The sequence below is a fragment of the Oncorhynchus gorbuscha genome, linkage group LG16 (genome assembly GCF_021184085.1).
Source record: "Oncorhynchus gorbuscha isolate QuinsamMale2020 ecotype Even-year linkage group LG16, OgorEven_v1.0, whole genome shotgun sequence".
Lineage (NCBI taxonomy): Eukaryota > Metazoa > Chordata > Actinopteri > Salmoniformes > Salmonidae > Oncorhynchus > Oncorhynchus gorbuscha.
In genome coordinates, this window is record NC_060188.1 from 73,360,517 (window position 1) to 73,504,695 (window position 144,179).

Genomic DNA, 144,179 nt, shown 5'->3' on the forward strand with positions numbered 1-144,179 from the left:
CTGTGAAGCAACACAAACATAGGCACAGACACATGCATACAATCACACAATAACATAAGCACTATACACACACATATGGATTTTGTATTGTAGATATGTGGTAGTAGAGTAGGGGCCTGAGGGCACACACTTAATATGCTGTGAAATCTATGTATTGTAATTGTCATGCATACATTTACATTTAAGTCATTTAGCAGACGCTCTTATAGGTGGCAGGGAAGTCAGGCGCAGGAGAGTCAAATGGAGTGTAAATATGGAGTCTTTTAATAAAGTTCCAAGAGTATGCTCCATAACAATAAATGTACAAACAAACAAAACATGGGTACGAGGACCCGACGCGCATCTATACAAACAAACACACTACACTGACAACAAATCAATCTCTGACAAAGACATGAGGGGAAACAGAGGGTTAAATACACAACAGGTAATGAATGGGATAGAAAACAGGTGTGTGGGAAGACAAGACAAAACCAATGGAAAATGAAAAAAGGATCAATGATGGCTAGAAGACCGGTGACGTCGAACGCCGAGCACCGCCCGAACAAGGAGAGGCAACGACTTCGGCAGAAGTCGTGACAGTAATGTTTAAAAAAATGTTTTGCTGCCTTAATTTTGCTGGACCCTCAGAAGAGTAGCTGCTGCCTCCATAATAAACACACAGACTATTTAAAATTCTGTAATTCTGTAAATGGAAATTCTTGCATGCATAATTAAAGTAATTCATAGATTCTTAGACATTGCTGTCACATCCTGACCTAAGTTCCTTTGTTATTAGTTCCTTTGTTATGTTTCTTGTTTAAGTTGGTCAAGGCGTGAGTTGGGGTGGGCATTCTATGTTTTGTTCTAGTTTTGGTTTTCTATGTGTTTGGCCTGGTATGGTTCTCAATCAATCGTTGTCTCTGATTGAGAACCATATTTAGGTAGCCTGTTTTTCCCACTTGATTTGTGGGTAGTTGTTTTCTGTTTAGTGTATGTCACCTTACAGAACTGTTTTGTTTCATTCGCCGGTGTTATTTTGTTTAGTGTTCTCTCTTTAATAAATATGAACATGGACACGTACAACGCTGCATATTGGTCCGATCTCTCCTACACCTCCTCAGACGAGGACGACGAATGTTACAATTGCATTATTATAGCTTCTCAAAAAAGCCTACAACCGAAATTGAGGCCCCTTGAGACAGGCCAAAGTAATAAATACATCTCACACCCATAAACTATAGTACTATAGTAGGCTACACTATGGTAAAATGTCTTATGGGACAGCTCTGACGATTTAAGAAGATGCCACTTGTAGCCTAAGACACAGTAATTTTGCACTAGGGCTTTGAATCAACTTTTAATAGATTCCCCTCTTCAGATGAACAATTTCCCTTAACAGTTGTAATGTAATTTACACAAACTGACACAAAAGCAACAATTTAGATTGCAGCGATTATTATGAATAATGTCTGAATGTAAGATCCTGAGCAGCATCCTCCGATCCTGTCTAATATCTGGTGTGATTGCATTATATTAATGTATCAACTATGATGAATCTGATTGCCCTTTGACTGGATATCACAGAGGACCAGCAGGAGACAGATCATTGGATTAAACTGGGGTGATGGCTGCAACAAATACAGGGCCATTAAAATGAGTTTGCTGTGAGAGCTTCACAAAAGCATTGCCCTTTATAACAAAGATCAGTGTAGTGTTGTCTATGGTAAAAAGGTCAGGTCTGATTTGAACATGGTTTGAGGTTTACTCAAAGGCACATACTATATTATATCTAAGCAGACAAACATCCATCCCCTTAAAATACCAAGTTGGTCCTAATTCAATTTAGAGTAGACCAGCACATCTCTGAAAATCCTTGGTAATCATTTAATCCCAAAGCCTATGCCCACATATTTGCATGGCTATCCACATTAAATTATTTATTAATACAGTGATGAGTATTCATAAACATTGATAGCAATAGTGCAAGACCTCTACTCAGTTAGGAAATTTATTTCCATTGGCAATTGTCATGAATTCTAGATAAACAGAACATCACACATGCTTTTTAACTTTTTCAGTTTCCTTATTTTTTTCGTATATCTTATAATCTTTGCCCAAAGCTGAAGAAATCAAAGTGTAAACCCAACAGAGCCTCATTGGCCCACAGCTAAAATCTGTTTTCCATCCATGTGTCAAGGCTGCATCTTTTTAAGTGGTCAACAAAAGCCAAACGTTTGAAATGATTATACCTTCAATTGTGTGAGGACCTTTGCAAGTTTATGAGTTGGTTTATTTGGAAAGGATAATTCCCTCTTGAGGCTCAGAAATAGAAGGTTATTTTCCAAGCTCTTGTGTTGAAATGTCTCTGGTTATTCCAAGGCCTGCTCTGAAGAGAGGACCAAAGCATCAGATGTGGTTTCATTCAAAATAGTAATTTCTTATGCGGTCGTTTGAGGAGACACATACAGTAAGACAATGTCACGTTGCTTTGGCTATGATGAGGGCTGGAATGGGTTGGGATTTAGGAGGAACACTGTCGCTGAGAGATCTAGGCCAGAGAAGTACAGTGGCGGGCCCACAATTGTGAGCTCTGAATGATGGATGTAGCTCATGGCCCTGACAGCTGTGCACTGTGTTTTATGTGTTTCTTTCATATTATAGGAATATGTTATATGTTGATTGAATGAAAGAATGAATGCCAGACCTGTGGAGAAATTGAGGTCTGTGTATTGTCAAAACTTACAGGAAGTGGTGTCGCCTGTAGGGTGGTCTTGTCATTGCCAAGCTGCCGCCGGTTTCCAGAGTACCCGTGAAGGGCACAGGATAATCCAAAAGTCTAAACAAAGAGGGTATTCTGCTTTAAAAGCCTTGTGAAGTCCCTTGTCTGTAGTGTCCTCCAATGAATTACTACAGGCGACAGGAAGTAGAACTAAGTCACAACAACAGTGGCTCTTTGATCAGATTAGGCTCTGAAATGTCAAGCACAAACATGGCAAAAATAAATCAGTCCAGTCTTTCCCTTTCCTGTCAACTTACTAACTCATCTTTCCTGGCCACAAAATCATGCAAGGTTTTGGAATTAAAAAGGCAGCATTCAAACCCACTGAGGAGAGACAGAGAACAGGCATAGCACTTTATTGAACTGGAGCCCTTAGTTGCAATGATGGTGCAGACAGGAAAACCGTGAAGAAAAAAAGATCCCCAATAGCTCCCCAAGGGTTCACAAAGAAAAAAATTCAGAAACCTATTCAGATGTTGCCTAGTACACCATAATCATGCTGGCTAATCCTGGTCATTTCGACAGTGTCCCTATTGCACAGGAAATTGTGTTTTCAGGCAATCCACAAACCTCGACCCCTATTCATAGATTTGACTTCCTTTGTGTTTCAGTCATCCAGCCTTAAATTAGGCAGGAAACCTGTTGAATTGTTAAGAAAACCATGAAGTTCAGATTTATTGAACTGTTACATGAATTATTTGAATTGATGGCATGGGCTAGGACTAATATTCCTCTTGTGTGTGCCTTGTCCTGGCCTTCTTTAGGCATGTGTAAAAACATCAGTTCTGACACCTCACCTCTGTGTCTGAACATGTCATTCCCAGCAACACCTCATCTCAACACGTTCTCAATTAGCCCAGAAAATCCTCCCACCTGTCTTTCAGTGGGGACGTGCCCCTCACCAGTCAGACATCCTTTTAGATATTAATGCACAGTCAAGGTAAATAGAGGCACACGCTCCAGCAGAGATGTGGCGGAGAAGTGTTTCCTTATCAATTTATCGCCATTACCGAGGGTGTCTGCTCACTGGCTGTCATGAACACTTCACTATCACTCATACACTTAAATTGTCTCGCCTTCAACACATTCCAAAATGGAAAAAACATCATAACCACGAAAAAAATGTCAGGTGAAATTAAAACATCAGCACAAAAGATTATGACCACTGTCATATTCCATGACAAGAATCATATATAATGTGTATATATACAGTACTAGTCAAAATATTGGACACACCTATTCATTTAAGGGTTTTTCTTTAGTTTTACAATTTTGGGGGGAATCATGTAGTAACAAAAAACGTGTTAAACAAATCTAAATATATTTTATATTGAGATTCTTCAAAGTAGACACCATTTGCCTTGATGACAGCTTTGCACACTCTTGGCATTCTGTCAACCAGCTTCACCTGGAATACTTTTGCAGTAGTCTGAGCACTTGTTGGCTGCTTTTCCTTCACTCTGCGGTCCAACTCATCCCTAACCATCTCAATTGGGTTGAGGTCGGGTGATTGTGGAGGCCAGGTCATCTGATGCAGCACTCCATCCACTCCTTTTTGGTCCAATAGCCCTTATAGAGCCTGGAGGTATGTTAGGTCATTGTCCTGTTAATTCACAGAGTTCAAGTAACAGACCCATCTCAACATCAACTGTTCAGAGGAAACTGTGTGAATCAGGCCATGGTTGAATTGCTGCAAAGAAACCACTATTAAAGGACACTAATAATAAGAAGAGACTTGCTTGGGCCAAGAAACATGAGCAATGGACATTAAACCGGTGGAAAACTGTCCTTTGGTCTGATGAGTCCAAATTTGAGATTTTTGCTTCCACCCGCCGTTTCTTTGTGAGATGCAGAGTAGGTGAATGGACGATCTCCATGTGTGGTTCCCCCCGTGAAGCATGGAGGAGGAGGTATGATGGTGTGGGGGTGTTTTCTGGTGACACTGTCTGTGATTTATTTAGAATTCAATGACCACTTAACCAGCATGGCTACCACAGCATTCTGCAGTGATACGCCATCCCATCTAGTTTGTGCTTAGTGGGACTATAATTCGTTTTTTAACAGGACAATGACCGAACACACCTCCAGGCTGTGTAAGGGCTATTTGACCAAGAAGTAGATTGATGGCTGCATCAGATGACCTGACCTCCACAATCACCCGACCTCAACCCAATTGAGTTGGCTAGATATGAGTTTGACTGCAGAGTGAAGGAAAAGCAGCCAACAAGTGCTCATTATATGTGGGAACTCCTTCAAGACTGTTGGAAAAGCATTCCAGGTGAAGCTGGTTGACGGAATGCCAAGAGTGTGCAAAGTTGTCATCAAGGCAAAAATGTGGCTACTTTGAAGAATCTCAATATAAAATATATTTAGATTTGTTTAACACGTTTTTTGTTACTACATGGTTCCATGTGTGTTATTTCATAGTTTTGATGTCTTCATAATTATTCTACAATGTAGAAAATAGTACAAATAAAGAAAAAACCTTGAATGATTTGGTGTGTCCAAACTTTTAACTGATACTGTGTATATATATATATACACACACATATATTTATGTCAAATGGTTCAAACTATACACGGCTCTGGTTCAAATGTGCACTTGTCATCCACATGCCATTCTTTAGATGTGACAGTGTGCTGTGTAGTGTGTGCATCTCCCTTTGAATTATATCCATCACTCGCCTAACCATCTAACGAGGCCAATTTACTGTCTTTGTTGGCATCTAGTGGAGAGAATATGACAATACAACTCCCAAGAGCAAATCCACTTAATTTATGCAGTGTGCTATGTTTGTTGTTTTGTAATAATAATGACTTACTTGACTTAATGGCTCCTATAAGGAGCATAGGTCATTGTCGCATGTAATCAAATCTCACTCAGTTAGGGGCAAGTCTTTCAAGGTCCCACCAGTTGAGGTCGCTCTCTGTCATCTCTGCCTGGACGTCTCTCCTCCGAGTGTTTCTGGGTCGAGCTCTCTTTAATGATAGCAATAAATAAAACATGAATGTATTTGAAATGACAATGTATTTATTAAACACACATATTTACAGTCACATTCATGGCAGGCCATTCCAGTGTTTTACTTGCTATATTGTATTTACTTGCCACCATGGCCTTTTTTTGCCTTTACCTCCCTTCTCACCTAATTTGCTCACATCGTATATAGACTTGTTTATACTGTATTATTGACTGTATGTTTGTTTTACTCCATGTGTAACTCTGTGTCGTTGTATGTGTCGAACTGCTTTGCTTTATCTTGGCCAGGTCGCAATTGTAAATGAGAACTTGTTCTCAACTTGCCTACCTGGTTAAATAAAGGTGAAATATATATATTTTTTAAAGGGCATTCATTGCCAGGACGTCTCTCCAAGATTGGGCATACGTTGATTATCACTGTAATGGATTTAAAGTGGAAAATGCTATGTAATAGCGAATAATTATGGCCATTAATAAAGCCATCACGTTATACACTTTATAACAAACAGCCTACCACATTCATGTAAAACCCCAAATCCTGGTTTTGATTCATATGTACTGTACAATTTTACTATAGCACTTCAGGGTAGCCGGGTAGCCTAGTAGCCGGGTAGCCTAGTAGCCTAGTAGACAGGTAGCCTAGCAGCGTAGCCTAATGGTTAGACTGTTGGACTGGTAACTGAAAGGTTGCAAGTTCAAATCCCTGAGCTGACAAGGTACAATTATGTCGTTCTGCCCTTGAACAGGCAGTTAGCTCTCATTGGAAATAAGAATTTGTTCTTGACTCACTTGCCTAGTTAAATAAAGGTAAAATAATAATGCTGCTTTTGTGGAAATATTTCTGCATCCAAAATAACACATAATTTTATTAATATACGCCTGTACAAGATCAACATTATTCTGCAGAATGTCAATGGTACAATAATTGTTGGTGTATGTAAAGCACAATTAATCTGTGCTGCAAATGTGCTATTATCCAATTCGTCAGTCCAATGAGGCATGGTAGAATATTTAAGAGGGGTATTCTAATGTGGTCTGGTTATGAAAACTCAGCTTTGTAAATATAGCACTTTTTGATTGATTCAAGTTTGGGTAATTGTCACACATTTTAGCTGAGTAAAATATTCTAACTCCAAATATAATGTCTTATCATACAAAAAAGGCTCATTTTTAAAAACTGGTGGAGTCATGAGCTTGAAAATAAAAGAGAGCCGCACACTCTAGGAGCTCAGATGCAAACATGTAATACCAACGTTTCGACAGCCAAGCTGTCTTCATCAGGGTATAATCACAAACACTGCGGGATGACTCATTTATATAGTGTCAAAAGACACAGGTGTCTGTAATCATGGCCAAGAGTGGCCTAATATCATTGCTTAATAATCAAATATTAAAATGTCATACAAAGAACAGCATACAAACAACAAATGGATAGCATCATGAGCTGTCATTTCTTGATTGTTTTAAGATATAATCCACACTTAAGGATTCAGAAATCGAAATAGGTCATTATAAAACTGTGACAACAAAATAACTTCCATAATTTCCAATCCACTGTACTATATGTACCTGGGATATTTATCCACATGCAAAGTAAATCTCACAGCACACTCACCATGTTTAAATTGCAGTGGGTGCCCTCCAGTGGATACTGAAAACAATCCATGAATCCCTCCTCATTCAAAACACACTTATTTGGCATTCCTGACTGCTCTTGACCTGTCCAGTGATGGAAATGAGACACACTGACCACAAACCACAGGAGGTGTGGAGCTTCTCACCAAAGTCAAGAAGCATTCTAGCTCTGGTTAAATTCAGGATAGTCATATTCATTATGATTTAAAGATAGTGTATCATGTGTCCTTCCGAAAATATGCATATTTCTAAGTATGAAAATAGAATGTACAGTTTTGAAATTATTTGATGTAATCTTTCTCCATTGGTATTGGGAAAATACATTTGTATACATAAAGGGGTATAAATAAATATAAACCAGATACAGTATGTTTTACATTAAAACAATAAATAAAATAATGAATGTGTAATGTTCGTCGTCTTCCTCTGATGAGGAGTAAGATAGATCGGACTAATTTGCAGAGTGGTATGTGTCCATTTTAATATTTAAAAAAACTGAACACTACAAAATAACAAAGTGAAACAAACGAAACCGAAACAGTACCGTGTGGCCCAAACACTCACACGGAAAGAAACACCCACAAACCAAAAGTGAACCCAGGCTACCTAAGTATGATTCTCAATCAGGGACAACAATTGACAGCTGCCTCTGATTGAGAACCATATGAGGCCGAACTCAAAAACAAACATAGACTGCCCACCCCAACTCACGCCCTGACCATACTAAAGCAAAGACAAAAACAAAGGAACTAAGGTCAGAACGTGACAGAATGATCTAAAAGTTGGTATATACACACACAAACACACAATTTTGACATCTTTACAAAAATATGAGAAGGTACCAGTCTAAACTATAAAACTTTACTGAATCTATGAATAGAACAGTGAAATACTGTTGATATCTGTGACCACACAATGTTAAGCTGCCATTGTGCATTTCTCTATGCAGAATGATATAGGTAATCTGTTCAGCACACACACACAAACACACACACACACACATAAGGCAGCTTTGTGGTCCTGTGCTAGGATTACGGGAACATTGGAGGAGCGTCTCTGTCCCGTCACACCTCAGAGGGGTCCTGACCCCGAGTCTACGGCAAGAAGTTCTAAGGGACAAAGGGCTGCGTGGAGAACGGGCCAGGTTGCGGAGAGGCATCCTGGGGGACAGGGGACTGTGAGGGGACCGACCAAGGCTGTGGTGTGCTGGTATGGAGGAGAGGGGACTGTGTGGGGGCCTACAATGTCTCCTCCCAAGAGGGGTGGAGGGTGCCGAGACCCCTGGAATCCCTGTGCCTTCATTTGCACAAACGTTCACGGATTTGTCTGTTGGGGGAGCTTTCTGAGGTTCCACCTCTGCCAGGGGCTCTAAATGGAAACAGAGGGCAGCCTCACACAGGCTATTCCTCCACTCCAGAGCTGGGAGGGGGAGAGGTCCACCCACAGAGGGCACAGTGTCTAACTCTGAGCTCTGCTGGAACAGGGCCGATAAATGAACAGACAAAGGTTAACATTCTACATTCCATTACTCTTGAAAAGTAGCAAACCCTGAGTAGATTCTAGAAATTATGGATTATTGCAACACATAAATGAGAAAACAAGGTGGATGCCTTCATGTCTAATCTATCTGCGAAGGACATAGACATCCTCCAGGTCGACTCCTGGAGTTCTGGTCAACATAATTTAATTTGTTTAATCAGAATGATAAGAGGATGCAGATATGCAATTAACAAAGATCCATCAACTAGCCCTAAACCAGAGGGCTGGACTGGATCCAGATGAACAACCATAGCCAATCCCCAAAGCTGCCTTTTTAGCTTTTTCTATGTCTAATTGTTGTTTTTTTCAATTTCACATTACCAGAACTGCAACAGCACTACAGGGAAAATAGGGGAAGTTCAAAGAGTCTCACCCCCTTCTCCTCAAAAAGCCCCAGCTCCACTTAAAAATTATTATTTGTATTTGTTGTACATCTGCTTACTCTCCAGGTTTCTTCTCTTACCAACACACCAGACGGCTGATGCTTTGAGTGGATCAACAGTTCACAAACTATATGCACAGGTCTTCTGCAAAGTAAAGAAGCCCTTGGGAATATGTAAATACAAAAATTGGGGCCCACTCATCATCAGTATTTTTGTGTCTCAATGGGCAAAAACAGCATCCATAAGGGTAGCGACACTCCAGTTGCTTGGTGTGATCATAATAACCTAAATGTAGCCTAGCAGGAAAAGCTAACGGTTTAGGCTAAGGACACTGCTAAATGTTTCAATTCACCAGCTGTATACATCTATTGTTTTTGCAGTTCCCTGCATCTGTAAATACCTTTCAAATGTTTTTAATTACAACAAATGTTAATTTGTATGCTCTTCTGTTGGACTTCACTTGAACAGATGTCAATCACACACTGATACACTTTCATTCACAATTCACTGAATGGCCAGTCACCTCCCTCCCATTCTAGGTGTCGCCATTCCCCATGTTCTTTATCAAAATAGACATCCTCCAAAACAAACATCCCCCTGTGAGGCCCGAGATGCAGGCCGAAGGGACTCAAAAGGTATTCCCTGCTATCTCCCTCTAAGCATGAATGCCGCTTTCAAAACAACTGGGAACTCGGATCTCGGAAATCTCCGACTTCCTTATTGAGTGCGTTAAAAACAAATGGGAACTCAGGATGAAACGAGCTCCGACTGTGAAAATCGTTTGAAAGTTCATCCAACTCGGGACCTCGGGCCTCTTTCTAGAGCTCTGACTTTCCAACCTAAATATCACTGACTGACATAATGATTTGATCACATATTTTTCATAGAGTTCATAGAGTTCCCAGTTGTCATGAAAGCACCATAACACTATTGGTTGACTACCCTTCGCCAGCTTTTCACATGGGTGGGGTTCTGTGAATTTTTAGATGTCAAAATGGGGTCGTTGGCCAAAAGAGTTTGAACCCCTGACTTACAGCCTGTCTCTTGGACAATACTCACCTGTGCTCCACTGGCCTCTCCTTAAAAAAAACACTTCTTAGCTCTTGGAGTCCCAGGTAAAGCTAGCCTAGAATAGCTTGCTTGACATTTTTTTTTAAATATAATTTCTTATACCAATAGACTATTAGAAGAGGGATGCAAGCTCTTGTCCGCTGAATGTTAAATACAGCAGCCAATATAACTCATGGGTAGTTTGAAAGAAGAGTCAACGCGTGATGGCGGTAGGCTATAGCAGTTATTTATTCAGACCCATAACCATCAGTCTTTGTGAAGAGAAGTGAAAGCCGTCTGCATCTTATCCTAGTCCTATATTATTCAAGCATGTCATTACAGTGATGAAGATAAAGACAATTAAATTCATATAATTTAACTGTTGAAAGGAATGATTCAACAATAGAGAGAAAAATAGGAGGTAGTGCTAATAACATCAAATCAAATCAAATCAAATCAAATCAAAATCAAATCAAATCAAATCAAATCAAATCAATTTGATTAAGGGAAATATAATGAACCAAATATATACGCAACATGTAGCGTTGGTCCCATGTTTCTTGAGCTGAAATAAAAGACCCTAGAAATGTTCCATATGTACGAAAAGCTTATTTCTAAAAAAAAAAATAATAATAATTAAGCACCATAAAAGTAATGGTGGGCTACCCTTCGCCAGATCATATCTGTGTGAAGCTCTCGTTTGAATTAAAACCAAATATCGATCGAGGTTTTTCAATTGACTGCCATAGCCCCAAATAAAAAAGTAAACATTGGCTGTTAATTAGGCTATATATTTTTTTCTCGATTCTAGCGTATGGAACAGTTATTCTTATAAAGAGTGATAATTTGAAACGGGGCTCAAATTTGCAAGTTGAAAGACAAATCTTTCAGTGTTTATATACCAAAATCTGTCTTCTTTTCGATATACAGAAGTTCGATTGAGTTTATTATGCCTATTCCTTGGTAAATTGTAATTGGATGAACAATTATATATTGAACACTACATGGGGATGAATTATGGCCAGGACATCTGTCTGGCCTAGGCTTAATGATCCTGATGAAAATATGCTCTTTGTCTTTATCAAACTAATGTGTTTGCATATTTTCCATGTGGAACCTGTCTATGTTTAGGGAGGTAATAGCTTAGGCTAACCAATTCTAAATTACTCTAGTAGGCTACTTCGCAAAGTAGGGTCGTCATTAACGTTAATTACTCCAGCCACAAAGTCACAAACCTTGCCTGTTTCTACAATTTCGCTTCTTAAAATCTGATTTGAAACTGATTCACCACACTGCTAACCCTATGCCTCACCTAACCTTGAATTAAGACAAAAAAGCAAATGTTTGTTTTCATGAATTTTTACGATAATTATATCCAATGTTGACTTGGTGGCTGTGGTAACCAATGACAACCACAAAGTAGCCTAAAAGAAAATGAAGCAATTATTCCAAACCACAGCTCATTGTTGGAACACATATTTCCATACTTCAGATAGTCCATTTTGAATTTGTGATAAAATTGTCGTTATTTGGCAAGGAATGTAGCTCGTGTATCCCATCCGTTAATTAATGTAGGTGCACTCAGCACGCATGTGTAGAGGTTGCGGTCAGAACGCAATTGAGTGAGTCAGACTTGAATGAGGAAAGGACGTTTAGGGAGCAGAGGTGTGACTCTTTGCTTGGTTTCTTTTTTGTCATGCCCCGCAAATGCACATGTACAAATTATTCATAGCATGTTATCCTTGTCTTCAAGACAACATTTCGACCAAATAGTAAATATCGATGTTTTACTTTGTTCAAGTAGGGGAGACCAGGTATGGTTGTAAACACGTTTCACCTTTTCATCAGTTTCTCAAATATTGTTTATGGTAGTGTATTCAAAACTTGATACAAACAGCCTACATCTGTCCTTTACAAATTGGTGTGGTTATTATATATGTAAATCAAACTGCAAATTCATGGTGTTGTCCTGTCCCCCCCCCCCCCCCCCACACACACACTAAATAGTCTTTCTCAACCAAACAACAACGAGGCTAAACTAAACACCTGAAGAGTTTGTGGTGTGTGAGTGTGTGGTTTGCGTGCATGCGTGTCTGAGTGTGTGACTGAATGTTGGACATGTTCATATAATCAGAGTCACGGTTGTGACAGTGGTATAGCTGTCCTGGGTTACAGGCTTGGTGGGCCCATAATTTGCATTCCAAGCATTGCACCCAGACCTCCTTGGACTTGTTAAAATGCTCCATGCTCACAATTCAGAAGTTTTCCTCATTGGAAGAATCAGAATCTTCTGGTTCAAGGTGCTTTGTTTTGGCTCTTTCTTAAGCAGGACAGTCTTGTCTTGCCTTGCTTCTTTCCATATGTTTTTTTTTAATGCAGGGCAATTTTTATTTCTGCCTTCTGAGTGCTTGGCTATCTATTGCTCTTCCAATGCCTGCTTGACTGGTGTATCTGACAAAATCACAGTTTTTCTCCTTATCCTACCCCTTGTTGTAATTTTCCTGGGCCCTGCTTTTGGGAAGGGGCGTACATCAACTGGGTTAAAATCAGAAGAATAATCAGGTGTTTCCCAGCCACAGTCTGATGTATGTGGGGAGGTGCCTTGTGGAGACGTGGCCTGGAAGGCACTTGGAGAGTTGGCCTGGAAGGTAGTTGGAGAGGTGGGCTGGGAGGTAGTTGGAGAGGTGGGCTGGGAGGCAGCTGGAGAGGTGGCCTGGAAGGTAGTTGGAGAGGTGGCCTGGGAGGCAGCAGGAGAGGTGGGCTGGGAGGCAGCTGGAGAGGTGGCCTGGGAGGCAGCAGGAGAGGTGGCCTGGAAGGTAGTTGGAGAGGTGGCCTGGGAGGCAGCAGGAGAGGTGGCCTGGAAGGTAGTTGGAGAGGTGGCCTGGGAGGCAGCAGGAGAGGTGGGCTGGGAGGCAGCTGGAGAGGTGGGGTGGATAGCAGTGGGCACAGTGGCCATAAATCAGCTGCCCTGAGAGATACTCTGACAACTTCTGCTCCTGCTCATCCATGAACACCCTGTTTCCACTACGGTAGCCTACCACTTCTCCAGTAGCTTCTTTCTCTCTTTGCAGAATCTGTACAGCATCACATGACATATGCTCGTTTCAAAGTGTGGAGAGGTACTCCCCTGTCTGCCTTTATTTTCCTTTATCTAGGCATGCTGAAAGTGAAACAAAATATGTACCAAAAACATTCAGTTTTACTCAGGGTTAGTTATAACATTTTCTCACAAGTTGTTACCATTAACCCCGATCCTTGCAGACATTAGCTAGCTTCCATTTTAGCTAAATGTTAAAACTTTAGCATTACTAACTGGCATCAAATATCTCTACACAGACTGGTTATAGACCTGATAAAAGTTTGGTGAATGGAACTACAAAGCAGTTGATACCATCACAAAAACACATTTGGTCAAAATAATTGCTTTCTTCCCTCAAAATCACATTTCTGTGATGTACATTTATCACATGGACTTGCTTTTTAACATAAGGGTTCATGACTAAACTGAGCATGTGCACAGTGAATCACATGATTCTACCTCGCTCCTGGTTGGAGGAATTGCAAGTGTTAGAACGATTCCGTTACAACCATCCCGGTCTCCCCTACTCCAATCCTACTCCATTACTCATTTTTTTTCTTATGCCTGTTTTGCATGTTATTTTGGCATTAATACGTGTCACATATCAGTTGGCAAACAATGTAAAAAAAATATATATATATATCATTGAGTTAATAAAGCCTTATACAAACATGGTCTCTTTTTGCTTTCTTGAGTAAGCCAGCTCAATAATGTAGGTGGTTCAGCCTGGCTCAGTGCTTTCTGTGGTGGTGGGGCAGCCAGCGGAAAATACAGAGCGTTGCACCTGATTGGCTCAGTTTTCTGTCACTCATGGGATAGTACATCATCCCCAATTCTAAGATTAGAGCTCAAAGATGTTTGCCCTTTGGGTTCTGCCATAGAAGTGCCCATCCAAGAAGGCTCAAGGTCATTGTGTTATGCAGGTGAATGAGGACCCAAAAGCGACTTGGCGAAAACAGAGTTTTTAATCCAGTAAGAAACCTTACAAAACAAAAAGCATAATACTACTCGTAAAGACAAGAACAGACTGGAGACTTGATCGAGAACTGCAGGTTGCCTCGGGAAGGCACTTGAACCTAGCAGACTCAGACACCTGCTCACCACGCAGCATCTGAGGGAAACACGACACGACAGGGCAAAACATAGACACAGCACGGTGAATTATAGATGAGGATCCGACAGGGCAGGTACGGAAAACAAGGAGAGAAATAGGGACTCTAATCAGGGAAAAGGATCGGGAACAGGTGTGGGAAGACTAAATGATGATTAGGGGAATAGGAACAGCTGGGAGCAGGAACGGAACGATAGAGAGAAGAGAGAGCGAGAGAGTGAGAGAGGGAGGGGGAGAGAGAGGGATAAAAAGAGGGAAAGAACCTAATAAGACCAGCAGAGGGAGACGAATAGAAGGGGAAGCACAGGGACAAGACATGATAATAATGACAAAACATGACACATTGGCCACAGATAGAATGACATCACGTTATATCTACAGTAGCTTTGATTGGACTGATCATGTCAACATCATACTTTCAAAATTTTAGCTAGCAAGCTAGCAGTCGTCACCATGAATTAAGTCGACACTCAAATCCTTTTCAATCCTTGTCATATGAAGAGATAAAACATCTCCGTGCTCATCGACCATTGAGCATAAACATTACACAACAAGTTGAAAATCACAAATTCAACAATGAGTGATTTGGGAAGGAATCAGTGGATAACTGTGAGTTCACGGGAACTGGGAACTTGGGAAAAACGAGGTACGGCTGGGAAAATGCGTTTTAACAGTCGTTTAACTCATTGTTGTAAATCTGTCGTCTTTCTCTTTGATAACAACATTTTCCCATGAAGAATCCGCCGCACCACTTTCCTGTTCAAGCACATCACAACAACGTGAGTCCAAAAATGTCTTATACTGCTTCATAAATTATGTATGATGCCAGAGAGATATGTATACTGTAGCTAATAAAGTAATACTATGTGTATGTTGTGTAGTAAGCTGTTAGTAGCCCATGTGCCTCACCCTAATAATCTGGTCTATTTTCACCAACGCGGTATTGTAAACACATATTTCGTGGCCGGTGTGTGCTTGTTTGCCTGTAACCTGTTTTAGAGAAATGTAATCATCAAATCACATCAAATCACATTTTATTTGTCACATACACATGGTTAGCAGATGTTAATGCGAGTGTAGCGAAATGCTTGTGCTTCTAGTTCCGACAATGCAGTGATAACCAACAAGTAATCTAACTAACAATTCCAAAACTACTGTCTTATACACAGTGTAAGGGGATAAAGAATATGTACATAAGGATATATGAATGAGTGATGGTACAGAGCAGCATACAGTAGATGGTATTGAGTACAGTATATACATATGAGATGAGTATGTAGACAAAGTAAACAAAGTGGCATAGTTAAAGTGGCTAGTGATACATGTATTACATAAGGATGCAGTCGATGATATAGAGTACAGTATATACGTATGCATATGAGATGAATAATGTAGGGTAAGTAACATTATATAAGGTAGCATTGTTTAAAGTGGCTAGTGATATATTTATATCATTTCCCATCAATTCCCATTATTAGAGTGGCTGGAGTTGGGTCAGTGTCAATGACAGTGTGTTGGCAGCAGCCACTCAATGTTAGTGGTGGCTGTTTAACAGTCTGATGGCCTTGAGATAGAAGCTGTTTTTCAATCTCTCGGTCCCAGCTTTGATGCACCTGTACTGACCTCACCTTCTGGATGATAGCGGGGTGAACAGGCAGTGGCTCGGGTGGTTGATGTCCTTGATGATCTTTATGGCCTTCCTGTAACATCGGGTGGTGTAGGTGTCCTGGAGGGCAGGTAGTTTGCCCCCGGTGATGCGTTGTGCAGACCTCATTGAATAGTGTAAGAGATTTCATTGTCTGTTTATATGTAAGAACAGACCATAGGCAGTAAATGAGGGTGAATGAACTGTAGCAGTGGTAAGGTGTTGGGACTGCTGTTGGGACAGCTTTATGTAGGCCCTGATAGTTTGTGTGCACCTTTTGACATCGTCATAGTGCAGTTAATGTATTGTTTAGTGTCGTGTTGTGGCTTTGTGTTATGCAGGTGAATGAGGACCCAAAAGCGACTTGGCGAAAACAGAGTTTTTATTCCAGTAAAGGAAATAGGCAATACTCCTAGACAAATCGGAGCAGAAAACAAAGCATAAAAAACTAATTCCACTCGTAGTGACGAGGACAGACTGGAGACTCGACCATAAACTGTAGGTTGCCTCGGGAAGGCACCGACCGTAGCAGACTCAGACACCTGCTCACACGCAGCATCTGAGGGAAACAAGACACGACAGGGCGAGACAAAGACACAGCACGGTGAACAATATACAAGGATCCGACAGGACAGAAACGGAAGACAAGGGGAGAAATAGGGACTCTAATCAGAGGGCAAGATACGGAACAGGTGTGAAAAGATTAGTTGATTGATTAGGGGAATAGGAACAGCTGGGAGCAGGAACGGAACGATAGAGAGAAGAGAGAGAGGGAGGGAGAGAGAAAAAAGGGAACGAACCTAAAAAGACCAGCAGGGGGAAAACGAACAGAAGGGAAAGCAAAATGACAAGACAATATAAGACAAAACATGACAGTACCCCCCCACTCACCGAGCGCCTCCTGGCGCACTCGAGGAGGAATCCTGGCGGCAACGGAGGAAATCATCAATCAGCGAACGGTCCAGCACGTCCCGAGACGGAACCCAACTCCTCTCCTCAGGACCGTAACCCTCCCAATCCACTAAGTATTGGTGACCCCGTCCCCGAGAACGCATGTCCATGATCCTACGTACCTTGTAAATAGGTGCGCTCTCGACAAGGACGGGGGGGGGACGAACGGGGGTGCGAAGAAAGGGCTTGACACAGGAGACATGGAAGACAGGATGGACGCGACGAAGATGTCGCGGAAGAAGCAGTCGCACAGCGACAGGATTGACGACCTGGGAGACACGGAACGGACCAATGAACCGCGGAGTCAACTTACGAGAAGCTGTCGTAAGGGGAAGGTTGCGAGTGGAAAGCCACACTCTCTGGCCGCAACAATACCTAGGACTCTTAATCCTACGTTTATTGGCGGCTCTCACAGTCTGTGCCCTGTAACGGCAAAGTGCAGACCTCACCCTCCTCCAGGTGCGCTCACAACGTTGGACAAACGCTTGAGCGGAGGGAACGCTGGACTCGGCAAGCTGGGATGAGAACAGAGGAGGCTGGTAACCCAGACTACTCTGAAACGGAGATAACCCGGTAGCAGACGAAGGAAGCGAGTTGTGAGCGTATTCTGCCCAGGGGAGCTGTTCTGCCCAAGACGCAGGGTTTCTAAAAGAAAGGCTGCGTAGTATGCGACCAATCGTCTGATTGGCCCTTTCTGCTTGACCGTTAGACTGGGGATGAAACCCGGAAGAGAGACTGACGGACGCACCAATCAAACGACAGAACTCCCTCCAAAACTGTGACGTGAATTGCGGGCCTCTGTCTGAAACGGCGTCTAACGGGAGGCCATGAATTCTGAACACATTCTCGATGATGATTTGTGCCGTCTCCTTAGCGGAAGGAAGCTTAGCGAGGGGAATGAAATGTGCCGCCTTAGAGAACCTATCGACAACCGTAAGAATCACAGTCTTCCCCGCAGACAAAGGCAGACCGGTAATGAAGTCTAAGGCGATGTGAGACCATGGTCGAGAAGCAATGGGAAGCGGTCTGAGACGACCGGCAGGAGGAGAGTTACCTGACTTAGTCTGCGCGCAGTCCGAACAAGCAGCCACGAAACGGCGCGTGTCACGCTCCTGAGTAGGCCACCAAAAGCGCTGGCGAATAGAAGCAAGAGTACCTCGAACACCGGGATGACCAGCTAACTTGGCAGAGTGAGCCCACTGAAGAACAGCCAGACGAGTAGAAACAGGAACGAAAAGAAGGTTACTAGGACAAGCGCGCGGCGACGCAGTGTGCGTGAGTGCTTGCTTAACCTGTCTTTCAATTCCCCAGACTGTCAACCCGACAACACGCCCATAAGGAAGAATCCCCTCGGGATCAGTAGAAGCCACAGAAGAACTAAAGAGACGGGATAAGGCATCAGGCTTGGTGTTCTTACTACCCGGACGGTAAGAAATCACAAACTCGAAACGAGTGAAAAACAACGCCCAACGAGCTTGACGTGCATTAAGTCGTTTGGCAGAACGGATGTACTCAAGGTTCTTATGGTCTGTCCAAACGACAAAAGGAACGGTCGCCCCCTCCAACCACTGTCGCCATTCGCCTAGGGCTAAGCGGATGGCGAGCAGTTCGCGGTTACCCACATCATAGTTGCGTTCCGATGGCGACAGGCGATGAGAAAAATAAGCGCAAGGATGAACCTTATCGTCAGACTGGAAGCGCTGGGATAGAATGGCTCCCACGCCTACCTCTGAAGCGTCAACCTCGACAATGAATTGTCTAGTGACGTCAGGAGTAACGAGGATAGGAGCGGACGTAAAACGGTCTTTGAGAAGATCAAAAGCTCCCTGGGCGGAACCGGACCACTTAAAACACGTCTTGACAGAAGTAAGAGCTGTGAGAGGGGCAGCAACTTGACCGAAATTACGAATGAAACGCCGATAGAAATTAGCGAAACCTAGAAAGCGCTGCAACTCGACACGTGACCTTGGAACGGGCCACTCACTGACAGCTTGGACCTTAGCGGGATCCATCTGAATGCCTTCAGCGGAAATAACAGAACCGAGAAAAGTAACGGAGGAGACATGAAAAGAGCACTTCTCAGCCTTCACGTAGAGACAATTCTCTAAAAGGCGCTGGAGTACACGTCGAACGTGCTGAACATGAATCTCGAGTAAACGGTGAAAAAATCAGGATATCGTCAAGGTAGACAAAAACAAAGATGTTCAGCATGTCTCTCAGAACATCATTAACTAATGCCTGAAAAACAGCTGGCGCATTGGCGAGACCAAACGGCAGAACCCGGTACTCAAAATGACCTAACGGAGTGTTAAACGCCGTTTTCCACTCGTCCCCCTCTCTGATGCGCACGAGATGGTAAGCGTTACGAAGGTCCAACTTAGTAAAGAACCTGGCTCCCTGCAGAATCTCGAAGGCTGATGACATAAGGGGAAGCGGATAATGATTCTTAACCGTTATGTCATTCAGCCCTCGATAATCCACGCAGGGGCGCAGAGTACCGTCCTTCTTCTTAACAAAAAAAAAAACCCCGCCCCGGCAGGAGAGGAAGAAGGCACTACGGTGCCGGCGTCAAGAGACACAGACAAATAATCCTCGAGAGCCTTACGTTCGGGAGCCGACAGAGAGTATAGTCTACCCCGAGGAGGAGTGGTCCCCGGAAGGAGATCAATACTACAATCATACGACCGGTGAGGAGGAAGGGAGTTGGCTCTGGACCGACTGAAGACCGTGCGCAGATCATGATATTCCTCCGGCACTCCTGTCAAATCGCCAGGTTCCTCCTGAGAAGTGGGGACAGAAGAAACGGGAGGGATTGCAGACATTAAACACTTCACATGACAAGAAACGTTCCAGGATAGGATAGAATTACTAGACCAATTAATAGAAGGATTATGACATACTAGCCAGGGATGACCCAAAACAACAGGTGTAAAAGGTGAACGAAAAATCAAAAAGGAAATAGTCTCACTGTGGTTACCAGATACTGTGAGGGTTAAAGGTAGTGTCTCATATCTGATACTGGGGAGATGACTACCATCTAAGGCGAACATGGGCGTAGGCTTCTCTAACTGTCTGAAAGGAATGTCATGTTTCCGAGCCCATGCTTCGTCCATAAAACAACCCTCAGCCCCAGAGTCTATCAAGGCACTGCATGTAGCACCCGAACCGGTCCAGCGTAGATGGACCGACATAGTAGTACAGGATCTTGATGGAGAGACCTGAGTAGTAGCGCTCACCAGTAGCCCTCCGCTTACTGATGAGCTCTGGCTTTACTGGACATGAATTGACAAAATGTCCAGCAAGTCCGCAATAGAGGCACAGGCGGTTGGTGATCCTCCGTTCCCTCTCCTTAGTCGAGATGCGAATACCTCCCAGCTGCATGGGCTCAGTCTCTGAGCCAGAGGAGGGAGATGGTTGCGATGCGGAGCGGGAAACACCGTTAACGCGAGCTCTCTTCCACGAGCTTGGTGACGAAGATCTACCCGTCGTTCTATGCGGATGGCGAGAGCAATCAAAGAGTCCACACTGGAAGGAACCTCCCGGGAGAGAATCTCATCTTTAACCTCTGCGTGGAGTCCCTCCAGAAAACGAGCGAGCAGCGCCGGCTCGTTCCAGTCACTAGAGGCAGCAAGAGTGCGAAAATCTATAGAGTAATCCGTTATGGATCGATCACCTTGACATAGGGAAGCCAGGGCCCTAGAAGCCTCCATACCAAAAACTGAACGATCAAAAACCTGAATCATCTCCTCTTTAAAGTTCTGGTAATTGTTAGAACAATCAGCCCTTGCCTCCCAGATAGCTGTGCCCCACTCTCGAGCCCGGCCAGTAAGGAGTGATATGACGTAAGCAACCCGAGCTCTCTCTCTAGAGTATGTGTTGGGTTGGAGAGAGAACACAATATCACACTGGGTGAGAAAGGAGCGGCACTCCGTGGGCTGCCCGGAGTAACAAGGTGGGTTATTAACCCTAGGTTCCGGAGGCTCGGCAGTCCAGGAAGTAACAGGTGGCACGAGACGAAGACTCTGGAACTGTCCAGCGAGGTCGGAAACCTGAGCGGCCAGTTTCTCCACGGCATGACGAGCAGCAGACAATTCCTGCTCGTGTCTGCCGAGCATGGCTCCTTGGATCTCGACGGCAGTGTTACGAGCGTCTGTAGTCGCTGGGTCCATTCTTTGGTCGGATCCTTCTGTTATGCAGGTGAATGAGGACCCAAAAGCGACTTGGCGAAAACAGAGTCTTTATTCCAGTAAAGGAAATAGGCAATACTCCTAGACAAATCGGAGCAGAAAACAAAGCATAAAAAACTAATTCCACTCGTAGTGACGAGGACAGACTGGAGACTCGACCATAAACTGTAGGTTGCCTCGGGAAGGCACCGACCGTAGCAGACTCAGGCACCTGCTCACACGCAGCATCTGAGGGAAACAAGACACGACAGGGCGAGACAAAGACACAGCACGGTGAACAATATACAAGGATCCGACAGGACAGAAACGGAAGACAAGGGGAGAAATAGGGACTCTAATCAGAGGGCAAGATACGGAACAGGTGTGAAAAGATTAGATGATTGATTAGGGGAATAGGAACAGCTGGGAGCAGGAACGGAACGATAGAGAGAAGAGAGAGAGGGAGGGAGAGAGAAAAAAGGGAACGAACCTAAAAAGACCAGCAGGGGGAAAACGAACAGAAGGGAAAGCAAAATGACAAGACAATATAAGACAAAACATGACACTTTGTTGGCATGCATCCCACATTTCTTTTGTTTGCCCCACCAAGATTTACATGCTGACCTCACCACTGTATCTTCCGTAGCTTTGATAAGGCTGATGTCAACATCATACTTTTAAAATCTTAGCTAGCAAGCTAGCAGTCATCATCATGAATCACGTCAACAATCTACTGGCAAATCCTTTTCACTCCTTGTCATATGAATAGAAATTATACAGTGGGGCAAAAAGTATTTAGTCAGCCACCAATTGCGCAAGTTCTCCCACTTAAAAAGATGAGAGAGGCCTGTAATTTTCACCATAGGTACACTTCAACTATGACAGACAAAATGAGGAAAAAAATCTAGAAAATTACATTGTAGGATTTTTAATGAATTTATTTTCAAATTATGGTGGAAAATAAGTATTTTTCTATTCGATTTGTTTCTATATGTACAGCTACACCATAAAATGTTTGCAACCAAATTTAACTGAAATAGGACATTGTGTGTAATTGCATTTTGTAGGAGTGCAGTGTAACATGTTGGTTGTCCAATACCAAAAATGCAAGAAGTTCATGAAGTTGCAGACTGTGTTCTCTTATGGAGATTTCATCAATCAAGGTGAATATATGAACTGTCTGATGTATTTTCTTAATTGTACCATTGGGCTTGATTTGGGTCAGACCCATTCTGTTGCCACCTTGGTGACATTTCTCTCTGTATTCTGATCAGTCTCTCTTTTTTGAAGTCCAAAATAGATTTGTACTGCCCTCTGCAGCACAAATGCACATTTCTGATGATTCCCAAACTGAGGTTGAGGAGGATGTCCTGCTGGACCTGATTGAGGCCATTCCAGACCTCACAATCAAAGATCTTGATGAAGGTATTTTTCTACAGTTTCTCATATAAATATTGAGTAACATGAATGATAGATTGATTGCTTTGATCCATTGTTTGTGCTCAGATAACCAGGACCTCCCATGGTCAATTTTATAGTGGTGTGCAACTTGCAGGATAATTACAACATTTAAACCACGAGAGGGGGACTGTCATGACTCTCGCTCCTGGGTGAGGATCAAATACAGCCCCCGCCCACTCTCTCCCACCGGATAGGAAGGGGGGGAAGTTGGGCTGATTTTATGTCTTAATGACCGGTCGTAAACGTTCTCTCTCTTGCCGTTGCAGTATTGAGAATGGAATGTCTGAGTGTTACAACAGAGAAAGACTGCAATACTTAAACATCAAAAGATTGGACATTGAAATAATATTTCTAACATAAAGGATGTAGGAAATGGTTGGTGTGGATCTAAATAATAAATCCTCTCAAAAGTTGATTGTTTTGTGATATCATTACGGATGGTATAACTAAATTATCTCTGAAAGTGTATGCATTCAAGGGACCAGGTTTGCATCTAAATGTTGTGAAACTGATATGATTAAGTATAAGAATACTTTTGTGAAGATGAAATTACATTTTACCCTTCTAAATGAGAACTGTTTGTCATATAAACTTTTGCCAAGTCAGTAACCATGCCCATGTGAGCACAGCCATTGTGGCAACGTGATGGAACCGTCCTCCAAGGCAAGTGCTTAAAAGGACTCGCTGAAGAATTAACATATTAGACCACGTTGAAATGGTTGCAATTTAAATACAGACCAGCGTGACCGACAGCATCAGCTGGATGTTACAAAATTATAAGACCCTCTGAAACTCAACAGAGAAGAAGAAGACTAGACTAGACCGCCTGCAGCTCTGCATGTCACGTAGTCTAGGAAACTCGACCGAAGACAAGAAAATAAAAACGTTTCACTCTTAACATTTTTGGGATAGGAGGCAGCATTTTCACTTTTGGATGAATAGCATGCCCAGAGTGAACTGCCTCCTACTCTGTCCTAGATGCTGATATATGCATATGATTAATAGTATTGGATAGAAAACACTCTGAAGTTTCTATAACTGATTGAATGATGTCTGTGAGTATAACAGAACTCATATGGCAGGCGAAAACTTGAGAAAAATCCAACCAGGAAGTGGGACTTCTGAGGTTTGTAGTTTTTCAAAGCTTGGCCTACCGAATACACATTGAGATATGGATGAGCTTGCACTTCCAAGGGCTTCCACTAGATGTCAACCGTCTTTAGAAACTGGTTTGACGATTCTACTATAAAGGAGGGGCTCGTGAGACCTCTTTGAGTCAGTGGTCTGGCAGAGAGCCTTGGTCTCATGAGTTGCGCTCCCGACAGAGTTACTTCTCATTCCCGTGCTTTTCTGAAGACAAAGGAATTCTCCGGTTGGAACATTATTGATGTTTTATGTTAAAAACATCCTAAAGATTGATTCCATATATCGTTTGACATGTTTCTAAAGGACTGTAACGGAACTTTTTGAGTTTTTGTCTGGACGAAATGCTCGATGAAGATGGATTACTGGGCTGAACACGCTAACAACAAGTGGCTATTTGGACATAAATGATGGAACTTTATGGAACAAATCAGTCGAACTGGGATTCCTGGGAGTGCCTTCTGATGAAGATCATCAAAGGTAAGTGAATATTTATGGTGTTGTTTCTAACTTTGTTGATTCCAAAATGAAGGATATTCCTCTGATTGTTTCGGGTTCTGAGCAACGTTCTCAGATTATGCTTTTTCCGTAAAGTTTTTAAAAAATCTGACACAGCGGTTGCATTACGGAGAAGTCTATCTTTAATTCTGTGAATAACACTTGTATCTTTTATCAATGTTTATTATGAGTATTTCTGCAAAATCACCTGATGTTTTGGAATCAAAACATTACTGCACGTAATGTGCCAATATAAACTGAGATTTTTGGATATAAATATGCACATTATCGAACAAAACATACATGTATTGTGTAACATGATTTCGTATGAGTGTCATCTGATGAAGATCATCAAAGGTTAGTGATTCATTTGATCTATATTTCTGCTTTTTGTGACTCCAATCTTTGGCTGGAAAATGGCTGTGTGTTTTTTCGACTTGGCTCTGAACCTGAACTAACATAATCATATGTTGTGCATTAGCTGTAAAGCATTTTTGAAATGGGACACGATGGGTAGATTAACAAGATGTTTATCTTTCATTTGCTGTATTGGACTTGTTAATGTGTGAAAGTTACATATTTCAAAAAAATATTTTTTAATTTCGTGCACTGCCTTTTCAGCAGAATGTTGTCAAGGGGTTCCGCCTGCGCTAGAAAGGTTAACACCGTGCCTACTACAATTGAGGACATTGTGACCTCTGGTGGACAACCAGAGACTTACACAACCAGAGACATTCTGTCGAACTATTCGTCACAGGCGGATCGAGTGGTTTCAACAGAGAGATGACAGACAAAGACATCTTAGCATAAATATATGTTGCATTTCTAAGTCTGATGAGCGGTTGTTAGGGTGCTAAATATCCATATTTATGGTGAGAGTCTTATTCAACTTTATGTACGATAGTTGAATTCCTTTATCTCTCCTTCTCCTGCTCTTTATTTCCACACCCCTTTCATTGTGTAACAAGCCGTCATATCGGGTTAGTCCACTAGGGACTTTCCATTGCATTATGTTAGTAATCAATTCAACCTATATTGTGTCTGTTTATGTATTTCTGTATGATTATTTAGCTAGTTAGTAAATAAATAATAAAGCCAATTTGTGTATTGCTGAATCATAATTTAGCCTAAGGTTCATGCAGATTTATGAAGTCAACGACGTTCAGATTGAGACTGATATGAAGTAATAATAATTCATATTTGACTTGTATTGATGTAAGAGATATTTATATCTTTAAAGTTCAAGTCGGGAGATATTAACTCATTCAATAATTTTTCCTGTGGTGCCCCAAGATTGCTAATGAGATAATTGTTACATGATTCATTTAATCACGTAATAATTAAACATAGTTCATTGATTTGATAAAATAACAGTCATCACATTAATGGAAGTCAGGTCACGACAAGAGTCAGACAGCCAGGGAAGACCAGTCTACAGAGCTCAGGTGAATTTTGCAGTATATTAACAATATCAGTGAATGATACAAAGTTACATCTTGAATTAATGGTGAGACCTACAATAGCTACAGGACAGCATCTTAAGCTTAAAGCTACAGCCTGGAATCTAGGAAATAATAGTAATTTAATAGCAATAATAGCAATTATTGAACCATTCATTATATTCTTGGATAATATAATGTATAAATGTACAGCAAGGTAATCAGTTAGTGACAGGGGTCTCAGCATGCTCAGGCAGCCAAGGAAGACCAGTCTGTGATGGAGGTGAGATTAATTTTTACAGATACAACACTTTATTCTCTCTGTGCAGCAAACACTAGACAAGCCAGTTACTTTTTTAAGGCAGTCTGACAAACCTCCAAAGTTGATTTCCAAACTGTACCAAGGGTTGATCGAGGCTTTCCCCGATGACACAAAACCTGTAAAACAAAAATGTGAGGACGACCTGGGAGAAGCTATTGATGACGACTGGATATAGATATGTTCGACATAAATTACTGCAGTTTAAGGCGTCAAAAGCGCATACTATATGCCAGTGAAACTGAATTGCATGTACTCAGAAATGTCATTTCTCTGCTGGAGCTGTAAAACACAAAAAGGGGACATGCATACATTATGGTCTTGTGGAGGCTGGCAGAGTTCTGGCAACGAGTATGTTCTTTTATCTCAGCATGTCTACAGATTTTCCCCTTCTCCCTGTTTTTGTTTGCTTGGAAATGTTGATACTGGAGACTTATCTGAAGATACTGTGTAACCAAGCATTTATTGCAGCTAAGAAATGCCTTGCCATTAATTGGAAGGTTGGTTATCCTCCCACAATGTCAATTTATGTATCACTAGATTTGATGTATTCCAAGATTAAGGGTATACTTGGCAACTTTCATAACATCTGGATGCATTATATGGAAAACAGTATGACTAAAGGAGGCTGTATTTAAAACAAAACATGCCCACGTCATGGGAGATACCTATTTAGGCAATCCCTAGTTGCTAGGCTGCTCAGTTCTGGCCCTGGTGGTCTGCCGTCCTGGGTGTTGTCACTCAGGCTTTGGCCTAACACACCGAAACCAATAATGAATGTTTCACTAAAATCCTAAAGCTGAGTGGGATGTGTTGGGTTGGGACACTGTAGGGTTGTGGACGCCTAGGGACAGGACAGGGCAACCCAGCTAAATTGTGTGCAAATAAAAAGAGCTCTACAGTACTATTAGTCCTATGATATTAATTATATGGAGGAATTGCTGTTTATGTGTGTTAATGTGTATGTGTTTTTTTCTTTGTCTTTTTCAAACCTTTCTGTTGGGAATTAAAATAATTAAAGGTGTGAATTGGGAAGGAAATTGTGTTGGGAGAGAGTTTAGTTATTGACTAGACTGGTGTGGGTTATGTGTACAGGCGGCTCGGTCTGGCTGAAATTTGATATGGAGAATGGGTTAGGGTTAACCTTAACCCTTAATAAAGTTACTGAAAAGTCTGTATTTTTTCAAGAATTTTTCATTTGTTAGGTTATTGGTTAAAGGTGCAACACAATATTTATTACTGAATTACAATTACACATTTTTAATAATGATCTCTTACCTAGCTTGATGATTGTGGGCATTTTTGCTTTGGATTGCGTAAATATGCAGGAAATTTGTTTTAGATGCCCCAAAAAGGACCCCCCCCCCACACACACACACACACACATTAGGTTATGTCCCCCACACTCCTAAAACCAAAGTGGCAACCCTGATCAACAGTAAAACATTAATTTAAAATGATATGCAAGATCCTCTTCATTTCGGGTAGAGTCAGCCCACTGGGCACAAACTGGTTGAATCAACATTGTTTCCACGTCATTTAAATAAAAATATATATGTGATGATTGGGTGATTTTAAACTGTAGCAACATGATCTTACTAGGATACTGCCTCATAAAAAAAACATTTTATTTGTCTAGCAAAAACACTTGCCCTGATCCACATTTTGGCACATAAGGCTGTTTGATTAAAAAAAATTAAAGTCTGCATCGTTCTAATGCTTAGGATAATGTAGGTCATTCACAGGTATGCCAATCAGTTAACGCGGCATCTACTGATCACAATGTTTCGCTTAAGCGGTTAGCTTCTCACCTAATCACCTGCTAATTGTCGGAATTTGTCACCTCCATTATATGGCAAGCCAAGACTGCAAGCCTGGTATAAAATTGTATTTTATTTAACACAGGAAGCAAACAACAAGTAAGCTAAAATAGTGCATGAATTATTTTGTAATTAGGATTTAGTCCTGAATTAGTCAGTCAGCAGAGAGTTAAAGTGACACTACAAAAGTGCAGACTTGACCCTGGTTTTAAGGACACACAAAATCATTTTTCCTACAGTACTATATTTGTACCATAACTTGTCCAGGAGTCCCACAGAAACCTATTTGACCACAGTAAAAGTCTAGCAACACTAACTATGACCTAGCATTTTGTTCAAACTCATCTGTTTTGTAGTCTAGGGACTCTAGTGAATAGATTGACACACAATCAATTGTTTTTCCTGTAAATTGCTATATTTGTACTGTATAGTGGCCATACTCCCCACATTAAGTTGTTTGATCACAGTTAAAGTCCACTTCCTATGACTAGCGTTTTGTTCAAAGTCATCTGTTTTGTACAGATAATTGTGTACGGTGAAATATGGATGTCCAATTTGAAAACATATTGCATTTCAGCTGATAGGCCACTCTTTAAAGGCCGCAGAATGAGCAGCGATGCTCCTCTGGGTGTAAATTCTGTGGATTTGGAAACTATAAGTGCTCCTGAGTAGAATGGACCCCCCCCTTTTACTCTGACACAAAGTACAGAAAATTGTGTACGGTGCAATACATTATAGGAGGACACACTCAAAAAACATTGTTTACCATTTAGGCTTGAAATATATACATATGGAATCTTGTAGTAACCAAAAAAGTGTTAAACAAATCCAAATGTATTTTAGATTCTTCAAAGTAGCCACCCTTTGCCTTGATGACAGATGTCATGACTCTCTTGGCTAAGGATCTAAGACCTCAGATCACCTTGACAATTGGCTTACATGACCAGACCCCTCTCACCCACGGAAGAAGGGGGGGGGCTGTGACGGTTTATGACACCTTGCGCCAATCGTGAGCCTTATGCAGCAGAGAAACCTCTCTTGCTTTTTAGTATCAAGATTGGAATGTCTTTGTTGCAGAGACATTTTGCCACCCCAAAAACTCTAACGTCCAAAGAGTGAACTTTGGAACAATATTTCTAAGATTGGAATGTTAAGAATTGTCAGTGGGGACTAAAGAATAATCATGTCATATTGCTTTTTATTTTGTGATGTTATTAAAAAATGTATGAACCAAATACTGTAACTTAGGAAGGAAACCCCCTTCAGCTGTTAAGTTTCCATCCAATATGATGTTAATAATACAATATGAAGAACGATTAAATAATTGTTGGTAAAATAGGAATGTGATTTTAGTTTTCTAACGAGATCATAGTATTCACATTCTTTGCACATTAACTAAGCCACGCCCCGAATGAGGTCAGAAGAGCATGTCAGTGTGATGGAACCACCTTTTTTTGGAACAGAGTGTTTAAAAGGACTTACTAAGACCTCACCTAGCAGACCAGCAGACATGGAGCATGAGCTAAACGTTACAAATGGTTGAAACTCCCAGACCAGAAAGCGTGCAGCTGTAGCTACACATTGAAATGGTTAGAAACTCTGAAACTCAACACGAGTTGAAGAAGATAAACTCACTAGACCAGAACATTTGACAGTCTGCAGATGTAAATGGATCTAGAACTTTGACTATCTACCCGAGAAAAGAGGCAAGAAGCTCATCACCTTTGGAGACCGGACAACTAAGAAGAAAGACATTGTGACCTCTGGTGAACAACCAGAGCCTTACACCCATCGAGCCATTCCCCATAAATGGATCGATTGGTTTCAACAGAGAGACAATGAACAAAGACATCTACGTGTGAATACATTATGTGTCTAACCCAAATGGGCGGCGGCTCGTGTGTAAGGTATATGGTTACTGTGAGCATATTTTCCAAATGTATGATAAATGTCCCTTTTTATCTATCTCTCTATTTTCCCCAACCCTTTTTCCATCTCTGTGTAACAAGCTGTCATATCTTGTCAGTCCACTAGGGACTTTTGTCTCATGTAAGTGTGTATGTGTATGCTGTGTTAATATTTAGTTAGTAAATTCATAATTAAATCAATTTGTTTAATACTGAATAATCAGAAAATGCTGGGGTTCTTGCAGATTCAAGAAGTCTGCGACGTTTAGAATGAGACTGATTTAAGGTAATGATTAATAAGTGACTATTATCAATATATAACTATATCTTTAGAGTTTAATTTGGGAGATGGTAACTCTATAAATAACTTCTTCCGTGGTACCCCACAATCCAAATGAGTTAACTGTTACATGATTAATTTAATTGTGTAACAATTAAACATAGTTAGTGGATTGACTAAATAGCAATCATCAGATTAATGAAAGTCACGTCACGACAGCTTTGCACACTCTTGGTATTCTCTCAACCAGCTTCACGAGGAAGGCTTTTCCAACAGTCTTGAAGGAGTTCCCACACTTGTTGGCTGCTTTTCCTTCACTCTACGGTCCAACTCATCCCACGTCATCTCAATTGGGTTGAGGTTGGGTGATTGTGGAGGCCAGATCATCTGATGCAGCACCAACACTCTCCTTCTTGGTAAATAGCCCTTAAAGTGTGAAAGTGTGTTTTGGGTCATTGTCCTATCGAAAAACAAATGATAGTCCCACTAAGTGGGAACCAGATGGGATAGCATATCGCTGCAGAATGCTGTGGTAGCGATGCTGGTTAAATGTGCCTTGAATTCTAAATAAATCACTGACAGTGTCACCAACAAAGCACCCCCACACCATCACACCTCCTGTAGTACAACATTCACCAAAATATGAAGTATACCAGCAGTGGACGCTATTTCTGTGCTTTTAGGGCCCATAATGCAATACTTCCCGAAAATGGGTGTGGTTTCACAACGTTTTCCGATTTGAAGAAAATGGCATAAAATATGCAGCTGAAGTCCAATGAGAGCAGATATAAATTAATTGCTTTAACTAATTATGACAAATGTTAAGAAAATGTTGAGCAATGTAATAAAGTAATGACTTTTCAAATAAGTTACCTTATTTGGCTGACAATTTGGCTGACAATTTGTTAGATACACTATCCTTACAAACCGCATAGTATATCATTACAGCAGTATGTACCGGTATGTTAGCTAGCTACCTAACGTTTGTTGGCTACTAATACATCGAACTTCCCAGTATATTGACTATATGTTATCTAACTAACTAAAAAACGTTTATTGACCTGATTATTGCTGTCATTCTTAGTTTAGCTTTGTGGTATAGTCAATGTGCGTTCTCAATGGACATTTAGGTGCATTTATAAATTTGCTCTGACTATCTACTCCAATTTCAGAGCACTTTCGTCTGAGTGTACCTGTGCCAGAGCACAGAATAACTGATGAATTTTTGAACGCTCAACACCAGTTGAATATGGCCGGTGTCAGTAAACGTTGGCAAAAAATAATAAATTGTTGCCAGCAGCGTAGTTACAGTCACCAACGCTCTGGATAACATGAAAACAGCCGAACCAGCTCTGCTAGGGCGAGTAAAATGGTCAGAGTGAGGTTGTCACGCCCTGACCTAAGAGAGCTTTTTATGTATCTATTTTGGTTTGGTCAGGGTGTGATTTGGGTGGGCATTCTATGTTCATTTTCCTATGTTTTGGTATTTCTTTGTTTTGGCCGGGTATGGTTCTCAATCAGGGACAGCTGTCTATCGTTGTCTTTGATTGGGAACCATACTTAGCTAGCATTTTCCCACCTGTGTTTTGTGGGTAGTTCTTTTCTGTTTAGTGTTTTCTGCACCTGACAGAACTGTTCGTTGTCGTTTCTCTCTTGGTTTAGAGTTCCTCTGTCCAGTGTCTGTGTTCTTTTTCCCAGCTTAATATTTTATTTATATTGGCCAGTGTAACGGATGTGAAACGGCTAGCTTAGTTAGCGGTGTGCGCTAAATAGCGTTTCAATTGGTTACGTCACTTGCTCTGAGACCTTGAAATAGTAGTTCCCCTTGCTCTGCAAGGGCCGTGGCTTTTGTGGAGCGATGGGTAACGATGCTTCGAGGGTGACTGTTGTTGATGTGTGCAGAAGGTCCCAGGTTCGCGCCCGGGTATGGGCGAGGGGACGGACGTAAAGTTATTCTGTTACACCAGTCTGAGATATGGCTTTTTCTTTGCAACTCTACCTAGAAGGCCAGCATCCCGGAGTCGCCTCTTTACTGTTGACGTTGAAACTGGTGTTTTGCGGGTACTATTTAATGAATCTGCCCGTTGAGGACTTGTGAGGTGTCTGTTTCTCAAACTAGACACTCGAATGTACTTGTCCTCTTGCTCACTCCTCTTTCTATTCTGGTTAGGGCCAGTTTGCGCTGTTCTTCGTAGGGAGTAGGACGCAGCATTGTACCAGCTCTTCAGATTCTTGTCAATTTATCGTATGGAATAGCCTTAATTTCTCAGAACAAGAATAGATTGACGAGTTTCAGAAGAAAGGTCTTTGTTTCTGGGCATTTTGAGTCTGTAATCGAATCCACAAATGCTGATGCTCCAGATGCTCAACTAGTCTAAAGAAGGACAGTTTTATTGCTTCTTTAATCAGAACAACAGTTTTATAATAATAAAAATAAAATATAATATATGCCATTTAGCAGACGCTTTTATCCAAAGCTACTTACAGTCATGTGTGCATACATTCTACATATGGGTGGTCCCGGGGATCGAACCCACTACCCTGGCGTTACAAGCACCATGCTCTACCAACTGAGCTACAGTTGTTTTCATCTAACATAATTGCAAAAGGGTTTTCTAATGATCAATTAGACTTTTAAAATTGTAAACTTGGATTAGCTAACACAACGTGCCATTGGAACACAGGAGTGATGGTTCCTGATAATGGGCCTCTGTACGCCTATGTAGAGAGGCCGTTTTCAGCTACAATAGTCATTTACAACATTAACAATGTCTACACTGTATTTCTGATCAATTTGATGTTATTTTAATGTACAACATTTTTTTTTTTTTAAACATGGACAAACCTTTGAAAGTTAGTGTGTGTAGATATATATATATATATATATATATATATATATATATATATATATATATATATATATATATATATATATATATATATATATATATATATATATATATATATATATACTGTTTTTATAAATCACAAATACTTGGAATGTTATTTGTATTATAACTAGTACGAAATATATCGACAATTGTGCAAAGTTATCATTTTTACCCTAATTATTAATTTACAATGTATGCAGAACGGAATTATTTTGAAGAGTCCAAAAAACATTTGACCTGGAAGTACTTAGTATTTATTTAGCTGTATGAGTGTTTACACTAACCGGATGCTTCAAATGTATACATCCGGTGAAACATCTGTTTCTGTCTGATGGGACTGGCTCAGTGCGTATCCTCTTAGGAACATGGCGGATGATTAGTTAATGCTGGAGCTTAACCCGATGACAGACTCAAAACTGTTTTGCTACATGAGAAGGTACACGAAAAAGGAGTTCAAACTTGGCAAGGTGGTTAGCTAGCTAGCTACGGTAGATCGAGAGGGGGTGTCGCTTGCTGTAGAAAAGGAAAACAACATGGCGGCATTGGAGCTCGAATGGATCCCAGAGACTCTGTACAACACTGCTATATCAGCAGTGGTGGACAATTACAGTCGATCGCGAAGGGATATTCGTTGCATCCCTGAGAATATTCAATTTGATGTGTATTACAAGGTACGTTCATAGTCTAGTTTGCTAACTATATAACGTAATGTTCGCGAGAAGTGACTCGTTTTAGCTGACCTTGGCTATCAAACGCTTTGCAAAGCAAATCAACTGATTATTTGCTATCATGCTATTTAGCAAGCTTAACCATAAACCAAAGACTAATAGTCATCTGACGACAAAAATTGTTTGTTAACATGTCTTAAAAGTGCATTTCTTGCTGAAGTCCTAAATAGTAGCACGTGTTCATGATTTTAATTGGGAGTGTCTCTAAACATCATATGTTGTGATCTGTGAAAACATTGTGTTTTGAACAGTAGTTAGTGGGATCTCACACTCAAATTCTACATGTTGATAATCATTCTCTGACACGCCTGTCCTTTTTTTGCTTTCATAACCTGTTTTCGTGTTTCCCCAGCTGTACCAGCAGGGTCGGCTCTGCCAACTGGGGGGAGAGTTTTGTGAACTAGAGGTGTTTGCCAAAGTTCTACGGGCATCTGATAAAAGGTACTTGTTTGGTTCTGTATAGGTCATTATCAATCAAATGTCACAATGTGGTGCAGAGCATTCCATTTGGCTGCTGGGGGGCATGGAGACCCCTGGCTCTGCTATAAAACCATTGACAACTGCGTGATGTTTAAGGAATTGTTAAATAAATGTTTTAACTAGGTCTATTTGGTTTCAATATAATCAACTCTTGAATAGCATAGACAGATCTATGAATTTAATTGTATTCCACATTTAGCTCTATTAGAGTTATACAGCAAGTAACAGCATGCTTTTCATGATCAGTAAACATCAATTGATCATGTAATTTCAGATATGTGAGGGTAACTTATCCATTTGGCATATATCTAGCTAAACAAATTTATGCCATTTATCATTTAGGTTGCTTCATCAGAGATTAGGCTTTTGGAAAGATCCTGACATCGGCAAGTCCTGGTAATGTTGTCAGTCGGACTTCTGCTTGCTTTTTAACTGACCATGTTGACATGATCTGTTATTCGCTAGCTAGCCAATTTGTAAACTGACGTGGTCCATGAGTCATGCCTGTCAGCAGCAATCGGGATTAAATACTCTTGAAAACAATGTTGAAAAGGGGATAATCTTAACTTCAATAGGTAGTATTGGTTGTTGCCTATGGAGTTCAGAGTGGACCGACTAAAACTCAATCATATGTTTGACATCTTAAATGATCTTGCTCCAAGTTATATGAAAAAACACACGTGGTCCTGTGTAGCTCAGTTGGTAGAGCATGGCGCTTGTAACACCAGGGTAGTGGGTTCGATCCCCGGGATCGAACCCACTGGTCCCCGGGACCACCCATACGTAGAATGTATGCACACATGACTGTAAGTCGCTTTGGATAAAAGCGTCTGCTAAATGGCATATATATTATTATTACATTGATATGGTCTATAACCAGCACAGTTACAATACCAGAGCTAGTGTTATGTCTTGTAAAATCACAAGAGTTAACGGTACTGCGAGGAGCACTTTTTTTCTATGCAGACATTTGTCTATGGAATAGCCTCCCCTTGGAGATCAAGCAATGAAAAAGTAGAATAGCTTTAAAAAGCAGGCAAAGGTTGCCCAACTAAGGGAAACCACTCCACTATCTTCTTGTGCCCTTACTGCTGGTCAGGTTTATTTATTTGAAAGATGGGTATGATTGTTTTTTAAGGTTAGAAAATGTGTAATGAATATGTTTTAGTTTTTTAAAGTTAATGAAAATTGCCACTTTAGGATGTTAATATACATTATTGTATTCATTGTTTGTTATTTTGGATTTCCTTTTAATAATAATGTGTTACTGTTCTTACCATCGAGGACCACTTTGGAAACAAGATCTTTGATTCTTACTTTTAAGTGCTATCATTTGGGTCCACAATGTAAATGTTTCTGTATATCTCTCTTACCCAAATGAATTAAATTCACTCAAATATCCAATTAATGGTGGCCAATATTGAACGATATTGTGAGGCTACCCACACATCTGAAATTACATTATCAAATTATGTTTACTGAAAAGCATGGAGTTAATTGCTGTATAACTCCATTGCTGTATAACTGTATAACTGATAGATCTAAATGTGCGTAATTGTGTTGCATGGTTTAATGAGACAATTGTCGTTCAGATTATGCTCATCAACAGTTGATGATATTATAACAAAATAGTTAATATTTTTATTTAGCGATCCCTTGAAAACTGCAGGTAGTTGTCAATGGTTTCAGCAGAGCTGGGGATCTCTTTGCCCCCTTGAAGGCAAATCAAAATCTCTGCACCTTATTGTGACATTTTATTGATAATGACCTATAGAGTGGTGAGGAGGAGGAGTCTACCGTGTCCGGAAGTGACTTCACCATTAATTTTCTGTATTCAGGGTTCATTCGAACATCCTTTTAAGCTTTGTTTTACTATTGACAGTTGGAGCTGATTTTGGGATCGTATATTCACTGTTTAATCAAACTTTTAAAGTCAACTCCCGATATCAGGGCATATATTCTTAAATATGTCTAGTTTTTGTCCTTATTGCCAAACTTCATGAATACTGCACCCTCAACTTCAAAACTCCTTTGCTAGTGTTGCGACGTTGTATTAGTTAATGTGACGACTGTTGCTTATCGAATGATTAAAGGTCTCTAATTGCGTGATTAACTGAATCAAGCAATTATTAACTCATTAACCTGGGGCACCATGGAAAAAATAGTTTAATTGAGTTTCTATTTCACAAATTAACTAAGAATATCGATTTTCACTACAGTCTCTAATTAATCAGTTTCCTCTACAGTCTCATTCTGAACGTCGCATAATCCGGGAATCTGCACGGACCCGGGTCCCACCAATGAGTTCGTACCACACCAATCTTAGTTGAGTATTTATTTACTAGAAAGCTAAAATGATGATAAAATATACACATACACAACACACAGTCTAGGCTATTGATTAGAACTTAGTATAACGGGCCAACACATTATGGCGCGTGTCACCCAAAATGGGGATTTAAAGGGGAGAGAAAAAGAGAAAGTACACAAGAGAAATATAAATTTGGGTGCATTTGTCAGCTATGCTTATTTTAACCATAGCCTTGCCCCAAACTGCCACCCTTATGGGCCAGAATATAATGATGTAATTACGTGTGGGAGGTATCAGATGGGAAGCTCCACGTGGGTCGTTTAGGCTTCTCAATGAAGCATTTCTCAGGCGCAACTCTCTGGTCGTCCTCACAATGTCAGTGTCCTTTTGGTCAGACAGCTCTGTAGCTCAGGGCTCACAGCGTAGGAATGAAACAGTGTAGATACCACGATTCGATGGGTAGTGGAGGTTAGGTGGTCTGGCTTGAATTCACCTGCTTAGACACAGCTACTCATTAGTAGCATGGGTAGAGAAATATTTATTTGTCTTCAACCTTGAGTTGGGTTTTGGGTTCGTTTACTTTTTAGACCTTGGCTGCAGCTCGGGTCACTTAGTCTGATATGTTAATTCTTCACTCAGATATCTTATACCCTCGGGTCAGAAGTGGGCGTGACCGCCTTTAGGGCAATTCTCTGGGCGTACCAAGTTAAGAGGCAAGATCTAGATTTGACTCAAATCCATTTTTAGGCAACTAACTAGAGGTCGACCGATTATGCTTTTTCAACGCCGATACCGATTAATGGAGGACCCAAAAAACCGATACCGATTAATCGTCCGATTTCTTTTTTAAACATTTCTTTTTACTTTTTGTTGTTGTAATAGTGACAATTACAACAATACTGAATTAACACTTATTTTGACTTAATATAAAACATAAATAAAATCAATTTAGCCTCAAATAAATAATGAAACATGTTCAATTTGGTTTAAATAATGCAAAAACATAGTGTTGGAGAAAGTGCTGTTTGAATGAATGATTACGGGACTGCTGCTGCCCAGTCAGACTGCTCTATCAAATCAGACTTAATTATAACATAATAACACACAGAAATACGAGCCTTTGGTCATTAATATTATCGAATCCAGAAACTATCATTTTGAAAACAAAACGTTTATTATTTCAGTGAAATACGGAACCGTTCGGTATTTTATCTAAATATTCTTGTTAAATTGCACAACCTTCAATGTATGTCATAAGTACGTAAAATTCTGGCAAATTAGTTCGCAATGAGCCAGGCAGCCCAAACTGTTGCATATACCCTGACTGCGTGCAATGAACACAAGAGAAATGACACAATTTCACCTGGTTATTATTATTGCCTGCTTACCTGGATTAGTAGTTATAACTAGTGATTATGATTGATTGTTTTTTATAAGATAAGTTTAATGCTAGCTAGCAATTTACCTTGGCTTCTACTGCATTTGCGTAACAGGCAGGCTACTCGTGGAGTGCAATGGTTAGAGCGTTGGACTAGTTAACTGTGCGGTTGCAAGGTTGTAACCCCTGAGCTGACAAGGTGAAAATCTGTCGTTCTGCCCCTGAACAAGGCAGTTAACCCACAGTATCTAGGCAGTCATTGAAAATAAGAATGTGTTCTTAACTGACTTGCCTAGTTAAATAAAAGGTAAAAATGTAATTTTTTTTTTAAATAATCAGAAATCGGTGCCCAAAAATACCGATTTTCCGATTGTTATGAAAACTTGAAATCGGCCCTAATTAATCGACCGTTCCGATTAATCGGTCGACCTCTACAACTAACTTCACATTTCATCTTTACCAAAACATTCTCTTTGATTTGGAGATTTTCCACACAACGTACAATATATAAACATCACGCATATCCTAGGAAAATTCTTACAGTTACAATGTTTTCGTAATTCCGTCATCTATTAACCTTTAATAACAAAATTATATTCCATCTATCGTCATGACCACCATTGTGGCTGACAGAAGAGGACACAGGAATGTTGTCTGTTGGTTAATATTTACCATGGGCGTGAGGGTTCATAAAACCCCCACATCTTCAGACCCCTAGATCTCTCCTCTGTTGGGGTTGAGAGATCATCTGTAGGGTTGTGGTCCTGTAACCTGACCTGATCAGGACAGTCATGACACTAGTTATACAAGCATGTAACTAAGAAATATTCTTGAAATAAATGTAAAAATTATTTATTGTTTTGTTGACGCGAATCCAAGTTCAGTTTTGAAATCCATTGGCGTAGGGTTAGCTGGATGTTTCTAACTGGTCTTGGAACTGTGACAACGGGCATCCTCTCCCCGCTTAGCTCAATGGGATATGTAGTGATATGATTTAGTCAACACAGCCACATATGTACACAGTCTTGTACCCTTATTTTTTCTAAACTGCTGATTTATATCAGACTTTATTAATATAACGAGTAATCCGGGAATGTCAGGTTATTTGACACGCAAAAATAGCGACTCTACAGAGCACAATGACTACAATGAATGGATAAATGACTTCTGGACGTGGAGCCGAGGAGCTCCTCCTCACCACGCAATAGGAATCTGACCCCACAATTACGTGAAATGAAAGGGATCTGACAAGAGCCTTAAGCCAATGTTAAATGCCCTTGTCACACATTGACAGATGAGCCTTTATGCTGCTGTTCTCATGTACAGTTGAAGTCGGACGTTAACATGCACTTAGGTTGTAGTCATTAAAACTAGTTTTTCTACCACTCCACAAATTTCTTGTTAACAAACTATAGTTTTGGCAAGTTGGTTAGACATGTACTTTGTGCATGACACAAGTCATTTCTCCAACAATTGTTTACAGACAGATTATTTAACTTTTAATTCACTGTATCACAATTCCAGTGGGTCAGAAGTTTACATACACTAAGTTGACTGTGCCTTTAAACACATAATTTGAGTCAATTGTAGGTGTACCTGTGGATGTATTTCAAGGCCTACCTTCAAACTCAGTGCCTCTTTGCTTGACATCATGGGAAAATCAAAAGAAATCAGCCAAGATCTCAAAAAATAAATTGTAGACCTCCACAAGTCTGATTCATCCTTGGGAGCAATTTCCAAATGCCTGAAGGTACAATGTTTGCCTGTACAAACAATAGTACGCAAGTATAAACAGCATGGAATCACGCAGCCATCATACTGCTCAGGAAGGAGACGAGTTGTGTCTCCTAGAGATGCACTTACGTTGGTGCGAGAATTGCAAATCAATCCCAGAACAACAGCAAAGGACCTTGTGAAGATGCTGGAGGAAACATACAAAAGTATCTGTTTCCACAGTAAAACGAGTCCTATGTCGACACAACCTGGCAGCTCAGGAAGGAAGAAGCCACTGCTCAAAAACCACCATAATAAAGCCAGACTACAGTTCGCAACTGCACATGGGGACAAAGATTGTACTTTTTGGAGAAATGTCCTCTTGTCTGATGAAACAAAAATGGAACTGTTTGGCCGTAATGACCATCGTTATGTTTGGAGGAAAAGGGGGAGGCTTGCAAGGCAAAGAACACCATGCCAACCGTGAAGCACGTTGGTGGCAGAATCTTGTTGTGGGGGTGCTTTGCTGCAGGAGGAACTGGTGCACTTCACAACATAGATGGCATCATGAGGTGGGAAAGTTACGTGGATACATTAAAGCAACATCTCAAGACATCAGTCAGGAAGTTAAAGCTTGGTTGCAAATGGGTCTTCCAAATGGACAATGATCCCAAGCATACTTCTAAAGTTGTTGCAAAATGGCCTTAAGGAATACAAAGTCAAGGTATTAGAGTGGTCATCACAAAGCCCTGACCTCAATCCTATAGAAAATGTGTGGACGGAACTGAAAAAGTGTGTGCGGGCAAGGGGGCCTACAAACCTGACTCAGTTACACCAGCTCTGTCACGAGGAAGGGGCCAAAATTCACCCAACTTGTTGTGGGAAGCTTGTGGAAGGCTACCCAAAATGTTTGATCCAAGTTAAACAATTTAAAGGCAATGCTACCAAATACTAATTGAGTGTATGTAAACTTCTGACCACTGGGAATGTGATGAAATGAATAAAAGCTGAAATAAATCAGTTTCTCTACTATTATTCTGACATTTCACATTCTTAAAATAAAGTGGTGATCCTAACTGACCTAACTGTCAAATCGAAGGGTCTGCTGTCCGGACCTCTGGCAGTCTCTATGGGGGTGTCACAGGGTTAATTTCTTGTATACATCAATGATGTCGCTCTTGCTGCTGGTGAGTCTTTGATCCACCTCTACGCAGACAACACCATTCTGTATACTTCTGGCCCTTCTTTGGACACTGTGTTAACAACCCTCCAGGCAAGCGTCAATGCCATACAACTCTCCTTCCGTGGCCTCCAATTGCTCTTAAATACAAGTAAAACTAAATGCATGCTCTTCAACTGATCGCTACCTGCACCTACCCGCCTGTCCAACATCACTACTCTGGACGGCTCTGACTTAGAATACGTGGACAACTACAAATACTTAGGTGTCTGGTTAGACTGTAAACTCTCCTTCCAGACCCATATCAAACATCTCCAATCCAGAATTGGCTTCCTATTTCGCAACAAAGCATCCTTCACTCATGCTGCCAAACATACCCTTGTAAAACTGACCATCCTACCAATCCTCGACTTTGGCGATGTCATTTCCAAAATAGCCTCCAATACCCTACTCAACAAATTGGATGCAGTCTATCACAGTGCAATCCGTTTTGTCACCAAAGCCCCATATACTACCCACCATTGCGACCTGTACGCTCTCGTTGGCTGGCCCTCGCTTCATACTCGTCGCCAAACCCACTGGCTCCATGTCATCTACAAGACCCTGCTAGGTAAAGTCCCCCTTATCTCAGCTCGCTGGTCACCATAGCATCTCCCACCTGTAGCACATGCTCCAGCAGGTATATCTCTCTAGTCACCCCCAAAACCAATTCTTTCTTTGGCCACCTCTCCTTCCAGTTCTCTACTGCCAATGACTGGAACGAACTACAAAAATCACTGAAACTGGAAACACTTATCTCCCTCACTAGCTTTAAGCACCAACTGTCAGAGCAGCTCACAGATTACTGCACCTGTACATAGCCCACCTATAATTTATCCCAAACAACTACCTCTTTCCCAACTGTATTTCATTTATTTAGCTCCTTTGCACCCCATTATTTTTATTTCTACTTTGCACATTCTTCCATTGCAAAACTACCATTCCAGTGTTTTACTTGCTATATTGTATTTACTTTGCCACCATGGCATTTTTTGCCTTTACCTCCCTTCTCACCTCATTTGCTCACATTGTATATATACTTGTTTATACTGTATTATTGACTGTATGGCCTATTTATTGCCATAGCTCCATACTTAATTTGCACAGTGTATACAGATTTCTCTATTGTGTTATTGACTGTACATTTGTTTTACTCCATGTGTAACACTGTGTCGTTGTATCTGTCGAACTGCTTTGCTTTATCTTGGCCAGGTCGCAATTGTAAATGAGAACTTGTTCTCAACTTGCCTACCTGGTTAAATAAAGGTTAAATAAAAAAAGAGGGAATTTTTACTTGGATTATTATTTAATTTAAAAAATGTTTTATATGGTGATTTAGGTAGTGATTTGGTGATTTAGGTAGTTGGTTGGATGGGCTATTTACAGATGGGCTGTGTACAGCTGCAGTGATTCGGTAAGCTGCTCTGACAGCTGACGCTTAAAGTTAGTGAGGGTGATATAAGTCTCCTACTTCAGTGATCTTGGCAATTCATTCCATTCATTGGCAGCAGAGAACTGGGAGGAAAGGTGGCCAAAATAGTTGTTGGCTTTGGGGATGACCAGTGAAATATACCTGCTGGAGCGCGTGCTATGGGTGGGTGTTGCTATGGTGACCAGTGAGCTGAGATAAGGCGGAGCTATACCTAGCAAAGACTTATCGATGACCTGGAGCCAGTGGGTTTGGCAACGAATATGTAGCGAGGACCAGCCAACGGGAGCATACAGGTCACAGTGGTGGGTAGTATATGGGGGCTTTGTGACAAAACGGATGGCACTGTTATAAACTGCATCCAATTGGCTGAGTATAATGTTGGAGGCTAATTTGTAAATGACATAGCCAAAGTCAAGGATTGGTAGGACAGTCAAGGATTGGTAGGATAGGGTATGTTTGGGAGCATGAGTGAAGGAGGCTTTGTTGCAAAATTGGAAGCCGATTCTAGATTTAACTTTGGATTGGATATGCTTAATGTGAGTCTGGAAGGGGAGTTTACAGTCTATCCAGACACCTAGGTATTTGTGGTTGTCCACGTATTCTAAGTCAGAACCGTCCAGAGTAGAGGTCGACCGATTAATTGGAATGGCCGATTTGAAGTTTTCATAACAATTGGAAATCATCATTTTTGGACACTGATCATGGCCAATTACATTGCACTCCACGAGGAGACTGCGAGACAGGCTGACTACCTGTTATGCGAGTGCAGCAAGGAGCCAAGGTAAGGTGCTAGCTAGCATTAAACGTATCTTATACAAAACAATCAATCTTAACATAATCACTTGTTTACTACACATGGTTGATGATATTACTAGTTTATCTAGCTTGTCCTGTGTTGCATATAATCGATGCTGTGCCTGTTAATTTATCATTGTATTACAGCCTACTTCTCCAAACGGGTGATTTAAGAAGCGCATTTGCGAAAAAAAAGCACTTTCGTTGCACCAATGTGTACCTAACCATAAACATCAACGCCTTTCTTAAAATCAATACTCAAGTATATATTTTTAAAGCTGCATATTTAGTTAATATTGCCTGCTGACATGAATTTCTTTTAACCTCTCTAGGGTACGTGGGACGCTAACGTCCCACCTGACCAACGTCCGGTGAAAGTGCAGGGCGCCAAATTCAAACAACAGAAATCTCATAATTAAATTCCTCATTCCTCACATGTATTATACACCATTTTAAAGATAAACTTGTTGTTAATCCCACCACAGTGTCCGATTTCAAAAAGGCTTTACGACAAAAGCATACCATGTGATTATGTTAGGTCAGTACCTAGTCACAAAAAACACAGCCACACAGCCAAAGAGAGGAGTCACAAAAAGCATAAATAGAGATACAATTAATCACTGACCATCTTCATCAGATGGCACTCATAGGACATAATGTTACACAATACATGTATGTTTTGTTTGATAAAGTTCATATTTATATCCAAAAATCTCTGTTTACATTGGCGTGTTATGTTTTGCCTCCAAAACATCTGGTGAAAGTGCAGAGCGCTATGTCAATTTACAGAAATACTCATCAATAATGTGGATGAAAATACAATTTATGCATGGAATTAAAGATGTACTTCTCCTTAATGCAACCACTGTGTCAGATTTCAAAAAAGCTTTACGGAAAAAGCACACTGGAATAATCTGAGTACAGGGAACGGACCTAACTCTCACGGGCGCGCGCCTGACTGAGCACATGGCCTTCTGGCAGACCCATGACTCAATCAGCTCTCATTCTCTCCCACTTCACAGTAGAAGCCTGAAACAAGATTCTAAAGACTGTTGAGGTCTAGTGGAAACATTAGGAAGTACAATATGACCCCACAGACACTGTGTATTGGATAGGCTAAGACTTGAAAACTTACAAACCTCAGATTTCCCACTTCCTGGTTGGATTTTTATCTCTCTTTTTTTCTTGGGTTTTTGCCAGCCATATGAGTTCTGTTATACTCACAGACATCATTCAAACAGTTTTAGAAACTTCAGAGTGTTTTCTATCCAAATCTACTAATAATATGCATATACTAGCATCTTGGCCTGAGCAGCAGGCAGTTTACTCTGGGCACACTTTTCATCCGGATGTGAAAATACTGCCCCCTACCCCAAAGAAGTTAACTAAGGAAATTGTGTCACTTCTCTTGTGTTCTGTGCAACAGAGTCAGGGTATATGCAGCAGTTTGGGCCGCCTGGCTCGTTGCTTCAAGCATTGCGCTGTTTATGACTTCAAGCCTATCAACTCCCGAGATTAGGCTGGCAATACTAAAGTACCTCCAATAGTCAAAGTATATGAAATACAAATGGTATAGAGAGAAATAGTCCTATAATAACCACAACCTAAAACTTCATACCTGGGAATATTGAAGACTCTTTTTAAAAGGAGCCACCAGCTTTCATATGTTCTCATGTTCTGAGCAAGGAACTTAAGCGTTCGCTTTTTTACATGGCACGTAATTGCGGTTTTACTTTCTTCTCCAACACTTTGTTTTTGCATTATTTAAACCAAATTGAACATGTTTCATTATTTGAGACTAAATTGATTTTATTGATGTATTATATTAAGTTAAAACAAGTGTTTATTGTCCATTCAGTATTGTTGTAATTGTCCTTATTACAAATATATATATTAAAATTGGCAGATTAATCGGCATCTGCTTTTTTAGTCCTCCGATAATCGGTATCGGAGTTGAAAAATCATAATCGGTCGACCTCTAGTCCAGAGTAGTGATGTGATCTTAGAATTCCTCACAATCAAATGTCGACCGCATTATCTACCAAGAGAATTCTCTTCAATTATAATCGCAGCCTCGTATATTCCCCCCCCCCCCAAGCAGACACATCGACGGCCCTGAACAAACTTTATTTGACTCTATGTAAACTGGAAACCACATATCCTGAGGCTGCATTCATTGTAGCTGGGGATTTTAACAAGGCATGCTTCAAGTGGGCCACCATTGTTCCTGTTCCCAAGAAAGCTAAGGTAACTGAGCTAAACGACTACTGCCCTGTAGAACTCACTTCTGTCATCATGAAGTGCATTGAGAGACTAGTCAAGGACCATATCACCTCCACCCTACCTGACACCCTAGACCCACTCCAATTTGCTTACCGCCCCAATAGGTCCACAGACGACACAATCGCAACCACACTGCACACTGCCCTAACCCATCTAGATAAAGAGGAATACCTATACGAGAATGCTGTTCATCAACTACAGCTCAGCATTTAACACCATAGTACCCTCCAAACTCGTCATCAAGCTTGAGACCCTGGGTCTCGACCCTGCCCTGTGCAACAGGGTACTGGACTTCCTGACGGGCTGCCCCCAGGTAGTGAGGGTAAGTAACAACATCTCCACCCCGCTGATCCTCAACACTGGGGCCACACAAGGATGCGTTCTGAGCCCTCTCCTGTACTCCCTGTTCACCCACGACTGCGTGACCATGCACGCATCCAACTCAATCATCAAGTTTGCAGACGACACTACAGTGGTAGGCTTGATTACCAACAACGACGAGATGGCCTACAGGGGGAGGTGAGGGCCCTCGGAGTGTGGTGTCAGGAAAATAACCTCACACTCAACGTCAACAAAACAAAGGAGATGATCGTAGACTTCAGGAAACAGCAGAGGGAGCACCCCCCTATCCACATTGACGGGACAGTAGTGGAGAGGGTAGTAAGTTTTCATTTCCTCGGCGTACACATCCCGGACAAACTGAATTGGTCCACCCATGCAGACAGCATGTTGAAGAAGGCGCAGCAGCTCCTCTTCAACCTCAGGAGGCTAAAGAAATTTGGCCTGTCACCAAAAGCACTCACAAACCTTTACAGATGCACAATCGAGAGCATCCTGTCGGGCTGTATCACCGCCTGGTACGGCAACTGCTCTGCCCACAACAGTAAAGCTCTCCAGAGGGTAGTGAGGTCTGCACAACGCGTCACTGGGGCAAACTACCTGCCTTCCAGGATACCTACACCACCCGATGTCACAGGAAGGCCATAAAGATCATCAAGGACAACAACCACCCGAGCCACTGCCTGTTTATCCCGCTATCATCCAGAAGGCGAGGTCAGTACAGGTGCATCAAAGCAGGGACCGAGAGACTGAAAAACAGCTTCTATCTCAAGGCCATCAGACTGTTAAACAGCCACCACTAACATTGAGTGGCTGCTGCCAACAGACTGACTCAACTCCAGCCACTTTAATAATGTAAAAATGAATGTAAAAATGTATCACTAGCCACTTTAAACAATGCCACTTAATATAATGTTTACATACCCTACATTACTCATCTCATATGTATATACTGTACTCTATACCATCTACTGCATCTTGCCTAGGCTGTTCTGTACCATCACTCAGTCATATATTTATATGTACATATTCTTCATCCCTTTACACTTGTGTATAAGATGGTTGTTGTGAAATTGTTAGGTTAGATTACTCGTTGGTTATTACTGCATTGTCGGAACTAGAAGCACAAGCATTTCGCTACACTTGCATTAACATCATGGTTATGTGTATGTGACAAATATAATTTGACTTGATTTGCTGGGCAGGCGGGCAAGTAGGTGAGGGCAGCGATCGGTTGAAGAGCATGCATTTAGTTTTATTAGCATTAAAGAGCAGTTGGAGGCCACAGAAGAAGTGTTGAATGGCGTTGAAGCTCGTTTGGAAGATTGTTTACACAGTGTCCAAAGAAGGGCCAGATGTATACAGAATGGTGTCGTCTGCGTAGTGGTGTCGAGATTCAATGTCAGGATTTGTGAAAAACTGAGTTTAAATGCATTTGGTTAAGGTGTATGTAAACTTCCGACTTCAACTGTATGTTTGTATCACGTCTTTATGCCCTGTCTTTGTGTGTGTGCCTGCAGACACCTCCTGCACCACTGCTTCCAGGCCCTGATGGATCATGGGGTGAAAGTCGCCTCCGTCCTGGCCAACTCCTTCAGCCGTCGCTGCTCCTACATTGCAGAGTCTGATGCCCATGTGAAAGTGAAGGCCATTCACTTTGGCTTTGTTTTAGGTAGGCCCCTGCACCCATCAACTTTCCTCACTTTTCTTCAACTTTTGTGTCTTGTTGTACTAATGTTGACCCTGTCCTGTAGGTGGCTTTCTGTCTGATGCAGGCTGGTATGGTGATGCAGAGAATGTGTTTCTGGCGTGTCTGCAGCTGTGCACACTGCATGATGAGGTTCTGCACTGGTACCGTGCTGTGGAGTGCTGTGTCAGGTAAGTTGGTCCCAGAGTTAGTATATTCAGTTCTGATTCTAGTTCTATGGCTGGTAACTCCTAGTTTATATTTGCCCACAAAAGCTTGCTAGACTCAACACTTTCTCTTAGGTTGCTTCATGTCCGGAATGGCAACTGCAAGTACCATCTTGGTGAAGAGACTGTCAAGTTGGCCCAGCTGTACATGGACAAACTGGCCAAACATGGTCATCAGGCCAACAAAGCTGCACTCTATGGAGAGCTGTGTGCTCTGCTCTTTGCTAAGAGCCTTTATGATGAGGTATTTTGCATTAAAGAGATACTTTATATCAAGTGGTGGTTAGATTTTTTTGGTGTTCTGGTTTTTCCTGTAGATATCGTCACCTATATCATGTCTTGTGCAGGCCTACAGGTGGTGCATAGAGGCAATGAAAGAGATCACAGTGGGTTTGCCTGTTAAGGTTGTGGTAGATGTCCTAAGACAGGCTTCCAAGGTATGAGTGGTCCCTTTTCCTGTGTTAGACTATGAATGGATAAACAAATAATTTTGAGATGTTCCCTTACGGTCATAAGAGCCACTGTAATGCTGTATTAGTAATTTATGCTACTACAGACTGTAGTTGGCACTTAGCTTGGTTTCATGTGTTTGGACCTACAGGCCTGTGTAGTAAAGAGGGAGTTCAGGAAGGCAGAGCATCTGATAAAGCATGCTGTTTTCCTGGCACGGTAGGTTAGTTTCACAACACTGTGTGTTGTAAAATGTATACGCTAGTATTTGTCTGTCTCCTTCACTAATGTCTGTTTCCTTGTTGTTTTGCAGTGAGCATTTTGGACACAAGCATCCCAAGTATTCAGACACTCTCCTTGATTATGGTTTTTATTTGTTGAATGTGGATAACATCTGCCAATCAGTTGCAATATACCAGGTGAGAGAGTTGGTCTGAGATGTACAGTTGAAGTCAGAAGTTTACACACACTTGGGTTGGAATTAAAACTCGTTTTTCAACCACTCTACAAGTTTCTTGTTAATAAACTATATCGTTTTGGCAAGTCTGTTAGGACATCTACTTTGTGAATAACACAGGTCATTTCTCCAACAATTGTTTACAGAGATTATTTCACTTATTGTGGGAAGCTTGTGGAAGGCTACCCGAAACGTTTGACCCAAGTTAAACAATTTAAAGGCAATGCTACCAAATACTAATTGAGTGTATGTAAACGTCTGACCCACTGGGAATGTGATGAAAGAAATAAAAGCTGAAATAAATCATTCTCTCTACTATTATTCTGACATTTCACATTCTTAAAATAAAGTGGTGATCCTAACTGACCTAAAACAGGGAATTGTTATGAGGAATAAATGTCAGAAATTGTGAAAAACTGAGTTTAAATGTATTTGGCTAAGATGTATGTGAACTTCCGACTTCAACTGTAGATAGACAGCAGAGAGGGGAGGTGTATCAAATGTGTGATTATTGAAACTGTGTTAATGTTGCAGACGGCTCTAGATATCCGGCAGTCGGTTTTCGGGGGAAAGAATATCCATGTGGCCACAGCACACGAGGACCTGGCATACTCCTCCTATGTGCATCTGTACAGCTCTGGCAAATTTGACAATGCACTGTGAGTAATCGTTTTGTCACCATTGAGACGATGACTTATCAACGACCCAAGCCCACCTCAGCTAATCCCTACCATTGTGACGCAGAGTTGTCATAATGCTTCAGCAAATGTGCAATATATCAGGGGCGTCAGTAGACACAATATAAGTAACCTAATTTATGTCCCTTTAACTGCCGTAATGCCTGTACTGATTTTACAGCTATTGCATGCAGTAATCATGTGCCTTTGAACCAGATTTATACTGTTAGCATTAAGCCGGTGAGCCCTAGGAGGAAGTCCACTGTGTGAAGCGCACCCTGCACTAACACAAAGAACATGAGCACATCTACTGCTGCTAAGCTTCCCAGTAAAGCAATAAAGCAAGCAAGCATCCTAGAAGAAAAGTGCTCAAAATAGCCCACTTAAACATATGTAGCTTAGAAAACAAGGTTCATGAAATCAATCATTTGCTAGAAATGGATGACATTCATATTCCGACTATTTCTGAAACTCACTTAGATAAAACCTTTGATACAGTTGAAGCAGTACAAGGTTATAACATTTACAGAAAATATAGAAATGCCAATGGTGGAAGTGTTGCTGTTTATGTTCAGAACCAAATTCCTGTAAAGATTAGAGAGGATCTCATGTTAAATACTGTTGAAGTAATATGGCTACAGGTTCATCTGCCTTACTTAAAGCCCATTCTAGTGTGAATCTGCTATAGATCACCAAGTGCAAACAATCAGTATCTGGATAATGTGTAAAATGCTTGATAATGTATGTGATATCAACAGAGGTATATTTTCTGGGTGATTTTAAATATTGGTTTTCATCAAGCTGCCCACTCAAGAAAAAGCTTTACACTGTAACCAGTGCCTGCAACCTACCAGGGTAGTTACAAACAGCACAGGAATGAAATCATCAACATGTATTGATCACATCTTTACCAACGCTGCAGATATTTGCTTGAAAGCAGTATCCAGATCCATCGGATGTATTGATCACAATATAGAAGCCATATCTAGGAAAACCAAAGTTCCAAAGGCTGGTCCTAATATTGTGTATAAGAGGTCATACAAGAGGTTTGGTAGTGATTCCTATGTTATGGATGTAAAGAAGATGCTGGTCTGTGGTGTGTAATGAGTAGAAAACCGACAATGCACTTGACATATGAAATTGCTTATTCAAGTTAATAATAAGCATGCACCCATTAAGAAATTGACTGAAAACTGTTAAATCCCTGTGGATTGATGATGAATGGAAAAATGGTATGGTTGAGAGGGATGAGGCAAAAGGAATGGAAAATAAGTCTGGCTACACAACCAATTGTCAAACTAATTGCAGATTGAGAAGTCATGTTACTAAACTGAATAAAAAGAAACTACACTATGAAACAAAGATAAATTAAATAAAGAATGATTTGCTAAGGATTTGCACTTTTTTATTTTTTATTATCTCCTAAAATGATATACCCAAATCTAACTGCCTGTAACTCAGGACCTGAAGCAAGAATATGCATATTCTTGATACCATTTGAAAGGAAACACTTTTAAGTTTGGGGAAATGTGAAATGAATGTAGAAGAATATAACACATTAGATCTGTTAAAAGATAATACAAAGAAAAAAACCACGTTGTTTTGTTATTTTTCAGCCCAGGCATAATTTAGGTTTTGGACACTAGATGGCAGCAGTGTGTGTGCAAAGTTTTAGACTGATCCAATGAACCATTTATTTCTGTTCCAAATTTTGTATCAAGACTGCCTATTTGGTTTATTAATACATTTTCAAGTTCATAACAGTGCACTCTCCTCAAACGATAGCATGGTATTATTTCACTGTAATAGCTACTATAAATCGGACAGTGCAGTTAGATTAACAAGAATTTAAGCTTTCTGCCGATATCAGATATGTCCATGTCCTGGGAAATGTTCTTGTTACTTACAACCTCATAATAATCGCAATAGCCTACGTTAGGTCAATTGTCCCGAGGTCGGGATACCCATCCTGTAGAGGTTAAATGACATTTTGGGGGGGGAAAGGCAAACTCACCTCCATCATTCTTTTAATCAGATTGCTCATTCATCACAAAACCAACTGATATTGCCAACTACTTTAATGTTGAAAAGATGGTGCTGGAGAAGAAGGCTGACATTTTACGTGTTCCTATCCAATTGTGTTTTTTGTTTGTTTCTTTGTGTTTTACTTATTTTGTACATAATATTGCTGCTGCTACTGTCTCTGATGACTCAAAATAACTTCTGGACACCAGAACTGCGATTACTCACCACAAACTGGCAGAATCCTTTATTTCCTTTAAATAGCCCGGCGTGAATGTCATACTGCTTTCCCGGGAACAGGCCCAGATCCCTGTCATTTGCATGAAGAGAAAAAGGGGCTAGAGTGCAGGCTGCCTTCTGAGAATTCGCAGACGATCGAATAAACCCCCACTGCCTTCCATTCTGCTAGCAAACGTGCAATCTTTGGGAAAATAAAATCGATGACCTATGGGGAAGATTAAACTATCAAAGGGACATTCAAAACTGTAATATTTTATTCTTCACGAAGTCGCAGCTGAACGACGACATTATCAACTTACAGCTGGCTGGTTCTACGCTGTACCGGCAGGATAGAACAGCGGCGTCTGGTAAGACAAGGGGCGGTGGACTATGGATTTTTGTAAATAACAGCTGGTGCACAATATCTAAGGAGTCTCAAGGTTTTGCTCGCCTGAGTTAGTGTGGTCTACAGCTTATCATGAGATACTCTATCTACAGTGGTTTCTCCACTAAACGTTTTGCAATGATGCTGCGGGATTTAGAGCTAATCTGTGGTTTAGTACCGTACCCTGTGTCACCACTTCATTGCTCCAGACCAGTGCAAGGGGTCCAGACCAGTGCAAGAGGCTTCTAAACAGCCTCTACCCCCAAGCTATAAGACTCCCTGACCATTTGCATTTCCCCCTCACTTTTACACCGCTGCTACTTTATCATTTATGCATGGTCGCTTTAATAACTCTACCTACAAGTACATATTACCTCGACTAACCGGTGCCCCCGCACATTGACTCTGTGTCGGTACCCCCCTGTAAATAGCCTCGCTATTGTTATTTTACTACTGCCTTTTAATTAATTGTTACTTTTATTTCTTATTCGTATTTATTTTATTTTTTTAAACTGCATTGTTGATAAGTAAGCATTTAATTTCACAGTGACTAATTCAAATTGTGACTAATTAATGTGACTAATTCAAATTTGATTAGATTTTTTTAATTTGGCAAGATTCGCAAACTTAGGCATGACATGCCAGCAACAAATGCTGACACTACATATCCAAGTCGATCTGACCAAATTATGACAGACAAGCATTGTAATTTTGAATTCTGTGATGTTAGTGTGGAAGAGGTGAAAATATGATTGTTGTCTATCAACAATGACAAGCCACCGGGGTCGGACAACTTGAATGGAAAATTACTGAGGATAATAGCGAATGATATTGCCACTCCTATTTGCTATATTTTCAATTTAAGCCTACTAGAAAGTGTGTGCCCCCAGGCTTGGAGGGAAGCAAAAGTAATTCCGCTAAGTCCCCTTTCCCAACCCTTAGTAAGCTTTTGGAAAAAATAGTGTTTGACCAGACAATGCTTGTACAGTAAACAAATTGATAACAAACTTTCAGCATACATATAGAGAAGGACATTCACCAAGCACAGCACTTACACAAATGGCTGATGATTGGCTTAGAGAAATTGATGATAAAAAGATTGGGGGGGGTTGTTTTGTTAGACTTCAGTGCAGCTTTTGACGTGAATGATCAATGTCTGTTGCTGGCAAAATGTATATATTGTGGATAAAGAGTTAAGCCAGAGTGTCTATATGCAGATGACTCAACATTATACATGTCAGCTACTACAGCGACTGCAATGACTAAAAGACTTAACAAAGAGTCGCAGTTAGTTTGAGTGGGTGGCAAGCAATAAGTTAGTCCTAAATATTTCAAAAACTAAAAGCATTGTATTTGGGGCAAATCATTCACTAAACCCTAAACCTCAACTAAATCTTGTAATAAATTATGTGGAAATAAAGCAATTTGAGGTGACTAAACTGCTTGGAGTTACCCTGGACTGTAAACTGTCATGGTCAAACATATTAATATCACAGTCGCTAAGATGGGGAGAAGCGTGTCCTTAATAAAGCGCTGTTCTGCATTCTTAACAGCACTATCAACAAGGCAGGTCCTACAGGAACTAGTTGTCACACCTGGACTATTGTTCTGTCGTGTTGTCAGGTGCCACAAAACAGGACTTAGGAAAATTGCAATTGGCTCAGAACAGGGCAGCACGGCTGGCCCTTTGATGTACACAGAGAGCTAATATTAATAATATGCACGTCAATCTCTCCTGGCTCAAAGTGGAGGAGATTGACTTTCACTTTTACTTGTATTTAAGAGGTGTTGAATGCACCGAGCTGTCAGTTTGAACTACTGGCGCACAGCTTGGACACCCATGCATACCCCACAAGACATGCCACAAGAGGTCTCTTCACAGTCCCCAAGTCCATAACAGACTATGGAAGGCGCACCGTATTACATAGCGCCATGACTACATGGAACTCTATTCCACATCAAGGAACTCTATTCCATATCAAGTAACTCATGGAAGCAGTAATTCTAGATTTTAAAAAACAGATTATAAAAAACACCTTATGGAACAGCGGGGACTGTGAAGCAACACAAACATAGGCACACGATAACATACACACGATACATACACATGGATTTAGTACTGTAGATATGTGGTAGTGATGGAGTAGGGGCCTGAGGGCACATAGTGTGTTGTGAAATCTGTGAATGCATTGTAATGTTTTTCAAATGGAATAAACTGCCTTAATTTTGCTGGACCCCAGGAAGAGTAGCTGCTGCTTTGGCAGCAGCTAATGGGGATCCATTATAAATACAAATTCCACAGGGCTCGGCAGTATACCATATTTTACTATATACACCTGTATTGATGCACAGACTGGTTTGGATTTTTACTTTACCTTGTATAATGGTATTTTAATGTTTGATTTGTTAAGTGTGTAAATGCCACTCTGCCCTGTGTAATGTCCATTTTTATAGTTTATTCTGTTTTGCTTCTTGAGTTGTCTCTCCCTCCTTCCACACACACCAAGCCCCACCCCCATCATACCCTACTCATAAAGCATATTTAGAACTTTAATTAAAAAAAAAATGTGAACAATATTGTGCTGATATTTAGGCCATGTCGCTCAGCCCTATGTCACCATCTCTTATGACCTTAAATTTAGACCAAGGTTCTTGGTTTCCATTCATGTTATGTACTCTTACTTGTATTCCAACCTCTGAAGTTCATGCAGGCCATGTTTGTGCTTTAGCTTCTGATGTAACTGTCGCTGAGTTCAATCTGTTCCTCTGCTGTGCCCTCTGGGTATTTTGTGTACAGATTCCATGCAGAGCGGGCCATAGACATTATCACTCACATTCTCCCGGAGGATCATCTGCTGCTGGCCTCCTCCAAAAGAGTCAAAGGTAAAAACGGCTTTCACAACTATCTGTGTACTCCTGTTCCCCGGCCTCTGTGATGGGCACACGGATGTCTGTGAATCTCACGGGTATCAATGCGTTCCACTGCGGTAGAGTAAATTAATGTAGAGGATTTGTTTTATCATGGAGGTGATGAGAGGTCTGTAATTTGAAGAATAAATAGATTGGATCAGTAGATATCTTTCATTTCCTAACTAACTTGTTCAGATGACCATCTGACTCTGTCCTCTTTCTGACTGTGTTGTGCTGTTCCCTCAGCTCTGATCCTGGAGGAGATTGCTATTGACTGCCACAACAAGGAGACAGAGGAGAGGCTGCTCCAGGATGCCCATGACCTCCACCTCTCCTCTCTCCAGCTGGCCAAGAAAGCCTTTGGGGAGTTCAATGTTCAGACAGCGAAGCACTATGGCAACCTGGGCCGCCTCTACCAGTCCATGAGGAAGTTCAAGGTCAGGTTATCCCTCCCTTTCATCCAAGTGTCTGTAGAAAACATGCAGTGGTTGACATCTGACATACTGTCATCCTATGCTCTGTCTGGTGAACTTCCATCAAATCTTCTCCACAGTGTTTACCAACCCTGTGATTTCACTTTGATAGCAGGAAGTGAATCTTTTCACTTCTCTTTCTAAGGAGGCTTAAATGTCACAGGGGCTCTGGGGTTTTATGGTAGTTGAAAATGCACACCTCAAGGCTGTGGATGACTGAGGTCTCACTTACCCTGTTTCTTTCAGGAGGCAGAGGAGATGCACATCAAGGCCATTCAGATCAAGGAGCAGCTTCTGGGTCAGGAGGACTATGAGGTGGCTCTGTCTGTGGGCCACCTAGCCTCTCTCTACAACTACGACATGAACCAGTATGAAGATGCAGAGAGGCTTTACCTGCGCTCCATTGCTATCGGTCAGTCTTCAGGCTAGATTGGGGTCTATTCTTCCCTCGTGTACACTTCTTTTTTTGTAATATATTCTTCCTCATTCTACCGTTCCATATTCTTACTTGTGTGTGTCTCTCCCCTGCAGGTAAGAAGCTGTTTGGGGAGGGCTACAGTGGACTGGAATACGACTACAGGGGCCTAATTAAACTTTACAACTCTGTGGGGAACTATGAGAAAGTCTTTGAGTACCACAATATTTTATCCAATTGGAACCGGCTGAGGGACCGGCAGTTTGCTGTGGCTGATGCCTTAGAGGACGTAAACACCAGCCCCCAGGCCACCGGGGAGGTGGTGCAGTCCTTCCTACTGTCACAGAACAATGGGGCTGGCCCACCTGCTTAGGCTCACCACACAGACACACACATGCCCACATACTGATAGAAACGCTAAAGGTGTTCACGGCTCACTTACATTTGTTGAACACACCCTCTCCACATCAAGCTATATGGTTGGCTATGGGAAAATGCACTATCGCCTGTGGAATGCATATAATCTAGTGTTTTTGTGCTCACTTTTGCGCCCAACGGGGGCATTCTCCTGTGATCAAACCGGTATTGAACATTTGATGGAAGGAACCTCTTGCGATCCACTTCGCATCACCTAACATCGCTTTCATCACCTTCAGTCTTCTGTAAGAGGAATTGAGAAAAGGGGGAAAAATAAAACAACGACATCAGTGTGTTCTAGCTCTAGAATAGGAATTGGTTTGTTTTCGGCTTCATTTTTGGTCAGCGCTTGCCCTTTGTTGACCATTGGGATGTCCCCTACAAGCATGGATGGAGAACCTTTTTACTTTGGCCAATTATAAAGAGCAAGTTACTTTTTCTGGCTGGAATCCTTATTTTATTGTTCTAATGTCATGAGGGAGTTTACAAAAGAGATTTCATCCATGGACCAAATCTTCAGTTTCCTTTTTGCAACACCTGTTTTTGTCTCCATCTAAAGACGTTGGCGCAGTCTTTATGCTCGTGCTTAAAGGTTGTCCGTGATTTGATGAATTTGAAATGCACCAGTGTGTGTATTAAATTTGACCACAATTGTGCTCAGTAGATTTGTTGTTGTTGCACTTACGTGTAGTTTATTTGAAAGTGTACGTGGGTACTTTTTTTTTAGGAATTAAAATTACAAGTATTTCTAAAGAATTTCATATAACTAAACCAAAAACAGGTGAGCTTAAACCTGCTATTCGGATGACTCCCTCCCTGTGTTCCAGTGCAAACGCCCAGACGGAGGTCCTCTAGCATCATCCCCAGGCTATTGTGCATATAAGCCTGGTACATCGATTCAAAGTTGGCCTTAGTGGGAGTGACCGTACGGAGTAAAGTATTTGTCATTTCATTTTAGCGAATCACACAACTGCGAGGCATGGCTCTGTGCTTGTGGTATGCTAGCGTACGGGGGAGGGTTAGGGGGAAGGTTGTGGGAGATGATTGGTTGTTAGATTAAGCCTATGCTTCAGGAGCATTCTGTACTGGCTAACGAAGGTCAAGTTTGACCCGTTGGACTACCAGACTCTTCGGGCCTTAGGGCTGAAGTGTCTGGGAACGAGATCAGGGGTCCTCAAACACACCATTAACAATAGAATAGGCCTTGTGTTTTCATTTTAGAAACCATTTGCCTAGTGAAGGATTACCTATTCCAATGTAATGTAGTAAGTACCCCATTGTGTGTGGACTAGGTCAATGGAAATTATTGCCTTGTTTTTGAACAAATGCATGTCTGTCTAATGGATGTTATTGTTACATGTGCTGTTATGTTTCAACTGAAGTCCAAGCCTTCGCCTTAAAGGACGATCAGCCAAAGGTGCTCTTGTTCTGGTTCTTAGCATGCTTGCTTTCCACATACCCACACTGGAGAGAGACAGGAAGGTCATATGTTTGACCTGACACACTACCGTTCAAAAGTTTGGGGTCACTTAGAAATGTCCTTGTTTTTGAAAGAAAAGCACACACAAAATTCAGTTAAAATGACAACAATATTGATCAGAAATAGTGTCGACATTGTTAATGTTGTAAATTACTAATGTAGCGGGAAACGACTGATTTTTAATGGAATATCTACATAGGCGTACAGAGGCCCATTATCAGCAACCATCACTCCTGTGTTTCAATGGCACGTTGTGTTAACTCATCCAAGTTGATCATTTTAAAAGGTTAATTGATCATTAGAAAACCCTTTTGCAATTATGTTAGTACAGCTAAAAACTTGTCTCAACATCAACAGTGAAGAGGCGACTCTGGGATGCTGGCCTTCTAGGCAGAGTTCCTCTGTCCAGTGTCTGTGTTCTTTTGCCCATCTTAATCTTTTATTTTTATTGGCCAATCTGAGATAAGGCTTTTTCTTTGCAACTCGGCATCCCGGAGTCGCCTCTTCACTGTTGACGTTGAGACTGGTGTTTTGCGGGTACTATTTAATGAAGCTGCCAGTTGAGGACTTGTGAGGTGTCTGATTCTCAAACTAGCCACTCTAATGTACTTGTCCTCTTGCTCAGTTGTGCACTGGGGCCTCGCACTCCTCTTTCTATTCTGGTTAGAACCAGTTTGCGCTGTTCAGTTTCTTGGCAATGTCTCCCATGGAATAGTCTTCATTTTTCAGAATAAGAATAGACTGACGAGTTTTAGAAGAAAAGTCTTTGTTTCTGGACATTTCGAGTCTGTAATCAAACCCACAAATGCTGACGCTCCAGATACTCAACTAGTCTAAAGAAGGCCAGTTGTATTGCTTCTCTAATCAGAACAACAGTTTTCAGCTGTGCTAACATAATTGCAAAAGGGTTTTCTAACACAGGAGTGATGGTTGCTGATAATGGGCCTATGTAGATGTTCCATTAAAAATCTTCCGTTTACAGCTACAATAGTCATTTACAACATTAACAATGTCTACACTGTATTTCTGATCAATTTGATGGTATTTTAATGGACAAAAATTGTGCTTTTCTTTCGAAAGCAAGGACTTTTCTAAGTGACCCCATACTTGTGAACGGTAGTGTATACACTATATATACAAAGTATGTGGACACCCCTTCAAATTAGGGAATTCAGTTATTTTATGTATAAAATCAAGCACACTGCCATGCAATCTCCGTAGACAAACATTGGAAAAAGAATGGCCTGTACTAAGAGCTCACTACCAAGTTCCAAACTGCCTCTGGAAGCAACGTCAGCTCAAGAAGTGTTTGTCGGGAGCTTCATTAAATGAGTTTCATGGCCGAGCAGCCGCACACAAGCCTAAGATCACCACGCACAATGCCATGCGGCTGCTGGAGTGGTATAAAGCTCGCCGCCATTGGACTCTGGAGCAGTGGAAACACGTTCCCTGAAGTGATGAATCACGCTTCACCATCTGGCAGGTGACTGACCAATCTGGGTTTGGTGGATGCCAGTATAACCCTACCTGCCCGAATGCATAGTGCCAACTGTAAAGTTTGGTGGATGAGGAATAATGGTCTGGGGCTGTTTTTCATGGTTCAGGCTAGGCCTTTTAGTTCTAGTGAAGGGAAATCTTAATGCTACAGCATACAATGACATTCTAGACGATTCTGTGCTTCCAACTTTGTGGCAGCAGTTTTGGGAAGGCCCTTTTCTTTTTCAGCATGACAATGTCACTGTGCATAAAGCGAGGTCCATACAGAAATGGTTTGTAGAGATCTGTGTGGAAGAACCTGACTGGCCTGCACAGAGTCCTGACCTAGACCCCATCGAACACCGTTGGGATGAATTAGAACGACGACTGAACCAGGCCTAATCGCCCAACATAAGTGCCCGACCTTACTAATGCTCTTGTGGATGAATGGAAGCAAGTCCCTGCAACAATGTTTCAACATCTAGTAGAAAGCCTTCCTAGAAGCGTGGAGGCTGTTCTAGCAGCAAAGGGGGGACCAACTCTATATTAATGCCCAAGATTTTTAGTTGTTTGACGAGCAGGCCATGTAGTGAATCTGTGAGCTAATTCATGTTGTCCTCAAATCAAGGACACCCAGTCTTTCTGAGTGAAGACCACTAGCCCCATTTGTCAGCCAGCTTTCCTCAACAGCTTTGTTATGAAAAGTATTGAACCATGGGCGATGCATTAGGATGAACCGAGTTACAAAGATGAACACTGCAGAACAAGGGACAGACAGATTAGCTACAAAGTCATGAACAAGTGAAGCAAATAGACATTGTTGTTATCTTGATTTCTAACCCTTTCACCCCCAAGTGCTTTGCCTGTGTAAATCTGACAATAGAAAGTGTTGATTTAAGAAATTTGATGTTGAAAGAGGTGATCCACCTTGTAATCGGAGGTTGTGGTCTATCCTGGCTGCTATATGGCTGTCTGTATGTCCTTAGTTTTGTTTACAAGGCTCTAATTGTTTCTTGTGAATGTTACTGGAAGGGATCCTTAAAAAATCTTATGCTATTTGTGATTGCAGCACACACCCTATCCTTTCTGTCAATGTCCGCAAGACTACAGTAAGATTAATTGACGGTGTCTCTGGAAGCAGACAGCTCTTAAATCAGGAGTTTCATCTTGGTTTGTTATAGGTGGAACAACTGTTTAGAGTTTCTCTTCAAGACAAGTGTGCCACTGGAACTGGAGTACAGCCCATTTAAGCTTTTTATTTAGTTTTAATACATGTGCTGTCTATATTCTCACATGCATTGCAATACGCCAGCCTTTTTTTATGGCACATTTATTTCCACACTAACATCATTTTAACCATTGCTCACTCTGAAACTCTCCTGTATATGGAAGGTTGTCCAATTCTACAAGTATAAATATGGGCAAGTTTCATAGACCTACATTAAGACCACTCTTGGACTAAAGTTTTGATTAAGGTTATGATGAGATGGCTAAACTTCATTTTAAGAGGCTTGCATCACCTGTATTTAATCCATAGTTAACTTTGTTCTTGAAATCACATTTAAAGGTCGTGATTATTAACAGATAATTTGTCCAAATCCTGCAATCATTTAATCTTGGTCTGTGAAACTGTTCCTACATGTGTTAAGAGTATAAGTACTGTGCGTCTTGGTTACAAGTGTAGTCATTGAGTTTAGGTAGGACCCTGAGAGAAGTATCTGGCAGGATTTGCAGAACTAGATTGCCGATATTCCATGCATGCATTATCAGAGTTTAAGGAACTGTGGTGTGCGTTGAAGTGATCATTTGATATGTATGTATTCATTGCATACTGTTTTGTATTGCTGCCTGCTACAAAGGTGTGTATTACAGTCCTCTAGGTAAGAGTGGTCTTAGTGGTTGTTCCTCATGCTGTCCATGTGTGTACTGAAAACATGAAAATGGTTGTCATTTTATGTATTCTCTCCATTATTTGAATGCCTTTCTGCAGTACCTCTAAATCTATTTTTGACAGTTAGCAACAGTGGGTCAGCCCATTTATTCGGTAATGGGATGGGTTCTTAAAATGAAATAGCACAACAAATATATTACATGAGGGCTTTCAAGCATCTTCTTTTGCTTCATGTCAACACTGTAGCTACCATGTTTTTGTACATTAACATTTTACATTGGAAATATTGTTCTCTTCAATGCTCAGAAAATATGAATATTAAAATGTGTAAAAATTAAAGACGTATTAGTGCAGAGCGATGAAACTATTTGTTTCATTATTACACAACTAATTGACAGACGTCGGTTCAATTACTTGAATTCCATGTAGTAGAAGCGCGCCGTTTCTCTAGAGATAATTCACTAGAGACATGAAATCAAGAACTATATGGGACGCGTCGCTGAAGGGATTTGTAGTTTTTCATTAAGCAAATGTTCAAACTATTTCAGCACATACATATTGTAATTAGCTACAATGACCATAACCCATTGCGTATATTTGCCTACTTAGATACTTTACGGTCTTTGGTAAAACTGTATGTTTAGGAACTGTGCTTACATGCTTACGCATACACCGCAGCTTGCAAGGGGAATGTACACAACACAACGATGAGAGAGGGGGATGGAGACAGTTCGTGAAGTATGCCTTTATCTACTTTCAAAAACGAGAAATGATAGTCGGACATCTCTGCTGCAGATTTAGGTAGGCTAGCCTACCTAAATAGGATTACTAAAGACAGTACAGTATGGGGAGAACAGAGATAAAGTTAGATGGTTGTTTGGCTGGCTACTACTACCTACAAACAACCTGGTCTCGGAGCATTTCGTATTATTCTGTACGAAAATACGAACCTTCCATTTTGTATGTTACGTTTCATATGGTGTGTATTAGTTTGTGAATATCCATCATCCATTTCGTATCATAGGTTACCAATTGCAAATCATATGCTATGTTACGAATTAGCCAAACATACCATATTATTTTGAATGTTCTAAACATGTTATCATTCCAATTTGTTTGGACTAATGTTCACTGGCTGGCTAACGTTAACTAGGCTAGGGATTAAGGTTAGGAATTGGTTTAGTTAACTTTTTTAACTAACATTCTAAGTAGTTGTAAAGTAGCTACAAAGTAGTAAAGGAGTTTCTAAAATGCTGAAGTTGTCAAGATGAGATTTGAAACTTTGTATTGCTAGACATTCACGTTATACACCCACCCAGACCAACCACCCTACTTTAGTTGCCTTAAGTAACCTTCTGTCTTATGTAACCATATCAAACTTAACATATACTAGTTTGAGAAATTGAATTTACTATGTTATGTCTAGTCTGAGACCAAGCTGTGAGTGGAAATGAAAATAGTTTAAGGAATAAAAAATAAAGTAGTCAAATAAAACCATGTAATGTACACAACTGAAATATTTTATTTCATACTAATGTCCTATTTTTCTATTTGGTCCTGACAGAGAATGAAATACTTAAAATGTTTTGGCAATTGAATGTTCACTAATTATTTCATAATGCATTAAATGTAACAAAAAAATCATTTTGTTTTATTTTATTATAATTAAACCGAAACAACCTCAAAAAGCACTAACATGTAAACATTGACATCATTAGTGCCACAGTGCGCACGTTTATGGCTACATTCATGAACGTTATTTGGCTTGTGTATATGACGCAAGCTCCAGCAGAACTCTGCTAGACTGGGTAGCAGTCTTTTTTAGCTAACATTCCAGTGGCAGTAGCAAGGAATGGAATGTTGGCTAACTAAACTGCTACCCAGTCTAGGACTCCGCCAATGCACAGTCCAATGCACCACCATTAAATTATATTAAACTTGTTTGTACATTATGACTCTGTGTCCGTTATTATTTGCAAATAAATACTGCAAGGATTACTAAATTGCTGGTCAGTAAGTATTGAATATGTAAACGCACATTCCTGAAATAATTCAAGGGCCTTGACAGGTGATCACGTGACTCGGGGGGGGTGGTGGCGTTGGCAAGGCGTCAGTAGACGCATAGCTGGCTACATTATTAGATAGTTATGACTGCCGTGTGTGTATAAGCTAAACCAACAAAGCACTTCACAACAACCTGTTTTAATTAAGATGTTGCTATGAAATTAGAAAAACATGGGAGCTAAAGAGTCAAGGATAGGTTTCCTCTCGTACGAAGAGGCCATCAACAGAGGTAACAATTGATAATTTGCTAACCTTGGCTAGCTGTAAACATTAGCGTTATAGACAACTAGCTAATGAAGGTAAGGCTAGCTAACTGGTGGGTGGGTAATGTGTTAACAGTACTAACGTTACTAGCTAGATGGCGAACAACAATGGGACAGGCAACTAACTAGCTAGATAACCTTGTCAATTGTACTAAAGTGTAATTCAAATATACCAGCGGGTCCAGGTAGGCGGTTAGCTAGGTAAAGTAACAGGCTATCTTAAATTGACCCTAAAACCGCTAATGCCCTCGGGATCAGGTAGAGGCCAACGACCAGAAACTAAGAACTAGAGCTATCTGCACTTCGGTCAACTAGAAGTAAATTAATGACACCAAGTAGCTGCTGTTTGTTGACATTGTGTGTGCCTGGTGGTACTGTGTGGGCGGATTCGATTATGCTGAGCGGGGCACCGGGCAAAGGCCAGTCACGTCATCGAGCGAAAATGGGAGGGAGGAGCGCCATTCTCAAATCTAACAGTAATTTGTGCATCGTTTCCTAAATCTTTCAATTTTCGAACTATTTTTCATTGGGGAGTAGATGAAACGTTTTTATCAAAAACAATAACTTTTGCATGGGATAACACAGAATCCTACTAATGACTACACGTGCTTAATTATGTCACCTTTGTTTTGAGCTGACATCGAGGTGGACTTTAAAAGGGGCTAATTCCTCATGCCTGGGAGGCAGCCCAGTTCCAAATCAATTTTCAACCGATGCAAAACACACACAGGGCACCCAGGTGCGATTAATTTAACCCCCTCAGTGTTAAAATGTTAAATATTCATGATCCACTATATATACAAAAGTATATGGACACCCCTTGTTCTGGACACCCATCGGCTATTTCAGCCACACCTATTGCTGACGGGTGTAGAAAATCGAGCACACAGCCATGCAATCTCCATAGACAAACAAGAGCTCAGTGACTTTCATTGTGGCACCTTTCTAACAAGTCAGTTCCTCAAATTTCTGCCCTGTTAGAGCTGCCCCGGTCAACTGTATGTGCTGTTATTGTGAAGTGGCAACGTCTAGGAGTAACAACTGCTCAGATGTGAAGTTGTAGGCCACCCAAGCTCACAGAACGGGACCACAGAGTGCTAAAGCGCATAAAAATAGTCTGTCCACGAGTTCCAAACTGTCTATGGAAGCTACATCAGCACAATATCTGTTTTTGTCGGGTGCTTCATGAAATAGGTTTCCATGGCTGAGCAGCTTCGCACAAGCCTAAGATCGTCATGCGCGATGGCAAGCGTCGGCTGGAGTGGTGTAAAGCTCGCTGCCGTTGGACTCTGGAGCAGTGGAAACGCATTCTCTGGAATGATGAATCACGCTTCACCATCTGGCGGTCCGACGGACGAACCTGGGTTTTGCGGATGCCAGTAGAACGCTACCTGCCCAAATGCATAATGCCAACAGTCTCAACGTCAACAGTGACGAGGCGACTCTGGAATACTGGCCTTCTAGGCAGAGTTGCAAAGAAAAAGACATATCTCAGACTCTCAGACTCGCCAATAAAAGATTAAGATGGGCAAAAGAATAGACACTGAACAGAGGAACTCTGCCTCTGAACTCTGGGCAGCATCCCAGAGTCGCCTCGTTGAGACTGGTGTTTTGCGGGTACTTGTGGGTGGGCTTATGACCTCCCAAGTCCACCCATGGCTGTGCCCCTGCCCAGTCGTGTAAAATCCATAGATTAGTGCCTAATTAGTGCCTAATTTATTTATTTCAATTGATCTATTTCCTTATGAACGAACTCAGTAAAATCATTCAAATTGTAGCATGTTGCGTACATTTTTTTCTTCAGTATAGTTAGCTGACAGAGCTAACGTTAACTAGCAGTATACTGATGTTGGTGTATTTGTCTCTGCCAATACTGTATTGTTGACATGGTGTCTGTCCTTTGTGCCAATGTTTCTACTTAATATATGATATTCAGGCCTAGCCTAGAGCTGGAACTTGTGCAATCAGGGACCTTGAAAAGCCATATACAGTGCATTTGGAAACTATTCTGACCCCTTGACTTTTTCCACATTTTGTTACGTTACCTTATTCTAAAATTGATTCAATATTTGTTTTTTCTTATCAATCAACACACAATACACCTTCATGACAAAGCAAAAAGTGTTTCATTCCTCTCTGCTGATCCTCTCAAGCTCTGTCAGGTTGAATGGGGAGTGTTTCTGGACAGCTATTTTCAGTTCTCTCCAGAGATTTTCGATCGGGTTCAAGTCCGGGCTCTGGCTGGGCCACTCAAGGACATTCAGAAACTTGTCCCGAAGCCACTCATCAAGTTTTATGTTACATGGGCTGAATACAACAGTGAAATTCTTACTTCCAAGCCCTTATCCAACAATGCAGTTAAGAAAATACCTTTTTTTAAAGATAAAAGTATCAAATAATTAAAGATCAGCGGTAAAATAACAATAGCGAGGCTATATACAGGGGGTACCGGTACACAGTCACTGTGCGGGGGCACTGGTGTCGAGGTAATATGTACATGTAGGTAGAGTTATTAAAGTGACTATGCATAGATAATAAGAGCAGCAGCAGCGTAGAAGAGGGGCGGGAGAGGCAATGCAAATAGTCTGTTTAGCCATTTGATTAGATGTTCAGGAGTCTTATGGCTTGGGGCTAGAAGCTGTTTAGAAGCCTCTTGGACCTAGACTTGGTGCTCTGGTACCGCTTGCCGTACGGTAGCAGAGAGAACAGTTTATGACAATGGTGGAGTCTTTGACAATTATTAGGGCCTTCCTTTGACGCCTCCTGGTATAGAGGTCCTGGATGGCAGGAAGCTTGGCCCTGATGATGTACTAGCAGTATACTGCTAGTATACATCTTCACCTCCATCCTGCATTGTCTTGGCTGTGTGCTTAGGGTCGTTGTCCTGTTGGAAGGTGAACCTTCGCCCCAGTCTGAGGTCCTGAGCGCTTTGGAGCAGGTTTTCATCAAGGATCTCTCTACTTTGCTCCGTTCATCTTTGCCTGCATCCTGACTATTTTCTCAGTTGCTGAAAAACATCCCCACAGCATGATGCTCCCTGACTATTTTCTCAGTTGCTGAAAAACATCCCCACAGCATGATGCTCCCTGCACCATGCTTCACTGTAGGGATGGTGCCAGGTTTCCTCCAGATATGACACTTGGCATTCAGGCCAAAGAGTTCATTCTTGGTTTAATCAGACCAGAAAATCTTGTTTTCTCATGGTCTGTCATGTGCTTTTTACTGAGGAGTTGCTTCCTTCTGGCCACTACCATAAAGGCCTAATTGGTGGGGTGATTCTGAGATAGTTGTCCTTCTGTAAGGTTCTCCCATCTTCACAGAGGAACTCTGTCACTCTGACAGAGCGACAATCAGGTTCTTGGTCACCTCCCTGACCAAGGTCCTTCTCCCCAAGTTGCTCAGTATGGCTGGGCAGCCAGCTCTAGGAAGAGTCTTTGTGGTTCCAAACGTCATCCATAATAAGAAAGATGAAGTCCACTGTGTTCTTGGGGACCTTTAATGCTGCAGAATGTTTTTGGTACCCTTCCCAGATCTGTGCCTCGACACAATCCTGTCTCGGAGCTCTATGGACAATCCCGTCAACCTCATGGCTTGGTTTTTGCTGTATCATGTGCTGTCAACTATGGGACCTTATATAGATGTTTGCCTTTCCAAATCATGTCCAATCAATTGAATTTACCACAGGTAGACTCCCAAGTTGTAGAAACATCTCAAGGATGATCAATGCAAACAGGATGCACTCGATCTCAATTAAGTCTCATAGCAAAGGGTCTGAATACTTTTGTAAATTAGCTATGTTTTGTTATTTGTAATACGTTTGCAAAAATGAATAAAAACCTGTTTTTGCTTTGTCATAATGGAGTGTGTAAATTGCTGAGGATTTTTATTTAATCAATTTTATAGTAAGGCTACAGTTTCTTTGGAAAGGCAAAATGTGGAAAACGTAAATGGGTCAGAATACTTTCTAAAGGCACTGTAGCTAACAGCTGACGAAGCTAACTAGCAGTATACTGTTGATGATGATGGTGGTGGTGGTGTATGTGCTGAGCACTTGCAAGCATTTCTAAATCTGGCTGGGTGGCAGACCTATACCATCCCGCAATTACTGATTAGTTATGATAGTTGCTATGGTAATACAGTGTAATAGCTATTGTGGGTTTGGTTTAGACTGCCTAAGATTGTATTGTTGACCATGGTTTAATGCTCTGCCTGACCATACGGTCCATGTTTTAATTCACAGAAAAGCTTCTTCACAATCTCTGTGTCTCTATCCCTCCCAGTAACTAATGTGGAACTCCAGCGTCTGAAGGATGCCTTCAGGAGGACCAGTGGCCTGTCCTGTTACATGAGCCAGCAGTGCTTCCTCAGGGAGGTGCTGGGAGACGTCGTACCACCCAGGATTGCTGAGGTGAGCCTTGTTCAACAGACAGATGGCCCCAATGTTACATGAGGTCTGATGGGAGAGTCTCAATGTAATTTCCGCAAGCCGTGACACCCACCATTTCAGATTGTTCTGATATAGTTTCTGTAGTTCGAAACAGATAAGAGGAGCATTCCTGCTAAAGGTCTTCACGGATCCACCTGTACCTGAGATCACCTTTCCCGGATCCAGAATTCTATGTCACAAGTCAGTTTGCACATTTTGGGGAATATTCAGAGGTGGAAACTTTCTGTTGGATTTAACGGGAATATATGCAAATTAATATTAATACCATTTAAATGTAGATGTTTTTTGCATTTGATATATTTACCATATCATATGGAGACAGAATAAAACCTTTTTATCTTATCATAGTGGACATAATTGCAAATGATAAAATCCTTCCAATAGAAAAGAAAAAAAACAACTTTTGTTACGAATTGAACTTTAATTAAATTAGTTGACTCTTCACATGGGATGATTTCACTGAACAACAAAAGGGAATATTGATTGATCCCCACTGATCCATTGCATCTGATGATATGGACTGCCTCATCAAGGATCCCAAAAAATGTTTTCAACATACATCCATAAAATGATAGTCTAGAAACTAAAGCTTTGGTTGTCTTCCTCTCAGGCTTCCATTTCTTCTCCCTGGACCTCCTCAATGTCCACCTCTTGAACATCAGACTCTGAGGCCTCATCTTTACTGTCACTTTCCAACCCTGTTGAGGATGGCTCATTGTCAGGCTCAAAAAGCCAAAAAATTGCCCGGATGGCCACCAATTCTTCAACCCATGTATTGGTCAGCCTGTTGCATGCTTTGGTGTGTGTGTTCCCAAACAAGGATCTTTTGCGTTCTGAGGCGGCTGATGTTTGTGGAATTTGGAGAATGATTGATTGAGGCAACAGGGGAAGGCACCTCAGATCCACAAAGTCCCTTCCACCAGGTGACTGATGAGATATGTTGGCACTGCCATATTGCATTTCCATCCCAAAGCCCTTGCTTAGAAGTGTACTTTGCCAGACTGCCAATAACCTTGCCCTCATCCAGGCCAAGGTGGCGAGACACGATAGGCCTTGTTGATCTCTGCACCAGACAGGATGCTTTTGCCAGCATACTTGGGGTCCAACATGTACACTGCGGCCTGTATGGGCTTCAGGCAGAAGTCTTCACGATTTTTGATGTATTTCAGAACTGCAGTTTCCTCTGCTTGGAGCAACAGTGAAGTGGGCAGGGCAGTATGGCTTTCTTCTCTTACATCTGCAAGCAGAGTCTGAACATCAGGCAGGATGGCACTATCTCCCTCAATCTGTGCAATGGCTACTGCTATAGGTTTCAGGAGTTTCGGGCTGCTTATCACTCTTTCCCGAAATATATCATCCAGGAGGATTCTCTTGATGGGGCTGTCCATATCGGTAGACTGATATGGCCATTTCTTGGAGAGACTCCTTCCCCCCAGGAGACTGTCAAACATGATCATGACAACACCACCCCAACGGGTGTTGCAGGGCAGCTTCAATGTGGTGCTCTTATTCTTCTCACTTCAAATCTAACATTATTTGTCACATGTGCCGAATACAACAAGTGTAGACTTTACCGTGAACTGCTTACTGACAAGCCCTTAACCAACAGTGCAATTCAAGAAGAGTTCAAATATTTACCAAGTAGACTAAAGTAAAAAAGTAACACAATAACTAGGCTATATACAGGGGGCACCGGTACCGAGTCATTGGGGGTACAGGTTAGTTGAGGTAATTTGTACATGTAGGTGACGGTGAAGTGACTATGCATAGATCACAAACAGCGAGTAGCAGCAGTGTACAAAAAGGGGGGGGGGGGGGTCAATGTAAATTGTCTGGTGGCGATTTTATTAATTGTTCAGCACTCTTTGCTTGGTGAGATTGCTGCTATAACTACATGACACTTCACATACCTTACCATTTCCTTGGCTCTCTTGTAGAGGGTATCCATTGTTTTCAGTGCCATGATGTCCTTGAGGAGCAGATTCAACGCATGAGCAGCACAGCCATGGGTGTGATATGAGGGTAGAACTACCGCACTTTAGACCAAGCAGCCTTCATGTTCGCAGCATTGTCTGTCACCAGTGCAAATACCTTCTGTGTTCCAAGGTCATTGACTGCCTTCAGCTCATCTGCAGTGTAGAGACGGTTGTGTCTATGCTCTTGTTAAATATTGTTTGAAGGGTGGAGATGATGTAGTTAATTAGTCCTTGCCCGTGAACATTCTACCACCAATCAGAGATGATTGCAATACAGTCTGCTTTCTCTATGATTTTCTCGACCTTCACTTGAACTCTGTTGAACTCTGCATCCAGCAAGTGAGTAGATATAGCATGTCTGGTTGGAGGGGTGTATGCTGGGCGAAGAACATTCAGAAATCTCTTCCAATACACTTTGCCTGTGAGCATCAGAGGTGAACCAGATGCATACACAGCTCAAGCAAGACATTCATCAGCATAGCATTTCTCTGACTATGTTTCTCCATTGAGTCAAAATAAAACTTCTGATTACAGAAAGGCCATAAGCTGTTGCTATCGATAAGGTGTCTGATTCATAATTTTCACCTCGAAAAGAGGTAGAGGGACATTTGTCAGAGATTGCTTGTTGTGAGTGCTGATGGAACTTTATGCACTTGGCCAGATTATTCTGCCTCTTTGTTGCATTCTTTACATGATTTGGCACTACATTAGCTGCAGTGAAATGTCTCTACACATCAGATAGTGCCCGTGGCATTTTCCTATAAAGAGTTGAGAAAATTAGTTTAAAAAAAATAAAAATACAATTCCATGTACAGATAAATAGTTAAGCAGGTATATTAAACAACTCCTTTTGTAAAATAAATGTTTTAAAAAATGAAACATGTATGTAAACAGGGGAATTAACACTCCTCAGTTAGCAGGCTCAAGCGAGCTGAAACCCACATGGTAGCAAAAACGAACTAGCAGAAATTGTTAACAAGGTAGAAATGATTTAAACACACTTTGCTGTAGGCTACTATTCACTGGGGTGAATTTATTTGATATGACAGAGTTCAAACGTAACAGAATGCATGTTGTCCTTGGCTCAGACAGTGTAGTTGTGTGGGCTCAATAGCATCTCATTAGTGTGCAAGATCTTGAGAATCAGCTGTACATGTGATGGAAGAATGCACTCGCTGCACTGCAAAAATGATGGAAGAATGCACTGTGCTTGCAGAGGGTTGCGATTCCATTTAATTGGGGATAGTTTAACCAAAATATGCCACAAGACCTAGAATTGCCTTATGTGTATCTCACAAAAAAGGGTCACTGTTATAAGCTAACTTTTTTTAAATGAATTTAAGCAAAACCCCCCAAATTCCAGGACTTAACTTCCCATGGAAAATTTCCGGAAATTTATCGTAAAGTTTCCGACCCTTCTGGTATCGGCTATGTGTCATTTTAACTGTCTTGTCTGGAAGGCCGAATGTGACAGCTGCAGTAGAGAGAGCGAGACATTTTATAATTTATGCTGATGGTTTTGCATTTCACGAGAGTGAAAAGTCAAAAGTTTGGACACATCTACCCATTTCATTATTTTTTGCTATTTTCTACATTGTAGAATAATGGTGAAGACATCAAAACTATAAGATAACACATGTAGTATCCATCATCATGAATCATGTAGTATCCAAAAAAGTGTTAAACAAATCAAAATATATTTTATATTTGAGTTTCTTCAAAGTAGTCACCCTTCGCCTTGATGACAGCTTTGCACACTCTTGGCATTCGCTCAACCAGCTTCATGAGGTAGTCACCTGAAATGCATTTCAATTAACAGGTGTGCCTTGGTAAAAGTTAAACAGTTTTTCTTAATGCAGAATATACCCCTATTTGGTAAAAGACCAAGTTCATATTATGGCAAGAACAGCTCAAACAAGCAAAGTGAAATGAGAATCCATCGTTACTTTAAGACATAGACAGTCAATGTGGAAAATTTCAAGAACTTTGAAAGTTTCTTCAAGTGCAGTCGCAAACACGAAACACAATGATCAAACTGGCTCTCATTAGGACCGCCACAGGAAAGGAAGACCGAGAGTTACCTCTGCTGCAGAGGATAAGTTCATTAGAGTTAACTGTACCTCAGATTGTAGTCCAAATAAATGCTTCACAGACTTCAAGTAACAGACACATCTCAACATCAACTTTTCAAAGGAGACTGTGTGATTCAGGCCTTCATGGTCGAATTGCTGCAAAGTAACCACGACTAAAGGACACCAATAATAAGAATAATTGCTTCGGCCAAGAAACACAAGCAATGGACATTAGACCGGTGGAAATCTGTTCTTTGGTCTGATGAGTCCAAATTAGATTTTGGTTACAACTGCCGTGTCTTTGTGAGACACATAGTAGGTGAACGGATGATGTGGGGGTGCTTTGCTGGTGACATGGTCTGTGATTTATTTTGAATTCAAGGCACACATAACCCAGCATGGCTCCCACAGAATTCTGCAGCAATATGCCATCCCTTCTGGTTTGCGCTTAGTGAGACTCTAATTTGTTTTTCTACAGGACAATGACCCAATATACACCTCCTGGCTTTTTATGGGCTATTTGACCATGGAGACTGATGGAGTGTTGCATCAGGTGACCTGGCCTCCACAATCACCTGACCTCAACCCAATTGATATGGTTTGGGATGAGTTGGACTGCAGAGTGAAGGAAAAGCAACTCCAACAAATGCTCAGCATATGTGGGAACTCCTTCAAGACTGTTGGGAAAGCATTCCTCATGAAGCTGGTTGAGAAAATCCCAAGAGTGTCCAAAGTTGTCATCAAGGCAAAGGGTGACTTCTTTGAACAATCAAAAATCTGTTTTGATTTGTTTAACACTTTTGGTTACTATATGATTCCATATGTGTTATTTCATAGTTTTGATGTTTTCATTAAGACAGCGGAGTCAATCACCACCTTCCGGAGACACCTGAAACCCCACCTCTTTAAGGAATACCTAGGATAGGATAAGTAATCCCTCTCACCCCCCCCTTTAAGATTTAGATGCACTATTGTAAAGTGACTGTTCCACTGGATGTCATAAGGTGAATGCACCAATTTGTAAGTCGCTCTGGATAAGAGCGTCTGCTAAATGACTTAAATGTAAATGTAATTATTCTACAATGTATAAAATAGTAAAAATAGAGAAAGCCCTGGAATGAGTAGGTGTGGCCAATCTTTTGACTGGTACTGTAGATTGGCAATAGGCTATAGCCATAGAGCCTCGACTCCATGTGTGGCAAAAGTTAATGGATATCTAGTAAATAGAAGATGGAATTCAAAATACGAAATTGAAGGTTAAAGGTGAAGGATAGGCGTCTAGTAACCGAACGAATAGAACGACCGACCAGCCGGCTTGGGTAGCAACCCTAGATTTGTGTTGGGACTACATCTTGTGGAAGGATGAAATAATATTAATCAAAATAAGGTTATTTATGAAAATATGTCAGTCAAAAGAAATCTAAAATTATTTTAATATTTTGGTAACCCGTTGTATTAAATTCATAATTCCCTCGAAGCCGCTGCTTGGAGGATATATTGGCATGGGTTGCAACACCTGTGCCAATATATCCTCCAAACACTGGCTTCGAGGGCATTATCATTCAACCGTAGGATGAGAAAGTGTATGCACTGCAGCCTCAGTTATCCTAGCTAGCTAACTGTACTATGTATTCATATTTGATAATAAATAACCTAGCTATGGCAACTATTAGTCTACTATAGCGTGAGTTGGCTTGGTTGGTTGCTGTCTCCCCCTCCTCCTTTTTGGACACGTGATGACCTCTAATTCTTGCAACATTATTATGCTGTAATGTAATTTGATCTCTGAGAAAATAAGCTATTGGCCATTTTCATTTATACGATTCACATAATATTCAATAAATATAGTACCTAACATCCGATTTGGACCAAACTTGTTTTTTAAGACATGAGGAATCCAAAGTTCAATAAGCCACCCACATATCCCACCATAACAACCCGTATACAAAATCAGTTCTTTATGTCTGACAAGAAGTATGGAGCTGTGGCTTGGGAGTATTGCTTCTTCATCCTTTGTAATGGATTCCTTGTTAATCTGATATTTTTCCCCCTGTTCAAAGAAATTAGTCATTAAAGTTAGGTTTATGGCCCACCATACAACCTGATATTACCAAATTCTGACCACTAGATGATGCTGTTCCTGTCATTAGGTGGGGGAAAAATCCATATCTCTCGATCCAACACTAACTAGCCTTACCCATAGACTTTTAGTCATTGAGCTTATCTGCTCGCATGAAGTAACCCTTTAATGGTGCAGATGGTGCTTGTTTTGGAACATAACGTGTCCTCTCTATTTGGCCAAGAAAATAACCTTGCTGGATAACTTGGATGTATGAATTTCACCTTTTACGTCCATGTTATCATCCACAATTACAATCCAGTATTCATCATAGCAGCAAACTAGAAAATCAGATGCTCGCACATTCACCATTTTATATCTATGGATTTTCTGAGGGCTAAATCAAACTTAATGGCATAATCTGTGTCAGAATCTAGGTTTCCATTAAATTTTGGACAGATTTTCATGCAAATATTTTAAAATCAGCATAAAACAATGTGCATTTTAACACCATATATTTTTCCATAACTCACTTATTGTGGATAAAAGTATGCACTTTTGACGTAGTGCACATAAAATAACTTTTGCGGTTAAATTCTTATGTATTGAATGAAAATACAAGTTAAATGGGTTTCATCGCATTTAATGCTACTGATGGTTTTGGCACAAACGGTTGCGTTATATAGCAAACATGCCCACTCTGGTCTTGCCACTTGCACTCTAACCAACAGCTCGCAGATCCAATACGGGTAGGCTATACCTATATTGAAAATATTATGCATATACCGATGTAATTTTTATTTGTCAAAAGCAGCCAAGCATCGATCATCGTCACTAGAATAAGACCCTCGCTTTTTAAGGGAGCATCAAGCACATCAAATTAACTTTCACCACCCTGTGAAGTTAATCCTAATTTATTTAATCTGTAGTCTAATAAACTGCATCGTTTCCCTAGTCGTAGTGGGAGGACCACGCAAGTTTACTTCGATATGATGTTTATTATATCAATATTTGCGCATAAATATTTGCTCATTTATGCGAGAAATGGCAGTGGAATAAATTTTTCCGACACCTTGTCAAATGAACAAATTGTCTGTCGGCATATATGAAATTGTACTGGCGTATCCTGTTTCCATCAACCCGGTCGTGACTTTTTTCATTTGTCAGGTAATTTATCCGCATGAAGTGGTTGGATGGAAACCTGGTTACTGGAAACTTTGCACCTATGAGGCTTTTGTAGAGTGGAACAAAGTGATGGAAGCTGCAGGGTCCTGGCAGAGTCATTGTGTTCGCATATCTTTCCCTGAGTTCTATGCTCACATTTTCCATGCCCTGTTCTATGAAAAACACTTTCACATCACATCTATGCAGCACACCATCAGGTCCACAAATGCATGGCAGCCCTTGTCCACCTTTACTGCATTTAACGTTAGTGACATTTTGATGTATTGTACGTACACACAGAATGTGTTCCAGATGAGCCGACTGCCACACAATGCTTCGGACAGACTGCAGTGTATTTTTGAACGCTGCATACAGTTCTTTAAGGTTGCACAGAATGAGTATTTTCTGCTCGTGAATTTTGAATTTGACGAAATCCTTTTTTCCTGGCATAACTCTACTATATACATCGTCATTGTAGAATCTAATGACTAAATCCTCAACTGGAAAATCATTGCCAAAGAGTGTTCTGGTTTGGCAACTCCATGATACCTTTCTCTGAAGCCAGTTTTCTTGCTGCCCTTATGTAAACACTGACTTTAAAGACCTCTTTAGTTTTGACTATAGACCATAATGGTGGAGCCATTTATTAATATTTGTCTCTTTTACTTTCTGCTGGATAATTATTTTTTTCTTTCATTAAGTAAATGAGCCTGTCAAGATCTTCAGCATTTTTATTAATTTCTTTAAAGATCTCAGGCTGCTCTGAGGCGCCAGTTCCTCAGGAGATACATTGACAGCTTGAGCAGCCTGCTGATGTATTGTGCAGCTTTGATCTTGATCTGCACATGAAGATTTATTTTTGCGCAGGATACCTTGGAATGAGATGCCTCTCCTTTGAGCTGTAGTGGACTTAACACCAATGCCACTTAAACTGGAGTCAAGACAGGACTTCATTCTTTTAGCAGCCTGTTCACTGTCAACATCATGACCAGATGGATTTTGTCAATCTCCATTGTCACTTTTCATTGAAAGCAATGCGACATTATGGACACAATTTAATTCCAGGGATGACATTGCCACTGAACAGTCCCTTAATTCTTAGCTACCTCCACATTTACTTCTGAGTGATTTATTTACTGCTTTCTTGTGATTTATTAAATGGATCACAACATTTTATTTTGAAGTTTGAGTAGATAATCAATAGCTTTTGCAAATTGTGTGGTCATCTTCAAGTCAAACCTGTCCTCCATGAAAACAATTTTAGTTTGTCCTCTTAGCCACCTCATGCTTCAAACTAACTGCACTTGAATAGTCCATTGAATGGCAACTCTCAGAGGTATTTCCCTATGGTGCAATTCTCATTAAGGGGTTTCCTACTAGCCCAAAACGTTGGAGCAATTGGCAAGTGACTGAAATGCTGAGCATGACAACCCTATTAAAAAGAGAACCAATTAGAACATTTTCCATAAGAAACCGTTAAACCTACGCAATAAACCATTATATAAACAATTAAGCCTTCACCAATAGAAACTATTGCAAAACACAATGTGCTTTGGGGGTATTTACCTTTTTGAAGACCATTTAGAGACCAGAACCATTAGAACTGCTGTAGCCTAGTGGTTTGCTTGTTCACCGGAAAAGGTCTAACTGCTTCAGACCTTTTTTGAAGGGATTTGGCCACATACTCAATTTATTCTCAACCAATAAAATGTTGCTCATGAGGTTGAAAACCCCTGCGCCTATACCTCTACCTGGGTAGTACCCACCTTCAGCTGTTCTGATTGGGAGGTTAACCTGTCCTCGTTCCGAATCTCAACCAATCCTTATCTTAACCATTAATTTGTATTGAATGTTTTTTATTTATTGACAACTTCTAACTGGATATAATAGTGAGCCTGTTTAGCAGCAACACCACCGTCTAGTGTTCAGAACCTGGTAATATCAGGCCGTATAATGCATTCAAATGGTCTTTCAACAAAATGTTTCAGGAACGCTTATCTGTTTCAAACTACAGAAATGATTTCGGAACCATCTGAGATGGTGGGTGTCAATCCTCTTTCTTGTGTTTTTTAAGGTGGAATGACTCAAGGGGGACTGTAGCCTATTGTGCTCTTCTGATATGAGTCTAACTAGCTTACTAACCTGGGCAAGCTTGCATATTTGAATTCAGCTTTAGTCCACCTGACAGGGTTATCAAAGATAATATACCTTTTTATCGATTTCTGGATGGGAACTCACTCTCCAAATTACAACAACAAGTAGGTCAGGACTGGAACGGAATGAGTTGATATTTTTACCTGAATTGAACCCAGCTCCCTTCCCCTGTTTCTAGGTGATATACAGCTCATTCGGTGGGACCTCTAAAGGACTGCACTTCAACAACCTAATTGTTGGCCTGGTTCTCTTGACTAGGGGACGTGATGAAGAAAAAGCTAAATGTGAGTATTGTAACCGACAGACTTATGGAACCTCTATAGATTCTTGTGTTGACCATGTAATTACAAGTAAAATCATATAATTACATATATAATTTAATAGGATCTCTGAGAATAAAAACAAACAAATAGACCTTCACACAAATGGACCCCTCTTTTGTACTGGTATCTAATTTGTATTCTTGAAAATGTCTTATGCGATTCACCCCCATTGTGAATCACACCTGACAGAGTTGCTTATCAGGCTAAGCTTCTTTTTGTGGCTCTCCTTCAGACATTTTCAGTCTGTTTGCCAGCGATTTGGGCAATCATGCAACGCGAGAGGACATGGAAAGCATGCTGCAGACTGTGGATGGAGAGATCCCACTTTCTCTCAGGAAGTGTTTCTCTGAGGTTAGCTCATATGCCTTATTTGAATGAATATGTATGGGTAGCTGCCAAAACAAAGGAAACGCCAACATGAAGTGTCTTAGTAGGGCTTTGGGCCACCACGAGCTGCCAGAACAGCTTCAATGTGCCTTGGCATAGATTCTACAAGTGTCTGGAACTCTATTGGAGTTCTTCCACAACAAAATCCATAATTTGAGGTTTTGTTGATGGTTGTGGAAAAAGCTGTCTCGGGTGCCACTCCAGAAGTGTTAAATTGGTTTGAGATCTGGTGGTTGAGAGACACACACACACACACTTTAACCTCCCTAAGCTCCTTTGAGACCCCTCTTTCAAAGTCGCTGAGATTTCTTCTTCTAGCCATGGTATCCAAAATAATGGGCAACTAGGCATTTTTATACATAACCCTAAGCATGCAGGGATTTTAATTGCTTAATTAACTCAGAAACCAAACGTGTAAAAGCACCTGCTTTCAATATGCGTTGTATCCCTCATTTACTCAAGTATTTCCTTTATTTTAGCAGTTACCTGTATTTTACTGTTTTAAACACACATTTTGACAGCCATGTTTTCACAAACTGTATGACCACCAGGGTGGTTGCAAATCTGCTATTACACGCTTGCTTACCAGGTCTATTTTATTTGTTCACTACAAACATGCCACGTATCCTTATCTAATGTAGCCTTATCTAATTGTAAGCTGCTGACAGAACTTATGTTACCTGTTTGGGGTGGCAGGTAGCCTAGTGGTTAGAGCGTTGGGCCAGTAACCAAAAGGTTGCTGGATCGAACCTCAGAGCTGACAGTGTAAAAATCTGTCGTTCTGTCCCTGAACAAGGCAGTTAACCCACTGTTACCCGGTAGACCGTCATTGTAAATAAGAATTTGTTCTTAACTGACTTGCCTAGTAAAATAAAGGTTCAATAAAATAAGTGCACAGGGCCACTAATGCTACTTTACACAGGAAGATAATTCCAGTATGTGTTTTGCACCTTTGTTCAAGGCTTAGTGGTGTTCCTGTTATTTTCTTTACCAGGGTGAGAAGGTAAATTATGAGAAATTTAAGAGCTGGCTCCTGCAGAACAAGGATGCCTTCACCTTCTCCCGCTGGCTCCTGTCCAGTGGGGTGTGTGTCACCCTGACAGACGATAGTGACACACCCACCTTCTACCAGACCTTGGCTGGAGTAACACACTGTGAGTGACTGTCATCCTGATCCTTTGGGAGATGTACTAAATAATAACCTAGGCTAAGGGTCTTGTCATGCCACTTATAGATTTTTTTTCTTGCAGTAGAGGAATCGGATATCATTGACCTGGAGAAGAGATACTGGCTGCTGAAAGCTCAGTCTCGGACAGGACGATTTGACCTGGAAACCTTTGTCGCTTTAGTTTCTCCCACTATTCATACATCCCTAAGTGAAGGTAAGAGAATACGCAGGATGTGGATTTAATTTATTGGATACTTCTTTTGAAGGCGGTCGTTACATCCATTTCTCCTTCTGTGCAGGTTTGTTTCATGCCTTTGATGAAAACAGGGACAATCACATAGATTTTAAGGAAATCTCATGTGGACTATCTGCTTGCTGCAGAGGGCCTTTGGCAGAGAGACAGAAGTGTAAGTAGATACAAGCACTAAGCCTTGCTGTTTGTCATTCTTTCATCACATTGTCAGTTTCAATGTGTGACTTTCCTCTTGTTTCTTTTCCCCAGTCTGTTTCAAAGTGTTTGACGTTGACCATGATGGGCTTCTGTCTCGAAAGGAAATCACAGAAATGGTTGGGGCATTACTGGAGGTGTGGAAAGACAATCGCATAGACCTTCTACCTGTAAGTACCATTTGGCCAGACTGGACATATGATGGACATACTGTAGATAATGATAACTGTTGTAATGTTTGTAGTTAGATTGTTTTGTTTTAACCTGTCCCTATTACTAGTCTGAGATCATACTTAAGCCTTACCCTGCCTCTGTCCCTTAAGGAAGCGGACACTAATGTCCATGCCGTTGTGGAAGACATCCTGAAGGAGCATGACACCACTAAGGTATTACCTTACTGCTTGCGTGACTTTGGATTCATATAGATTTCTTTAAAGTTGTCAGAACATTTTGAAACCGGCTATTGGTGGTTGTTGTGTTCTTTAGCAAGGGCATTTGACCCTGGAGGACTACCAAATATGGAGTGTGAAGAGTGCATTTGCCAATGAGTTCCTCAACCTGCTGTTTCAGGTAAGAGCCAGCCACCATGTGTTTCTACTTTGGTCACCATTATGTGCTTTTCTTGTTCTGCTGGATCACCAGTCTTCTGCTATCGTGTTGGTCTCTAGGTGTGTCATATTGTCCTGGGGCTGCGGCCTGCTTCCCCTGAAGAGGAGGGACAGATAATCAGGTATGTGTGTCTGTGTCACCATGTCAGTGTCCTTTCCTGCTGTCATACACATTCTTCCTTACCCCCTCATCAATCAATCAAACACTCACGAACTCACTCACTTGTGTCTGCAGGGGCTGGTTGGAGAGGGCGAGCAGACACGGCCTCCAGCCAGGAGACTACTGGTTCCTCATAGCAGTGCCATGGTGGCAGCAGTGGAGGGACTACGTCAAATATGTAAGGAAGGCTTTTTTGCTGCTTGACACCATGACCATCTGTTTATCATACTGTGCCCATTTTACACTATAATTTCTTTGCTGATGTGATTGTGGTTGTTGGCGTCTCTTCCAGGATAACAAGCATATTGTGGTGGAGCAGCCATTAGTGTTTGACACAGTGAGGAGTGGTGTAGGGGCCGGAACCCAGGCCAGGGCAGAGCAAGGCCCAGAGGGGGAGAGCATTGCCCGCTCCCACAGCTCCACAGAGGAGAAGTTCGTAGACAACATCTCCAGTGCATCAGAGGCCTCCGAGACGACCAGCGGCAGTGAGTGGCTCATTATACCTGCCTGGCCTTGCATACTGTGTGCTGAGAGTGAGTGTACAACTGATTGTCATTGAAAACCATTAATTTGCTCTCCTCAGGCCTTCTACCCCGGGGCTCGACTGCTACGGATATTTGCTTTGCCCGTCAGCATGATGACACAGACAACCAGTGCTTCCTGGGGGCTGATGGGAACATGGTGGTTTTAAGGCCTGGGGCCATCGATAACCAGCCTCTGGTCAGATCAGAGGCCTTAAAGGTAAGTTAGGCACCACAAACAACACTGTGGAAGGGGATGAACTAATTGGAGATTAAAATGTTCCTCTTCTTCAAACTGGCCTTGCCATATTATTTCAGTTTTAAATCTGTCCATCTTGAACTGTTCCCCCAGGCTCCCACATTGACTATGGAGGGAGGCCTACTGAGGCGCTCCCCGTCCCTGATTCTAGGCAGGGACTTTGAGGTTGTGCCAGAGCCTGTGTGGAGGGCACTCTACCACTGGTACGGAGCCAACCTGGGTCTCCCCAGGCCGGTACGTACATTTCAACTCTGTAAAGCAGGACCACTTGTGGATTTTCCATTAAACCATCACCATTATCATCCCTATTGATCCTGACATTGTGATAACCTCACATTCCCATCCCTTCTCCTGTTGGCATTCCCAGGTGATCAGAAACACCAAGACAGACTGTGCTGAGCTGGAGCTGTTACCCCGACACCTGCTCTTCCTGAGGCAGCAGCAGCCACCCCCCCGCAACCCCCAGAACAACGTCTGGGTCAATATGGGTAAGAGGTTCCTCTGCATGTGTCTCCAGCGCTTCTCCAAAGGTTACAAAGCAAAGGAGGGACAAGAATAGCACAGTGCCCTAGTGACTTTCTGCCCAAGAGTGTCCAGGGCCATTCAGCATGTTGATCTGAAAAGCACGTCCACTCCCGACTGCGGATGATTGAAAGACCACTCGTGCGATCGATGCGTTCTGCCTACAACACAATCACGACTCAATCTTGCAAAGTTAGATTTGGGAGGTTGCATTGAAGGGGGCTGATATTATATTAATTCAAACATAATTCCCACATTAGAGGGAAGCGTTGATCTGTTTAAGGAAGTATGTAACTGGGTAAAGTAGTAAAGTTTAATCACTAGAATTCTCTGTGCGGGCTGGCATTTCTTCTGCACAGCAGTCCAGGAGGAGGAAGGCACTTAGAGGGAACATTGGTCACAAGACTTGGGGCAGCACAGGGACACACTTTTAACCAAAATATCACAGATGAGACGACAGATGTCCAAATGCCCCTGTAAGGGCGGGAGGTTACCATGGTAGCACGACTAGAGTCATGTTTGTGTCTGTGAGATTGAGTCTGTCTAGTAGAAGCGCTGTCTTCTCTTCCCTAGCTGTTGAAACTCAAACATAGAAAAACAACCTAGCTTGTCAACAAAACAATGTAAATAGCCAAGAAACACAAGGACAAAAAGTCTCACTTCAGCAGACTTTCGTTTTAAGTAAATTAGACCAACTTTTATGCCTGTGCGCAGCGCTTCTAAAAATAAATCTTTCACTCCGCTTATCACGTTCGCATAGCCCCAGCCAGGCAGTGTTGCAGTGTAAGATGAAATGGGCTATGTAGGATCTGGGCCTCATACGTCAGAGCATTTGACCAACGCAACATGGTCTGTGGATTTTCTTCCACACCCGTTCCTGTGCTTTTTACCAATCATGTATGCAGAGCAGTTCAATGTGTCCGTGGTGTCTCCCTGAACTCCCCCAGGTAACGTTCCCTCTCCTAGTGCCCCCCTAAAGCGTGTGTTGGTCTACACGGGCTGTTTCAGTAGGGTGGGCACCATCAAGGACATCCATGAATACCTGTCCCAGAGACTCCGCATCAAGGAGGAAGACATGCGCCTCTGGCTCTACAACAGTGAGGTTGGTGTGACTCATAGAAGGTTGACCCTTCGTCAACATACACGGCAGGGTTCTACCCAAAGAATGTAAGAGGGGCACTGCGCCACCATGTGGACTTGGCTGCGCCACTATTCAAAAAATAAACACAAATAAATAAATACAAAATGTAAACGCACACACTGTGAATTGCTCTTGCCTGGACCTCATACCTATGGTCCCTGTTCTGTAGATCATTGAATAATGACATTACTAGGATAATTCTAGAAAAGACACTGAAGAATATTAAATAATTATTTTGCACTTAACCAGTGTGTGCCGCTTTATTTGTTATCATTTAAGGCTCTAGATTGCAGGAAATGGCACTTACAGGTTTTCAAAAAACACACATCTCTGAGTCCAAAGGGGGCCACGGCCCTCCTTGTGACCTCCCCCTCGACTGATTCATCAGCAACACCTTGTTTAAACAAATCCCGGGGAGAACCCTACACTGCACAAACAGACGTGCACAGTAAACACTCAAACTCAAATACTCTCACACACTCTAATTTTACAGTTCAAAACATTGTATTCCACAGAATTATCTGACCCTCCTTGATGACGAAGACCATTCCCTGGAGGGGTTGAAGATCCCAGATGAACAGTACATGGTCATAGAAGGTATGCATCGTAACGACTCTCTGTGTTTTTAATGGCTCCATCATGTATTGTCAGGATGAGTAGATGAAGACACTTTTTTGGTTTCATCAGTTCGGAACAAGGACATGAGCTGGCCAGAGGAGATGTCTTTCATCGCTAACAGCAACAGGATGAACAGACACAATGGTAAGACCGTCACTGCATACAGTTACAGCACCAACACAACATTAGCACTCCTATTATGTAATCATTATTGATAATTTAACATTAACTGAGCTGATTGCTACTTGGATGTATTATAGATAAGTCTGTCAGACAGTACTTGTTTTGTGGTCTCCAAACATATTGAAGGGGTTGTACTGACTGCTGTAGAAGCTTTTGATGGATGAATAGCGTCCTCAGACTGTTGCCTCCTGCTGTTGTTCACAGTCCCTACTGAGAAAGGTGCCACTGGACTGAGCAACCTTGGCAACACGTGCTTCATGAACTCCAGTATCCAGTGTGTGAGCAACACCAAGCCTCTCACAGACTACTTCACCTCAGGAAACCACCTTTACGAACTCAACAGGTATGTGTGTGCATTATTTTAAACTTAAAAGAATGCATGCTTATTATACAAGTAAGTATTATTATACATGCTTATTATACTCTTTGGGCAGAACATTGTTCAAATAAATCCACAGCAAGCAGAGATGAGTGTGCAAGTTTATTTTTAATTTGTGCTGTTTATCTCCATAACAGGACCAATCCAATTGGGATGCGGGGTCACATGGCCAAATGCTATGGTGATCTGGTTCAGGAGTTGTGGAGCGGAACACAGAAGAACTTGGCCCCTCTGAAACTCAGAGTATGTCCACAAATAAGCCTCCAACAGACCCCCCCCCCCCCCCCCCCCCAATAACACTACAGACGACCAACCTAAATGTACTTTCTTTCAACCTAAAAAATAAGAGTCAAATGGTTGTCTTTTTCCATTTTCTCCTCGTCCTCCGTCTCTTCCCTCAGTGGACGATAGCAAAGTACGCTCCCCGGTTCAATGGCTTCCAGCAGCAGGACTCCCAGGAGCTGCTGGCCTTCCTGCTGGATGGCCTTCACGAGGACCTGAACCGTGTTCACGAGAAGCCCTACGTGGAGCTGAAGGACAGCGACGGACGACCAGACTGGGAGGTTGCTTCTGAGGTCAGAGTTCATACACACTGTTCCTATCGTCATGGTGGGGAGATCCAGAAATAAGGCCTCAGGTGAATCACCTCATGTAGCTGTTGGGAGTATAAATGTTGATTTGGAGGTATAATATTAGATTTCTGTATCATCTTGAACTGCTAGAAGTTATCCTTTGTAGCTCACTTGGTAGAGCATGGTACTTGTAATGCCAGGGTAGTGGGTTCGATTCCCGGGGACCACCCAAACGTGAAATGTATGCACGCATGACTGTGAGTCGCTTTGGCTTAAAGGGTCTGCTAAATGGCGTATATTATTGTCTCGTGTGATGGTGAATTGTGTTCCCCCAGGCGTGGGAGAATCACCTGAGGAGAAACCGTTCCATTGTGGTGGACCTGTTCCATGGCCAGCTCAGGTCACAGGTCAAGTGCAAGACCTGTGGTCACGTTAGTGCACGCTTTGATCCCTTCAACTTCCTCTCTCTCCCTCTGCCCATGGATAACTCCATGCATGTAGAGATCATAGGTGAGCCTTATAAATCAAATTGTATTGGTCACATACGCATATTTAGCAGATCTTATTGCGGGTGTAGTGAAATGCAGTGTATACAGTACTACAGTGCAACATTCAGAAAATACATTCCAAAAGATTAAACATAAGCATCATATTGGAGATATGTCTCAGGAAGTCTGTCGCCTGTCCACCCTTTCTTTTACTGGACTCTGAGCTTTACAGTAACAATGTGGTGTTGAATAGAAAGCTATTTTGTTCCTGTTGTCTTTTGAGGGAATGTATATCGGATCCTGTGACTCTGAAACACTTTGCTCTTTGCTTCCTCTGTCCAGTCACTAAGCTGGATGGGTCATGCCCAGTGCGGTATGGGCTCCGGCTCAATGCGGATGAGAAGTACACAGGCCTGAAGAGACTTCTGAGTGAGCTCTGCTGCCTGAATCCTGAGCAGATCCTCCTGGCTGAAGTACATGCCTCCAACATTAAGGTGGGGCCGTCATCTATCCTCCAACACTGTACATCCATCCATCACACTGTCAATATCACAGTCTGCACGTAGACTAATGATTGTCTACCCTATTTTTAGAATTTTCCACTGGACAACCAGAAAGTGCGTCGGGCGGTGAGCGGCTTCCTGTGTGCATTTGAGATCCCGGTGCCAAGTACGCCTACGTCTGTGGTGTCCACTCCCACACAAACAGATGGTATATCAATTGGTTGTTCTGTTCATTAGCGACGTTTCATCTCTTTTCATTCCTTTTTTAAAGGCAATCCGTAAGAAGTGATGAAAGGGGGTTAGAATCCAAAGAAGTAGCAACCAAACACACCTTGGAATGTAAACAAATGCCCAGGTTCTATTAAACAGAAAAAAAGGTAGATACTTTGACACTGGAAAATATAACGCATAACATTTGTTCTTCGTGTCATCTCCAGAAGCTCAAGCACTAGCCTATGGGAACGCTACCATGGTAACTGACAGTAACTCTCTGAACCTGGGACTGATCCCCAAGGGCATGCCCAGCACTGTGGTTCCCTGTGGCACAGAGGGCAGCCTTGCTAACGGTCTCCCCGACGGCCCCGTGGTGCTCCCATCAGACAGCCCCTTCACTGGGTACATTATCACCATCCACAGGAAGATGGTAAGAACTGCAGGATGGGCTAAAGATGGAAAGAAGATTAGCAGTGCATCAAGATTAGTCAAAGTCTATATAATGCTCACTTCTAAACAATGTGTCATTTGTGTTTGTTTCGTAGATGCGGGCAGAGTTATACTTCCTGTCCAGTCAGAAGAACCGCCCCAGCCTGTTTGGGATGCCGTTGATCGTGCCGTGTACAGTCCACACCAGGACCAGGGACCTGTATGATTCTGTGTGGACCCAGGTGTCACGCCTGGCCAGTCCCTTGCCCCCTCAGGAGGCCAGCAACCACGCCCAGGACTGGTCAGTCTCTCCAGACCACTCTCTGTATTTTGTCAGATGGCTTTGCAGTGTTCTCCTAAAGGTACAGGTGTGTGATGCTGATCGGTGTGTGTATGTGTGTGTGAACACAGTGATGACAGCATGGGCTACCAGTATCCCTTCACCCTGCGTGTGGTGCAGAAAGATGGCAACTCCTGCGCTTGGTGTCCGTGGTACAGGTAATTAAGTCTCACACAGTACAACATATCACTATACGGTTGAAGATAGAGAATCTGTTCATTGATACCCTGTATTGTTGTCCCCCTCAGGTTCTGCAGAGGCTGCACAGTGGAGTGTAACGATGAGAGGGCTGCTGTGGGAAATGCCTTCATGGCTGTGGACTGGGACCCCACTGCTCTGCACCTCCGCTACCAGACCTCTCAGGAGAGGGTAAGAGAGACATGAGGCTGGGGATAACAGCAGCAATGGAACCCTAGGGGTCATATCAATGTATTTATTAAATATCTAATGGATATACATCATACACTAAGTAATGTTTGTCTGTCCTGCAGATCGTGGAGGAGCACCCCAGTGTGGAACAGAGTCGCAGGGCCCAGGCAGAGCCCATCAGTCTGGACAGCTGTCTGCAGGCCTTTACCAGTGAGGAAGAGCTGGGAGAAGATGAGCTCTACTACTGCTCCAAGTGCAAGACCCACCGCCTGGCCACCAAGAAACTGGACCTGTGGAGGCTGCCGCCCATCCTGGTCAGACATAGAGCTCATTCCCTCAGCGTTAACTTCCCTGTCCTTTCCCTATTCATATTTGTGTCAATAGGCAACAGTTGAAACCTATTGAAATATACATGAATAACCCCCAACTCAAACATTTAATGCTATGTCTGAAGTGCAAGATTGCACATGACATCACCCACTCTAAAACTCCTTTATTCTGCCCATTTGAATTGCAGATAATTCATTTAAAACGGTTCCAGTTTATGAATGGGCGGTGGATCAAATCCCAGAAGATTGTTAGGTTTCCCATGGAGACGTTTGACCTCAGTGCTTTCCTGACCCCAAGAGATGCAGACCAAAGCCAAGAGAGCTGGAGGAATAAGCTGGGGGAGGAGTTACATGACACAGAGGGAGGAGTGAAAAAGTCTGGGGGTGGAGACACTGTTTGTAACCCTGCCCTGACTCTCAACAATGGGAAAGGTTTGTATAAAATCTTGACTGGTTTCAGATGTACCTGTCATATCCCACTTATTATTTTAAGGAGGCTGGTGTTCTTCTATGAATATGTGTCTGTTTGCAGACCCTCTGTGCTCAGGGAGGATGGCCAGCACCCCCCTCAGCAAAGACGTCTGTCCCAACTGCAGCCCTGAGAGTGAGGGCAGGAGGCAGGGCCGTGGGCTGGTGTTTCCCACGGGAAGCAGGTACCAACTGTCCCTCAGTAAGGAGAGCCTGGACAGTGGCAGGGAGAGCCCCATGGAGCTGGATGCCAGCAGGACGAGGATGGGGAGCATGGGAGAAGGCCTCAGTGACTCCACCTCTGGTGAGGACATGGCCAGAGAATGTGACAACACAAAGTCTGTGTCTGAGCTCAACACCAATGGCTACACCGAGAACAGCATGGATCTGGAGGCCTCCCAGGGCCAAAGAGACCTGGATCCCATGTACAACTTGTATGCAATTTCAGTAAGTATTAATTAATATTAAGTGGGTCAAATATTGTTTTTTCTCTGTAAGAATTTTACTGTCCTAGCCTGAAGCCTGAGAGTAAAGTAACTGTCTATCTACCATCTGAAATATCCTCTAACCCACAATCACTTTTGGGTTTGCAGTGCCATTCAGGGATCCTAGGAGGAGGCCACTATGTGACATATGCCAAAAACCCAAATGAAAAGTGGTACTGTTACAACGACAGTAGCTGTAAGGTAAGTTGTATGCCAAAAACAGAACTTATCTCTGCTATATGATGCAGTGTCCATTGTCATCTGTAACTCAGTTATTTAAAGTTCACAAGTATAAACAAACCTCACTGTGTTTTCTGTGTTCAGGAGTTGCAGTCAGAGGAGATTGATGCAGACTCTGCCTATATCCTGTTCTATGAGCAGCAGGAAGTGGATTATTCTCTGTTCATGCCCAAAACTGACGGCAAAAAGATGGCCGATACAACTTTCATGGACGAGGACTTTGAGTCTGACTATAAGAAGTACTGTGTTCTTCAGTAATGGACTGTCTGTCAATATGTGTCAATGTGCTGCCGGTTCATCGACATGCTTGTGCAACAAAACAACCTTACTATTTGACTGAAATCTCTCAGGTTGAGATGAGCTGAAGCTTAGAAATCATCCCTGGTGGTTAGAAGTGGACAACCAACCATTTTTACACCTTCATAGTGGATGGATCTTTTTTTTCAAGTAATGGTACTCAAGTGTATTTCCCGCTTGCGATGTCAAACAAAACGGTGGGCTGTGTATTGGTTTGTTTTGGGGAGTGACAATTCTTAGGCCCATGGTGTTGGTCCTAGGCCAAATGTGACAAATGTGGGAGTGTGTGTTTTTGTTTGTAAACCAATGCCAGTTGCAATATGCCATTAATGTTTCGACACATTGATTGGTACGCTCTGCAGTTACATCCCCTCATTGAATAATACAAACAAATGATTGCAGTAGAAGCAAGTGTTCACTACCTCATCATACCCTGCTTTGGACAGGAGTCAAATGCAATGTCCCAAATCTAAAATTCCCTTTTTTGTTGTCCTCCTCAAATGTAAATGATTTAGACTCCAGACCGATAGGCCTGGATTATATTCAGTGTTTCTGAACTACATTTATGTATTTGCTTTGCAATGTATCTTTTGTGTTTGTTTATCGTGTCAGGTCTTTTAAGAACAAAGCCTCAGACTCTCACCGATCTGAGAGGGTCTTCCTGTAGCGTCTGCTTTGTACCAATTGTGTGTAGGTCCATTCCAACAACATATCAGTCTGTTCCATCACAACATTGTGATGTTATCACATCAACAGTCGTGTCATTACAGTATGCCACCAACAGGCTGTATCATTGTGCCCAATTTAACACAATTCTTTATATACACAACCGTTCAAAAGTTTGGGGTCACTTAGAAATGTCTGTTTTTGAAAGAATAGCACTGTTTATTTGTCCATTAAAATAACATCAAATTGATACAGTGTAGACATTGTTAATGTTATATAAAATATATATATTTGACCTTTATTTAACTAGGCAAGTCAGTTAAGAACAAATTCTTATTTTCAATGACGGCCTAGGAACAGTGGGTTAACTGCCTGTTCCTTGTCAGCTCGGGGATTTGAACTTGCAACCTTTCGGTTACTAGTCCAACACTCTACCCACTAGGCTACCTGCCGCCCCGGTAGCTGGAAACGGCAGATTTATTTTAATGTAAGATCTACATAGGCGTACAGAGACCCATTATCAGCAACGTCAACAGTGAAGAGGAGATTCTGGGATGCTGACCTTCTAGACAGAGTTCCACTGTCAGTGTTCTTTTGCTTGTCTTAATCTTTTATTTTTATTGGCCAGTCTGAGATATGGCTTTTTCTTTGCAACTCTGCCTAGAAGGCCAGCATCTCGGAGTCGCCTCATCACTGTTGATGTTGAGACTGGTGTTTTGCGGGTACTATTTAATGAAGCTGCCAGTTGAGGACTTGTGATGTGTCTGTTTCTCAAACTAGACACTCTAATGTTCTTGTCCTCTTGCTCAGATGTGCAACGGGCCTCCCACTCTTTCTATTCTGGTTAGAGCCAGTTTGCGCTGTTCTGTGAAGGGACACAGCGTTGTACGAGATCTGGAATAGCTTTAATTTCTCAGAACAAGAATAGACTGACGAGTTTCAGAAATAAGTTATTTGTTTCTGGCCATTTTGAGCCTGTAATCGAACCCACAAATGCTGATGCTCGACTAGTCTAAAGAAGGACAGTTGTATTGCTTCTTTAATCAGAACAACTGTTTTCAGCTGTGCTAACATAGTTGCAAAAGAGTTTAATGATCAATTAGCCTTTTAAAATGATGAACTTGGATTAGCTAACACAACGTGCCATTGGAACATAGGTGTGATGGTTAGGCCTCTGTACGCCTATATAGATATTCCATTAAAAAAATCTGCCGTTTCCAGCTACAAGTCATTGACAACATTAACAATGTCTACACTGTATTTCTGATCAATTTGATGTTATTTTAATGGTCAAATGTGATTTTTCCTTTAAAAAAACAAGGACATTTCTAAGTGACCCTAAACTTTTGAACGATAGTGTATACAGTTGAAGTTGGAAGTTTACATACACCTTAGCCAAATACATTTAAACTCAGTCCTTGCTCGCACACGCGTTTTCAGTTCTGCCGTCAAATTTTCTATAGGATTGAGATCAGGGCTTTGTGATGGCCACTCCAATACCTTGACTTTGTTGCCCTTAAGCCATTGTGCCACAACTTTGGAAGTATGCTTGGGGTCATTGTCCATTTGGAAGACCCATTTGCGACCAAGCTTTAACTTCCTGACAGATGTCTTGAGATATTGCTTCAATATATCCACATTTTCCTTCACAAAATAGATGGTCTCATGAGGCAGTGCACCAGTCCCTCCTGCAGCAAAGCACCCCCACAACATGATGCCCCCCCCCCCCCCCCTGCTTCACGGTTGGGCTGGTGTTCTTCGGCTTGCAAGCCTATGATAGTCATCAAGGCCAAACAGTTCCGTTTTTGTTTCATCAGACCAGAGGACATTTCTCCAAAAAGTATGATCTTTGTCCCCATGTGTAGTTGCAAACCGTAGTCTGGCTTTTTACTGGCGGCTTTGGAACAGTGGCTTCTTCGTTGCTGAGCGGCCTTTCATGTTATGTCGATATAGGACTTGTTTTACTGTGGATATAGTAACTTTTGTACTGGTTTCCTCCAGAATCTTCACAAGGTCCTTTGCTGTTGATCTGGGATTGATTTGCACTTTTCGCAGCAAAGTACATTCATCTCTAGGAGACAGAACGCATCTCCTTCCTCCTTCCTTCCATCTCCTTCCTACGTATGATGGCTGCGTGGTCCCATGGTGTTTATACTTTCGTACTGTTTGTGCAGATGAACGTGGTACTGTCAGGCATTTTGAAAATCCTCCCAGGGATGTCTACAAAACAAATCTGAGGTCTTGGCTGATTTCTTTTGATTTCCCCATGATTTCAAGCAAAAAGGCACTGAGTTTGAAGGTAGGCCTTGAAATACATCCACAGATTCACCTCCAATTGACTCAAATGGTGTCAATTAGCCTATCAGAAGCTTCTAAAGCCATGACATTTTCTGGAATTTTCCAAGCTGTTTAAAGGCAGTCAACTTAGTGTATGTACATTTCTGACCCACTGGAATTGTGATTAAGTGAAATAATCTGTAAACAATTGTTGGAAAAATTATTTGGGTCATGCACAAAGTAGATATCCTAACCGGCTCGCCAAAACTATAATTTTTTAGCAAGAAATTTGTGGAGTGGTTGAATAGTGAGTTTTAATGACTCCAACCTAAGTGCAAACTTCCGACTTCAACTGTACATTGTTTTACTTAAATAGGCAAGTCAGTTATGATGAAATTCTTATTTACAATGACGGCCTAACACTTGCAAAACCCTGACGACGCTGGACCAATTGTGCGCCGCCCTATGGGACTCCCAATCACGGACGGTTGTTATACTGCCTGGATTCGACCCAGAGTGTTTATAGTGACGCCTCTAGCACTGAGATGCAGTGCCTTAGACCGCTGCGCCACTCGGGAGCCCTAATGCAAGTCATGAGATCACAAATTCAAGGGGCAGAAGTTGTGAATGTTGCATCTTTCTAAATGCCATGGGTATGGGGTATTTGATTTAGGCAGAGTGGGACATTTGACAGTTTGAGCAGTTGTACCTTACCGTTATTCAACAAGTGAATAGCTAGCTTTTCCCTCTGAGCTTTAAAAGATGTATTTACTGTAACTATATTGACATACACTGTATGTGACACATAGGAGTTGAATTGAATCTAATCAAATGGAGAATAAAATCAAACTCTAGGCTGTGAGCTATAGTATATCCATTACAATACACAGCTCTCATTTCTTAAGTCTTGTTGAGGTATATGCTTTATTTGGTGAATCAATTACTGATTATAACAGCTGGACAGAAACCTACCAACTCTACCTGGCCTATGATGGTAGAATGATACACATCCTGATAACAATTATATTTTTTTACATTTTTAACATTAGCCGGCTATTGCCGTGGTCATTTTCAGAATTGTCCCCCCGAAAAGCTTGATGCAGTAAATACTACTAAATGATTTATTTATTTTGTTTTATGTCTATTTAGTTTTTTAATTTATTAATTTCTGGTACTTTTGTAAAATGTTTAAATTTAAAATGTATTTTGCAATAACCCTTGAAGAAAAACTTAATGTACATAAATACTTTTGGAAAAAGGATGTATTGGAATATGAACTGCAAAGATCTGCCTTGTATATGGAGTGAATTAGTTTCTGTAACTATTAAAGCAGCCAATGAACTACACAGCCTGTCTCCCTTTTTCTTGTACAGACTTATTCGGGCGGTAGGTAGCCTAGTGGTTAGAGCGTTGGACTAATAACCGAAAGATTACAAGATCGAATCCCTGAGCTGAGAAGGTAAAAATCTGTCTTTCTGCCCCTGAACAAGGCAGTTAACCCACTGTTCCTAGGCCGTCATTGAAAATAAGAATTTGTTCTTAACTGACTTGCCTAGTTAAATAAAGTTTTTTTTTAAAATTGGGATGGTTAACATGAAAAATGTAATGTAAATGTATAATGGTCATGACTTAATAACAATGTCATAACTAGCCTAAGCTAGACAATATTCTCAGAATGGTCTGTTGTATAGTAATCCCCAGGAGTTAATAAACCTTAGGACCACATATGTTCGAGAAGCAAAGCTCAAAGAACTGTTGTAGAAGTACTTCCTATAAGGAAACCACAATATAGACACCATGTCGGCCCCCATCCCCCTTAGAGATATGTAACTGTTGGTGAATGTAAACATCAGAGCACTGCAGGGAAATGCCTCCCACCTCATAGCACTCCATGACACACACGCTTGATAACCACAGAGATGACTAAATGGAACCTTCTTTTTTTTTTTACACATGGCCAAATTTCCAGCTTTAACTCTTAATTTTTAATTTAAACAATATGTGGCCCGTCATAAAGTGTTAATCAACAGCCACTTCTTTTGTCATCCAAAAGCTCATACTAGTGCATGATTGTAGGATGACTTGAAAGCTAAATTGTTGCAGCGAGACAGTGGTGCTGAAGACTAAGCTCCTCTTTCCTGTGAGTGAGGGACAACAGGAAGTGAGGTAAAGAACATATGTAGGTGGTCCACAAAGTGATCACAATAGAAAAGATTTCACATGAATTTGGATAGAAGGTGTTTGAATATCTACCTGCATGGGCTCTATGGGTGAGATCTCCTCTCTATATCAGCTCAATATAACTAATTAAAAACTAATTATAGCTCTATGCCTACTTCAAATAACATTTTATTGGTCACACACATATTTAACAGACATTGAGGGTGTAGTGAAATGCTTGTGTTCCTAGTTTCAACAGTGCAGTAGTATCTAACAATTCACAACAATACACATATCTGGAAGTAAAGAATGGAATTAAGAAATATATAAATGTTAGGACGAGCAATGTCGTAGTGGGATTGACTAAAATAGAATACAGTATATACATATAAGATGAGTAAAGCAGTATGTAAACATTATTAAAGTGACTAGTGTTCCAGTATTAAAGTGGCCAGTGATTCCATGCCTATGCTGTCATGTCTTTGGCATCATTAAAAGTGGAGATTTATTTCATCAAATCAATTCTCTAATTATTAGTACGTGATTAAACTAATCATGTAAACGTAATTAACTAGGAAGTCAGGGCACCAAGGAAAATCTTCAGATTACCAAGTTACAACTCTTCAGATATTTTAATATCTCATCAATTAGTCTTCTACTAATGAATTATTCTTTACCGCACGCCAGTCTCATTCCAAACGTCGTAAATTGTTGGTTATCTCCGCGAACACAGCCTTTACTATGAATCATTCATACACCAATTTGCTTAATCATTTATTTACTAACTAAATAATCACAGAAATGCATAAACAAACTAACAGTAGATAGGTTGCTAACAAGGATAGGGAAGATTCCCAAATGGGCTAAGCCAATATGATGGCTTGGTGGACAAAGGGAAGGGGGTGTGGATGGAGAGAGAGCGGGAAAGACAAAAGGGATCACTACACACAGTTGATAATTATATTTATTGAAATGCTAATCCTTTGCACATGAACACTCACTCATTCGGGAATAATTGCAATCGATATATATTTACACCCATGTGTCGTCGTGATCTCTTCGCATCCCAGGTTTACATAATTTCTAGCTGCAGACTAGTAATTAGTATCTAAGATTTGCCCTTCTGTAGGGATCGATAGTCTCAGAGTTGAACCATTTAACCATTTCCAGCTGTGTAGCCAATGCTCCACGTGGTATGGTTAGGAATTCAATAACTATTTGCAATCACAGCTCACCCGGGTGGGTTTGCTTAGTCTTGGTACTCAAACCTGTGCCACGTCAGTTTACACAGAGGTACGCATGGTCTGAAGAGGATTTCCTCGGGGGGTTTATTAGTAACAGTAGAAAAGGCGGTTCTATGATGCCTGATCATATCTGTGCTCACGGGGGCAGGCCAATGACTTAGAATTGAATTCCCTTTAAAGTTTAACCATCACATTAAAGGTTAACATCACATTACATCATTTCACAAATAGTTTCATCTTGAACTCATTCATTTTATACAAGAATTAGATGGAAAGGAGGACGGAAGTTTACAAACACTTAGGTTGGAGTCATTAAAACTCATTTTTCAAACACTCCACAAATTTCTTGTTAATGAACTATAGTTTTGGCAAGTCGGTGAGGACATTTACTTTGTCCATGACACAAGTCATTTTTCCAACAATTGTTTGCAGACAGATTATGTCACTTATAATTCATTGTATCACAATTCCAGTGGGTCAGAAGTTTACATACACTAAGATGACTGTGCCTTTAAACAGCTTGGAAAATTCCAGAAAATTATGTCATGGCTTTAGAAGCTTCTGATAAATTATGTCAATTAGCCTATCAGAAGCTTCTAAAGCCATGACATCATTTGACTCAATTGGAGATGTACCTGTGGATGTATTTCAAGGCCTACCTTCAAACTCAGTGCCTTTTTTGCTTGACATCATGGGAAAATCATAAGAAATCAGCCAAGACCTCAGAAAAACAATTGTGGACCTCCACAAGTCTGATTCATCCTTGGGTGGAATTTCCAAACGCCTGACAGTACCACGTTCATCTGTACAAACAATAGTACAGTATAAACATCATGGGACCAAGCAGCCATCATACCGCCCAGGAAGGAGACAAGTTCTGTCTCCTAGAGATATAAGTACTTTGCTGCGAAAAGTGCAAATCAATCCCAGAACAACAGCAAAGGACCCTGTGAAGATGCTGGAGGAAACAGGTACAAAAGTATCTATATTCACAGTAAAACAAGTCCTATGTCGACATAACCTGAAATGTCGCTCAGCAAGGAGAAGCCACTTCTTAAAAACAGCCATAAAAAAAGCCAGACTACGGTTTGCAACTGCACATGGGGACAAAGATCGTACTTTTTGGAGGACTGTCCTCTGGTCTGATGAAACAAAAATATAACTTTTTTCCATAATGACCATCGTTATGTTTGGAGGAAAAAGGGGGAGGCTTGCAAGCCGAAGAAGCACGGGGAGCAAGAGGGTGGCAGCATCATGTTGTGGGGGTGCTTTGCACCAGGAGGGACTGGTACGCTTCACAAAATAGCTGGCATCATGAGGAGGAAAATTGTGGATATTTTGAAGTAACATTTCAAGACATCAGTCAGGATGTTAAAGCTTGGTCGCAAATGGGTCTTCCAAATGGACAATGACCCCAAGCATATTTCCAAAGTTGTGGCAAAATGGCTTAAGGACAACAAAGTCAAGGTATTGGAGTGGCCATCCCAAAGCCCTGACCTCAATCTTATAGAGAATTTGTGGGCAGAACTGAAAAAGTGTGTGCGAGCAAGGAGGCCTACAAACCTGACTCAGTTACATCAGCTCTGTCAGGAGGAATGGGCCAAAATTCACCCAACTTATTGTGGAAAGCTCGTGGAAGGCTACCCAAAATGTTTGACCAAATACTAATTGAAAGTATGTAAAGTTCGGACCCACTGGGAATGTGATGAAAGAAACAAAACCTGAAATAAAAAATTATCTTTACTATTATTCTGAAATTTCACATTCTTAAAATAAAGTGATGATCCTAACTGACCTAAGACAGGGAATTTTTACTCTGATTAATTGTCAGGAATTGTGAAAAACTGAGTTTAAATGTATTTGGCTAAGGTGTATGTAAACTTCCGACTTCAACTGTAGTTATGTGTGTTTCCTGTCTTCTCTGAGGTCACCAAATGAAACACGCTCGTCATACCCGTCCCTTAACCTCTCTAGGGTACGTGGGACGGTAGCGTCCCACCTCGTCAACAGCCAGTGAAACTGCAGGGCGCCAAATTCAAAACAGAAATCCCATAGTTAATATTCCTCAAACATACATGTATTTTACAGCATTTTAAAGATACACTTGTTGTAAATCCAGTCACAGTGTCCAATTTCAAAAAGGCTTTACGACGAAAGCAAACCAAACGATTATGTTAGATCAGAGCCAAGTCACAGAAAAACACAGCCATTTTTCCAGTCAAAGAGAGGAGTCACAAAAAGCAGAAATATAGATTAAATTAATCACTAACCTTTGATGATCTTCATCAGATGACACTCATAAGACTTCATGTTACACAATACATGTATGTTTTGTTCGGTAAAGTTCATATTTTTATCCAAAAATTTGAGTTTACATTGGCGCGTTATGTTCAGTATTTCCAAAACATCCGGTGATTTTGCAGAGAGCCACATGAATTTATAGAAATACTCATAATGTAACGGCGTTCTTCGTTTGTTGAAAGAGAGTCGGACCGAAATGCAGCGTGGTGGTTACTCATGTCTTTAATGTAGAAAAAACGGAACGATACATGAAATAACTAATAAATACAAAAACAAACGGAACGTGAAACCTATTACAGCCGACAGCGCAGGAGGGAAGGAAGGCTATGATAGCGCTGAACAGACAGGAGACTCCGGTAGCGCATGAGGGAAGGAAGGCTCTGGCTGTGCTGAACAGGCGAGGCGCACTGACGGCCTGGTGCGTGGTGCTGGAAGGATCGAGGACAAGCACAGGAAGCCTGGTGCGGGGAGCTGCTACCGGAGAACTGGTGTGTGAAGGTGGCACAGGATGGACTGGACCGTGAAGGTGTACTGGAGAGCCTGAGAGTAGGACTGGCACAGGACGTGCCACTCACCTCAGGATGAGTATGGAGCGCTGACCCAGGTGCCATTAAATCCCCGACACGCTCCGCCGGACGAATATCGTACCTATTGCACCATACTAGCAACTCCCTCATTACTCTCTCCTCCACTTTCCCCATTAACTCCTTCACAGTCTCTGCTTCGCTCACCTCTAACACCGGCTCTGGTTCTGGTCTCCTCCTTGGCTCCTCACGATAAACACAGAGAGTTGGTTCTGGATAGACCGGACCGTGCTGGCTCACTGGAGCTCTTGAGCACCGAGCCTGCCCAACCTTACCTGGCTCGATGCCCACTCTAGCCCGGCCAATACGAAGGGCTGGTATGAACCGCACCGGGCTATGCACCCGCACTGGAAACACTGTGCGCTCCATAGCATAACACGGTGCCTACCCGGTCTCTCTAGCCCCCTGGTAAGCACAGGGAGTTTGCGCAGGTCTCCTACCTGGCATAGCCATACTCCCTGTAAGCCCCCCCCCAATAATTTTTTGGGGGCTGCTTTTCGGGCTTCCTTGCCAACCGTGTTCTCTCGTATCGTTGGCTCCTATCTCCGGCTGCCTCTGCTCTCCTTAGTGCCTCCACCTGTTCCTATGGGAGGCGATCTCTTCCGGCCAGTATCTCCTCCCAAATGTAACAACCTTTGCCATCCAACACGTCTTCCCATGTCCATTCTCCGAATAATTCATCCTCCTTTTGCTGCTCATGCTGCCGCTGCCGTGTCTTTCTCTTCGACTCCATTCTCCTATAGCCCTCTTCGCACTGCTCCAGCGAATCCCAGGCGGGCGCCGGCACTCTCTCTGGGTCGAACGCCCACCTCTCTATTTCTTCCCACGTAGTATACTCCATACTTCTGCTGTCCATAACGTCCTCCCTTCGCTGCTCATGCTGTCGCTGCCTGTTAACACGCTGCTCGGTCCGTGTGTGGTGGGTGATTCTGTAACGCCGTTCTTCGTTTGTTGAAAGAGAGTCAGACCGAAATGCAGCGTGGTGGTTACCCATGTCTTTAATGAAGAAAAAACGGAACGATACATGAAATAAGTAATAAATACAAAAACAACAAACGGAACGTGAAACTTATTACAGCCTATCTGGTGAACACTACACAGAGACAGGAACAACCACCCACGAAATACAAAGTGAAACCCAGGTTACCTAAATACGGTTCCCCATCAGAGACAACAAGAATCACCTGACTCTGATTGAGAACCGCCTCAGGCAGCCAAGCCTATACTAGGCACACCCCTAATCAACCACAATCCCAATGCCTACAAAAACCCCAATACGACAATACAATAAACCCATGTCACACCCTGGCCTGAACAAATAATTAAAGAAAACACAAAATACTAAGACCAAGGCGTGACACATAATAAACATTGCTAAAACATACAACTTGTGCATGGAATTTTAGATCCACTTCTCCTAAATGCAACCGCTGTGTCAGATTTTTAAAAAACTTTACGGAAGAAGAAAACCATGCAATAATCTGAGTACGGCGCTCAGACGACAAATCAAGCCAAACAGATATCTGCCATATTGGAGTCAACAGAAGTTGGAGTCAACAGAAGAAAAAACATTATATATATTCACTTACTTTTGATGATCTTCATCAGAATGCACTCCCAGGAATCCCAGTTCCACAATAAATGTTTGTTTTGTTCGACAATGTCCATAATTTATGTCGAAATAGCTCCTTTTGTTAGCGCGTTCAATTCACAAATCCAAACTCAAACTCAAATCCAAACGCGTGGGCAGGTCCAGGCGAAAGTTCAGAAGAAAAGTCACATTACAATTCGTAGAAACATGTCAAATGATGTATAGAATCAATTTTTAGGATGTTTTAAATCTTCAATAATGTTCCAACCGGGGAATTCCTTTGTCTGTAGAAATGCAATGGAACAGAACTAGCTCTCACGTGAACGCGCGAGACTGAGCTCGTGCCTCCCTGGCAGACCTCTGACTCAATCCCCTCTCATTCGCCCCCACTTCACAGTAGAAGCCTCAAACAAGGTTCTAAATACTGTTGACATCCAGTGGAAGCCTTAGGAAGTGCAATATGACCCCATAGACACTGTGCAGGCTAAGAGTTGGAAAACTACAAACCTCAGGTTTCCCACTTCCTGTTAGGATTTTGTCTCAGGTTTTTGCCTGCCACATGAGTTCTGTTATACTCACAGACATCATTCAAAATGTTTTAGAAACTTCAGAGTGTTTTCTATCCAAATCTACTATATGCATATTCTAGCTTTTATGGCTGAGTAGCAGGCTGTTTAATTTGGGCACGCTTTTCATCCAAAATTCCCAATGCTGCCCCCTACCCTAGAGAAGTTAAGTGTCCATGGACCATTCCCACCTTCTCAGAAGTGGACATTTTGTTTCATTTTCCCATTTTGGGGATTTAGGGCTTCGGCCATGTGAAATCCTTTGTTCACTCTGTGGTCTCTCTGCATGAAAAGGGGAAGAGAGTCTCCGCCAGGAATTTACGACCTGAGATGACAGAACCTGGGTGTTGGAGAGACAGAGAGGGGGAAGCCCCGATCTATACCCAGAAAGGGACACGTCATGACAATGTATATAGGGCAGCAGCTACTAAGGTGCAGGGTTGAGTAACCGGGTGGTAGCTGGCTAGTGATGGCTATTTAACAGTCTGATGGCCTTGAGATAGAATAAGTTTTTCAGTCTCTTGGTCCCAGCTTTGATGCACCTGTACTGACCTTTGCCTTCTGGATGATAGCGGGGTGAACAGGCCGTGGCTTAGGTGGTTGATGTCCTTGATGATCTTTTTGGCCTTCTTGTGACATTGGGTGCTGTAGGTGTCCTGGAGGGGAGGCAGTGTGCCCCCGGTGATGCGTTGGGCAGACTGCACCACCCTCTGGAGAGCCTGGTGCCGTATCAGGCAGTGATACAGCCCGACAGGATGCTCTCAATCGTGCACCTGTAAAGGTTTGAGGTTCTTAGGGGCCAAGCCAAATTTCTTCAGCCTCCTGAGGTACACACTGTTTCTGTGGGTAGACCATTTCAGATCATCAGTGATGTGTACGCTGATGAACTTGAAGCTTTCCACCTTCTCCACTGTGGTCCCATCGATGTGGATGCGGACTTTAGAACAACTCCTTGCTCATCATTTCACATTTTTGCTCTTGATTCCTCAGATGAAGGCAATGTGCACTCAAAAGAACAATGTCATATGTGAATACAAGCAACAATCACACAGAAACCTCCCTCATCAGCAACGTAACAAGACATTCAAATATAAACAATGATCTTGATAATACATTCTCAACAGATCCTGAAGTAGGTGAGTCATATAATCATATGTCATGTGAGAAGTTTACTGATGGCGGTTTCTCATGCTGTGATGTAATGGTGAACATGTCTTTTCTCAGATGGTGTCAAATTTAATGGGATGTTCTACATTTTAATCGGTATTTCTGGGTTTACTGTTACCATTGTCCTTTTACTGGCCATTCTGTGGACAATGAAGTAAGTTTATAGCTCAACTACTTGTTAACATATCAAACGTGTACCTTTCCTTAATACAGTATCAGCAGCGGATGTGTTTATTCCATACTGGATGCAGTAATATACAGTACAACTAACTTTCTTCATACCCTTTCCAGGTATCGCACTTTGATTCACACCATTCGAGAGCTGCAGGGTGTTGAGGGTCTATTGGGCAGAGCTCCTCCATCCAACCCCCCAGCTCTAAGTCCCCTAACCTTGAGGAAGTGTCGAGTGCGTGAGACTAGAAGCCCACTAGAGCTTGTCTCTGTCACTCTGGGACAGGAGCATCAGAACACTAGCTCGCCCACTCCCCTGCTCAGTCAGACAACCAAGTCAGCTTCTAGGTCTCTCTGGAGATCGCAGCAAACGGTAAACTCAGGTTGAAGAAAAAGCTACAGGGTAAAATAACATTCTCATACTTAAATCTAGCTGTAGAATGTTGTAACAGCGTGGACTTAATTTCCCAGGGTTCCTGCTTCAACACATCAGGGCTAGGCATGCAGCAACTCATCAAAGCAGGGAGGGAAGGGGTGTACTACAAGGCTAAGATAACGCGTGGCACATGCAAGGGTCACTCCATTGTCACCTGCAAGATGACCAAAGAGGGTGAGGACAAATCCACCAAGCTTACTACTAAACTCAGCTAAAAAAGTAACGTCCCTTTTTCAGGACCCTGTCTTTCAAAGATCATTTGTAAAAATCCAAATAACTTCACAGATCTTCATTGTAAAGGCTTTAAACACTGTTTCCCACGCTTGTTCAATGAATCATAAACAATTCATGAACAAGCACGTGTGGAACGGTCATTAAGACATTAACAGCTTACAGACAGTAGTCAATTAAGGTCACAGTTATGAAAACTTAGGACACTAAAGAGGCCTTTCTACTGACTCTGAAAAACACCAAAAGAAAGCTGGCCAGGGTCCCTGCTCACCTGCGTGAACGTGCCTTAGGCATGCTGCAAGGAGGCATGAGGACTGCGGATGTGGCCAGGGCAATAAATTGCAATGTCCATACTGTGAGACGCCTAAGACAGTGCTACAGGGAGACAGGACGGACAGCTGATCGTCCTTGCAGTGGCAGACCATGTGTAACAACACCTCACCAGAGATCACCGGCAACAACATCGCCTATGGGCACAAACCCACCGTCACTGGACCAGACAGGACTGGCAAAAAGTGCTCTTCACCGACGAGTCGCGGATTTCTCTCACCAGAGGTGATTGTCGGATTCGCGTTTATTGTCGAAGGAATGATCGTTACACCGAGGCCTGTACTCTGGAGCGGGATCGATTTGGAGGTGGAGGGTCCGTCATGGTGTGTCGGTGTGTCACAGCATCATCGGACTGAGCTTGATGTCATTTTTTTTACTAGGCAAGTCAGTTAGGAACAAATTCTTATTTTCAATGATGGCCTAGGAACAGTGGGTTAACTGCCTGTTCAGGGGCAGAACGACAGATTTGTACCTTGTTAGCTCGGGGATTCGAACTTGCAACCTTTCGGTTACTAGTCCAATGCTCTAACCACTAGGCTACCCTGCCGCCCCATTGCAGGTAATCTCAACGCTGTGTGTTATAGTGAAGACATCCTCCTCCCTAATGTGGTGGCCTTCCTGCAGGCTCATCCTGTCATGACCCTCCAGCATGACAATGCCACCAGCCATACTACTCATTCTGTGTGTGATTTCCTGCTAGACAGGAATGTCTTGGTGGAAGAGTAGGGTAACATCTCACAGCAAGAACTGGCAAATCTGTTGCTACAGTCCATGAGGAGGAGATGCGCTGCAGTACCTAATGCAGCTGGTGGCCACACCAGATACTGACTGTTATTTTGTATTTTGACCCTCCCTTTGTTCATGGACACATTATTCCATTTCTGTTAGTCACTTGTCTGTGGAACTTGTTTAGTTTATGTCTCAGTTGTTGAATCTTGTTATGTTCATACAAATATTTACACATGTTAAGTTTGCTGAAAATAAACACAGTTGACAGTTTGAGGACGTTTATTTTTTTGCTGAGTTTATTTAACATTGTTAGTCAATACCAAAAAGACAATGCACTGTACTCCTCACAATAATACATGTACCAATCACAGCCCTCACCATCAGAGGTTTACTGTTTGAAATGCACCCAGGAGCTTATACCTAACAAAACAGTTGATAAGCGTGGTTTGTTCTCTGTAGGGGTTACCCACAGGAGGGTAGCCAGAGAGGTGAACATCATGAGGAAGCTAGGTACCCACAAGAACGTGCTGCAGCTGCTAGACTGGAACATCACACAGGGTAAGAGTCACAGACTCGTTTATTAAGCATTCATTGTTTCTGAAATTTGGACCATGGCAAAAAGTTAGACAGTAAGGTGGTGTTGTGTGTGTTTCATTTTCCTTTACTCCAGCTCCTTACATGCTGATCCTGGAGTCGGTGAGCAGTGGGACCCTGCGCAGTTTCCTGCAAGTGAATCAACACCAACTGAGCAGGGACAGTGATCTGCAAAAGCACTTCACCACAGCAGCATATCACATTGCCCATGCAATGAGACACCTGCACTCTAAAATGGTACATTAGAATCATTTGAAAAATCCATCAGCAATGTCATATATTTCACTTTTGTCTGTGGTCACCACACATACAGTGCCTTGCAAAAGTATTCGGCCCCCTTGAACTTTGCGACCTTTTGCCACATTTCAGGCTTCAAAATAAAGATATAAAACTGTATTTTTTTGTGAAGAATCAACAACAAGTGGGACACAATCATGAAGTGGAACGACATTTATTGGATATTTCAAACTTTTTTAAGAAATCAAAAATTGAAAAATTGGGCGTGCAAAATTATTCAGCCCCTTTACTTTCAGTGCAACAAACCCAATGTTGACCTAAATGACTAATGATGATAAATACAATCCACCTGTGTGTAATCAAGTCTCCGTATAAATGCACCTGCACTGTGATAGTCTCAGAGGTCCGTTAAAAGCGCAGAGAGCATCATGAAGAACAAGGAACACACCAGGCAGGTCCGAGATACTGTTGTGAAGAAGTTTAAAGCCGGATTTGGATACAAAAAGATTTCCCAAGCTTTAAACATCCCAAGGAGCACTCTGCAAGCGATAATATTGAAATGGAAGGAGTATCAGACCACTGCAAATCTACCAAGACCTGGCCGTCCCTCTAAACTTTCAGCTCATACAAGGAGAAGACTGATCAGAGATGCAGCCAAGAGGCCCATGATCACTCTGGATGAACTGCAGAGATCTACAGCTGAGGTGGGAGACTCTGTCCATAGGACAACAATCAGTCGTATATTGCACAAATCTGGCCTTTATGGAAGAGTGGCAAGAAGAAAGCCATTTCTTAAAGATATCCATAAAAAGTGTTGTTTAAAGTTTGCCACAGGACACACCAAACATGTGGAAGAAGGTGCTCTGGCAGGATGAAACCAAAATGGAACTTTTTGGCAACAATGCAAAACGTTATGTTTTGCGTAAAAGCAACACAGCTCATCACCCTGAACACACCATCCCCACTGTCAAACATGGTGGTGGCAGCATCATGGTTTGGGCCTGCTTTTCTTCAGCAGGGACAGGGAAGATGGTTAAAATTGATGGGAAGATGGATGGAGCCAAATACAGGACCATTCTGGAAGAAAACCTGATGGAGTCTGCAAAAGACCTGAGACTGGGACTGAGATTTGTCTTCCAACAAGACAATGAACCAAAACATAAAGCAAAATCTACAATGGAATGGTTCAAAAATAAACATATCCAGGTGTTAGAATGGCCAAGTCAAAGTCCAGACCTGAATCCAATCGAGAATCTGTGGAAAGAACTGAAAACTGCTGTTCACAAATGCTCTCCATCCAACCTCACTGAGTTTGAGCTGTTTTGCAAGGAGGAATGGGAAAAAATGTCAGTCTCTCGATGTGCAAAACTGATAGAGACATACCCCAAGTGACTTACAGTTGTAATCGCAGCAAAAGGTGGCGCTACAAAGTATTAACTTAAGAGGGCTGAATAATTTTGCACGCCCAATTTTTCAGTTTTTGAGTTGTTAAAAAAGTTTGAAATATCCAATAATTGTCGTTCCACTTCATGATTGTCCCACTTGTTGTTGATTCTTCACAAAAAATATACAGTTTTATATCTTTATGTTTAAAGTTCAAGGGGGCCGAATACTTTCGCAAGGCACTGTTCATATTTGACTACAGTCCCCATAATCTCTGTAGCACAATTGTTCATACTACAGGTGGTGCACTGTGACCTAGCCCTGAGGAACATCATGGTTAACCATTTCCCCAGAGAGGTAAAGCTGGCGGAGTTTGGACTAGCCCAAGACCTGACTCTTTTGAGCAGCCGTCGCAGAAGCCACAAAGGAGACCACTTGGTGAGGAGGACTGTCTTGGAGTCACCCAGACATTGTGACCAGAGCATAATTTAACTTGGCTGTTCTTTTTGGTTCTGTTCGCAGCAAAAAGTGCCCCTGCGTTGGTATCCCCCAGAGTACTTCAGAAACAACTACTACAGCTTCAAAGGGGATGTCTGGGCATTTGGCATTGTGCTGTGGGAGATGCAAACATTTGGTAAAATGGAAAGAGCACCTGAGATGAATGAATTTTCATTTTTTTAGGGGGTAGATCAAATTTAATATTAAAGATAGATTGTAGCTTCCATCAATGTAATTGTCTGCATCATTTCCAATCCCCAATATGTATTTTTTTTTATGTATACAGTACCAGTTAAAGGTTTGGACACACCTACTCATTCAAGGGTTTTTCTTTATTTTTACTATTTTCTACATTGTAGATGTTTAACTTTGCTGTTTCACAAATGTTTTGAAAATCTATCAATTTTACAGACACAGTATATTTTACATTTGTGATCTTGTTGTTATTAGTCCCACCCTTCAGCTCCATTCAACCCCTCCCATCTAGCTCTTAACACCATCCATACTGGATTTCCATTTGCCATGTATTTTTTAACAGTGCTGTAATGATTCGTCTTAATCTTAGGGACCTTACCATATCCCAAGCTGGAGACTTTAGAGTTGGTGGTGCGCTACATCTGCTCTGGATACAGGAACTCAGAACCAGAGACATGTAGACCAGAGATGTGAGTAATTATCCCCCTTCAGATACTTTTTTTACATGGAATATTTCCAGGCATATCTGACTGCTCATGTGTATTTGCATGATACTGGTGCGCTAGTAAACTTAGCAAAAGAAAGAAATGTCCCTTTTTCAGGACCCTGTCTTTCAAAGACAATTCATAAAAATCCAAATAACTTCACAGATCATTGTAAAGGGTTTAAACACTGTTTCCCAATGAATGAACATGCACCTGTGGAAAGGTCATTAAGACACTAACAGCTTACAGACGGTAGGCAATTAAGGTCACAGTTATGAAAACTTAGGACACTAAAGAGACCTTTCTACTGACTCTGAAAAACACCAAAAGAAATATGGCCAGGGTCCCTGCTCGTCTGCGTGAACGTGCCTTAGGCATGCTGCAAGGAGGCATGAGGACTGCAGATGTGGCCAGAGCAATAAATTGCAATGTCCATACTGTGAGACGCCTAAAACAGCGCTACAGGGAGACAGGATGGACAGCCGATCGTCCTCACAGTGGCAGACCACGTAACAGCACCTGCACAGGATCGGTACATCCTAACATCACACCTGCGGGACAGGTACAGGATGGCAACAACAACTACCCGTGTTACACCAGTGTTTATGCCACATATCCCTTTCCTTCTAGACTGCAGATGATGAAGGACTGCTGGCTGGAGCCCTACACCCAAAGGCCCTCCTTCAACGACATAGTCAGTGTCCTGGAGAACATCCTGGAGGATGATGCAGTGAGTGTGGCGTTTTCAGTTACCGTTCCCCTTGCATCTCCCATCCTTCTTTGTTGTAAAAACGTATTTAAGAGGCAATCTAGGCATGCAAAATGTTACCTTTCCATGCAGTAATTTGTGTTTGTTTATTCTCTGCAGGATTACATCAAAGTGAACAACAGACTAGCCAATGTTGGATATGGCGACCAAGATCAAGTCTGCCTTACCCTCCTTCATGACGACTGAATATGTGCAGAGAGGAAGAGGTGAAGCCTCAGTATATAGATCATCTTTGATATGTGAAAGTTACTTCATGCATAACATGTTTGAATGTGCATGTTTGCAAAATCTGCTTTTTCTTTTACTTAGGGAAGTAGGTCTACTACAATGACCTTACACTAAGTGGACAAAACATTAGGAACAGCTACTTAATATTAAGTTGCACTTCCTTTTGCTCTCAGAACAGCCTAAATTCATTGGGGCATGGACTCCAAGGTGTCAAAAGCATTCCACATGGCTCCAATGCTTCCCACAGTTGTGTCAAGTTGGCTGGATGTCCTTTGGGCGGTGGACCATTTTTGATACACACGGGAAACTGTCGAGAGTGAAAAACCCAGCAGTTTTGCAGTTCTTGAGACACTCAAACCGGTGCGCCTGGCACCTACTACCATACCCTGTTCATAGGCACTTAAATATTTTGTCTTGCCCATTCACCCATTCACAGAATAGCACACATACACAATCCATGTCTCACTTGTCAAGGCTTAAAAATCTTCTTTAACATGTCTTCTCCCATTCAGCAACACTGATTGAAGTGGATTTAACAAGTGAAATCAATCAGATCACAGCTTTCACCTGGTTCAACTCCAGGTGTCATAAATGCATGTCCCCTTGTACTGTAAAGTAAATGGAATTAACTAAAATAATAATAACTGCAGTGACCCTGTGTTTATAAATGTAGATATCAACTTTGCCACTTCTGCATGTTTTTGTGGCACAGTTGGTGCAATGCAGGGCTATGGGCCAGAAGGTTGAGGATTCGCTGACAACCACAGAAGAGCTCACTCTCCCTGCCTGTTTCGTTACTTTATGTTGGTTGTGCCAATGCACAACCAATAAACAAAACATACCGACTTCGGGTCTTCAATATCACGGTTTTCATTTTCAACACAACAACAAATATACTGTCTCGACAAACAGAAAACACATCCCTTCCTACCTTAGGCTTACCAAGTATCAAAGGCTTGGCTTGACAATCTCTGAATGTCATTAAACTTTTTGGTCTCTTTCCAATTATTAAATTGCAGCTGGACAGTTTGGATTGATTGATTTTATTTGTCAGTAAAAAAAACACATATACAGTATAAACAAATAATTGTAAAAGTGACTGGGATTTCACAATAAAGTCAGGGACTAATTTCAATTGTGGCCCCTACATTTGCTGCAGCATATGCTAGTAATATATGGACTAAATGCGCGTTTAATTTAAACATCTCCATCTGACTTTTGGGGGTCAACCTATTTTTTTATTGTAAATATTATTTTTTTATTTATTTCAGCTGTATAGTTTTAAAACAGCATATCACTTACATATTGTTGCTTTAAATCAGTGTGCACCGGAGCTCTTTCTCCATTAATTCCATTCAAATTGCATCCAAAATAGATAATCCTGTTCAAAAAGTAATATATAATATATATATATATATATATTTATATATATATCCTAGCCTACCTCTTTCAGCAAATAATTTCAGATAATAAATTAAATATTTAGCTAATGAATGATGGGCTATAAATAAGCTTCTAACTCATAGCCTCTGTCTCTTGCACAATACACACAATGTGCTCTGCTGGCCTTTCTCCTTAAAAAAAACGCTTCTTTGCTCTTGGAATCCCAGGAAAAGCTGGACTACAATAGCTTGCTGGAAGAGTTTATTTTTAGCATGTCTTATACTAATAGACTGTTGGAAGAAGGATGCAAGCTCTTGTTTGCTGAATGTCACTCCCTGATCTGTTTCACCTGTCCTTGTGATTGTCTCCACCCCCCTCCAGGTGTCGCCCATCTTCCCCATTATCCCCTGTGTATTTATTCATGTGTTCTCTGTTTGTCTGTTGCCAGTTTGTTTCGTTTGTGAAGTCAACCAGTGTTTTGTCTCAGCTCCTGCTTTTCCCCAGTCTCTCATTTTCCTCACCCTCCTAGTTTTGACCCTTGCCTGTCCTGATTCTGAGCCCGCCTTCCCCTGACCTTGCCTGCACCTTTGCCCCTACTCAGATTACCGACCTCTGCCTGACCTGAGCCTGCCTGCCATCCTGTACCTTTGCCCCAATACTCGACCCCTGCCTGCCTTGACCTGTCGTTTGCCTGCCCCTGTTGCTGTAAAAAACATTGTTACTTCAACACAGTCTGCATTTGGGTCTTACCTGAAACACAATAGCTGAATGATAAATACAGCAGTCAATACAACTCACGGCTGGGGAGTTTGAAAGAAGAGTGAACTCGGGATGGCGGTAGGCTATAGCAGTTATTTGTTCAGACCCATAACCATTCAATCTTAATGAAGAGAAAGGGAAGTAATCTGCATCTTATTCTAGTTCTATATTATTCAAGTATGTCATTACAATGAAGATCTGGAAAACAAAACTTTTAACTGTTGAATGCAAGGAAATAATGAAGCAACAATCGAGAAAGAAGAGGTATGCAAATACGCACATTGCACAACGTTAAAGTAAAATATTTTGAAATGTATACATGCGTCAGCTTACAGCCTAATTGTAACTGTGTAGGCGGTATGTCCTGCACCAGCATCATTATTACATTTAGCTAACATTAGATAGTTAGAGAGAATCTGACCTTTGCCTCGATTCAGGAGTCCCGTAGTCTCGTCCAGATCATCATGGCTTTTGTTGTTCTTTATGATAACCACATTAGCAGCTAAATAGCATTTCATTTTAGGGGAGTAAAAACAGATGAATATATTGATAAAAGTCACCTTATTGTAGAGAGATTTACAAGGTTATCAAAACGTCATGTCAAGGTAAGCCTACATGAACCACAGCCCTTATTTTAAGTGTTTCTAAAATCCCATATGGGGAAAAATTAATGGAGGAAAAACGATTTTAAACATTTCCTGTTTGCACACTAGGTTTTATGGGAATTATGACTCATACTGTGGTACTCTAATCAATCCACACTCAAAGAGATTTGTTTACTGGAGCTTGTTTAATTTATTTACCCAAGAGAATATAGCTACATCTATGGGCATTTATGTTTTTCTGTCTTGTGTAATGTGCTGTAGCCTATCATAGGCTATGTATTGGTAAAAATAGATAATGGCACAATCCTTTGGTCTTTTTGGGGCTTGGGCTCATAAAATGCCTTTAATGTAGGGATTATAAAATAAATATATTTATTGTTAAGGCTCATCAGGCTCAAGTAGTATCAGACTTGATTTTACAAGCTGATCAAAGCTCTAATCAAATCCAGACATATGCTATAGAATGACACTTCCGGTCATGAATACCATTGGTTTAGGGCCAAAGCAGTGGAATGGGGTGAAATTTCAGTTTTTCCCATGTCGCTTTTTTTTTGTTGCCAAAATGTGCAATCTGCACTCCGACCTGCGAAAGGCAGCAATACGTAACACAGCGTCGAGTCTGCCGGAAAGCCACACGAAGAAGATCTATTTACCGCTGAAATAAAGGTGGGAGGAAAACTAAAGCGAGGAAAATACAATTCAGGGTAAGTTACCAGGTCAATTAAGTTATTTAGAGAGCGTCGCTGGCACACACGAATGTGTTTATAATGGGATAATAATGGTGTTACGAGTCAACTAGCTAGCAAACAGTAGCTAGCTTGCCAACTCGATTCATTTTGACCGCATATAAACTGATACACAATCTAACGTTAGTTATAAAGCTAGATAGACGTGTGCCACACGTGATTAGATATAAATAGTGATAGCCTAGAAAACTAACGTTAGCTGGCTACATTCCAATATACTGTATTTTCTTCTGTAGAGCTTGCTAGGTGTGCTGTCCTCTGTCCCTCATTTTTATTGCATAGTAGCATCTAGCTAATATGCAGTGGGCCCTTACCTAACTAGCATACAGATTGTGTTGCCTGTAGCCTTGGATTCCTGGTGGGAGGAGCTCAAATCACTGCATAACAATCGTTGCCAGTAGCTAGCTAACGGTTGGCAACCATATGCCTGCTATATTTTTGTAATGAGATGAGATCTATCTAATGCAGACCATTTAAACACTGATAAATGGACTCAGTCTCCATACATTTGTGTATGTTGTGGTAAACAAACACCTTTAGGCCTACCTCTGTGTGATTTCCTGTTTATGTTTCCCCACATCCCAAAAAGTGGCTCTCAGCTCTCTGCTATGTCTTTGGAGAAGACCTCCGATCTGGCCAATGAGAACACATGTCTGCCGTCCTCACTGACCCTTGACCTCCGCTCCCCACATAGTGCTCTGCTTGATTCTGACCTGAGCAGGAAAGCCAAAGGCACCACCTCCACCAAGAAGCGCCACAATTATGCCACATCCACTCCTCTGGACCTGCTGAATGGCACCAAGGGCGGCAATGACATTGATGAGGATGAGTGCAGTCAGCAGCGAGAGGAGGAGAGGGTCCGGAACCAGGAGAACGAGCAGGGCCAGCACAGCACAGGGACCAATGCCAAGTGGCTCAAGGAGGATCAGAATCAACTGCGCAAGGTGGCAGAGAGGCAGCAGGACCAGAATAGAAATTCTGACCAAGATTTGAATCACAACGAGAGCCCAGAAGGAAACCCCAACCAGAACTCTTTAGTGGTGGACCAGCAGGTGGAGGACAGTGAGCAGAACCCCTCTTCTAAGACCCTGAGGTCCCTGTGCTCTGACCTGAATGAGCCTCTGCTGATCGAAAACTCAGAGGCCCCTCATGGGAAAGATGAAGAAGATGAGGAAGAGCCTCTACTTCTTCCAACAGGCGGAGAGAGGGACACAGACTCGTCTGAGACGCAAAGTGGCAGTGAGTCTCAGAGAGATGACAGTAGAGAAGTCAAGGAAACCTGCTTGCTGTTTCAGGGCAGAAATGCAGCACCCAGTGATGAGGACTCCAGCTGTATGTCACTGTCTCAGGGCAGCACAGCCAACAGCACGCCGGAAGGTGACCCAGGTAAGAGGGGCAACAAAATGTCTTAACAATGGATGGGCTTTGAGTGAAAGGGTTGTGTATAAGCTTTGCTTTTGCCATAAACAGGGATTGTGACACAATCAAATAGTTTTCTGGGTTTGAGCATCTATTGTCATCTCTTATTTCCTAGTTCTCTCTTTACATTTATCTCACTTGTTCCTCCTCGTTGTATAGAATCTTACTGGGAGCGCAGTGCATTTGAGACGGACACAGACCTGCCTGCGGGGTGGATGCGGGTCAGAGACGAGTCCGGTACCTACTACTGGCACATCCCCACAGGCACCACCCAGTGGGAGCCCCCCTCTCCCCTAGAGGAGGGAGAAGCCCCAGAGAGACCCTCCAGTACCTCCCCTGTCATCACACCCAGTGAAGAGCCACAGGTGAGAGTTAGAGGGCAGTGATAGTTTAGTTTATTATGATCCACATTAGCTACTGCATGTGCAGCAGCTACTCTTACTGGTTCCCACATAAAACATACAAATACATGACACAGTACAGTTATCAGATATTACATTTAAAATAAATAAAATAAAACGCTTTGCTAGGTCTGTCTTTGCTGCATCTGACTATATTACCGGAAAGTAATCAAGATTGGACAAGATCCGAGCCTGAACAACTAGTGCAGTTGATTTTTGTGTCAAACACTTTTTAAAACAGACATACCCCTCTCCATCTTCACAACAACTTTGTCATTAAGACTTAACCATGATAACTGACCATCCAATGTTACTACTAGGAGTTCAGCTTCCTCAACTTGTTCAATGGTCACACCCTTTATGCACATCTCCAGTTGAGGTTTAGGTCTTAGATAATGTTTTGAACCAAATACAATGCTTTAAGATGTATTTAAGACCTGTTTATTGTGCAGAGTGTGTGCAATCATCAGCATACATACTAATTTTAAGTTCTTGTAAAACAAGTGGCAAATCATTTGTAAAAAATAGAGGTACTGTACATATCTAATGTTAGAGAAGTTTCCATTGAAGAATACTCTATTGGATAAGTAACTCTCCAACCATGTGATGGCAGGGGACTTAAAGCCGTAACAAGTTAGTTTTTTCAATAAGAAATTATAACATCAAAGGCTGCACTGAAATCTAACAATACATCTCCAAATAGGGCTTTTGTGGTGACAACAGAAATATGTTTATTTGTGATAACAATGTTCTTGAACAGATTTCACTTGGTTTCCCAAATGAAGCACTGGGTAGCTGCAGTCATGAGTCATGACAACAATAAAATTGAGGCTGCATGCTCCTCAAACAGGGGTTGATGCATGTAGTGAAATAACCGGAGGAGCCTACCAGGCATGATAGAAAAATGAACCACCTGGAAATGTGCCCCTGTTCCTTCCCATAATGGGTCATTCTAAATCTAAACTGATTTGACTTAATAGTAAAGACAAGATTGAATTGAGAATAGTCTGATGGGTGAAAATATGATCACTTGAGAGAACGGTGTGTGCAGCCTGGAGCAAGGAACAGAGCGCAAGCTTTTTTTGTTGTGACTTTCTCAAATCATCAATAGCCTATAGTCTAATCTTGCAGCCCATATGTTTTTATTTCTAAGGTTTGTACCATTCACAACTAAATTTGCCAAATAACTCTAAATCTAAAAAGTCGGAAGTTTGCATACACTTTAGCCAAATACATTTAAACTCTGTTTTTCACAATTCCTGACATTTAATCCTAGTAAAAATTCCCTGTCTTAAGTCAGTTAGGATCATCACTTTATTTTAAGAATGTGAAATGTCAGAATAATGGTAGTGATTTATTTCAGCTTTTATTTCTTTCATCACATTCCCAGTGGGTCAGATTTTTACATACTCAATTAGTATTCGGGAGCATTGCCTTTAAATTGTTTAACTTGTGTCAAATGTTTCGGGTAGCCAACTTTGGAAGTATGCTTGGGTTCATTGTCCATTTGGAAGAACCATTTGTGACCCAGCTTTAACTTCCTGACTGATGCCTTGAGATGTTGCTTCAATATATCCACATAATTTTCCGCCTCATGATGCCATCTATTTTGTGCAGTGCACCAGTCCCACCTGCAGCAAAGCACCCCCACAACATGATGCTGCCACCCCTGTGCTTCACGGTTTGGTTCGTAGTCTTCGGCTTGCAAGCCTCCCCCTTTTTTCTCCAAACATAACAATGGTCATTATGGCCAAGCAGTTCTATTTTTGTTTCATCAGACCAGAGGACATTTCTCCAAAAAGTACGATCTTTGTCCCCATGTGCAGTTGCAAACGCTAGTCTGGCTTTTCTATTGTCGGTTTTGGAGCAGTGGCTTCTTCCTTGTTGAGTGGCCTTTCAGGTTATGTCGATATAGGACTCGTTTTACTGTGGATATGGATAATTTTGTACCCGTTTCCTCCAGCATCTTCACAAGGTCCTTTGATGTTCTTGGGTTGATTTGCACTTTTCGCACCAAAGTACGTTCATCTCTAGGAGACAGAATGCGTCTCCTTCCTGAGCGGTATGATGGCTGCATGGTCCCATGGTGTTTATACTTGTGTACTATTGTTAGTACAGACGAATGTTGTAACTTCAGGCGTTTGGAAATTTCTCCCAAGAATGAACCAGACTTGTGGAGGTCTACAATTGTTTTTCTGAGGTCTTGGCTGATTTCTTTTGATTTTCCTATGATGTCAAGCGTAGAGGCACTGAGTTTGAAGGTAGGCCTTGAAATACATCCACAGGTACATCTCCAATGGACTCAAATGATGTCAATTAGCCTATCAGAAGCTTCTAAAGCCATGATATAATTTTCTGGAATTTTCCAAGCTGTTTAAAGGCACGGTCAACTTAGTGTATGCAAACGTCTGACCCACTGGAATTGTGATACAGTGAAATATTCTGTCTGTAAACAATTGTCGGAAAAATGACTTGTGTCATACACAAAGTAGATGTCCGAACCAACTTGTCAAATCTATAGTTTGTTAAAAAGATATTTGTGGAGTGGTTGAAAAATACATTTTAATGACTCCAACCTAAGTGTATGTAAACTTCCGACTTCAAATGTAGGACCGTTTTCAAATGATCATTTTTGAGTTAAAAATAGCCACTTTGCCTCAGAATGGGAAAAATATTTGTTATATTTTATTCAGGTAAGTTTTATTCTTCTTACTATAAAGTCATATAATATAAAATTATGGCACAGGATTTATAAGCATATATTGTCTGCTAAGTGGACAAGCCAGTGGCATGGCACATAGCCAGGTAACATACAGTAGGCCAACTCATATTCTGCTCTTCTGAAATACATTTTCTTCATATCGTTGTTTATTTAGACCTGCCTAAAATAATGGATTTATTCTGATGGTGTATATTAAATTGATTTATTCAATTTTTTTTATTAGATTCAATGGCGCACATCTGTGTCTTGAATACAGCTTGGAGGCCTGGAGATGCTAAACGTGTTTATTTTAATTAACTGTCAGTTACCGTGAGACCGGCAGTCTTTTGCATGACAATAACCGCCTGATAAAATGTAATGACCGCCACAGCCCTCGCTCCAACTGCAGTATCTTATTATACATTTATTTTAGCCAATCATCAATCATCTCAGTCAGTGCATTACAAGTTGAGGTGCGCTTTCCTATTCGCATGCTTGTTCTTTGAAAAATAGCATTTTATTTGTTCAAACACAATTTTCTCCATCAGTTTTCGAAGAACAGGCAGTAAACTGATTGGGTGGCTGTTAGACCAGCAAAGGGTGCTTTACTATTTTTAGGTAGTGGAATTACTTTAGCTTCCTTCCATGTCTGTGGACACAGTCCTTTAGGTTTTGGCCTGACTGGCAATTAGGGTCACACAGTCATTGTATTTCCATTTAAGCACCCACTGCTAGTGCTAACGGATTTAGTTTCCTACTTCTAATTGGTCCTTGTCTCTTTTTTTTGTATCTTCAGTTGACGTGGAGTAGTCTCACCCAGTCCCGCCCCAACAGGTTTAATGACGAGGAGTTCTGGAAGGTGAGTGCCAAATGTACTTGAAACAAACCTAACATCAATGCAGTTTGCAAACCTTTTTTCAGAGGTTTTCAATGTTTAGATATCAACTGCTTATTCTTACTGTTGTTGGTATGTCTTCAGGAGGAAGATGCAATGGCTGATCAGACCCTGAAGGATTTTGAAGGAGCCACATTGCGTTATGCCTCTATCAATCTCAGGTGAGTTCCCCCCCCCCCCCCCACCCCCACCCTTCAGGTACAATGTATTATCATTGTATGCTTATATTGTCTGATTCCTTTCACATCCAGCTGTTCACAGTCTGACGGAAAGGAGAAGATGAGCTCACTCATCAATGACCTGGACGCTAAGGTATGTGCTCTCACTCAGACAAATAGACATAACCAATCATTCCACTCCCATCCCACACACATTCTTTTCTGTTTTAACACTCAACATGCTCTTAATCACTCTTTCCCTCTCCTCGTGTCTCTCAAAAGGTTTTTGCTGTGCGGTCTCTGGGCTGGGTGGAGATATCAGAGGAGGAGATGGCTCCAGGGAAGAGCAGCGTGGCTGTCAACAACTGCATCAGACAGCTCTCCTACCACAAACACAACCTGCACGACACGGCTGGGATCTGGGGAGAGGTCAGAGAATGGCTTATGTGTGGGAATATTACCTGGATAGTGTTGGTAGAACAATGTTAAGAGGAATGTTCTGTAATGTGTTTTCACACAGGGAAAAGACATGCTCCTTGTTCTGGAGAATGAGACCTTGAACCTGATTGATCCTTTGGGCCAGACTCTGCTGCACACCCAGCCTATCGTCAGCATCCGAGTGTGGGGAGTGGGCCGGGACAACGGCAGGTCAGTCCCCTACTACTCTAACTACACTTCACAAAAACCAAAACGCAACATGTAAAGTGTTGGTCCCAAGTTTCATGAGCTGAAAGTAAACATCCTAAACAGTTTCCATACACTCAAAAAGCTTATTATGCTCAAACTTTGTGCACAAATTTGTTTACACCCCTGTTAGTGAGCATTTTTCCTTTGCCAAAATAATACCTGACAGATGTGGCATATCAACAAGCTGATGAAACAGCATGGCCATTACACAGGTGCACTTTGTGCTGTGGTTGTGCAGTTTTGTCACACGACACAATGTCACAGATGTCAAGTTTTGAGGGAGCGTGCAGTGAATGTCCACCAGAGCTGTTGCCAGAGAATTGAATGTTAATTTCTCTACCATAAGCCGCCTCAGTTTTTTTAGAGAATTTTGCAGTACGCCCAACCAGCCTCACAACCACAGACCATGTGTATGGCGTTGTGTGGGAGAGTGGTTTGCTGATGTTAACGTTCTGAACAGAGTGCCCCGTGGTGGTGGGGTTATGTTATGGGTAGTCATAAGCTATGGACCACGAACACAATTGCATTTTAACGATGGCAATTTGAGATCACAGAGATACTGTGATGAGATCCTGTTGCCCATTGTCGTGCCGTTCATCAACCGCCATCATCTCATGTTTCAGCATGATAATGCACGGCCCCATGTCGCAAGGATCTGTACACAATTCCTGGAAGCTGAAAATGTCCCAGTTCTTCCATGGCCTGCATACTCACCAGACATGTCACCCATTGAGCATGTTTGGTATGTTCTGGATCAACGTGTAAGACGGTATGTTCCAGTTCCTGCCAATATCCAGCAACATCGCATAGCCATTGAAGAGGAGTGGGACAATTCCACAGGCCACAATCAACAGCCTGATTAACTCTATGAGAAGATGTGTCGTGCTACATGAGGCAATTGGTGGTCACACCAGATATTGACAGGTTTGCTGATCCACCCCTACCGTCTTTAAAAAAAGGTTTCTGTGACCATCAGATGCATATCTGTATTCCCAGTCATGTGAAAGCCATAGACTAGGGCCTAATTTATTTATTTTAATTGACTGATTTCCTTATATGAACTGTAACTCAGTGCAATCTTTAAAGTTGTTGCGTTTATATTTTCAGTATACATTTCTTTATATTTAATCCATATATGAATACTAAAAATATGTGTGCCAGTTTACTACAGACAATGTTTCTTATTTTGGTTTTATTTATCTGGCTTTTTTTGCCTTATTTTGTGAACCCTGCTTTTTCTGTTGAATTATTAATTTGGGGTTCTCTCTCTAACCGGCTGCACTTGGGCACACAGGGAGAGGTAGTGTATTGTTATTGTCGTATCCACCATCTTCCATCATGTCACATAGAATTGATCATAGTTGTGGTTTTCATAGTTAGCATATTGATTCCACACCCCTATCCCACAATGTTCAATCACACCCATGATTTCTCAATCACACCCATGACTTTCTGATCAGTTTCTATAGACGAGAATGTTTGCTTAGCTATTAATCATAGTTTGACAACACTAAGTGTTCTCAGTCCTAATTGTTAGTACATTTGTTCATTGTTGTATTTGTGAAAGCTTATGCTATTAGGTTGCTAGTTCTCTTGAGTAAATCCTGATATTATCAAAATGTATTGATTTCAGCATTGTCCATTTCATCTGCCTCAATTGTCATGATCAGCCTTTATAACGGCCTCTCAAGAGACGCCTCTTTGTTTGTGTTAACTTTAGGGACTTTGCCTACGTGGCGAGAGACAAACTCACTCATGTTCTGAAGTGCCATGTGTTCAGGTGTGATACACCTGCTAAGAACATTGCCACCAGCATGCATGACATCTGCTCTAAGGTAAGCCCATCTGCTTTGGTGCACTGCACCATACTCAGTTCTCCACGTTGAACCTGAATGAAATCTCCCTTTTTTCACCTAACTTTGGGACTGGGGTTCAGGGGTCGTTTGTGTCTTTATTTTTTGACATGTTGTATCGGGTCTTTCCTGTCATTCCTTTTCTGTAGATAATGGCCCAGAGGAAATCATCCAAGTCCTCTCTGAACAGACTCAACATAGATCCCTCTAAACTGGTGGACATTCCTTTCCAGGGTAAAACACTGGCACTTGATGTATGACGTAGGCTTGGTGGTATACCGTATACCGGGGTGTTTGTGAGTTAGTCCCTAGTCACTTGGTGTTTGTTTACAAGCATAGAATAACGAGAGACTGGAGCCTTATGAGTCACTCACTGTTGTGCAGCATGCGCCATGTGATCTATTTTGCAGTATGGAATTCACAACTAAATGGTTGCCAGCTAGATATCTAATAACAATTAAGTTAACTGTCTAAAATGTGTTAAATGCTCTGCAGTTGTGCATTTGTTCTGCTAATTTAGTAGCTAGTTAGCCGTCTAGCTAAGTGGTTAGCTTGGTAACAGCAGAAAATCTCTTCCTGGATCAGGTGCCTAATATTTGTTTTGTGGGTGCAAGCAAACTGTGAGTAGCATTTTTGAGTTAGTTGTATAGTTTAGGTCAGATGCTATAAAATGTTTGCTTTGCGCTCGTTAGCATTTAGTTAGCATTCTGAATGGGATTTTACATATACTTGTTACTCTGTAATCTGAAGGTTAGCAATGCTATCAGTGGGGTTTGAAAACAGCGTCCCTTGTGTTCAGTGCTGGTATTACCAAATATCCTGGTATGGTACAAGGTCAGTATGACAATCTGGATTCTACCAGAGCCTAGTATGACCATATACTTACTGTATAATCTAAAACCAAATGTATTTATGGGCAACTTCAGGTCCTTTGTATGGTTTTAATAGGATGTCACAGTGGTTTTCTGTCTCTCCTCTCCCTACAGAATTCCCTGCACCAAAGAATGAGCTAGTCCAGTCCTTCCAGGTACGTTACCTGGGTAACGTGCCGGTGGCTAAACCCGTAGGTAAGGAACGCTTTGGTAAGGAATGCTTTTTCTTCTCTTTCCTAGAGTTGTGATGGTGTGTATTGAATTACATTTCAGGTAAACTTGTGTATGTTTCTCGGTCACTGCCTGTATTTAACCTTCCACTTGTCCTCCCGTATGTTGGTACTGTAATTAAATGAATACTGACTTTCAACTAAGTTGGGGTTCACTTAATGAAATGCACTCAATATACATTGACTTATTGAATGTCTCAAAGTATTGCATGTGTTCTACTAATTTCTTCCAAAGGTTGTGATACTGATGTCTTATTGTGTGACGTCTCGACTGCTATGAGCTATCCTCTTGTTAGGGATATTGAGCTATTATCTAACACTTGGTTTTCTGTGAAGTATGAACTAACACAATTCCTGTAATTCCTTCCTTTTTCCTGAAATTCTCAGGTATTGAGTGTACTCAGATGTGCAGCTAACCTGAGTGGTATGTCCTATCCAGGTATGGACCTAGTCAACGTAGCCCTCAACACAGCAATCAATTCCAAAGAGAAGGAAGAGTGGACTCCAGTTACTGTGAACGTGGCTTCAGCCACACTTACAATAGTCACAGCTGAGGTGGGCACACACACAGATAGTCACACACACAAATGTACATGCACAATCTCAAAAATATATATATTTTTAATGTCTTTCCAATATGAAGCTCTGAGGTTGTTTAAATTGCTGTGGGAATAGTCTGACCCAAGGTGTTCTGTTGTGTTCCCTGCAGACAGAGGAGGTTCTTTCTGAGTGCCGGGTGCGGTTCCTGTCCTTCATAGGTGTGGGGAAGGACGTCCACACCTTTGCCTTCATCATGGCCGAGGGCCCCGGGGACTTCATCTGCCACATGTTCTGGTGTGAGCCCAACGCTGCCAGCCTTAGTGAGGCTGTGCAGGCCGCCTGCATGGTGAGTGCAACGTCCAGCAGAAAATATCCTTATGAAAATAAATATCCTTTATAAAGTTGTAGCGGTATTTATTCGAGAGGGGTAAAGAAATATTTTGTTTGGGCGCCAGGCAGGTATTAACCATGCCGAAAGGAAAAGAGTAGAATAGAGAGAGTACCACTACCAGACCCACACACATCAGCAGAAGAGACTGCCTAGAGTGTAGCCTGTTTACCAGATAGCCAGTGGAGAGAAAAGAGAATACACACCCTATAAAACCCACACATCACAGCACAGGGGTAACCCCAACAAGAATACCTCATACAATAATAATACTAATAATGGCAGAGCAATTTAACAGCAACTTCATACAAGAAAGAACCCAGTCATCAACAGAGGATTTGCAATAATCTGTATTATCTTCCAGTGGATGAGTGCAGAGGGAATGAATGTGGGGGGTGTTCATAGACACAACAAAGGCCTTAAAAATGTCCACAATCTTCTCGGCCACATGTCATTAGTACACCTCACCTCAATACAGTTCACATAACAATACACAACTTACAAGCAACCTCCCTTTTAACTAAAATGTCCACACAAATACTTCTGGCAGGGCAATAATTGTCCAGCTCTAATGAACATCAATGGGAAGTGCATTTGAAAAATAGAGTCTGTTGCAGGGTAAAGCACTGGGATGATAGAGGGAAGAGATAGAACGAGAGATCTTAGCTGTGGTCTTCAGGTGTGCTGATGTACTGTCCGATGGTTTGCTGGTTTGTATGTTAAAGCTTCGCAACAATGTTGCTACTAATCCATGCGATCCATAACGGGCGCGGTCCCAAACGAAAACAACCACGACCTAGAGCGATCACACCGATGATTGAGTTAAATACTTTATAAACTACACACGCTGAAAACAAACAAAACTTCTACAGCACACACATTCAAACTGTCGCGCCTCCCAAAAGAGCTGAAAGAGCTCTCTTAAAGTGGCAGTGCACGGTGAAGGCTCCGTGCAGATTTTGCCACAAAGTACATTGGCTATGCACAGAGGTTGGTTCAGGTTGTCTTTCAGTCACATCTTCTCTCTACTCCGCCTGTCTGTGTTGAGCTCACACTGTCGCTAGTAAACTTTCAACATTGTATCAACTGGTGCTGCCGCGCAAAGCTACCCATGTCAGTGAGTTCGTGACAGCTCTGCACACAGGGGAGAAGTGTTCTGCTATTTTATGTTTTGCTAGACATCCCTGTAAGAGAATGTACAGAAATGTCATAAGAGTCCAGCATGGAGTATTTAGATGAAGTCATTTTGCTTCCTTCTCATGCTAGTATAATGCTTGGTTGTGTAGTTCACTTAAAAATGCCCAAAACAGTGCAAATGAAGTTAGCTAACTAGCTATGGTACCAAGGATGGAAGCTCAGATAAGTGGACAAATAAATTGACACTGAAACAGAGGATATTGGTAAGCCAGATGGACAGAGAGATGTGCAAGGAGCCAATGTTCACATGGTAGGCTATCATTCCTCCTTGCATAATTATTGTTGTCACTTCCATGTGGTGTCAATTAAACGGCAGTGGGCACAACTAACAATGTGAATGGACTTCTATTTGATATGGCAACTTTTTCAGAAACATTAGGTGAGTGGTTCTTCTAAATGGGAGGAGTTTGCAGGGATTGGACTGTTTTACTACGTGGTAATATTAAACATACACAGCCTTGTTGCACCAAATATTTTGAGTCAAAGTTTAATTTTATATTCAGATTTGGTGCTTATGTTGTGTGACTTTTGACAGCTGCGCTACCAGAAGTGTCTGGACGCCAGGCCCCCCAGTACCAGCTCCTGCATGCCAGGCCCACCGGCCGACTCCGTGGCACGTCGTGTGGGCTCCAGTGTCAAGAAGGGTGTTCAGAGCCTGCTGGGCAGCTTCAAGAGGTCTGGGTCCCAGACGCCCTGAGAGGTGCCAACCAACTAACCCACTTCAGTCCACCCCCAGGCCCAGCCCACCATGCCAGCCATGGCTCTCCTCACTCCTCCATTCCCTCTCTCTCCCCCCACCCTGAGGTGTTATGGTATAACCTGCTTCCCTCTCAACACCTGTCATCTATTTTAGATGTGATGTCAGAGCCGTGGGCAGTGTGGGCTGCCGGTGTGGTTGGGGTACCAGTGAGCCTAGCACTGCCCACAGCTGCTCCACGCTTTTCACTTCCTTCACATAATCCTTGGTTGGACAAGTAGGCCATGTTTTCCTTCCATTGTTTGTTTAATCTGTGATCTGTAAAGAGGAAACTGCTGGACTCATGGACAGTGGTTTGAATGAAAGCAATAGTTGGTTAAACTTGGTTTAGTTTGCAAAGTACCAACACTAATTATGCTTAGGAAAGCAGTACTGTTCTGTAACATTGTCTCTGCTGTTTGTTTTGCAGAACAAATATAGTATATTATTTGTGAGGATAGAAATGGAAGAAGTGCAATTGAATTGTGAATGTTGAACTCATGCCATTTGCTTGTGGAACTATCATGTTGGTTTTCATTTTTAAGTAGATTTGAAAGAAATTATTGAGAAATAAAATGGCATGAGAAGTCTGGATAAAATGCATCATGGATAATGTCAGTGGTGGAAGAACTAAGACTCGCTAGCTACGAATGTAATATTCGGCAAATAAAATGCTAATCGTTTGGGTCATTAAAATCTATACTTTGTACAGTACATTTGTTAATGCCTAAATAGCTTAGCATCCCCTCTTCCATCTGATGGAGCTGGTAAATCAGCAAGTGCATTATCTTTATTTTATAGCTATATTTTTATTTGTATGTGTATTGCAAATTGCACTAAAAAAGTGTAGTTCAGCTCCTCAAATCTGAAATGGAGATGGCATACTTTTAGAGCATGGCTCAAGTTTTAATGAAACCTCAAAGAAAGCTTTGGCTATCTTTTACTGCACTCCAGCTGTATACCAAGTGGGGGGTACTGTATGTTGGAGTCGAGGAATATATCATCTTTGTGATGCCAAAGCTAGAAGAATCATGTGTTTTTAATGGTGTTCCTCTTCAGATCTACTGTGTGGAAATTGACCTGAAGGTGATTTTACCATCCTTTTGTTATGTTCAGATAACCCAAAAAATGTTGCATCTTTATAACAACATTTTTCTTTCATGTACATTTTTACACAAACGTGTCAAGTGTTATACGCTGTTCCCTCTACTCTTCTCTATGCATTTTTAGTCTGTTTTTTGTTACGTCTAAGCAGAGTGACAGAGCTACTGTTAGCTACCGAGGTGTCCCTGCACACTAACATCTGCCAACTTCGGTCTCTTAGCCAATTGGGTCTAAGGGCAGATGGTACGTTTAGTATTGTTGCGATAGACATGACACAACAGTGAAATGCTTATTTACAAGCCCTTAACCAACAATACAGTTCAAATTACACCAAAGTATGTCATTAGCACACACTGTTCATTTAACACCAACATTATTTTATTTTACGTTTTTGGAACTTATGACTGCCCTCGGGTGGGCTTTCAAATAGTCTTGTTCATGAGCAGTGTGTCTGACAACACTATAGGAGAGCTAAGAACACATTCAGTCTACAGAAGGCATTTTGTTATGCAGAGATTGCAATACGGAAAACATTGCTTACCCACAGACAGTGTTTTTCTGTGATCGAGACAGACCTAAAGTATGTGTTGGAGTTTCTTCCTTGTGGTGTAAGTCTTACGAACACTTCACTGCATATGAACACGACATCTTTAAAATACTTCATCCCATAGTTGACTGACTAGATTTTCCCCTTTTTTGAATGCAGTTGGTTCAGAATAAGTTATTTTTTATGAAATTATATTTTTCTAAGTGTGTATAATATACTGTATCTGTGAGGTAGACATGCCTTTTTTTTTGCCTCTGTTCTTACCACTGTGGTCACTGGTGCAGCAGTGTTTCCAAATCTGTATCGCTAGACTATAGTTATCCTCCTTCACATTATAGCACCACAGTTCTTCTTCCTCTCTCTGATCTGTTTTGGACAGCAGTTTGACCAGACAATAATGAATTTGACTATTGCCTTGCTTCAGCTGCTCTGTCACTAAGTTTTGACTCATAAAAACAAAAGTGTATGTACAATTTAGTTTTTTGGTTTTACACATTCAGAATTATTATTTTTTTAAAGTTTTTAACTGCATTTGTGTCCGTGTAATTTCCTTTGCTCCTATAATTGTTACTCCTTACTATACACACTATGTACTCCACTACTTACTATAAGTGTCAGACATTGGTTGCCTTATACAATCAGAGCTTCCTGGTGTTCTTTGATTTTGAATGCACACTGTAATGTTGTACCATGCTTTGCTTCTGGAGGCCTCAATACTTTCAAGAAATGTTGTGTTTTGTGGCTATAGATATGACTACATTAATTCAAATGTTTTTCCTCCCATTTCAATAGTGACTGTCACTACATCTCATCCACATATTTCTCACCCGTTTCTTTTCAGTTTTGCTGAGAAACCTGTTTTCACCCGTATATTCACTAGTGTAGATGCCAACCTATGGGAGCACATTGCATGGCTGACCCATAAATGGTATATAAGGACTGACCCCAGACTCAACAGGGGAGCGCAGAGGTCTTCCGTGTGTTTCAGCTCTGTGAGGACAAATATAGGACACGATAGGAAGTCTTGGGTATACGTTTAACCATTGGATCAAGCGTATCCATTGGATACGCTTGAGATATTTAGGTTGCTTTGGTGACATTTAAATGATAAATATGTCTAAGGATTAGTCATGGCAATTAAAAAGTCATATGCTTTTCATTAATTTAAGATTAATATTATTGAATGTTAAGGGTGAGAAACAGACTTTGATCCAAATGAACCGCAACACTAATATGATAGGGATGTGATCATGTCCTCTGTCATACGCCATGGAAAATATATGTACATTCTCTTGACAAGCCTGAACTTTTGTGCCTTTTGTTTGTTTCGCATGATGTGTTCAAAGAGTATTAAGAAAACCTTGAAGTGATAGCTTTTGTTCATACTGTATGTGAGCATTTTTTAAATGTTTTGTTTCCTTTCATATCCACTGATGACAGTAATGCAAGAAAAAGGGTTAGTTTTTGTATTATATCTAAAGAATGTAAATGAGATGTTATGTATATGTAGTACCAGTCAAAAGTTTGGACACCCTACTTATACAAGGGATTTTATTTTTCCTATTTTCTACAAGACATCAAAACTATGAAATAACAATTGATAGTCCCACTAAGTGCAAACCAGATGGGATGGCGTTTCGCAGCAGAATGCTGTGGTAGCCATGCTGGTTAAGTGTGTCTTGAATTCTAAAGAAGTCACATACCATGTCACCAGCAAATCACCATCACACCACCTGCTTCATGGTGGGAACCACACATGCGGAGTTCACCTACTCTGTGTCGCATAAAGACAGCGGTTGGAACCAAAAATCTCAAATTTGGACTCATCAGACCATAGGACAGATTTCCACCGGTCTAATGTCCATTGCTAATTTTTCTTGGCCCAAGCAAGTCTCTTCTTATTGGTGTCCTTGAGTAGTGGTTTCTTTGCATCAATTTGACCATGAAAGCCTGTTTCACGCAATCTCCTCTGAACAGTTCATGTTGAGATGTGTCTGTTACTTGAACTCTGTGAAGTGTTTTTTAGGGCTACAATCTGAGGTACAGTTAACACTAATGAACTCATCCTCTGCAGCAGAGGTAACTCTGGGTCTTTCTTTCCTGTGACAGTCCTCATGAGAGCTAGTTTCATCATAGCGCTTGATGGTTTTCGCGACTGCACTTGGAAGAAACTTTCAACATTTTTGAAGTGTTCTGTATTGAATGGCCTTCATGTCTTACAGTAATGGACTGTCGTTTCTCCTTGCTTATTTGAGCTTTTCTTGCCAATAATATGGACTTGGTCTTTTACCAAATAGGGCTATCTTCTGTATACCACCCCTACCATGTCACAACACAACTGATTGTCTCAAACGGCATTAAGAAGGAAATAAATTCCACAGATTAACTTTTAACTGTGCACACCTGTTAATTTAAATGCATTCCAGGTGACTACCTCATGAAGCTGCTTGAGTGAATGCCAAGAGTGAGCAAAGCTGTCAAGGCAAAGGGTGGCTACTTTGAAAAATCTCAAATATATTTTGATTTGTTTAACTCTATTTTGGTTACTACATGATTCCATATGTGTTATTTCATAGTTTTGATGTCTTCACTATTATTCAACGATGTAGAAAATAGTTTTTTTTTTTAAACTTAAATGAGTAGATGTGAATGAGTAGATGAGTACTTGAATAAGTAGATGTGTCCAGACTTTTGACTGGTACTTTACATGTATATTAAAATCAACTGTCACAGGACAAAATAAAAAGAGCTGTTTCGTTGTGGGCCGTTGTCCGCAACGCTGTGAGTAGCTGGGTGCACATCACCTCATTCAGGATGCACTCCAAACATGGTTTAAAAACAAACAAAAATTGGATTACTTGTAGAAGATCAGATGCATACACAGTTTGCAATGAATGACTTGGAAATGTTTTTTTCATCATCAATGTGAGTGAGAGACTGAAGAATATTGAGAATTCTCCTCATGCTCCTGGTTGTCTCAGTTTACAGTTGAAATGAAAAAAGAGTACAAACTAACATGAATATTTATGAGGCTGTGTCAATAAAAAACAAAGCCAACACCATCTACAATTATTTCAACATTTTATTTCCTCCTCCACATTGCCTGCTGTTAATAATCTAAATGAGTTACACACCGGAAGGGGTAAATATAATCACATGTAAATATGCTGTGTTCCAGTTGACAGTCAGTGGATTACCATTTCCATAGCCTCTTCTCCCTCTATTTGCTTTCATCTCGTTTTTCTAATTGTCCTAGCAGTACCTCTGTTGATTTTCAGTATGCAGCCTCATCAGTCCAAACTCCTCTGTTGTCTCACAGACCTTTGTCTGTCATCATAGGGCATTACGTTTAGATTTACAGTGCCTTCAGAAAGTGTTCACACCCCTTGACTTTTTCCACATTTTTTGTTACAGCCTGAATTATAAATTGATCAAATTTACATTTATTTTGTCATTGACCTTTACACAATGCACCATAATGTCAAAGTGCAATTATGTTTTTTTAATGTTTACAAATTCATTAAAAATTACAAGCTGAAATGTCTTTGAGTCAAGTATTCAACCCCTTTTGTTATGGAGAAAATGTGTGCAATAATAGTGTTTAACATGATTTTTGAATGTCTACCTGATCTGTACCCCACACATAGAATTATCTGTAAGGTCCCTCAATTGAGCAGTGGATTTCAAACACAGATTCAACCACAAAGACAAGGGAGGTTTTCTAATGCCTTTCAAAGAAGGGCACCTATTTGGAGATGGGTAAAAATATATAAAAAAGAAGTCATTGAATATCCCTTTGAGCATGGTGAAGTCTATACAGATATTAACTACACTTTGGATGGTGTATCAATACACCCAATCACTACAAAGATACAGGCGTCCTTCGTAACTCAGTTGCTGGAGAGGAAGGAAACCGCTCAGGGATTTCACCAAAAGGCTTTATAACAGTTATATTTTAATGGCTTTGACAGGAGAAAACTGAAGATGGCTCAACAACAATGGAGTTACTCTACAATACTAACTTCATTGACAGAGTGAAAAAGAACCCTGTACAGAATAAAAAATATTACAAATATGCATCCTGTTTGCAACAAGGCACTAATGTAGTACTGCAAAAAATGTGGCAAAGAAATTCACTTTTTCTCGTCATAAAGACTAGCCTAACTGCACTGTATCTGTTGTTGAGCGCATGTGCCAAGGCCAGAATAGGCACACTTGCTATTTAACACAACAGTTTCTGTGACAAAACTATCGGTAGAGTTAAAAATGACGGAAACGCATTGAACTTTAGATTTTATTTGGTGCATGAACATTTTTTGTGTGCGCTACGTCATCACGCACTGACTTTTATCCTCAAGTTTGTTTGGTGGAAACAAATCAAATCAAATTTTATTGGTCACATACACATATTTAGCAGATGTTATTGCGGGTGTAGTGAAATGCTTGTGTTCCTAGCTCCAACGGTGCAGTAGTATCTAAAAATTCACAACAATACACACAAATCTAAAAGTAAAACAATGGAATTAAGAAATCTATAAATATTAGGACAAGCAATGTCGGAGTGGCATTGACTAAGATACTGTAGAATAGAATACAGTATGTAAACATTATTAAAGTAACTAGTGTTCCATTATTAAAGTGACCAGTGATTTTATGTCTGTAGCAAAGCAGCCTCTAAGGTGCAGGTTTGAGTAACTGGGTGGTAGCCGGCTAGTGACGGCCTTGAGATAGAAGCTGTTTTTCAGTCTTTTGGTCCCAGCTTTGATGCACCTGTACTGACCTCGCCACATGGATGATAGTGGGGTAAACATGCCGTGGCTCGGGTGGTTGGTGATGTTTTTGGCCTTCCTGTGCTGTAGGTGTCCTAGAGGGCAGGCAGTGTGCCCCCGGTGATGCTTTGGGCAGACCGCACCACCCTCTGGAGAGCCCTGCGGATGCGGGCGGTGCAGTTGCTGTACTAGGCGGTGATACAGCCCGACAAAATGCTCTCAATTGTGCATCTGTAAAAGTGGGGCCAAGCTAAATTTCTTCAGCCTCCTGAAGTTGAAGAGGCACTGTTGCGCCTTCTTCACCACACTGTGTGGGTGGACAATTTCAGATCATCAGTGAAGTGTACGCTGAGGAACTTGAAGCTTTCCACTTGCTCCACTGCGGTCCCGACAATGTGGATAGGGGTGTGCTCCCTCTGCTTTTTCCTGAAGTCCACAATCAGCTCCTTCAGTTATTTTCCTGGCATCACTCCGCCAGTGCCCTCATTGTGTGTAATCAGGCCTATTATGGTTGTGTTGTCTGCAAACTTGATGATTGAGTTGCAGCCGTGTGTGGCCACGCAGTCATGGGTGAGCAGGGAGTACAGGAGGGGGCTGAGAACGCACCCTTGTGGGGCCCCAGTGTTGAGGATCAGTGAAGTGGAGCTTTTGTTTCCTACCTTCACCACTTGGGGGGTGGCCCGTCAGGAAGTCCAGGACCCAGTTGCATAGGACGGGGTTCAGACCCAGGGCCCCGAGCTTGATGATGAGCTTGGAGGGTACTATGGTGTTGAACGCAAGGCTGTAGTCAATGAACAGCATTCTTACAAAGGTATTCCTCTTGTCCAGGTGGGATAGGCCAGTGTGCAGTGCAATGGTGATTGCATCGTTTGTGGATCTATTGGTGCGGGAAGCAAATTGTAGTGGGTCTAGGGTGTCAGGTAAGGTGGAGGGGATATGGTCCTTAACTAGTCTCTCAAAGCACTTTATGATGACAGAAGTGAGTGCTACAGGGTGATAGTCATTTAGTTCAGTTACCTTTGCTTTCTTGGGTACAGGAACAATGGGATGCGCATGCTCTGAGGCCACAGCTAGAGATGCCGTCTGGGCTGGAAGCCTTGAGAGTTTTAACACGCTTAAATGTCTTACTCACGTCAGCCACGGAGATTGAGAGCCCACAGTCCTTGGGAATGGGCCACGTCGATGGCACTCAAAGCAGGCAAAGAAGGTGTTTGGTTGTCTGGGACCAAGACGTCGGAGTTCGCGACGTGGCTGGTTTTCTCTATGTTATCCGTGATTGTCTGTAGACCCTGCCACATACGTCTCGTATCTTTGCCGTTGAACTGCACTCCACTTTGTCTCTGCACAGCCATGTCGCGGACACCGACTGTTTGATTGCCTTACGGAGGGAATAACTACACTGTATTCAACCATATTCCCAGTCACCTTGACATGGTTAAATGCGAGGGTTCGTGCTTTCAGTTTAGCACGAATGCTGCCATCTATCCATGGTTTTTGGTTTAGGTAGGTTTTAAAAGTCACAATGGGAACAACATCCTCAATTCACTTCCTGATAAACTCAGTCACCGTGTCCGTGTATGCATCAATGTTATTATCCAAGGCTACCCAGAACATATCCCAGTCCGTGTGATCAAAACAATCCTGAGGCATGCATTCCGATTGGTCAGACCAGCGTTGAATAGACCTTAGCATGGGTACTTCCTGTTTGAATTTCTGCCTATAGGAATTGTGGAGCAAAATGGGGTCCACTGGTGGAAAACTTTGCATATTTTCTTTATGTGGATTTTTGAATATTTGCATGAAAATATATCGCAAATTGGATGGAAACCTAGCTATAGACTGACCAGGTGAATCCAGGTGAAAGCTATGATCCCTTATAGATGTCACCTGTTAAATCCACTTCAGTCAGTGTAGATGAACGGGAGTGGTTAAATAAGAATTTTTAAGCCTTGAGACGATAGAGACATGGATTGTGTATGTGTGCCATTCAGAAAGTGAATGGGCAAGATAGGTTTAAGTGTTGATGTATGGTAGTGGGTACCAGTTGCACCGGTTTGAGTGTGTCAAGAACTGCAACCCTGCTGGGTTTTTCATGCTTAACAGTTTCCTGCGTGTATCAAGAATGATCCACCACCCAAATGACTTCCAGCCAAATTGACACAACTGTGTGAAACATTATTTTTTGACTCCTTGTAGTCCATGCCCCAATCTAATTGAGATTGTTCGGAGGGCAAAAGGGGGTGCAACTCAATATTAGGGAGGTGTTCATAATGTTTTATACACTCAGTGTACAATGGAGTGCCTACCAAGAAGATAGTGAATGAGTTACCGAGTTACAGTTTTGACTTAGAGATCTGAAAATCTATGGCAGGACCTGAAAATGGTTGCCTAGCAATGACAACTAATTTTATAGAGTTTGAAGAATTTGGAAAATAATAATGGGCAAGTTTTTTTTACAATACAGGTATAGAAAACTCGTAGAGACTTACCCAGAAAGACTCACAGCTGTAATCACTGCCAAAGGTGCTTCTACAAAGTATTGATTTAGGGGTGTGAATACTTAAGTAAATTATATATTTCTGTATTTAATTGTCAATACATTTGTAAAAAATTCTACAAATACTTTTACACTGTCATTATGGGGTATTGTGTGTAGATTGGTGAGAAAAAAACTCAATTTAACAAGAAAATGTGGAATAAGTCAAGCAGTATGAATACTTTCTGAAGGCACTGTAGCTGATAGGCCTACAGATTCCCTGGGAGGAAGTGGGAAACAAGCTCTGTTTTGATACTGTGCCAATCATGATTTGATATGATTCAGCTTCCTAAGATGCTAATCACATCATTAATTATTTCCATAATTGTCTCCTCTATTTGGAGTCTTGTTAGAACGAGGAATAAGAAGTCTGTGTCTCCAAGGGGATGTGGTATTTGTAAAGTGTCCCTACTGTACATTCTCCTCTACATGAATGAGAATAGATGGAACCATAGTATGAGTGAGAAGGACCATTCACAAAGTACTGTATCTCTATTCAAACTGCACCACATGCCAGCCCAGCACAAATGAGAAACTAAAAGTCTTATAAATGTTACTCAGAGTTTAAATGACTTACAATCAAAACAGTTAGATTATCTTGTAATTATTCCATGAGGGTTTTATTACAGGCATGCGTGAAATATGTTTTCAAGCGAGTCTAGATTGATATTCACCAAATGAAGGTCCTTAATGTGTGCTAATTTATTTTTGTGCGTTGACATGTTATTTATGCAAATGGTTTAATAAAATGTCTTAGTTCAGCGAATTGCACACTCTCTGACCTTTCAAGTATCTTCCCAGTCCAGGCATTTTCTCCTTATGCTTCCTATTTCTGAAATTCACTTCTTCCACAATTCTGATTTCCAAAAGAATAATTTCCTTCCATTAATCAAAAAATTCACCATAGGGAAATGCAAGCGGTTTATGCTGCTGTTGAGCTGTGCACATGCTGATGTTATTAATCTAAACAACAAATACACATGTTGATGTTAGTTTCTGTCAGAGCACAGCAGGAAAACATCCCGAGGTAGTCTTTTAAATAGGATATGCTCTCACAGAGACTGTCACAGCAGCAAAATTAAAAGACTTAGCCATGTACAGGGCTGCCTGATTACATTTTTAAATGAATGACAAAACAGAAACTGATGCTTCTTTATTTTCACTTTAGCTGCCACTTGCATCAAAGCCGATGTTGCAACGGTGTGCTATTCATTTACCCAGGCTCTCAGAATCACCACGGTGGAATAATGCATGAATAATAATTTATCCATTTCACCTCAGCCATTGAGAGAATGACAGTTGCCAGATACTTCTAATATCTTTATGCAAAACATCTGTCTGTTGTTGAAGAAGCACTTTGTTCCAAGACAATATATTCCCTCCATCCTTTTCTAACCTGTCGTTCTTCCTCCAGCATACAGTATACCTGCCAAAAGCCTTTGATTACCCTGGTTAGCCCTGCCATGGCTGTGATGATGCTGAAGCTGGTGAGTGAATTTTTATATTTTTTGTCCTTGGGTTAATGGTGATGGGGAGAGGGGTATGTGAGGCAGGGGCAAGCTAGCCTTAATCCACAGCACTGGCTCCAGAGGGAGTCTGCTAGCCTGCTGGGGGGGTTTCCATGGGCAGTAATCTCTGGGAATGACATGAGATGACATGTCCAAGGTGCTTCATAACACTTACTTTCTCGATCATCTCTCCTTTTTTACCCAGCTACCTTCTTTTCTTCTCAATTTCTGCCTTGTGTTTTCTCCGGGAATTTGACGCCTTGGAGCAATGGATGACATACAGAGAACATAGAGTGTACTGTAACTGTTGTTTGTATTTATCTTGGTGTGGCATGCCTGAGTGTGTGTGGTTCTGGCAGCAGTGCGATATGGCCCCCAGCTCTCTGCTGTGAAGCAGTCACTCCTAGGGGATGCCTCTAATTGCATATACATGTGTGAGTTTAATAAAATGTTGAGGATCATCTAATGATGATTTATTGTCAAAACCGGAGGATGCTGCCTGCCTATAAGAGCCAGGGGGAATAGAGGCCCATCGCACAGCCAAGAGAAGAAATCTAGTAAACATGAACCCACAACGATTGTCTGTTTTCAGCTCGCAGTCGAAGCACAGAGATACAACATTCATGGTACTGAATACAGGACATTTTGTTCACGCCTGGATAAGGAACCTGTCATTTGCCATGTAACAAGTTAAATTTCTGTTGCCTATGTCACAGAATGAATGCGTATAGATGAAGGAATTACCTTCCTTAAAATACTGTATTGCGGTGAAATTGTAAGGCAGTCTTATAATCACTACAGGCTATCAAAAAAAAAAAACATTTTGACCCTCCACTATGCAGTCTTACTCTCCTTGTATTACCTTTGGTTCAGATGTTTATGCACATAGACTCATTAGACTTAAACTATCTCCTATTTGATGATTTAACATTTAATGGTGCTTCATTAATCACACACACACACACACACACACACACACACACACACACACACACACACACACACACACACACACACACACACACACACACACACACACACACACACACACACACACACACACACACACACACACACACACACACACACACACACACACACACACACACACACACACACACACACACACACACACACACACACACACACACACACACACACACACACAACTGAACACTATAGAGAGGGGAGAGCTGAAGGAGAGAAAAAATAAAAATGTAAGACAACTGAAGGAGCTTTGACTGATAGAGGACTGTGGGCACACCATATCTCACCTGCACGGCATCATCAGCTCAGATTCAGGACCAATCTATCCACATGAGTGATGGTTCTGTTGAAATAGAACGGGGTGATTTGGAGTTCACCTGTGTCCTCACCTTCAACCCTTAAAGCATTCAATTCCACACACCCTTTCCCAGTTCTTCAATTTACAGAAATGCTCATTCTATTCTGTTTTTGCTGGCATGAAATATCCACAATTTTAACTCCTTTTGGACTTGGTATAGGCAAGACTCGAGATCAGATGGAATGTGTGGAAAGAGATCTACATGTAGAATACCAAATACAGCTTTAAACTCTCATGAAAGGAAATACTCTTGTACTTGCTCCACTATTGCAGTTTAGAACAATGATACGTTTTACCGTGATTTAAAATAATAATAAAACATTTTGATTTCACCTTTATTTAAAAATGTATGTACACAACAAATCTATGTACAGTGTGTGTAAATTTAGAAGAGTAGGGAGGAAGCCAATAAATAGGCACTAGAGGCGAAGATAATTACAATTTAGCAATAAGTAATAATATGGGGATGAGGTAGTTGGGTGTGCCATTTACAGATTGGCTGTGTACAGGTACAGTGATCGGTAAGCTGCTCTGACAGCTGATGCTTAAAGTTAGAGGGGGAGAAATATTACTCCAGCTTCAGAGATTTTTGCAAATCGGTCCAGTCATTGGCAGCAGAGACCTGGAAAGAAAGGTGGCTAAATGAAGTGTTTGCTTTGGGGATGACCTAGCAAAAAACCTATAGATGACCTGGAGCTAGTGGGTTTGGATATGGTTATGTAGTGAGGGCCAGCCAACGAGAGCATACAGGTCGCAGTGGTGGGTAGTATATGGGGCTTTGGTGATAAAACTGATGGCACTGTGATAGATTACATCCAGTTTGCTGAATAGAGTGTTGGAGGCTATTTTGTATATGGCATTGCCGAAGCCAAGGATCAGTAGGATAGTCAGTTTTACGAGGGTACGTTTGGCGACATGATCTCATCTACCTTCTGTAGCTCAGTTGGTAGAGCATGGCGCTTGTGACGCCAGGGTAGTGGGTTCGATCCCCGGGACCACCCATACGTAGAATGTATGCACACATGACTGTAAGTCGCTTTGGATAAAAGCGTCTGCTAAATGGCATATATTATCTCATTCTCAGAAGACATGGAGAAGGACAAATGAGCAGGAGATGAAGAAGACAGGAACCACGTGGAATGAGGTCAAGAAAACCACCCAGACCAGAGTTCACTGGAGAGTGTAGATATACTATTTAGGCCCTTTGCTCCACTAGAAGCTGAAGGGAATAAATAAAGTCCTCTCATTGCCTTAGCCATGTGACCGTATACTCATTCATTTAGCCACTTCACTCACCTATTCATGAAGGTGTGAAATCATTTTCATGGCAAAGAAAGTCTGTAACATCAAATCCAATGTGGGTGGATGCTAAACTAAGGACATATGACTGACTCTCTTCTGTGAATGTATACTCCCCAGGGAGTTGAGTGGGTTGGAGGCTATTTATGAATACTATAGTACCATTCTCAGTTGAGTCTGTGAAATTATACTCTCAGGAGGAGAACATTACAGATTAGAAAATATTGTAGGTTATGGTCTGAATACCAAAATGGGCTCTAGTTCCATGTTATCTGAGAAGCAGCAGCTTTGCGGTACTGAGAGGCTTGTCAGAATAGATGCTGAGTTCCACTTGAATGAGCTTGAGTGTGAGCTAGGCAGCTCCGTGAGTGACATTTGTCTTCCTCTCAAACACCCGTCCCCTTATGACTAAATGACCTAAGCTCATTGACTGAGCACCATGTAAATCTATCTGAGGATGTTGTTTATGCCTAAGCCCCTCGAAAGTGTACTCATTCTAAGCTCACACAGTCACATTTGCACCCACATACATGCACATTCATCAGATACCAGCAGAGGGCAATCATGAGCCTTACCTTTCTTCTCTTCTCCTTTGTGAGTCCAGACCCTCTGGATGTACCTGATCCTGTCATACTATTTTACCAATGGATTAGATATACCTGAGAGCCACTCAAAGGAGCAATAGTGTATGTTTTACAGGGTTTAAGTCCTATGTAATGCATTATGCTCAGCATTATACCTGCTCCTAACCATCACTGTTGTCCAGTGGGAGGTTGAATTCTGGGCCAGCCCAGCCATAGATGTTGGCTCTCTATTTGGCTTTATGTGTGTCAGAGGCAGATGCCAGATCACTGTCTCTCTCACACTTAATCAATAAGCCTATCTTGATTAGTCAACTGTCTACCAAGCATCTAAGTCAGACCTCAATGAGGTGGAGGTCTATTGCCAATGATCTTTCTGCTGATCTGTGCAGTTCTACTGTCTTGTTGTTTTGAACATGGTCAGGACATGGTGCAGCTGAGCTCCAGTATGGGCGGGGACTCCACTGGGGAGGACTGGGGCAGTGTGGGAACACACTAATCCCTGTAGTGGATGTGGGGACACACAGGGCCTGTACAGCCAGCTGTCCCAGCAGATGCTGAGAGTAGAGGAGAGGTGAAGTCACACACATGGGTATGGGGGGCATCAGTCAGTGTGCTTTGGTGCATGTTTATTTCTGTGCTAATCCAGTGTTTCGTGAAATAAAAAGTGAGCATTCTATGTGACCTCTGTTGATGAGTAATGTCTGTGTATGGCAACAGAAGGAATGGGTAGTAGACCTGGAGAGAAAATAGCATGTAAATAGCTACATAGTTTACAGAGCAGACATGACTACATCTAAACCAAACGACATATTGCACCAACCATTATTTCTATGTCAGTATGCTCAGTCTGCAATGCTAGGCTACCTTGGAGCTTGTTGGCTGGAACTCTCCTTTGTCCACATTTTGAAATACAGAAAGAGAGAGGGAGGTAGAGGAGGGAGGAGTTGCTACAGTAGTTGACTGAGGCATGTGTACCATAATAAATCACACAGTGAATGAGGAGAAAAACATGTCTCTCTGAGCTCCTCTGGATCAAAGAAAGACCATCACATGGCTTGTTAGAAAAACACATGTAACCAGCTGCACATAACCACCTGCACGTAAACGCACACACACACACACACACACACACACACACACACACACACACACACACACACACACACACACACACACACACACACACACACACACACACACACACACACACACACACACACACACACACACACACACACACACACACACACACACACACACACACACACACACACACACACACACACACAAACACAGACAGAGACAGACACACACAGACACACACACAAAAGGCACAGCCTCCCCTTCACTCGCCACACAAGATCAAACATTTCCAAGACTCATCCTGCATCAAAGACCCTGTCGGTGAGGAATACAACATCATTATGTACTCCTACTCTCTCCTTTAATGTGGAGGGAGTTTGTGAAAAATGCCCAAAACATTGATAATAGCGCATACATTGTTCAAAAACCTTAAACATAGTATATAAATGTGCCTGTTGCTCTTTCCACTAGATTGGCAGCTCAGTACCTCAGACTTTCTGAAGTGTTTGGACAATAAAATAAAAAAATAAAACAGTTTTAAGCATCAATTGCTTCCTGCGTTGGGTGAGATGAATATTGCGCGTTGGGCTATTGAACAATGGGAAAAGGTCAGCCAATCACAATGCAGAATAAATGGCAAAAAGTGTAATTTTAATTGATCTCATTGACTAATTGGTTGTGCTCCAATTACACTGATGATGTTTCACGGTTGAGTGAACGTGTGATTCTGGGTTGGGAGGCTGGTATGATTTCTCACAGTTGGCCCAGTGCACCAAGTCCTGTGGTGATATTGACATAATAAGCAGGTGGAGCCAGTGTTGAATAATGCTTCTCCACTGTGGTCTCTTTGTATCCCCCAAAGCTTCTCTCCCATATCTCCTCCACCGTGGCCCCACTAGGCTCACAGCCCCTCCCTCAGACTCTCCTCCAAGCCCAGCACAGAACTTTGGGGGTGTGTAGAGGGGGAAAGAGAATATTTATGGCTGAAATTAAACACAGAGACATGCACATCAGGAGAGCAGAAGTTAGGGTGATCAGCAATATGGAGAACTGTGGAGGTGTAGGACTGCCATAGCTCATGAATGCTAATGCTAGCTCACTTATGAATAACTAGTCTAAAGAGGAAAGGAATGACAATTCTGGATGGATGATAAAAAATAATCGAATTATCTGCTCTCCTCCAACCTGTAAGAGGAATGCACAAAAACCTACCAGGAGACTGTATGAAGTTTAAAGATGAGGAAGTTATGGGTTTTACTCTGGAGGAGAACTTTCAAAAGGATATTGCAACATAAAAGGATAAAAGATTACAAAGATACCATTTTGTGTTTGTGTTTTCATAATGGAGGCTATTTGTGAAGTTGACAGAAGGGGCTATGCACTGGAAATCACACGTCTCTTTGTCATCAAGCAGACAGGTCACGCTCACCTGAGCGAAACCTGGGCGATTCATCTCCTCTGTCTGATCATTGCTTTTCTATTCTACTATCATCACCTCTCATCTCCATCATCTGTCTCATTTGTCATATGCAAATGCTGCCACTTTAAATATTTACTGCTTGGTTTCCCAAAAACTGTTGATGAATGCTTCGACCAAACAAAGGCATTCCCATAGAAAGGGAACAACATTTAAGGAGACAGAAAGGAGAAGACATCTGAGTGTCAATCCTTTATCCTTTCAGGTGGCTCTGTGGACCCTGCAGCGTGACTGAAGCTAGGTATTCAACAGGCCAGGTGTGGGGGCATGAAGCCAGCGTTTGTTTATGTTTGTTTATATCACCAGACGGCTAGACTTTTTTGTATGGCTGTCATGTCTTCAGCCGCTCAATCCCAGGATGTTATCAGTGCTTGGTGCTATCGAGGCCCTCTGTCTGCTCTGTCTGGCTCCCCACAGGTAAAGGTCAGGCCCAGAGCAGAGACATGCCCTTCCTTTCACTACATCCGCACATAGCCCTCCGCTCCAACAAACCACGGGCCTCCCAAACACTGTCTAACACCCTGAACCAGACACTGCAGCCTTCTAATCTACTTCCTGCTCCTGTGATTGACACTATTCATCTCTGTATTGTTGCTCTTGATTGTCTCATTCACAATCAACTCTGTCATATTTTCCTATTATCCAGGGTTTCTCCGGATTAGGTACCAGACACAATCCGGTGAGATGCCTCTCCGGCAGGTGAACAGAATGTGACTCACCATCACATCTTTGATAGTTCTAGACAGATACCATACAACCAAACTACAGAGCATTCTGGCGCAAAAGTAAGGCAATACTTTACTTTCCTTCATCAGAAATCCACACTGCAACCATGGCTTTGTGGTAAGAAAAGTGGCTGAAAAGTCATATCTTGGTCTGTAGCTAGGTAATTGCTGTACAGTGTTCTTCCTTTCTTTAGTTCTTTATATAGTATGTAGGTGTGTGTATCTTCAAATTCAAATGTTGTAATGCCAATTTGATAACCCGTCGGGATTTAGCATTTTGCTGCATAGTTTATGTATCCCAGGTCATGGAGCAATCATTTCCCATCTTTCAACTCTCCTCATCAGTCCCTCTATCTGTTCACAAACACGTGTAATTACAACATTGATTTGAAGAATAATTATCTCTTTCTCATCTCTCACTCTCTCATCTCTCACTCTCTCACTCTCTCAGTTTCCCATTGTCATCATAATATCCTTCTGAAGCATAACCATAATTACTGATGGAGAAGAGGGGGGCATAAGAGAGGCTACTGAGAGCGTATCAACCATTTGACGGGCTGTTTTGTTTTGGCCGTTCATGAGGGAGACTTCCTCACTCCTCGAGGGGGTAAATTAAGATCCAGTCTCTATGCATGAGTGAGTATGAGTTTGGCTTCCCAGAAGCCCACTCTGCTGCGGAGGATTGTGCGTGCCTGCCTGCCTGGTATAGCCTGGGGGAGGCGCTGCCAGGTGGAACAACAGGGAGGGTCTGCTTACTGAAGCTCACATGCCACCCAGGAGAGGGAGGGTTACCTGGGCAACCATGCTTATTGACAGTTACTAGCTTGTGGTGATCTACCCTGGCACTGCATCAGTAATGAGAGCGTGTGTGCTAATAGAGGATGTGATATTAGAAAGGGATGTGACAGCCTTGTGAATTCTCTTTAACACAAAGGAGCTTGTGGTTTTAAACCCATAGTTACCAAAGTGCATATGCGCGTGTGAGTGCGTGTGTGTGTGTTTGTGTATGCTGCCTGTGTTCCTGCCTGTGTGTAAGATCTTTCCATCAGGCAGCTCTGTCATGCCACTGCAGTATCCAGCACAGAAGCTGAAAGGCATGCAGGTCAATAACACGGTTCAATAATGCAGAGAGAAAAGTTCCAACACAGGTTGGACACAGAAAGTTTAGTATCTCCAAAAGATAGGGCATCTCTCTGAAAACCCCAATGTCCGAAGGAAAAGTGAGATTCAAAGCAGAACCTGTGCAGAATGTGTCACAGAGGAGACGCCGCATGGCACAGAGCTAAGACAGGTTAGAAGCCTTCGGTCTATTACTGTCTCAAGTTATTGAGTGTTAGCTGTGGGTCTTTCTCTCAGTCTCATATTGAGGAGGAACACTCACAGAGAACTGTTCAACAGATTGCCTAAGTAATAATTTACCTAACGTCACTAATCCATAATAAAAAAACCTTCATGAAAACTTTGAGGAAAATGAATATATATATATATTTTTTATTTCACCTTTATTTAACCAGGTAGGCAAGTCGAGAACAAGTTCTCATTTACAATTGCGACCTGGCCAAGATAAAGCAAAGCAGTTCGACAGATACAACGACACAGAGTTACACATGGAGTAAAACAAACATACAGTCAATAATACAGTATAAACAATGTGAGCAAATGAGGTGAGAAGGGAGGTAAAGGCAAAAAAGGCCATGGTGGCAAAGTAAATACAATATAGCAAGTAAAACACTGGAATGGTAGTTTTGCAATGGAAGAATGTGCAAAGTAGAAATAAAAATAATGGGGTGCAAAGGAGCAAAATAAATAAATTAAATACAGTTGGGAAAGAGGTTGTTGTTTGGGCTAAATTATAGGTGGGCTATGTACAGGTGCAGTAATCTGTAAGATGCTCTGACAGTTGGTGCTTAAAGCTAGTGAGGGAGATAAGTGTTTCCAGTTTCAAAGATTTTTGTAGTTCGTTCCAGTCATTGGCAGCAGAGAACTGAAAGGAGAGGCGGCCAAAGAAAGAATTGGTTTTGGGGGTGACTAGAGAGATATACCTGCTGGAGCGTGTGCTACAGGTGGGAGATGCTATGGTGACCAGCGAGCTGAGATAAGGGGGACTTTACCTAGCAGGGTCTTGTAGATGACATGGAGTCAGTGGGTTTGGCGACGAGTATGAAGCGAGGGCCAGCCAACGAGAGCGTACAGGTCGCAATGGTGGGTAGTATGTGGGGCTTTGGTGACAAAACGGATTGCACTGTGATAGACTGCATCCAATTTGTTGAGTAGGGTATTGGAGGCTATTTTGGAAATGACATCGCCAAAGTCGAGGATTGGTAGGATGGTCAGTTTTACAAGGGTATGTTTGGCAGCATGAGTGAAGGATGCTTTGTTGCGAAATAGGAAGCCAATTCTAGATTTAACTTTGGATTGGAGATGTTTGATATGGGTCTGGAAGGAGAGTTTACAGTCTAACCAGACACCTAAGTATTTGTAGTTGTCCACGTATTCTAAGTCTGAGCCGTCCAGAGTAGTGATGTTGGACAGGCGGGTAGGTGCAGGTAGCGATCGGTTGAAGAGCATGCATTTAGTTTTACTTGTATTTAAGAGCAATTGGAGGCCACGGAAGGAGAGTTGTATGGCATTGAAGCTTGCCTGGAGGGTTGTTAGCACAGTGTCCAAAGAAGGGCCGGAAGTATACAGAATGGTGTCGTCTGCGTAGAGGTGGATCAGGGACTCACCAGCAGCAAGAGCGACCTCATTGATGTATACAGAGAAGAGAGTCGGTCCAAGAATTGAACCCTGTGGCACCCCCATAGAGACTGGCAGAGGTCTGGACAGCAGACCCTCCGATTTGACACACTGAACTCTATCAGAGAAGTAGTTGGTGAACCAGGCGAGGCAATCATTTGAGAAACCAAGGCTGTCGAGTCTGCCGATGAGGATGTGGTGGTTGACAGAGTTGAAAGCCTTGGCCAGATCAATGAATACGGTGTTATATTATCTATCAATTTACTGGCAACAGAATTTATTGGAAATAATGTATTTCTTAAATAGAAAATCTTACCATTTTTTACAAGGAACAGGTCGGGATGGGGCCTTTATAGCTGGATTTGATAGGTACAATATCTAGTCATTATTCTGGAAAGCAGCGCATCACATCAGGGGTTGACTATTAGTGAAGCCCATGCGGTGAGCCATTGACAGTCTGCATCCGCGCTGGGTGGTTCTGAGTTGTGCTGAGTTAGGTCTGGAATCTCTGCACTAATCTAATAGAAACGGTAAATAGTGTTAGCTAAAAGACCAGTTCTGCTGACATCGCAAGTCTTTTTTTTTAAACCTCTACTCTGACCTTGTTGAAGGATTCACGTGTTTGACAGGTGCATTTCTGTGTGTGTGTGAGGTGGAGGGAGAGGGAGAAGGCGAGAGAGAGAGAGAGAGAGAGAGAGAGAGAGAGAGAGAGAGAGAGAGAGAGAGAGAGAGAGAGAGAGAGAGAGAGAGAGAGAGAGAGAGAGAGAGAGAGAGAGAGAGAGAGAGAGAGAGAGAGAGAGAGAGAGAGAGAAGAGAGAGAGAGAGAGACATTTGTACATTGTTAAAACACTGTATATATATAATATGACATTTGTAATGTCTTTATTGTTTTGAAACTTCTGTGTGTGTGATGTTTACTGTTAATTTTTATTCTTTATTTCACTTTATATATTCACTTTATATATTATCTACCTCACTTGCTTTGGCATTGGTAACACATGTTTCCCATGCCAATAAAGCACTTGAATTGAATTGAATTGAGAGAGGGGGGGGATAAACACACACAGAGGGACACATAGAGGAATAGCTAGATTGAGTATGTGCAGTGGTACCATTATAGAGTGGGAGGATGTCTTTGCAGACAGCTTGATAGTGAAAATTGGAGTGAATGTGGACTGAGATGTGACACTTTGCTGAATGGGAGGATGAGAAGGTCAGCAACTGGGATGAATAACTCCTCCTCCCACATGGGAACAGTACCTAGACTCTATCAGCGCCACAAGCCACGGAGGCTGTAACAGAGATTTACTGAGCAGCTTCAGCTTCGCCTGCATGGTGGAGTCAGAGACAGTCACTTCCTGCTCCTCAGCATGAACAACTACTGTGAAAACACAGGCCACATGTACAACTGAGGAGAGGAAACACTGATTATCAAGGACTGTAGTAATTGGCTGACTACGGTACACTGAGTGTACAAAACATT

At 41.7% G+C, this 144,179-nt stretch overlaps 4 protein-coding genes across 8 annotated transcripts; all 4 read left to right on the plus strand.

The window, feature by feature from the left end:
• The first annotated feature begins 33,363 nt into the window (after positions 1-33,363).
• On the plus strand, positions 33,364-57,495 carry LOC124000439 (amyloid protein-binding protein 2-like). Of its 2 annotated transcripts, none has more exons than XM_046306792.1 (13): positions 33,364-33,729; positions 34,139-34,227; positions 47,257-47,408; positions 47,491-47,614; positions 47,726-47,894; positions 47,998-48,087; positions 48,252-48,319; positions 48,414-48,519; positions 49,092-49,216; positions 54,658-54,743; positions 55,017-55,207; positions 55,490-55,655; positions 55,775-57,495. In XM_046306792.1, the coding sequence occupies exons 1-13, from the start codon at positions 33,592-33,594 to the stop codon at positions 56,029-56,031; spliced, it is 1,761 nt and encodes a 586-aa protein (XP_046162748.1). In that variant the 5' UTR covers positions 33,364-33,591; the 3' UTR covers positions 56,032-57,495. The 2 variants fall into 2 exon arrangements, with proteins under 2 accessions (XP_046162748.1, XP_046162749.1); XM_046306793.1 differs by having other exon boundaries at positions 33,388-33,494.
• Positions 57,496-63,030: 5,535 nt separating this feature from the next.
• On the plus strand, positions 63,031-89,487 carry LOC123999819 (ubiquitin carboxyl-terminal hydrolase 32-like). Its single transcript, XM_046305836.1, has 34 exons — positions 63,031-63,215; positions 67,530-67,657; positions 77,300-77,405; positions 77,677-77,795; positions 78,826-78,985; positions 79,082-79,213; positions 79,299-79,406; positions 79,502-79,617; positions 79,771-79,833; positions 79,934-80,017; positions 80,116-80,177; positions 80,291-80,393; positions 80,508-80,700; positions 80,799-80,956; positions 81,089-81,229; positions 81,363-81,483; positions 82,465-82,619; positions 83,174-83,255; positions 83,346-83,420; positions 83,664-83,802; positions 83,976-84,081; positions 84,240-84,413; positions 84,746-84,920; positions 85,241-85,392; positions 85,492-85,609; positions 85,839-86,044; positions 86,160-86,344; positions 86,455-86,541; positions 86,632-86,752; positions 86,875-87,066; positions 87,270-87,513; positions 87,614-87,996; positions 88,143-88,235; positions 88,359-89,487. Exons 1-34 carry the CDS (start codon positions 63,158-63,160, stop codon positions 88,530-88,532), a joined length of 4,713 nt encoding a protein of 1,570 aa, XP_046161792.1. The 5' UTR covers positions 63,031-63,157; the 3' UTR covers positions 88,533-89,487.
• Positions 89,488-93,692: 4,205 nt separating this feature from the next.
• LOC124000872 (fibroblast growth factor receptor homolog 1-like) lies at positions 93,693-107,690 on the plus strand. The gene is made up of 12 exons (XM_046307547.1): positions 93,693-93,784; positions 100,951-101,096; positions 101,185-101,281; positions 101,419-101,671; positions 101,770-101,908; positions 103,484-103,582; positions 103,695-103,855; positions 105,539-105,676; positions 105,761-105,872; positions 106,302-106,401; positions 107,047-107,146; positions 107,285-107,690. The coding sequence occupies exons 2-12, from the start codon at positions 100,979-100,981 to the stop codon at positions 107,369-107,371; spliced, it is 1,404 nt and encodes a 467-aa protein (XP_046163503.1). The 5' UTR covers positions 93,693-93,784; positions 100,951-100,978; the 3' UTR covers positions 107,372-107,690.
• Positions 107,691-110,712: 3,022 nt separating this feature from the next.
• On the plus strand, positions 110,713-125,670 carry LOC123999896 (amyloid beta precursor protein binding family B member 1-like). 4 transcript variants are annotated; one of them, XM_046305912.1, is made up of 15 exons: positions 110,713-110,864; positions 111,496-112,292; positions 112,485-112,690; positions 116,224-116,286; positions 116,407-116,483; positions 116,574-116,634; positions 116,763-116,909; positions 117,001-117,128; positions 118,462-118,467; positions 118,888-119,002; positions 119,170-119,254; positions 120,007-120,102; positions 120,562-120,677; positions 120,832-121,008; positions 122,783-125,670. In XM_046305912.1, the coding sequence occupies exons 2-15, from the start codon at positions 111,515-111,517 to the stop codon at positions 122,942-122,944; spliced, it is 2,217 nt and encodes a 738-aa protein (XP_046161868.1). In that variant the 5' UTR covers positions 110,713-110,864; positions 111,496-111,514; the 3' UTR covers positions 122,945-125,670. The 4 variants fall into 4 exon arrangements, with proteins under 4 accessions (XP_046161868.1, XP_046161870.1, XP_046161869.1 ...); XM_046305914.1 differs by having other exon boundaries at positions 120,007-120,087; XM_046305913.1 differs by lacking the exon at positions 118,462-118,467.
• The last annotated feature ends 18,509 nt before the right edge of the window (positions 125,671-144,179 follow it).

What these genes read in the sequence shown, in the direction of transcription:
- LOC124000872 (XM_046307547.1), top strand. Translation starts at nt 100,979, where the DNA reads ATGTCATATGTGAATACAAGCAACAATCACACAGAAACCTCCCTCATC. An exon ending in GCCATTCTGTGGACAATGAA is followed by an intron (nt 101,282 to 101,418) that starts GTAAGTTTATAG and finishes TACCCTTTCCAG; the next exon opens with GTATCGCACTTTGATTCACA. An exon ending in GAGACATGTAGACCAGAGAT is followed by an intron (nt 106,402 to 107,046) that starts GTGAGTAATTAT and finishes CTTTCCTTCTAG; the next exon opens with ACTGCAGATGATGAAGGACT.
- LOC124000439 (XM_046306792.1), top strand. Translation starts at nt 33,592, where the DNA reads ATGGCGGCATTGGAGCTCGAATGGATCCCAGAGACTCTGTACAACACT. An exon ending in CTACGGGCATCTGATAAAAG is followed by an intron (nt 34,228 to 47,256) that starts GTACTTGTTTGG and finishes GTGTGCCTGCAG; the next exon opens with ACACCTCCTGCACCACTGCT. An exon ending in GCTGTGGAGTGCTGTGTCAG is followed by an intron (nt 47,615 to 47,725) that starts GTAAGTTGGTCC and finishes ACTTTCTCTTAG; the next exon opens with GTTGCTTCATGTCCGGAATG.
- LOC123999896 (XM_046305912.1), top strand. Translation starts at nt 111,515, where the DNA reads ATGTCTTTGGAGAAGACCTCCGATCTGGCCAATGAGAACACATGTCTG. An exon ending in CACCCAGTGAAGAGCCACAG is followed by an intron (nt 112,691 to 116,223) that starts GTGAGAGTTAGA and finishes TTGTATCTTCAG; the next exon opens with TTGACGTGGAGTAGTCTCAC. An exon ending in TATGCCTCTATCAATCTCAG is followed by an intron (nt 116,484 to 116,573) that starts GTGAGTTCCCCC and finishes TTTCACATCCAG; the next exon opens with CTGTTCACAGTCTGACGGAA.
- LOC123999819 (XM_046305836.1), top strand. Translation starts at nt 63,158, where the DNA reads ATGGGAGCTAAAGAGTCAAGGATAGGTTTCCTCTCGTACGAAGAGGCC. An exon ending in TCATACATCCCTAAGTGAAG is followed by an intron (nt 79,214 to 79,298) that starts GTAAGAGAATAC and finishes CCTTCTGTGCAG; the next exon opens with GTTTGTTTCATGCCTTTGAT. An exon ending in CTCCGAGACGACCAGCGGCA is followed by an intron (nt 80,701 to 80,798) that starts GTGAGTGGCTCA and finishes TGCTCTCCTCAG; the next exon opens with GCCTTCTACCCCGGGGCTCG.